The following is a 144,179-nucleotide window of genomic DNA, read 5'->3' on the forward strand; positions in this document are numbered from 1 at the left end:
CCTACAGCAAGGCAGTTTTGTAAAATTAACTGGGCGTTTTTACCTCTTTCAAAAAATAGGAGTTCATTAGACTTGAGTAAACATATTGAAGACTTGGCCTTACACGTGACAAAGACAAACTTCCCAGCTGTGTAGATTATGGGGAACCTCTTCCATGAGCAGTGACAAATTGAAAAAAATAAATACAAAAAAAGCTCCCCTTTCTGAAATGCCTGATGCTCTGTACGCAGTGCAGTCCAGAGGGGGATGCTTTTCAGCTGGCATGCCCAGCTTCTTAATAAAATAGGTTGTTCCTTCCTGTACTGCTCTCAAGGTGGAGCCCCTCTTCAAGCATATAATGAATTACTCGTATTATAAATGCAGCTTCCTCAGTCCCCAGTGGACACTGTATTGTGAAGACATATTTCACCAGGGCTCAACAGGGCTTGCACGACTGACAAAATTCGTTTTAACTATTGAAAAGTCGATCAGCCAGTATTTTATATATAGTATTATTATATATATATATATATATATATATATATATATATATATATATATATTATATTATTATATTATATATATAAGATATATGTGTTTGTGTGTGTGTGTGTATTCAGTCTTCAGAAACCCATCATGCAAGACTAGCAACCTTGTTTATGCCAAAACTGCAACAAAATAAAATCTGTAGGACAGACAGGTACAGTATTATATTAAAGAATACAGACTCACCTCTCAAACATAAGTAATAAAAAGGAAATAGACCAATAGTTCAACACTTTACAAAAATGAACAACATGATTGAGCTCCAATGTGTAGCTTCAGAAGAAATACAATGAGATAATGTATAATACAGAAGAGCCTGGGTAAACAGACTTGATACAGACAGCATGCACTGTGTAGTAAATTACATTAATGGATTGAAATAATACAAACACATTAATAGATTTAAATAGAAATAAGTGAGTGTAATTAGTACAAGTACCTCCACTTTCCCTTGATAAAGGTATGTTAAACATACCGAATCATTAGGAAGTTTGCTCTTTTTAGATAAATATGTTACAGGCATACTGCGAAATTAGGCATTACGTGAAATGTCTAATCCCTTGTCATTTGGTATTATTAATACAAACATTTTTGCTGCATTTAATTGTATCCATATGGTGTTAAAGTAGGTTCCACATCTTCCTGGTCCTAAATTTAATTTAAAAATGGTGTTATGCATCCATGAATTCTAGTTCCTAAAATTAAAAAAAAAAAGTTGAATTCACAAAATGAATTGGGAGTTGAATTGAATTGGATTGGGAATAAAAACCTTTTCAGAGAGGTTGTCTCACCAGTTCAAGTGAATTTGAAGTCTGAGATAAAACTAGTGTTACAGCAATGCATAAAATAACCTATTAAAATATTCTGTGCTAAAATATTTAGATTTTGATTGAAGTTTACTAGTGTCTCTCAGTAAGTTTTCATGTAAAATAAAAAAATCACTTCATAAAATACGTATGTACAGTACTGTGAGAGATGCCCCTTATGAACCTTCTGGTATAAGTACCAAAATGTTGCACAAATTATATTGTTAATAGATCACAATAATTACAGTACAAGTGTAAATGGCTATGAGTCACAGAGCTGCACTTGGATCGTTGAATTTTCTTATAACAAATGCTATGCCAAACATCGACCCTCATGTGCATGTCAGTTTTCAAAGTGAAGGACTATACAGGGCATTCAAAACAGTCTGCTGTTGGAGAACAATGCTCAAAAGTCTAAACTAACTGACAGACAGATTCACTATTACTATACATTTGCAAAGGCTCACTTTTTTTTTAGTTTCTTAGCCTGCAGAAGTAAAACCAGACTCCAATCCTGATCATGCACGCTGTTGATTAGGAAAGTCCTCATGATCTTTGATTGCTCATGTGACACCCACACATATTCCGAGTGCCATATATTAGTGTGGAACTGAATGATTGTGGGGCACTGGTTCTTTCAGAGCTACACCTGCCAGCACTATTTGTTCCTGTTTTGTGCAAGATCAACCATGTTTAACTCTTTATTGTATTCTAGACCCTATTAGCAAAAGCTTTACTCGTTATTTAATTCACATTGAGGAGCACAATCCAGTCTTATAGCACACATGTATAGTACAAACCAACTTTATTGATGGTAAGTCTCTTTATAACAAAACAAAAAGTGTTAAAGATTATGAACACAAATCGTAAAAGATGTTTGAAATAAATAAACACATATCACAGTGGAAGATTAAACAAATATCTTGGTCAGATTGTATACTAGACTACATTCGTAAACTCAGGTTGAGCTTTCAGAAATGGTATTTCAATTTGAACTGCTGTAGGAGTGCCTCTCCTGCTTCTGCAGATGGCTGGTACAGATGGGAGAGAGATGCGGCAGGGCTTGGTCTGGACTGTTATATCAGTTTGGAACCAGCTCCATAGCAGCCAGCATCATATTGAACTGAACCCGATATATCGGCTAGCAGGCAGAGGGCCGGTGCAATGCAGTGACTCAGGATATGGGAGGGGAATATGTCCTTACACTAGTGGAGAGATGTAACTGAGGGGGAGTCGGAAAGGGCACTTTGTTACAACTGATCATAAAAACATTTTCCATTCGGATTTCAGCTTGGAAAAGAAAAACAACCACCAGAAAGCAGCATTGCTATGTGGAAGCTTCCATTCAACCACAGCTAGCACACAAATAGGGGCGAAGTTTCTATACAGTGACAGGATGGTATACATAATATTTACAGACATATTGCCAGTCTGTACAGTCTAAGCCAGTCATAATATAATTTTATACATAGATTAACTATATATATATATATATATATATTTTTTTTTTTTTCACAAGTTGACTATAGAGTTAAACCTAGGGTTACCAGCGATCTATGATCTGCAATAAATAAACCCAATGTGTAACTTTTAAATGATGATTGTGTTGTTATATATATAACTATTTTAACGGCTTAAGAGTTGAAGAAAAAACAAATAGTCCTGTTTTTTCACTCTGTGAATGTGGTAACCCTAGTCAAACCTGCAATAAAGACCACCCCTGTATCATTTCCACAGTGAGCGGTCATCTTGCGCAAGTTTGACTACTGCTGCTATCTGAATTTTTTTTTAAAGAAACGGAACATTAATTTAAGCTGTGAGCAGTCGTGTATACATCAGCACAGCAGAGTAGGGAGGGGAGGAGGGGAGGAGGGGCAGGGGGCGGCCTCTACAGTGACAGATGGCACAGTGATACTATCGCTTGACCAGTCAGAGATGGAATAGCAAATATTTCTTCTGTGCCCCAGGCTGCCGACAGAAACTTCTTGCCCCGATTCTTTTCTCTAGGAGAACTTTCTCTTCTGGAGGGCTTCTGCGCGGACGGCCAGACTCCTGGCGCAGACAGTGAGGACCACAATCAAGACCCCAACCAGGAGGCTGACCATGGGCCAGAGCACGCAGTGCAGGAGAACGCTCTCGTCGTGGGAGCGCACCAGCAGCACGTCGTCCGGCCTGCAATGGAGTTAAGGGGTCCGTTATGAGAGTTTATAGTATAAGCATAGCAAGAGCATGGGTAACAGGTAGAGTTAGGGTTAGGATTAGGGTTAAGGGGTCCATTATGAGAGTTTATAGTATAAGTATAACGAGAGCATGTGTAACAGGTAGGGTTAGGGTTAGGGATATGGTTAGGGTTAGGGTTAGGGGGTCCGTTATGAGAGTTTATAGTATAAGCATAGTGAGAGCAGGTGTAACAGGTAGGGTTAGGGTTAGGGTTAGGGTTAGGGTTAGGGATAGGGATAGGGTTAGGGTTAGGGTTAGGGTTAGGGTTAGGGGGTCCATTATAAGAGTTCATAGTATAAGCATAGAGAGAGCATGTGTAACAGATAGTGAGGGTTAGGGTTAGGTTTAGGTTTAAGGGGTCTGTTATGAGAGTTTATAGTATAAGCAAAGCGAGAGCATGTGTAACAGGTAGTGTGGGTTAGGGTTAGGGTTAGGGTTAGGGGGTCTGTTATGAGAGTTTATAGTATAAGCACAGTGAGAGCATGTGTAACAGGTAGAGTGGGTTAGGGTTAGGGGGTCTGTTATGAGAGTTTATAGTGAGAGCATGTGTAACAGGTAATGTGGGTGATACACTGTAGTTATGGTTTCTGCTCCCTGTCGGTGAGACGAGATGAGGTTGAAAGCTCTAAAATCACGAATTGCAGACGAGCTCTCTTCCACATGGTTAAGATGCTGGTTTGCTGGCCGCAGAGTCGGCAGTTCACACCCAGCCTTCGCTCTCTTCCACATGGTAAAGCACAGAGAGGTATAGTGTAGCCTATTCACTGGTAAATGCAAAGTATAACCATGGGAAAGGCAAGGAACCCTGTTTAATTCCTGTGCAAATTCGCCATGGTAAACTTTTATAAGGGGTGTACACAGTTTATCAGAAACAAGATGTAAACAAGTTATGTTCTGAAATTGAGCTGAACTATGTGATTGCATGTGATTGCATGTGATTGACTGTGATTGACTGTGCAGTGTGTTTGTTGGTTGGTAAATTGGACCAAACCTAAGATTTACTTGAAAGGATCACGAAGGGCCTATCTGTCCGTTTCCCGCACAACAACCAAGAAATTGGAGTGAGCAAAACAAAGCATCGCCAGGGTTATATACCTCTAAGGTACAAGGGACCTGTGTGTCCCACAAATAAAATGATGCTCAGGTTGGATCTGCTCTTCCAAATTGTCAGTTTCCTCCTCGTGATACTCAAGTTGCTCTCAAATGTATTTTAAGAAGAAGCCATTTGAACAGCCGCTTGATTCCTTGTGTACCTTAAAGGGATAATATAAGAGGAATGCATACATACTGTAACATAACAGAAAAATGGAACTGCATCATTGATATGGCCAGATAATAAAACTATTTGGTAGTTACATTTTTTACTGGACAACAACAGTACAATACTTGATCCTACCTGAGAAAATCATAGAACACAGCTGTATGCCAAATCTGTACCAAAGACAAAAGTGTTCTATTTCTATACCACCATCAAAGGTCAATGTCAACGAGATCAAGACATTCAAAGACAAAAATAGGAAGTCACAAGTTCAAAAGGTGTCTGAGATTGAAGGCTTGACATTGGACCGTTATAAAATGACACAAAAGCTCACATTTTTTCTTGTACTATACCCACGATTCAACTTGAATAACAACAGAAGACAGTTGCATAACAAATATGAAGTCATATCTCAAATCATTAGGTCTTTATCATCCAGAAACCAAACAGTCACATGACCCCAGTATGGCAGAACACAGGTGGGGGAGACAAGACTTCAAAGGTGTCTGTCAGTCTGCACGACAAACACTGTAAACTTCATTGAGCAATGATTGGGTAAAGAGTCAAAGGGAATTTAGGTCAGGAAAGTTTTTATTTAGACAGTGTTTTTTCTGTAAATGACACACCACACTGTGGCCTAAATGTTGTTCTGAAAATAAGACTTGTGCCTCAGCAGGGTTTCCCTGAGCAAACATTATAATTAATTAATAAATCATTAAATGAAGGGGGCCTCGCTTGACTCCACCTCCTCTCCTGCTAGGTGGGGTTACCCCTGAGGCAGGAGCCTGTCCAAAGCAGCTACTCATCAGTTCAGAGCAGAGCAGCATGAAAGAGAGAAAGTGAAGGACGCGCTACAACCCCTCACAAGAAAATCAGCAGCACGCTCTTTCGTCTAGATAGCAGAGGTAACCCTATGCAACAGCCCATGCTTTTCCCATATACTGTGCATTTATCATAGTTTTCCATGGTTTGTTTTGTTTTTATGCTTTACTGTACCTCTCTGGGCTTTACAATGCTTACCTATGATTTATTACACTACTAGACTTTTAGCATGGTAAACTTTTATTAAACTAGGTCAAGTAGAAAAAAAAGAAAGAGAGCATAAATTCAAATCGAAATAACAAGGAACCGGTCAGAGAATGTTGCCATGGTTGCGAGAGGGAAGGAATGCTTTTTAAAGCCTTGGTTATCTCCCATTTAAGTAGCTAGACCTCTATGAATGATTCCTGTTCATGCATCTCTGGCAGTCCACCTTAAGACCAAATGCCAAGACAGGTCACCAGAGGTAGAGAGCATGTAAAACTCTTAAACAGGATTTGGGACCTGTTACAAGCACTCAGGATAAGTAGACTTATCAACAGGGCTCACGGGAACATGTTCTTGCAATGAACGTGTCCCTCAGATGCAAGCTTTCCACTGTAGGGACACAATGTACAGTAGCAACGATCGTGGGATGAAATCCAGCTAAACTAGCATAATCTGGACCAATGCATGCTAAACAAAAGGAGTTTGTGTAGTATCATTGGATAAAAACACATTGTAAGGGTGCCTGTCAAGTTAGACTAGCTCTGCAGTTGTGAATTGCAATGGAATATGTCCCTTTGGTCACCGTTTTTTAATTACTTTTGTAGAATTGTTTTTAAAACAGTTTGTGAGAAGTCTATGGAATTCGAGAAGTTGCCCTGCCAAAACTTGTATGCATTATAAAATAGATACATATAGGAAAATGAACATGGTACAATTAAACACACAGTGACTGAAGGGGAGATAGTAGACCATGATATTGACAGGATAGTCATCTAAAAGTGTGTATCAGATATCACACAATGAAAAAGTGAAACCAACATTCAGAAGCATAATAATTGGACTACGGGTCATATTTTCAAAGTGTTTCCTTCATTATTTACTTAACTATTTTTTGAAAGGAGAAAAAATCATATTAGTTACAATATACAAAAACAAAGCACATTGAGAGTGCTTTAAGAGGACTAGAAAATAAATAACATAGCTTTTTGGATCTGGTTTTTAATGAACTCCTCTTTAAAAAAAATAGGAGTTAAAGATTGGAGTACAAGCTTTGAAAATAAGACCCTACATTACTAAAACGATACTTACCCTTTAATGAGCAAATCCAGACTGTGCTAAAATAAACTTAAAGAAGCAAAGCAGATCCAGACTGTGCTAAAATAAACTGTTAAAGAAGCAAAGCAGATCCAGACTGCGCTAAAATAAACTGTTAAAAAAGCAAAGCAGATCCAGACTGTGCTAAAATAAACTGTTAAAAAAGCAAAGCAGATCCAGACTGTGCTAAAATAAACTGTTAAAGAAGCAAAGCAGATCCAGACTGCGCTAAAATAAACTGTTAAAGAAGCAAAGCAGATCCAGACTGCGCTAAAATAAACTGTTAAAGAAGCAAAGCAGATCCAGACTGCGCTAAAATAAACTGTTAAAGAAGCAAAGCAGATCCAGACTGTGCTAAAATAAACTGTTAAAGAAGCAAAGCAGATCCAGACTGCGCTAAAATAAACTGTTAAAGAAGCAAAGCAGATCCAGACTGCGCTAAAATAAACTGTTAAAGAAGCAAAGCAGATCCAGACTGCGCTAAAATAAACTGTTAAAGAAGCAAAGCAGATCCAGACTGCGCTAAAATAAACTGTTAAAGAAGCAAAGCAGATCCAGACTGACTGCTAAAATAAACTGTTAAAGAAGCAAAGCAGATCCAGACTGTGCTAAAATAAACTGTTAAAAAAGCAAAGCAGATCCAGACTGCGCTAAAATAAACTGTTAAAGAAGCAAAGCAGATCCAGACTGCGCTAAAATAAACTGTTAAAGAAGCAAAGCAGATCCAGACTGCGCTAAAATAAACTGTTAAAGAAGCAAAGCAGATCCAGACTGCGCTAAAATAAACTGTTAAAAAAGCAAAGCAGATCCAGACTGTGCTAAAATAAACTGTTAAAGAAGCAAAGCAGATCCAGACTGTGCTAAAATAAACTGTTAAAAAAGCAAAGCAGATCCAGACTGCGCTAAAATAAACTGTTAAAGATGCAAAGCAGATCCAGACTGTGCTAAAATAAACTGTTAAAGAAGCAAAGCAGATCCAGACTGCGCTAAAATAAACTGTTAAAGAAGCAAAGCAGATCCAGACTGCGCTAAAATAAACTGTTAAAGAAGCAAAGCAGATCCAGACTGCGCTAAAATAAACTGTTAAAAAAGCAAAGCAGATCCAGACTGCGCTAAAATAAACTGTTAAAGAAGCAAAGCAGATCCAGACTGTGCTAAAATAAACTGTTAAAGAAGCAAAGCAGATCCAGACTGTGCTAAAATAAACTGTTAAAGAAGCAAAGCAGATCCAGACTGCGCTAAAATAAACTGTTAAAGAAGCAAAGCAGATCACTAAAGTACTGAATGAATTTCATGTCTAGTACCTCTGAGTTTAGTTTAAATGTATGGTATTAGACACAATGGTCCTCTGTGATCCAGCTGCTCTCTGAGATAGGCATAGAGCTGCAGTGTGTTTGAACATTGAGGATAAAGTCAGTAGTGCAGTTTCAGTGTGAGTGTTCGTATGAGTGTTAGTAGGCAGTGTTACCTTCTCTGTTGGTCAAAGAAGCAAGTGAAGGACTGGGAGATGTTCTTAGTCCAGTCATGCTGCTGCTTCAGCACACTGTCCGTGTTCTTCTGGTTGTCTCTTGTACATGGAGGAAGGTACGAACACTGTTGAGACACAAACATTACCTGCTGCTTGGCATGGTCTTTACAGGTAGCGTTCAGGTTGCACTGCCACTGAAGCAACAAGCTTACAGTGTAAAGAACACACAGACGTGAAAAAGCAATTAACCAAACATTCCTTAAAAACGTTTTGTGAATCAGGCTCAATATTTCCAACTATACAAACAAATAGTACAAACTTATGTTAAGTAGACACACGTTTTGACTCATGCCTTGACCAGCCGAGACGTGTGCCAGCTTGGCTTATTTCTTAAACATTGCTTATACAGTCAGCACTCAGATATATATATAAAGTTTTTTTTTTTTAAATGTACTCAGAAAGTTTCAGGACGTTTTGGGCAAAAGCCCTTCATCAGCTGTTTATATATGTGTGTAACAAATGAATGCACTTACCCCTCACACGATTTCCGACTCTGTCACCAGTTTTCTGATACAAAGCCAGTCTCTTCAATGTCACAGTTGACTTGTTTAACCTGCTGTTATTCCCTAACTTGTGCGCTAACAAATTTCAATGCAAGAATGAATGAACCTGTACAGTGCCTCAAACGCAAGTCAGATTTTTTCTTTGTACGAAGCGTGCGTGTGTGTGCGTGTGTTACCACGCACGTGCGTGTGCAGTTGAGTGTGCGTGTTGTGCACGTGTGTGGTGCAGGGCCCAGGGTTTACCCACCACACATGGGCAGTGTGTGTATGTGTGTGTGTGTGTGTGTGTGTGTGTGCAGGGCAGTGTGCGTGTGCATGTGAGTGTGCGTGTGTGCGTGTGTGTGCAGGGCAGGGGGTTATTTGGGTGGGTGTGCAGGGCAGTGTGCGTGTGCGTGTGCGTGTGCATGTGCGTGTGTGTGTGCGTGCAGGGCAGGGGGTTATTTGGGTGGGTGTGCAGGGCAGTATGTGTGTGTCAGTGTGTGCAGGGCAGGGGGTTATTTGGGTGGTAGGTGGCAGGTTACAAGATGCTCACCTACACGTCATATCAGATGAAATAATCAAATACTGACTTCAGTTTAACCGTCACTGAAGTCAATATTTTATAGGGTCGGATATGTGAGTCATGACTGTAGTTTTACTAAACAGTGGTCACAGAGAATAGCACTATGATAAAGGCATTCTGTTTGTCTGTCTGCTTCCTTCTTATTTTCAATAAATAAATAAATAAATACATACATACATACAAGTCCTCCTACAAATGTTCAGTCTGTAGATCTACGGTTGTCATGGTAACAAACCGCCGCTGGTATTAATAGAGTCCTGGTTTCCTGGAGAATAACGGAATCTTTGTGACAGTGAATTAGATTGAAGTGAATTGCTTCATGACAAAGTGTACACTTTCTTTAATAGCAGTTCTCTTGTTTTTTTGTTTTTATCTTGCTGTTTCACTCCTCATCTGTTGCATCAACTTGTTTTAAACCGTGAACTCGAAGAGACCCAGAGTTTTGACTTAATAAGACAGACGCATTTTCGTACTGTTGTTGTGAACATGAAAAGATTTGTCTGAGAAGCATGTGAGGCTGAGAAGCATGAATGCGGTGGGTATTGTTTAGTAACAGCTGTTTGACAGGACGCCTGGGATTGACCTTTCTAAACTGGATTACAGTGATCAGGCGCATTTAGTTAGCTGTAACTGTATTCAAGTAAACTGGAGCATTTTACATTGAAAAGGGGGTGTCCAGTACTATTGGGGACCATTGTAGATCATAAAAAATAATGCATGTGTTAGTTCTGAACATGGTTCCCTCCCTGTATATAAAGCTCATGTCTTGTCCTCTGATTCTGTGTTGTTGGGATCAGACTCTCCAATATTCCAGTTCAGTGGAACTGGATCCTTATTCAAGTTCTTAAAGTTACAGTGTCCCACTCCAAATTTCCACTACAGAAAGATCCCTGGGTGGGTGTTTACCACAGTTTAGCCTGCTGTGCAGAAAGCTGCATCAGAAAGCACACATTGTTGGCTTACCAGTTTGTTTACATTGTCTGCCTGGCCCCTCTGTCACTCTTTGACACTGTGAATGAGACAGATAGCCCCATGCAGCTAGCTTCAGCAGTAGCAGGGTATGAATGTAAGCAGTGTTTCAGCTCAGGGAAGCATAACAAGATCCGTGAACAAAACTGCCTTTTTTCCTTTGTTCACAGTTCGATGTTACTATGGTGATATGATACAGGTAGCACTTACAAAGCTATTTCAACATGGGCTTAAAATGTGAATGTCTTTCGAATTTGGATCTTAGAACTAACATGTACAATAAAAAAAAAGGTTTGCTGTTCCATTAATTGAATGTCAAAAGTTTACTGTAACGATATATTTTAGGATGCAACGTCAATGAGTATACAAATTACAAATCACCAAAAAACTAGCATTGTGAACAACAACATTGTCGTCCCTCCTGTTCATCAGATCAGTCAGCCCATCAGTGGTATTGTTCAAACCTGAAGATTACGCTAAAACACGGCGAGGCAAGGCGGGCATGCAGCTACTGACACCAACAATAATGCACGAAACCCCTCTAATCCACAAGCTGATGAGAACTTGAAGCAGATATGGGAGCTGCTGCAAATCAAGGCCAGTGTATTAGATCTACAAAGTAAAATGCTATCTCTCTTAATTATAAAATCCGACACCGTTTTGTTTACATACGAACCCCTGATCTTACCACCTCGTGCCATGGCAGTTCATTAATGGATTATCGAGAATATATAGTAAATAAATCACTAATATCTTCCTCACTCTGTCCTCTGGTTATGTCAAATACATATCTGTTTCTAAAAAAAAAAAAAAAAAAAAAAAGCAGTTAATATAAATATTGAACCAGTGTTACGAGACTCTGGTGGTTAACCACTTAGGTTATTGTAGTGAAAAGCAGGAATTCTAAAATTATTTTAAAGAATCTGAAAACCAGATACATACCAAATGCAATCAAGACTTGAGTAACCCTGCAACGTCAGGAGGCTATTCAAGAACATATGACTGCAATGTTAGAACAACCTACATGGAGATGACCTGTAGTACAGGAATGGTATATTAAACTATTTCAATTTCAATGTCAATTCATAGCCATTTGCAACCCCCAGTACAGTATACTGTACAAATACAAGCTATTCTTTAAGCATGTGTGTTCACCAGAAATGATTGCTTAATTAGGAGAGGCTTTTGTGATCTAATGTGGTAAAAAAAAAAAAAAAAAAAAAATTAACTAGAACACTGTTGAATCATTAATTAAGAAAACTGAATAACTTGGGTCCACATGGTCTCCTGATGGTACTTAATACTCACAGAACTATTGTGGGAGTCAATTAAACACACTTTCATTTCTTCAGACACCATCAGTTGCGTTGGTGTGAGATATTTACTAACACTTAAGGCAACACTTAAAGTGAACTGAGTCCCACAAAATAAAAAGGGCTGCCCATTGATTTCCAAAGAGGGGCCATAAAACAAAGTGTATTGATGAAGCTCGCTCAGCCAGCTTCCATTACTAATGCAGAGCAAGGGAATACACTTCAGAGTGCTGCTGTTACCCCAGAGAGTCTCTACCAATAATCCAGCAGTGTTTAAAGAATGACAGTAAAGCTGGATCTCATCTTGCATTTTTCTGGGATCAGAGAACAAAGCTGCAGGAGGATATTCCAGGCAGATTCGCGGTGACAGAATTGAAGCGCCCCACCTTTTCCAGGTCAAAGGCCAGCAAACAGATGTTCCTGGGCTTCAGGTGGCCAAGGGAAGAGTAGGAAGTTTGGAAGGATCAGACCTCCTTGCCCACACACCTGCTTGAAAGCACTCCCCCCAGACTCTTTATGTGCAGTTTTTAATACAAATATTTCCGAAGCTCTCGCAGCCAGCTGTAATTAATGAAGTTCATCAGTAACTGGAGCAGTGCTGGCAGCCTGGGATCTTTCCTTGGCTCTCCCTGTGATAACATGTCTGCAGGGATTCTAAAAGTCCTCTTCATCCAGCTGCTCTCGGTTTCCTTATTTAATTATAAACGGTCTTCAAGCTGCTGCCTGTATTCTCAAATGTTGCTCTGCTTCACCGCTGGGGTGACCGTGTGTGTTGGCGATACTGTGATGTACTGAGCCTCGGAGCCCATCATTCAGTTTACGGACTTCTTTTGAAGATCTCATATCAACACTACAAATCACACAAACGTTCTCTATGACTTTGGCAGTACAAGGTGGCAACTCACACAAACAAATGTAATAAATACAGCATTCCAAATGAGCAGATATGTTGCTTAAACAGACTGGATAAACACTTTCTATAAATAATGTATGTAAATATGTAAGACAGTCCTGATCATGACACACTTAACAGGTTTGGCAATGAAGGATGCAAGCAAGCTTCATCAAGCGGTTATCCAGATATGAGAAGAACTCTAAAGTGTTACACATGGAAGGCCAGGCGCCTGCATAATATCCCTCTTTACTGTTCTACAGTTCAAGAGAAACCAGACTTGTTGGTTTACCAGTTTGTTTATATTTCCTAATTGTAGTTTCAGCTGCAGACACACAAGCCTCCCTACTCCCCCACTTTACACCCTAAAGAGGAAAGCTATTGCAGTGGTACCCCCAAATGTTACAAACCTGTTACAAATTGGAATACTTAGAAGCATAAATGAAAATAGTTTTAACAAAATGAATAACATTTGATTAGTTTTGGATACTGAAGATGAGACTGAAAATGACTCTAATTTTAACTTAAATGCGCCTGCTCCATGTGATGATTCAGTGCCACAGCATGACTGTGCAACTGTATGTGCAGAGGGGCCTGAGAAGGTAGATATGGATGAAAGGCAGGAGGTGAGTGAGGACTTGGTACTGTTAGAAAAAGTACAAAGAGGAGGACAACACTGATCAGTCAACATAGAGAGGAGATTGATCTAGCTAATAGATTCCCAGCACTGGGCAATGACGACCTAGTGCTGGGTGAACACGGGTGAGGTGTTGTTTGTAGGGGATTCAATTCTATGCTGTGTCGATGGTGATTTTACCTGTAAATATCCCATAAATAGGGTTGCTACCTGCCTCCCTGGAGCAAAAGTAAAGGATATTGAATCAAGATTGCACAGATTATTAAATCACAGGAAAAAAAGCATGTGGCGATTGTACATGCTGGTACAAATGACATGAGTAACAGAAATTCTGAAAGAGGATTTTAAATCTTTAGCAAGACAGCTGAAAAAGTTAGGATGCAGAATTATTCTCTCAGGTCTACTACCTGTTGTTGGTGGTGGGGATGAAGTATTCAGTAGAATTAGGGCCTTCAGTACTTGTCTGGCTGGTTGGAAAAGAAACAGATATTACAAGAAAGATGGACTTCACCTAAATAGGTCCGGGGGAAGCAGGCTGGCTGATAACATCAAAAACCACCTTCCAGCAGGGTATTTAGCCTAGGAACTGGAGAGGGGAGGGAATCTAAAGAGGCATGTAGAATTCAGTTTAAAGTATCCTGGCATTCCCGCTACCTGTTATTCATCTTTTGAAGTTTTATACTTGACACTAAACAGTCCATAAACCTGTTCATATTGTAATTATTTATCGACCACCTAAGACAAACCTGCTATTTCTGACTGAATTTGGGGATGTGCTATCTATATTGACAGACAATTCTTTTATTGGGTGATTTTAACCTTCATGTTTACATTGATTCTGATTCTAACTCCTTCGAATTTCTGAGGCTATTGGATGCCTTAGATTATATCCTGCATGTCCAAGGCCCTACGCATAATCCTGGCCATACTTTAGATCAGGTCATTTCTCATGGTTTAGCTGTTCAGAACGTCATAACCCTAGATCTTACTATTTCTGATCATCTTGCCATTCTTTCTGAGGTGAATCTGCCAGTATCTACAAAGATTGTGGACCGTACCTTTATCCATGGTAATTAATTCTTCAACTGCTGTTAAGCTTTCTGATGTCTTGAACTCATTACCACTCTCTGAGTCCTCATCTTAGATATTGTAGCACCAATCAAAACTGGAAAAGTGCATTTTAATAAAACTCATATGGTTCAATGATACAACTCGTAAGATAAAATATGAGGGTCGTAAAATAGAACGGAGATGGTTAAATACAGGAAGGATCTAGATCATCATATTATTCTAATTTAATTGAAACAAATAAAAATAATCCTGGATTTCTTTTTGCTTCCCAAGATAAATTAACGAATCCTTCTCCTAATAGTCCTATTCTTGGCATTGGCTCCTCTCACAGCTGCAATGACTTCTTACATTTCTTTAAAAATAAAATACTAGACATCAGAAATGAGATTCCACAGGCGCCTTCTGTTAAGGAGGACTCCAGCACTCCAACTACACCTATTAAGGCTGCTATGAGGGCTTTTTCTTTGGTTACCTTGCAAGAACTGACAGAGCTAGTTCAGCATATGACAGCTACTATCCTAGGATCCTATTCCTACAAAACTATTAAAATATGTTCTTGGTGTTTATAAATACCCACATTTAAAACATTATAAATGGTTCTCTTTCCTCAGGTACAGTTCCCTCAGCTCTTAAGGTAGCTGTGGTAAAGCTATGCTTAACAAACACAATTTGAACCCTAAAGCCAGCAATAACTATAGGCCAGTCTCCAACCTACCGTTCTTAGATAAGGTTCTAGAGAGAGTTGTTTCAATTCAATTACAAGACTTTTTCGTTCTGCACATAGTACCGAGATGGCCCTTGTCAGAGTTGTGAACAATCTGCTGTCAAGACTTTTATAAAATGTCTTTCTTATCTTCGTGGGTTTTAATGTAACTTTAAAACTGCTGCTTTTATATTATTATGTGTACGTTGTTATTTAAAAGGTCTGACTGTGGCAGTTGTATGTGTGACATGCTATACAAATGTACTGTGGTTTGTTCTTTTTTCTGCTATGTACTGTACAGTGCTTTGCAATACTTTTGTATAAAAAGAGCTACAGAAATGCAATATAGCTGCAGTGCTACCCCCGACATTATTAGTTTGATACCAACACAGGTGACTGGGTGGGATATTTGTTCTTCCCTCCTCCCCAAAATGGGTCTGGACTGGCATCAGTCAATGCTCTATTGCTTGAGCTTGAACCCTGAGTCACATCCGCTCCACCTATCCTAGTAAACCGTGCAGTGCATGCCGAGCCTGAGACCTATGATACCAATTAGAAAAGCCTCCACTTACCAGCTCTGAACTATCGGTCTGAATCCTACCCTCTGCTGCAGAGCATAAACAAGCACAAATTAAAATGCCTGGGCGCTTCACAACCCTAATTGGATCACTGCCCTCTTGTGTGTGGTTGTCAATACTTACAGACCGCACAAACATTTAGAAGTGCTGCAGACTGATAGGTTGTAGAAATATGTTATAATTTCACTCAATAAAAAGCATGATTGATGACCCTTATAAAAAGAGCAGTGAGATCAGAAAAAAACACTGCTGAAGTTACAGTGGAAACGAGGGAGTGTGATGACGCATTGTCTTTGTATGCATCAAATCAAGTTGTATTTATACAGCACCTTTCAGACAAATTTAATCTCAAAGCACTGTACAAGACACAACAAAAGAAAGTCCAAATAAAATATATTTGTACACTGAAAGAGTGGTAAAAAGAAAGCAAGAATGAATAAAAAAAAGTTTGGTATAATAAACTATAAAGCAGGATTTCAATTTTAACTTAAAACCATTAACTAATGCATCCCACAATCTGGGAGGTCACAGAACGGTACCCCTTCAGTGCTGGATAACTGCAGGATGGCTGTTATTTCAGATAATCACCACCCACAAACACCTATGCATAGTTTCCAAAAGTTACGCAATCAGGTATCAATACAATGCCATGAAAGAATAAAGAACCATAAGGAAATAAGGACGTCTCCTCTAAATCACATGTAAATGAAACATACTTAGATCTTGCATAAAGCCTATGTGTGACTCTATACTTCTCACTATCAGTACCTTAGCGTACTGCAATAGTGTATTGTAAGATTGTATAACCTGAATGAGAAGGAAAACGAAATGTTGTTGCTTTTTTTTTGTTTTTTTTGTTTTTTTCAGAATTTCACTTAGCGATAATGCGCTTTGTCTACATTGCATCGCAGTTCTGGCTTAATCTCCCCATAATGGATTAAAAACAAATATAAAAAAGAGAAAAGAGAGAGAGAGAGAGAGAGAGAGAGAGAGAGAGAGAGAGAGAGAGAGAGAGAGGTTACACGACTAGGGTCTAATGTCCCTCGTAAAAGTTGAAATTTATCCTTCTGTATTTCTGTGCCACTTTTTAAAGCTATGAAGACGTGAGACTAAAGATTGCAGGGGAAAGAACAATCGGCCACTGCAGCAGCTAAAACACGATAAGACCTGGTGAACGTCCTGCCAGAGGGCTGTGCGGTGCAGAGAGTTCAGGAGATGATGTGAAACAAACTATTTGTCACAAGGTGAAGCTCGCTCATGGGAGGTCGGAGATCAAAGGCCTTCAACTCCGGTCACGGCTGTGTTTTTACAGAGAGGACCAAGATACTGCCATTCAAACTCACTTTTTTATTCTCCCAATAAAATAATATACATTGTAGATCACCAGTTACATGAATGAGTCAAACTTGTTATTGCTGTTACTTATGTGCACTGCACAGGATGTTCTGTTCATCCTCTCCCCCCATTGGCTCATTGAGATATCCACCCCTCCAATCTCAGAGCTCCTTGGAAGCCAGGAAACTCCCTTTTCTCTTGAGGAATCAATTTTACAAACAGCATATTACTTAATTACAGTGTAACTTTAACTTTATTTTAGATGAATACAGGTGCATCCATTTACTCTTTTGTTAAAATCTTGTACTTTGTCTAAACCTTTCTTTTTTGTTTACACTGTTACTTGTTTAAGTTTAGTTGCTGTTCAAGGTCTGTTTAGGGTTTGTTTTTGTTAGTGTGTTCAGTCTCCATTTTGTTCCTGATCCTCCTGATATTTTCCAAACGGCTGTTCACCCTTCAACTCGGTACTACTCGACAGAATCATCATTTTCTACGATCGTTATTTTTTCATCAACTTTCATCCATCACCATCGGTACAGGACTCTATTCGGGACTTCATTATTTGTTGGTGGGATTATTCCTTTTCTGTTTGCTGGTTTATCTTCTACTTTACTTTGATACTTTGGTTCCTGTAATTTTGGTTTTGTTCTTTTGTTACTTTGGATTACATGTGCATTGCTTCAATGGACTTGTTAGGCCTAAATTTCATTTATCATCCATTGCCATCAAGACCGTCTTTGTGATTGGTTTCCCCGTATAATTATTCATTCACCTTTGTCTCTTTTGCATGTCAGTGTGTTGGTTTTGTATTGGTGTGGTGTTTGTGTGTGGGGGGGTTTATTGGAGGCCCACCGGCATTCATTTCGCTTTAGTGTTATTTTGTTTGGATGTTTGTTCAGTTCACTTTACTTTCTTACTCACCTGTACCTCCCACCTAACTAAATGTTCTCTGCAATAAGTTGTTGTCCTTATATTTCATTTATTACGTTATAATTCACAACAAGAAACCGTTTGTATGTGAAACTGACACCTCTGACGTCCCTGCTTTTGCTGTCTGTCACTCTTGCTGACGTAGTTAATTATAGATATTGGGCCAGTAGTATCTCCTTAGGGAGGACAGTGCAACTGCTTCTCAGTTGAGCAGAGTGATCGTTACACACTTATCAGTGTTGCATCCAAATAAAAAAGCACAACTGTTTAATAAAAAAGTACAACAGGTTTAAAGCAAGAATGTCTTTGATTTCAAAAATCCATTTGAACAAAATATGTACATTGAATTAATTGTGGAGGGTTTTCTTCATCTCCTGAGCTTGGATGCAGCACAGACTCCATAAGGTGCTGGAAGGTGACACACGGGATGTTAATCAATCAGTCATTATTATTTCAGACTTGCCAAGCCTCATCTTTTCCCTCTGTCCATCATTGTTTGCAGAAACAGCTGTCTTGGTGATTGCTTCTCCTTTATTTTGTTATTGCTAATGCACATTTGATGTGTTGGAGCGGTCTACCAAAATGATTGTCCTTGCACCTGTGGCACCTACTCTATGTCTGCCACTATCATGCTTCTTTTGAATGCTGTTAGATTTTAGCATTTACCCATTTCTGGTAGACTGTTTGAAATGGTGCTGCTCCCACAGCTTTATAGTGCTACAGAAATCATATGATCATCCACAACTTCGAAACACTCAATCAGAAATCTAAGGTAAAACAAGAAACTAAGTGAAATAGGCAGACATTGTGTGTACTGTCTATTGAAGAAGGCACTGTGTGATTACTCAGTGTTCAGTATTGATTTACTGACGAGGAGCCCCATGACAGCTACACTCCCTTCCGTCTCATTCTCGCTCCCTGTTTACAATCTCCAAATGCTTGCAGCATTGCCTCTGACTCTGCAGTATAGTAATCTGCCTTTGTAACTTGAGACATAATCCATTTTCTGCGGTCAAGTACAATTACACAATTGTGCTATGGGGAGTTCTCCTGGCCACCACCCCAAGCACAGCAATTTTCCAGATTAATTTTGTGATGAACTTCAACTCTATAAGCTTTTACAGTAATCACCCTGCAAAACAATTCTTGCTTTAATAAAATTTAACTTTGCAAGATGAAGTGGATAATTAATGCACTGTTCCATTACATTTAAGAGCAGCTGCCAGCAAATCCTAAAAGGAGATTCTGCTCAGTAAAGAGGATGTGCAGATGAATGATAAGATGAGTGTGTGTGTGTGTGTGTGTGTGTGTGTGTGTGTGGGGGGGGGGGGGGGGGGGGATTTTATTTATGTTTTAATACTAGGAATCCAAGTTGGCTGGAAAAAATCTAATTCTACAAAATGCTTATTCCAGCTGCAGATGACCAAGATAGTCGATCAAATTATTTTCAGTTGCCCTTGAAACAATCATTTTGTTTAGAGTACCCTCCGCAATACCGGGTCATGAAGATGTGCATTTCTACCACTTTCAGACACCTTCTCATCATGTGGGGCCACCACGAGTTTCACTGCTCCTCTTCTGCATGCACACAGACGTGGTTTATTTATCATTGACCACAAATAGACTACCCCCCCCCCCCCAAGCTAGAACAGGTTGCTGGATTATGATAAAATAGAAGTCTCAAATTGCATATTAAAGGGCACGTTTCTATAGCAACTCCTTTGTTGCATCCCCAGCAACATACAGTCAACCACCTGCATCTACCTTTTATAAAGCGGTCAGTATTAGTAGGAATGATTGCAGCGTGGGCGGTCACTGTCATCAGCCACAGCTCTCAGGGAGATCATCAGAACAGCAGCAACAATGTTGCTGGGATTGACAGAGAGCCACTGCTATCACAATCAGTCTCTTCTGATGAACAATGAAGAGCTAAGATCCATTTCAGAATGGCTCCCTTCCCACAGTGACACAAAAATCATTTTAACTTTTGTGTCTCAATAACCCTAATCCCAAGTGTCAAGTCAACAGTGGGCAACAATGCCTCATGGCCTTGAGACAGTTGACCACTCTACAATGAGGATTAAGGACTGTATTTAAAAATCTATTGGGGGGGATGGGTGGGGCACTGTGTTAATTGAGTAGTCTCTCATGGCTCTCCTTTCTGAAGGAAATAAAAATGAAATAAACTATTGAAAGGGACCTCAGTAAAATGCTTCCCATAGTTCTCAGTAAAGTGTTTCCCATAATTCTCGTTTGTTAAAATGCAGCCTGCCCAGTGTAAACCGCCCTTGTGAACAGGCATCGGTAGACCAGAACTGTGTAATCAGATGTCTGTTAGAATGTTTCATCAATCTTTCGTCAATTATTTTACCCTATTTCTTTCTACCCAACTGAAATGTCGCCTCACCTCTGCAACCTACTCACCAATCAGGAAGACTGAAGATCTACGGCCGATCTCACTGTCAAGCCAATCGTCTCTGTGTATCAGCCTCTGAACCTAAACAACGAATGTCTTGAAGCTACTGAACCCTGGAGACGAGGCCAAGTCTCGCTCGCCTCCGCCTTGCCTTGTCAGCGAGATCTGCAATTTGCTGCTGAGGCCCATAAGCATACAGTCTTTGATCACTAGCTATTGCTAAGTTATTTTACTCAGAAACTACGTGCAAACCTACTCCAGCTATATATAAAGCAGCTCTTACTCATTAGCAGCTAATACCTCAGTCTGTGCTGCGAACAATTAGGATCCACTGGCTAACAGTATAAGAAGGAACTCAGCATTCTAAGAGCATGAGTGGACCTTGGCCAGATTCCATCTGAAGGTAGGGAGAAAAACATCCTAATGAATCTTTCCATTTATTTGAAAAGCTAGTCATTCACCTTTGTCTATTTTGGCCATATCTTAAAAGCCCATGAAAGTTGTACCGTACAGGCTGAGCACCGAAAGTTGAAATATAAAATGTGACTCATTTCAGCAAGAGTAATTAAACTATTAACAAATTAGGGATGCCTCTAGGGAGCATTTCCTTTGATTTACTGACATTTTAAAAGGTCACCTTTTCGTGAAGAAGTTCAGGTTAAGAAGCTTACTGTGAGCTAACTCCTTTGCACTGTGAATCAAAGGGCTGCTCACACAAATAAAACCATAAACAAAGGCTACATATGATTCAAAACGGACTTACAAGACTTCAAAATAGGAATGATTTCCCCTCGTAATATAGGGCTACAGAAAGCCCTATAGTGTTTACAGCAAGCACATTAATGTAGCCCTTGTTTCACATGGGGACATACATTTCAAAACAAACACAACGATCCTTTCTCTGTTATTTTATGCAAACCTTAGCCTGTGTTTGTATCCTAATCAATGCTTCAGTGTCAAGTGGACAATCGTCTTCAGACAAAATGTGCTTTTCATTCTGAGCATGAACTGTAATTCTGTTTATAACGCAGGCTTCAGAAAGGGGGTATGTTAGGTAAGTACTACAGGACAGAAATAGACTGACAGAAATGGTATGAGTCAGCGTGTTCAGTTGTTGATCAATATAATATAGTGGGCAGTACTTCTTTAGCACTAAATAGAAAGCCTGTCCTACAATGAATACTTCAAATGTTTCAGTGTCTAATGCAAAAATGTGCAACATATGTACATATTAGTATATTAAATGAGTTTACTGAGCTGCTATTTAGAGCAGAGTTATCTTTCCTATACTAGTAGAGCAGTCTGTAGTTTTCAATGGAGTTATCTTTCCTATACCAGTAGAGCAGTCTGTGGTTTTCAGTGGAGTTATCTTTCCTATACCAGTAGAGCAGTCTGTGGTTTTCAATGGAGTTATCTTTCCTATACCAGTAGAGCAGTCTGTGGTTTTCAGTGGAGTTATCTTTCCTATACCAGTAGAGCAGTCTGTGGTTTTCAGTGGAGTTATCTTTCCTATACCAGTAGAGCAGTCTGTGGTTTTCAGTGGAGTTATCTTTCCTATACCAGTAGAGCAGTCTGTGGCTTTCAGTGGAGTTATCTTTCCTATACCAGTAGAGCAGTCTGTGGTTTTCAGTGGAGTTATCTTTCCTATACCAGTAGAGCAGTCTGTGGTTTTCAGTGGAGTTATCTTTCCTATACCAGTAGAGCAGTCTGTGGTTTTCAATGGAGTTATCTTTCCTATACTAGTAGAGCAGTCTGTGGTTTTCAATGGAGTTATCTTTCCTATACCAGTAGAGCAGTCTGTGGTTTTCAGTGGAGTTATCTTTCCTATACCAGTAGAGCAGTCTGTGGTTTTCAGTGGAGTTATCTTTCCTATACCAGTAGAGCAGTCTGTGGTTTTCAATGGAGTTATCTTTCCTATACCAGTAGAGCAGTCTGTGGTTTTCAATGGAGTTATCTTTCCTATACTAGTAGAGCAGTCTGTGGTTTTCAGTGGAGTTATCTTTCCTAGCTGGACATGAACCGGCGAAACGCCGTGAACAATGCAAAGGGCCAGGCGGGCATCTTTACCACAATGCAAAGAGCCAGGCGGGCATCTTTACCACAATGCAAAGAGCCAGGCGGGCATCTTTACCACAATGCAAAGAGCCAGGCGGGCATCTTTACCACAATGCAAAGAGCCAGGCGGGCATCTTTACCACAATGCAAAGGGCCAGGCAGGCATCTTTACCACAATGCAAAGGGCCAGGCGGGCATCTTTACCACAATGCAAAGAGCCAGTCTCCTCTGTAGGTTTGGTTACAGAACTTTTAACATCATCTTACTGACAGGGGTCAGAATCCGTCATGGCAGCACAGCACACAACACCGTTCATTACACTAGGCCTAAATACAGATCTCCAGTGTCCAAGGAGTTAACTTAACAAATTTCACTCCACAGTAAAAGAGACAAAACATGCAGCAGTAGCACAATATCGCAAACCCATAGGCTGGCAGCATGAGATTGTCTGGAATAACGCCCACACAACATCCATCTGATCAGCCTACAATACATTCCAAAATTAAAACACTAATGCATCCTTGTTTTTAATTGTAAGTGCCCAGACCTCAATGCTTTTAGCAAAAAAAAATTACAAAAATATACTGCTGCCAGCACCCATTAAAATATCTGCCCAGCTGCGTTGGATCTAGCTACCAAGCATCCTCTCTATCTAGACTTCCTTCCAGTGTCTCTATTCTTGAATAAGCAATTGCTTCTACCAGTCAGGTAGCACATTCTTTAGCAATACATTTGTTTACTTTTCGTATTTTTCATTTCATTGCTTACTTAATGTCTTTAAATGTGTTTTTCTAATTTGGTTTAAGCGAGGGGCGGGGGCACTGCCTTCAGTCAGGTCAGGTTGCTGTTGACGTGCTCTATGAAAGCTTCCCTTTGGGTTCTGTAAGTGCATCTCTGTCCTGACCCGGACACCCCCTGCCACGTAGTCCTGGGTCAGAGGACTGGGATGATTCTGTCATGTGGACTAATATCAACTGGGACCAAGTAGAGAGCACCCCAGGCCTCCAGATGTGAAAGCTGGCTGGTTAATTAAACCACTGCTGCTAGAGCATGATTATAAATGTTACACAGATACAGATACTCATGGTCTGACCTGTTTTGAAATTAAACTAAAGATTGCAAAACCCTGCTTAGCCAGTGAAATGGTGTAAAGGGATGTTAAATGGAAAGGTAATCCCTTAGAAAAAGTTTACGACTGCATTTTATCCCATTCTTTTCCCGTGGTTATGGTATGCATTTCCAGTTTACCCTGGTTTGCCATGTTTTTAAATCTGCTTTACCATTCTGACACAGCACTCCCCTATATCCTTAACCATGCAACCATCACCCATAACTCTTATAGGTACAGGGGACATGTGTGTCCCGCAAAAAGAAATTAAGCTAACCTTTTATGCAATAAGGTTCCAGAAACCAGGTTTACTGACAGGTTGGATCTGCTCTTCCAAATTGTCAGTTTCCTCCTCGTGATACTTAAGTCACACATTTGTATTTTAAGAAGAAACTGTTTAAACAACTGCTCAATTCCTTGTGTACCGCAAGGGATTAATATGCTATGCTTTTACTATGGAAAACTTTTATAAGAGAAGGAGAAGTAATGTAATATCATTAAGCACAATAACAATTGCAATAATGAAATGTTTCCTAACCCTTTCTAATGCGTTTAATACACTGAACTCTGTGGGGATTATAATAATCTGACAAAATATAATCATGCTTTAAACATGTAGCACAGAAGAGAGATTGAAATCGACAGCAGAGCCCCCAGGAGACGGATTTTCTTGCGCTGCCGATCGCTTATTTCAGAGCTAACCGGTGTTAGCAAATATATGCAAATTCCAAGCTTCTTGGACCACAACATATTCTCACATAATCCTAAACAACGTTGCAAAGATACACTTTTTTACTGATTTGAACGGTAGGACATGGGACCAATAATGATTATGTTTGGTAAACACAAGAGATCACCAAAAACCGACACTCAGAAAAACAGCGCTTCAATAACTTCTTTCCTTGTCAAAGGAAAAACGAAGTTCAAGAAAGTTACACACGCAGAGACCTATACATGTTGTGACCAGTTCAGCAAACGTGTATCCTCGCAGACATGTTCCCAGACTCACACATTGCAAAGTATTCTGCAGGAAAGTATAAAAGCCACACAAATAGTGAAAGAGCGTTTCTGTTAGAATTTCAGCATTAGCGTTGCATTGGAAATATAGATTGATTGATAACATGTGTTCATTTACAGCAATGGTGTGTTCATTTAAAGTAGAAGATAGCTGTCAATGAAATGTTACTGTTTTCCCATCATGTATGTTGACTCTACTTGTAGACAATCCATCAAGTATTAACTCAAGTGCACAGCTAGCTCCTGTTTTGTTCTTTTTTTTAAGTAAAAATAATACAGAACTAAAAAGAAAAACATGCACTACAAGGCATATCAACACAACGAATACAGTAATTGCTTATTTTTTACAGCCAACAGTATAAAACGGTATACATTTTTAAATAAATGACATTACTTATCTAATAGGAGGGGTGAGCTTGCATGGATGAACACAAATGCTTCAATTTGGGACGTGATAAGAAGCTTACAAAAACAATCATTGCAGGGGGAAGTAGATTTGATTTTATAAAACACAATGATTTATCTGTACTAAGAATAGTGCCAAAGTATCAAACTGTGTGACTGATTAAGACTCCAGGATTGATAGATCCAGGCTGTGGCATCAGTAATATCTTATTATATTATGTCATTTGTGTTCTGAACTTCTATATAAGCTTAAAAGCAAGGCTTTATTTGGTACTGGGCCTGCACGCCACAGGTACACATTGCTTAGCTTTAAAAGTGAGGTTGTTCGTGAACCATAAGAGTGAGCTCTGGACAGAAGCAACAGGCGGCACTAGCAAATTCCTTATACCAACAAGCATTTATTTTGGGTGCAAAATGAGAATCCGATTGGTGCTAGAACGGTTCTTCTGATGCAGTCTAGATTGGTTTGTGTATAACATTATAATGTTTGGGATTGTAGGGCAATGCCTGATTTTATTTGTCTTTTGGGGACCTCGGTAAACCTACAGTATCGACAGTGTAATGACAACGTGGTTGTTCCGTTACTAGAATAGTTTGTAATACTTTTGTTATCAATATAAAAAAAAAAATCCTTATCAATATATTGCACTATCCATTTGTTTCTTTGGTTTACTCCTTCTAAGATCAGCACAGTTGACTGTGTATTTATAAAACAATTAAGCCGATCTGTTCCCGAATTAATGGTATTCTTAATTTACACTCTGTAGCCAGGAACAATCTGCAAAGAAAATGTTTTTAAACTGACCTTTTTCATTTTTATTATTTTTTTTGACTGTATATGCCTTTCTTAAAAGCAAAACAATCAATTAAATATAGAAGACTAATAAATATATTAATGCAAACTAATAAATTAATGCAGCTTTTAAAACTGGTGCATAAAATAAACAAAATATGACATACTATATATATATGTGATATATATATATAATATATATATATATATATATATATATATATATATATTATATATATATATATATGTATATATATATATATACATACATATATATATATACACATATAATATACACACATGTGTGTATATATATATATATATATATATATATATATATATATATATATATATATATATATATATATGTGTGTGTGTGTGTGTTTGTGTGACATCTGAAACAAACATTATTTTCCGACTCACCTTTGGATTGATAAGAAGTTGCTGTTCGTTGAAATGCAATAGTGCTTGGGAGTAGGACTCCGAGTTATTGACATAGATCTGGAGGCACGGGTACAGCGAGGTGCCTTTACAGTCCGCCCCACACGTGAAAGTGCACTCGAACATCTCCCCGCTCTGCTGCACGGACAGCACGGTGCAGTTGGCAGGCTTGCACTGTATATTCTGCAGGGTGGGATTCAGCCAGCAGAAACATAGGATGAAGAGGGACACAATCCCGCAGACGATGAGGAACAGCCCTAGCCTGATGGTTTTATCCTCCGCCTCCGAGTACTCATAGGACACTCTGAGCCTAGCCATCATCAGCCCCCGCCGGTGCAGCGCTCTCGAGCATTCAAAAAACAGCTTGGTTCTAGTGAGAAACAAAGTCTGGAAAGCTCCCCAACCGGCTGCAGAATCCGGACTGCATCAGTGTCCAAAGACTACAAACTTCTTGTCAGTAGTCAGCAGGTCGAATTCCGCCGCTGCTCTCGCGTTCCGGTTATGCGCCAGGCTATACTTTAGCAATGCCTGCAGCAACATTAGCATCTGATCTCTTTACGCGCGCGTTTCCTGATTTCAGTCTCTCTGTGCCGGCTAGCACTTCACACAGATTTGGACTGGTGAAAGCCTGACATCTGTGGGTAGGTAAGCTGCTTCTGCTGCTCTTCACTAGTATGCTGAGATGTTGACTAGTAGAGCGGTAGCGGGTCCGCTGTCCATTACCACTTCAGTGACACACACAGGGTAGCAAGCTGTTGATGCAAAGTGCTGCTGTGCCCTGAGCAACCAGCCGCTGTTCGTGTATTTTACTCAAAACGAAGTTTCTGCCAATAATAAATACCGGATACAAAAAATATTTGACGTAGACTTCCTCGTTCCCGACTTGTTTACCAAGCTCTGCAACACCTGAGCACATACTGTATCCATTTCTTCAAAGCGAACGTTTCTCGATTCAAGACGTTCCATTAGCGAGTGCAGGGTAACAACATACAGCACTGGAAAACAAATAAATAAAACCTAACGATTAAACACACACACACACACACACACACACACACACACACACACACACACACACACACACACACATAACAATATGTGCTTACAGTTAGTTTTTAAAATCGTTGCGCGGGTAGTTTTATGTCAAACAGCAAATAGACATAACACACTTTGTTCTGTCCTTAAATAAGAGTGTCCTATAAAATCCATATAGTAAACATATTCATACACTATTTGGTTATAGAACCAGAAAACGTTCCTATATAGCCTGCTGCCTTAAGTACTAAATAGGCTTGGTCAGAATGGAACGGTTCTATGATTCCTTTATGTGTGTATATATATATATATATATATATATATAAGATATATATATATATATAATATATGCAGCATCGTGGCAAAACAACAAGAATAAGCAGTGGCACTGACTTCAGTCTGATGCAGGCGATCCTCTTGGATACTGCTGGGCTATATGGTACAGCATAAACAAGCAAATCCAAGTGTTTTTTTAAAAACCGTTACTAATAGATTAAGTTACAGAGCAGTTCGATGTAAAATATATGTGAATCTTAGGTTACAATAATTACTATTTCTGATAAACGGCCTACAGAAAAAAAAATAAAAATAAAAACTGTACACCATATATCACGCAGTTAAAAACGATTTTGAATTCGAGAATCAAGAGAACTGATTCACAGCTGCACTGGTGTGCATTTCTCTCCTTCACAAACTCACATAGACGTCGACACTTTGCTGGTTATATCTTTTCTCTGCTGATTTTATTTGGCTGCATAGCAACGTTGCGGTTCCCTGCTCTCACTTACCTGCTCTCCGTATCCCTTCGAGGGTTTGGGATCCTCCGTTTTTTTGGGCAGGCGTCTAACCAGTGACCTAGATTTAGGATAGGAAAATGCTGCTTATTATAAACGAGACCGAGTTGCAAAAAAATACGCAATAAAGACTTTAATAGGAAACCACTTGCCTGGCTGAATAGCCAGCTACATTATGACGACTCCGAGCTGGCCAGATGTTTGTTTTATTATATCTGTAACCTGCAGGAGTCCAAATATGGGCCGAGTTGTGTATGTAATAATGTAGGTCAATATATTGTACTCGGCACAACATAGCGTGTCTCTCCCAGAGGTTGTGGATTCGTGTTCTATGAGTCCCTAATTATACATCCAGTATTATCTTTATTTCTAGAATATGAGCATTAAGTACAGCTGGAGAGCAGTCACGATTCTATTCAACACGTGTCTGAACCGGAACGAGGGAGTCTGTAAAATGAGCTGCTTGACTAGCTGCACAGCAGCCACAGACTGGCATATATCAAAGCTAGGGATCTAGAACCGTTCTGGGTAGAGAAAGCACCTCCAGTAGGAGGAATGGCGCCTAAAAGAACTGTCACACCTGGTCACACACCTGGCTCAGGTGTAGGCTTGAAACCAGCAGCACACTGGCACAGTGGACTTATGAACTGCGGCTGTACCTAATGTTGCACAACTTCTTTTAACAGCCTGCAACAAAAGCTAAGACACCTTTAATAGCCTTGAGAAATGATTAGATAAAACACAATTGTAATTTGTAATTCAATTCTCCTTAAAAAAAAAAAAACACCTTTTCCCCTTCTCACCTCATTATAAACTGCCAGCTAGGCTTTCCGTTGGAAAAGCGGCCGTAAATTGGTCATGTTGATGCATGGTGTGCCCCTTATCTTAACGTAAACAACAAGGAATGGCAAGAATAACAATTCCATTGCATGCACAATGTAAATCTTTCAAAGTTGTTTAGAGGCTAACATCTCTGGAAAACAAACAACTACGTCGATTCCAATGGCCATGAAATACAATTATAGAATTTTTATTATTTTTTTTTTAATGCTATACATTTCCCATTGTTTTTCATAAGTAGGTGTTAAAAGTTTTTCAATTAACTCAATTTTCAAAAGAGGAAGGACTGCCACGTACACACAAGACGTCATCCAATTTTGGCCCATCGGAGCACTATAAATAGACTGGTAATGTACGCCTCAATTGCGTTTGATTCAAATCGCATCACTTTGCCCCCCCCCCCCCCCCCCCCCCTGCTCCACCTCAGCTCCACACACAGCTCCTCCCTAGAGTTATAAAAATGTCCTGACCGTTGTTGTCACTGCTCTGCTTTTAACTGTTTTTTTTTTTTTTTTTTTTTTTTTTTTTTCATTCCTAACAGGATTTCTAAACTTCAATCTGTCTGGGACAGAACATACAGCTTTGGCCCTGGAATTGCTAGTTTGTGATTGAGAAACACTGCTGTCTGTCTGCCTACCAAACCGCATACTTTTCATATGTCAGGACAGCAGTGCGTGTGTAAAACAAAAAGGAAACCTGCTCGTACTTCTAGAACGGCAGTTTAACTGGGAGGCAACTAGACCTGATGAGCATCTCCTGAAAAATCTGGAAAATAACATAGCAGTGAAGAATTCTGTTATGGTAATGACCTTCATGCATCTTCTTCGGCAAAGGAGGCACCTCCCTCTACTGGGCAAAGACGGAAGTTCGGTCAACTTAACAGCTTGCTGTATGACCAAGATGAAACCCCACTGAGAGCTACCCATCCGTTCCCCGTGGACTTCAAAGTGATTGTAGCTATAACATAACTGCACAAATCTTACCTGTCGTGCATTTCCATTCGCTGTGGAGGTTTCAAATGTCTAGTCGATAAAGAAACATGTTATAGCAAGCGTGCTTTTATTTAAATGAAATCTACACCAGGGTGAAAGAAGTCAATTGCTGTGTCACTTGTTGGGTCATTTCAATCGAGCAGGTTGGTTAAAGGCAGGGAAGAAGGTGTAAAAACAGTGAGAACATTTTCAATCTCCAGATGAAGGGTCCTCTTCTCACATGGCGTACAAGCAGTGGAAGTGTGCGGTTGGAGGACTTACAGAATTATTTTTTCAACTACATCCACTTGAAAGAGGAGCAACAGAAGAGCACAAACACAATTATATTGATAATAGTACACTATATATATTTAAAAAAGACCGCCAACTGCACCCAGCTATAGGAATGCCAGGCTAGGTTTGAAAATCCATTGAAATACAAAGCTCAGTAACCCAATCTGTGCTAAAATGTAATCTGCAAATAATAATGCATTCCCCATGTTTTCAAAATTGAATTTCCGATCAAGTGTAATAGTCTTATCTAATCTGTTAATAATATTTAAGTGAGCATTTGAACATCTTTAATGCCTGTGGACCTTAAAAGATTGGATAAAGGGATTTGCCAGCAGACCAACTTGAAGAGAATACTGCAAGGAAGTGCATGGCAGTCTGTGTCAAAGCACAAAGAGATAGGAATCCACAAAGTGAGGAAACTGCTCCAGATTTGAACCCTGTGGACTGCCCTGCACAGATCATTTTGGTGTAGGTTGATGTATGAAACCTATACTAAAAAGAGAGGACCTTCTAAACCAGGGTCTTCATGGCTTGCAATCTCTACTGTTTAGTTCTATATGGTGAAGAAATATACGATCAAGAGCATCAAGGCTGTGGTTGAAGGTCCTAGGTAACAAATCCTTCATGCCCATGTAGTTAGCCTCTCTGGGCTAGTGGACTCCAGCATGAAGGGAGCTTTGGGGGAGAACTGGAGAAGTGGTGATTCCCATTGTTTCAGAGGACCCCTAGACAATCAAAAAAGATCAACCTAAACAAAAGGGCAAGAAGACAAGGCAATACACTCCAGATGTGAATATCAACAGCATAAACTTGCTAAGGAAAAAAGCTGGGGTGTTTATATCTCATTGCCAACAATACTGTGGCCGTTTGCAACCGAGTAAGTCCTTATCACTGCAGGTGAAATACCAGAAGAGCACCAAGAGTCACTCTTCAGATCAAGGAGCCTGATGAAACTTCCTGTGGCCAAACCAATCTTTCTCCCATATTTTATGCCTTACCAGTTATTTGCTGTTGATGCCAGCGTTATAGGGTTTTCTTTAGCTGTCACCCTGTCCTGACAGTGACTCAAAGGCTGTAATGTTTTTCTACACTTCTACAATGACAAAAGAAAGTGACAAAGGTTGTAATGATGATCCTCTAGAACAAGGGTCATCAATGGCTAAATATCTGGAAATGTGTTCATTTTGACTACGCCAATAACTTGTTCAATTAAATAACCAAGAGCTCGATTGAAAAGAAAACTGGAAGACCCTGTGCCTCTCCAGGACCGGGGCTGGAGACCCCTGCACTGGAACATGGCTTAGAATAACAGCTGCAGGCTTGTGTTCATGAAACCGACATTCATTAGTTATGGGGTTTTGCTATACGTACAATAAAACACTCTGATCTGAAACAATTACAAAAATAGTAATTATCAAGTATATCCCTAGAGTTCAAAACTTAAAACCAGACAATTCTAACATATTTTGTACTCTCAGTCTGGCTTGAAGAGGTATTCCTACAATGCACAAAGCATTTGGTTAATTTCAGGTGTCCCGCACACTAATGTTTAACAATGTAGGTGTTAAACATGTAGCTAGCAATGAATGCAGTGCATACCAGTGATGTTCTGGATGGAACGTTGACATAAAGCCTAGCACTGGTCTTTAAATACCCCTTTAGTACAACCCCTACAGTGGTTGTTAGCTGGTTTCACTATAGGCACACAAGAGGATCAAATTCCATTCACAGAAGTTTGGTGTACTGCAAAATCAGAAGCTCACTTAGTAACTTCAGATAAGAAAGGCCTAGTGCCATCTAGCCAAGAAAACACACCTCCAGTATTTCTTAGAAAAATGTGTGCTTCCAGTTTATTGGAAAGATGGAAATATGGTTTTCTGTCTAGTAAGTTCATATTTTCACTAAAACACATCTTAACCATCCATGTGCCTCCACCAAACACACACACTCCCTCCCTCCCTCCCTTAATCCCTCTGATGGATATGGTTTCACATTTTAAATCAAAGTCAACACTGCATTGAGGAGAGCTTTTCTACTTTATTACAAAGTGAAGAAGCTTTAACGTGGTCAGAAAATACAAGATTGTTTTTTTTTTTTTTTTTTTTTTTTTTTTTTACTTTTTTTTTGTAATAATTTTTTTCCTATGAAATGCTGCTGTTCAAACAGCCAGAGTGAATTGTCTCAGTTCACTTCCTCGAGTCCCATCATGTTCACTTGGGTATGGATGTCCTTGGCTGCTGAAAATCTGGCCCTCTTATATTTTGTAAGTGCACAGGGCGACACTGTGGTCCCCAGAGTAGCAGTTCCAGAATGTCCTGTTTCCATGTATTGCATCCATGCACACCTCCTAAAAATGAGGTACAGCTGGGCAAGTATTTTCCAAAATAGATGTCATATATATATAATATATACACATTCGTACATACATATCTTTATTCATGTGATGTCCAAAAATTAAAAAAATGTACACGTTTATTACAAAATCGTAACAAAGACTGGACAGTGTTTGCTCATTCTGGAAAGATGAAGCTCAGTAAATTACAACCCTGGAGAACCATCCAGAGGCTGTGGCAATAACTTTCACTTAAAACAGTCTTGTATTAAGCTAGGCAGAAAAAGCCCTTTGAAAAAAGAAGGATTTGGGATGGGGAGGAGAGTGGAGTAAAAACAAAGACAGGTCTACAGGCTGCTTTTCTTTCCAAACAAAATACGAGAAGGATCTTCACATTTAAAAAAAAAAAAAAAAAATGCACAAACAATTTTTGTTTTTTATTACCAAATAGTGCTACAGTAAACATTGCATTTTTCTGTTTTTCTTTTTCTCTTTAACACTCTGAAAAATTAAGCATAAACCTTTTATTTTGGTGTCAGTGTTCCTGCCTTTTGACAGTCTATGGTCTGCCAGAGGTGTAAACACAATGTAGACCCTGCTTAAACTAAAAGGAAATAATAATAATAATACAGGCTTTGGGTGTTGGGCAGCACAGCTAGTAAGGCAGGACCCTCTAAATGGTGAACCCTCTGCCTAAGTCAATTGCCAGATCCTCAAGGAATAAAAACCAGGATGCCTGATCCGCATCAGTTTCTGCAGTTTCCGTGAGTAATGTGCTGAGACAGCCATACCCCATGAACAGGGAAGTCTTTTAGAAGGCTTGCTGAGCTGGATTATAGTTGAAGGTTGACGGCACATGAGGCCTTTCTTCTAGTTTGTCGTATTCCAGGTGAAACTCCTGAAATGAAACAAGAACACAAACATCAGGGGATTGGCCAGAACAGACAATTCTTAATACCATTCAAATCTTGTTACTGAAATAAATACAAATAAAAAACAGACTTGCACTGCACAACTTCCAATGTGCTCATATAGAATCATAGCCAGGAGCATGACTAATACAAAGCCCCTACCGCCCCAGTTCAACAAAACTCCCTAGAAGGTCCACACTGTTTATTTTTTTGATTCAGAACAAAGGACTGAGGGCAAAAACACACTGTGTATGCTTATAATTGTATAGATCCAGTCTCACAGAATGACATGACTTTCAAAATAACGACTGAACAAACAAAATTGTTTGACTAACAATGTCTAGACATGCCTGTTTGCATTTGATGCCATTTGAAAAACAACAGATGGCATTTTTATGAGTGGCTGCCATTGTGTGGCAATCTGTGCCAGCGTGCTTATCGTCAAGACCACAATGAGTGTCCTCATGAAGACTCAAGAGGCAAGAGCACTGTACCATAACTTTGCAAACCCTCTTTATAAATAAATAAATACATTCAGTCGTCGCCAATGATTTTATCCCAGTTTTCTCCCCAGTTTGAAATCGGCAGCTGTATTTAATTAATCCCGGTTCACCACTGCAACCCCCTGGCGACTCGAGGAACGGAGGCGGACACACGCGTCCTCTGAAACATATCCCTGCCTAGGCGTCTTTTTTCACACTGCAGATCCACAGCGAAGCCATCAGAACTGTAGTGCTGGAGGACAACACAGTTGCTGGTGAGTGGTGAACCATGGATTGCCATGCCAAACTAAGCCCTCCCTACCGGGCGGTGCTCGGCCAATTGTGTGCCGGCCCCTGGGAACTCCCCGTTGGCAATGACATAGCCTGGATTCAAACCCGCAATCTCCAGGCTATAGGGCACATCCTGCATTCCACCCAGAGCACCTTTACTGGATGCGCCACTCAGGAGCCCCACAAACCCTCTCTATTTCAGATGTTGCCTGCCAATTGGTTCTGGTCAGTAAGGCGATAGAGGGTTAGCCCCTTCATCCTCTCAGCAAGAGAAACCAAAATTGCTTGTGGAGAAATATTAGTGTATAAAAGGTAGTGGATACTCAAACCAATACCTTTACCTTAGCTACCTTCCTCCAGTTAAGACAATCAAAGAAGTAGTACGTCCCCCTCTCGTAGGAATTGGTCTTCATTGTTGGCTCCATTCCTGGCGCCCTGGTAATCCACACTCTCTCTTCTTTGTGGTATCTCCAGTCTCGGTTGAACCTGACAAGCAAAAAGGGGAAGAACGAGGAAGAGTTTAAAATCAGAAGAAAAAAATCCTACAAAAATTGTACAGTGTTTTTTTATTTTAAAGTGTCAGTAGTATTTTAACAGATTGTAGTTGAATATGGTATGTCAGTGAATGTAAAATTGAAAAATATAAAACATCACTGTACACTTAAAAAAAAGGAATCCAGCTAAAATGGGATTAACACCAGGAACTCCCGGCTTGCTCCCCTCTGCTATGTAAACTGATCCTTGTACTCTTGATGTACAAGCCAAGGCAATTAATGTGTGAAACCTAGACTACAGGTGTAAAAAACTTCTGTAAATGGGTTAATCTGACACAGAGAAGTCTTGTGTGGGGGTATTCAATACACCTTGTATTTCATAGCGAAGGTTTTTGGCAGGATAGACTAAATATTACTTTCAGAGAAGAAACCATTTCCAGTCAAACAGCAGCTCTATAATAATGAATGTGTTTTATATATACGTACAGCTCTACCGCCGCTAAAAGTTGTAAAAGGTCTCCTCCATTCATGTAGTACAAGTAGAAAAGAAGATCTTCTCCGTATCGGGACAGTTTTATTGCAGCCAGCTGTACAAGTGAATAAATTCAATTAAATTGAAAGAACAACAACAATACTAAAAATCAGCAACAGTGTATCCATTGCACCTACACTGTTCAAATGCTAAAAACCTCATTAAAACATGAAGCTTGACAAAAGTGTGCATTTTATACATCATCATAATCTCAATAACACCACAAGTGAGGTATAAAACCTTTACAGGACCAACCAAAATATTCTGGCTTTCCCCAATCAAAGAATTCTCTTGCCAAGTTAAAAATGTGTTAAAGCCTTTTGGAAATCTCTAGAAATATGAACACTAAAACATTTTACACTTGGATCCATTAATCTTACAAATTGCTTTTCTAAAGCCCCACTACCATAAGGCTGCATTTGATATGTGTTCGTAATGAAGGAAGCAGCACAATATACTTTAATCATAAGAAGCTCTGCAGAAGATGCAGCGCTGCTTATTGCTGTGGTACAAGCGAGTTCAAGACAATCCGATTAGAGAACACTGTTCGAAACTGTCCATTCATTAAACGTGAACTCAAATGAAAGGACAGTTTTTTATTCTTGTTGATGGTTTTAGTTTTAAAAGCTTTTGTTTTAATAAGTTTTAAGCAAAAGACAAAGTGTTCCTTCTATAATTTCCATACAGTGGAAAGCGTTTGTTTGAGGAGGGAAAGCAATCTTTTTCATTGCCCCTTTTTGTCCAGTATAGGAATTGCAGAAGAGCAGTATATTTTTCACATCTTACACAACATATTTGGCAAGCAATTTCAACAGAAAGTAGCAGTTTGTTTTTTTAATTCAGAAAAGTAGCAATTATAACAGACTTTGTCTTTAAACACAATAACTAAATCTGTACACACCTTATCCCTTATGTGAATGTTCGTTAAATACTCGGATGGAACATGGAAGTCTGAAACAATAAAACACCCATCAATATCCACACACCCACACACACACGGAGGAAGATTCTGTGCATCACAGTAAATATATTCTGTACTTTCAGTCACTTACCAATATCTTGAGGTCGACAAGGTGCTGATGCCCATGGAGATGCAAATTTGGGATAGAGATTTCTGTAGAAAAGTAAAACTTATTTTTGTTTGATTGTTTTACCAATGTACAGCAGTGTTTTCTTTAATATACATATTCAAAAGAACAGGTATTTTTTTTAATTTATTTAGTCACCAACAACATTTTAGCAGACTGTACAAATGTGAAAAGAACAGTTCAAACCAACCTCATTCACTGCCTACAGCATAACCTTCAATTTGAAAGGAAAGGCAGTTTCACGTTGTTCAACTAGCCATTAAACACTCTCTAAACTAGTCTGAAATAGAAAAAGCCCCAGAGAGTGAACGCCCTCCGTTTATTTACTATTCAAAAGTAAAGAGCTGCTCTCGGCAGGAAATGTTTTCCTGGCCCAATCTGAACCCTTTCTTTTATATTTGCTCCCGAGGCAAGAAAGGTGTTGGGATGCCCTCTGACCAGGGTACTTCCAGAAACTCAGGGAGCTGTACTTACAACCAAGGTTTTAGTACTGTATGTACCTCAGACTATGGACAGCACTGCATGGTTATGGTGTCTGATCTGGCTTGAAACACCGTACAGAAGCATTCAAATAAACTTCTAGAGAATTGTTATGACATTAGTGCCATAAGTAAGACTTCCTAGGCAATATCATATATATATATATATATATATATATATTATATACACACACACACACACACACATACACACACACAGAGTATTGTGCAAAAGTTTTAGGCAGGTGTGAAAAAATGCTGTAAAATAAGAATGCTTTCAAAAAGACATGTTAATAGATTATATTTCTCAATTAACTAAATGCAAAGTGAGTGAACAGAAGAAAAATCTAAATCAAATCCATATTTGGTGACCACCCTTTGCCTTAAAACAGCATAAATTCTTCTAGGTACACTTGCACAAAGTCAGGGATTTTGTAAGCATATAGTCAGGTGTATGATTAAACAATTATAACAAACAGGTGCTAATGATCATCAATTCAATATGTAGGTTGAAACACAATCATTAACTGAAACAGAAACAGTTGTGTAGGAGGAATAAAACTGGGTGAGGAACAGCCAAACTCAGCCAACAAGGTGAGGTTGCTGAAGACAGTTTACTGTCAAAAGTCTTACACCATGGCAAGACTGAGCACAGCAACAAGACACAAGGTAGTTATACTGCATCAGCAAGGTCTCTCTCAGGCAGAAATTTCAAGGCAGACAGGGGTTTCCAGATGTGCTGTCCAAGCTCTTTTGAAGAAGCACAAAGAAACAGGCAACGCTGAGGACCGTAGACGCAGTGGTCAGCCAAGGAAACAAAGGGCTGGAGAGCGGTACACAAATGAGTGTCTGCAGGCAACAGTGAAGCATGGTGGAGGTTCCTTGCAAGTTTGGGGCTGCATTTCTGCAAATGGAGTTGGGGATTTGGTCAGAACTAATGGTCTGAAGAACAAGGAGTCCTGGAAGTGATGGTATGGCCCCCACAGAGCCCTGATCTCAACATCATCGAGTCTGTCTGGGATTACACGGAGAGAGAAGCAACTGAGGCTGCCTAAATCCACAGAAGAACTGTGGTTAGTTCTCCAAGATGTTTGGGCCAACCTACCTGCCGAGTTCCTTCAAGAACTGTGTGCAAGTGTACCTAGAAGAATTGATGCTGTTTTGAAGGCAAAGAGTGGTCACACCAAATATTGATTTGATGTAGCTTTTTCTTCTGTTCACTCACTTTGCATTTTGTTAATTCATAAACTATTAATATGTCTATTTTTGAAAGCATTCTTACTTTACAACATTTTTTCACACCTGCCTAAAACTTTTGCACAGTACTGTATACATCTATATATATAATGCAGATTTGCATGTTCTCTATTAAAATCATGTGGCCACAGCCCATCAGTTATCTGCACCAAACATCAAAACAATCTGAATTTGTTCCTCACAACCAATATTAATATTTATGCCTATGATTCCTATAAATGCAAACTCCTGCTAATATGTTAGCAAAGCAGTTATGAAAACTACTTACTCTGGAGAGTTGAGATTGAGACCTAGTGTTGTCAGGTCACTTCCTAATGCAAGGTGTACCATTCCAGGGTCCGTCTCCGCTGCCCGGATGAATGTTAACAATCCGATCATTCCAAACTGGTCCGTTACCATCCCTGAAGGAATGTTAGTCACCCGGCCTACATGGGGAAAAAACAGTGACAGAGCTGCAGAAACTGTTGCTTCTTCATAGCTGTACTAAAAACTTAGCAACACTTCTGGAACTTTTTTATTTTATTTATATACACATAGAAAGAATAATGTACAGGCATTTTATTGGCATTCTTATAAATAAATAGTTAAAAAAGAGAATTTAACTTTTTGGCTGGTTTCAGATATCGGCAACCCTCGCTAATATGTGCGTAACCATCGATCCTGTGACCTGTGGATTAGAGAGCGGGTGGTATAATATGCTTGGAGTTTACTGCGGATAGATAGATAGAGATAGATAGAGATATATCTAGATATATATAAGGGGTGCACCGATAATCGGTAGCCTATTGGCATGGCAGCGATAAAAGGAAAAAAGAACACAATCGGCTATCGGAAATTTTTGTTCTTTCTTCCAGCACTGAATTGAATGTTTGGTCCGGCATGCTTACTGATGTTCCTTGCAGTGCTGTATAGCGTGTGATCAGCCTGCAGTAAATGTCTCAAAAGAACAGCGTTTGGAATTTTTTTTAAATATCTGAAGACAACAATAGGAAAGTGAGTTCTGTGAAGCAGAACAGACTTGATGCTACATTAAACCCAACGATGAACCATAAGTACAATATTATTCTGATACTTCCATACATAAAAAAATAAATAAATAAACAAATAAATAAATAGGTTGAATCCTAAATAACATTGGTGGTATTATATTATTATTATTATTACACAATGTACTTCATAAATTAGCTTTTGTAATTTTTGTTTATCTTGCTATTGTATACGGCGGCATTTTGAAGCAGAAATTTATTATTATGCTGTCTTCTGTTAAGTAACAAATTCAAGTTTGATTGAATTTTGTAACTGGAAATTTAATATTTATGACTTTTTGATTAAGTGAACAATTTAAGTTGTGCTGCATTTAAGCAGTGTATGCTTAAAATAAGAATTTAACAAAAGTTGTTGTAGTTAACAATGCATAGGCTACATTAACTATAAACGTTAGTCACGTTATATATTTTTTTCTAAGTGTTTTTACTAGTACAAAAGCAAAATGTTAATTTTTGCGTGACACTTTTAAAACAAATGTATAAATTGCTGTCAAAGTTACTCTTTGTACTCATTTTCTGAAGTAAATGTAACAAGTAAACAATACCTGTTCATTGTCACAAATACCAGTAAAGGATATCTGCTCATTTCTTAACATCTAAAATTATAAAAGTTTAAATGTAGGCCCTATGTCTTGTTCTAGTAGTTTACAATAGCTTGCCTGTCTATTATTATCGGTATCCTATTGGTATTTGAAGGTATGGGTAGATAATCATCGGTTATCGGTATCTGCCAAGAAAATCTTTATCGGTGCACCCCTAACAGAATGGTACCAGATTCCATTCTGATTGTCACCTGAAGTGCTTACCAAGCCAGGCCCTCTGCTCGCCTGGAACCAGTTAGAATGGAAATGCCGGCAGTGGCAGACATTGTGGCAGGAAATGCTTACCGTCAGGTAACACTTGAATGCCTTTCTTCTGCTGGTTGTTGTTTTGCACAGTCGAACCCTTGTCCCCGGGGAATTTAGGTCCATCCGTACTAGACGCATTCTTGCTCGAAGAGTTCAAGTTCTAAAAGAAACATGCGCGTTAGTAACCAAGACCACATTCACGTGTGACATACAGACAGACCTATCCAGAGATCCCCAAATTCTAACAGTCCCAATAACTAGTGCTAAAGAATCAATCTTTCATTACAACTGGATCACCAGTTCTCTAGATGCATGTAAAACTGACAATGGGAATGCAAAACTTTACATACCTTTTGCCATTATAAAAATGTACTATTATTGTATACTTGTACATAAGAATTAAAACAAAATGTAAAGGTGCCCTGACTTATTTCTGTAGATTTATCTTAAATGCAGCATGATGCAATACTAAGAGGAAAACTCAACGATGACCAGGAACTCCTACTAGCTTGATTGAACGAGCTTCTCATTTGGACTGGAGTTTGAATACGGAGATCCCCTGTACAAAAAGTTGTAGTAGTTTAGCCAATTCATTGGCAACACCATTAAAGTGTATCTGCAGGCCAATAGCCAATTCCTGCTTCTGTGATAACCCCTGGAGAAAATACTTTTGTATTACTTCAACACCTCTGTAAGCTATGCAATACATCAAATACTAAGGCAAAGACTTCTATGTTAGAGGTGTACGCACGGATTTACTGTCTTCGTTACTTGACGTAGGATCTTTATAGCTGGAGCCTGGCAATGCAGGGAAATCCTCGTTGTGGATGGAGAAATCTTGAGACTGTTCACTTGCTGGTTTTGTTACCATCCCAACTGCATGAAAAATAAACGCACACACACATACACATAATTAATGTGCAAGTTAAATGCAAATGTGTGCATGGAGTTGTGATATTTCTGATTTACTCAGTTTATCAACTTCCACCATAAGGGATGGTCAAAAATAACCTGCTGATACCTCTGCTTTGGACAGTCGCCAGAAATACATCAGGTAAGACTGATTAACAGATACAGGCTTGAACAATACAAAATAATAATTATGTTTTTGTCCACCTCTTCTTTACCTTCAAAAAAATGCTCACCATAAGGAGCCCTCCCTGCCAATGGATTTAACAACGGAGTTGGATTGCCGCTTCCTTCCCTTCTACTTCTGTCCGCTAGTGCAGGAAAGTCTGAGAGGTCCAACCCCGTCACATTTTCACTCCCGTCTGAAACAGATTGAATAAACATCAACAATATCCACCATTGATGTGTAGGGAAAGAAAACATCTACAAACCACTGTTATACATACAAGAGTTAATACAAAATAGTGCATGAATATACTGTAGACTTGCCATTTTCTAAAATTGTAGTCAACACACTTTCTGGTGAGACTAAAATTCAGCATCCTTACATCTTTACCATTGAATGTGCAAAATGTATTAGGACTATTAATAGGGCATAGAGTAGGGCACAGGGCATTTGCATATCAAGTTAGAGGACACCAGATTTTCCCTGGTGCAACAGCCTCTTCTTCCCTCAAGCAACACTATCTGCATTAGGATTCTGTTTTTGTACATTGCATCTGTCATACTTCAATAACTGCTGTGACTTGCAGTCTATAGTCAAGTCAGACTAATGCACTGCACAACTCTGTTCTATAAGAGCAACTTTAATAAATGATTAGGGCTAAATTCTGTGCTTGTGGGAGTTGTATTCTCCTGTGAGTGAAAGCACACTGTCTATTTGCTTAGCCTGCACTGCTGAAGGCACTCACCTGTCCCATTAAAAATGTTGCTTGATAACGAGTTGGTCATCCCAAACGACTGATTCCTGTTCATTCCAAATCCAGACATACTGCAGGACAGAGACGAGAGGACTAAGGAAGTGCAAAGCTCTCTGTGTTCATTACTGCAGGTCTTTCATGACTTTTTAATTTTGCAATGAAGAGAACTGCCTTTTATGCACAAGTTTACATTTAATAAAATGCAATGGCACTCATTTCCCTCAGTCTGTCTATCTAAGGTCCAACTATAAAAAAGGATGTCAAGTAGACCTTATTGTGTTACTGACTTACATTTTTATCGTTTGACTTTTCTGATCGAGCCTTTTGACATACAAGGGCACCCAAGTCGAAAGTGAGGCAAGTACCCAGGTATCTATCTGGCTGAATAGTATTAATATTGGTATAACATATGGAAAGGTGCATGCTTGGGGTTATGGCGGTGCTAATTCACAGCCTTTCATGCTTTCACCTCCGGAGCCCTGGGCTTGAATCAGGCTTAAGTGAAAGGATTTGGTGAATAAGGTTTTTAGCTGAGCATCTAAGGTTAATTCCTACCTAAAATTAATGACTTCTGTTGCACTGTCAACAGCAGATGGAATCATGCATAACAGAGAGAAAACTGCCACCTGACACACAGCATAATCTTTATTGTTTGGGTAGGCAGTAAAATATTTAACTTTACTGGGTCGTCATCTAAACCTATAAAATGTAAAAACACTGAGTAAACCCTTTGATTTAGTTTCTTTCTGTTTATAAACAGAGGACCAAAGTTCAGATTGTACTGCCAAGGGAATACAACTAGGAGTAATTCTATTTCCAAGCTGGAATGTCAAGTCTCCGAGCAGGCTGAAGCACTGCATATGGCTTGCGATTCTGCACTGCACACACTTCTGTGCTGAGGAATGGTCAAGGATCCCTTGGTGGCTCTACACTATTGATAGCGGCAGGTGTGTCTAAATGGTGGTCCAACCTTTTTTTGCCAAATGTTAAGGACTCCAAGGCATTTATAAAGCACATTAAAAAAATAAAGCATTCCCTGTACTGTTAGGGTAACTGCATTTATCCCTAGAGCAACAGAAATCAACAAGGATGACTCCAGATGTCAATTCTTATAAGGGTAGTCTACTGCCCCCCTAAACATCCACTTTACCTTTATCGGAATATGCTCTTCTTTTTAGCAACCACTAAAGCAGGGTTTCTCAAACTTTGTCTTTCAGCGCCCAATGATAGGAGGTATCTTTACACAGTCTGGTGCAAAAGCTTCTACTTCTCTAAAGCAAAAATGTCATGTACAAAAAATTTACCCTCCCCCCAGCTTGAAACCAATTGCAAGTATCAGCAATGTGCTCGCGAGTTCAGAAGCCTGACCTGTTTATGGTAAAGGGCTGCCGAGAGGGTTGTTGCTTTGGCATACATATTATGCTGGGTGAGCTTCTGTTTGGACTGCCTAACCCTGAACTGCTTATACTGTTCGTCCGTCCTGGCATGCCAATTCCCTGCCCGACCTGGGAGTGGTTCATCATATTCCTGGGATTCATGGGCAAAATGCCCCTGCAAGACAAAGAAAGGAAAACTGTCATTTTACGTTCTTATCTTACAAACAGAGCTTGGCAACACCTGTAATTTCGACAGCAACTCAACTGTAATACTGTTTTATTGCAGATTAAATCATTAAGAGGGTAAACTACTTGGAATCCTACAATACCCTGAATGTACAGAGATAATGATGTATGAAAACATAAAACTTAATTGGGCTGTAATATGAGCAGGGTACATTATTAAAATATACATGTAATGAGCCTTCGCTAAATATACTTATGCTGATGGAAGAGGCATTAGTCTTAATAAAATTGTGCAAATAATTTTAATAAAATAGTCCTTAAGACAAACTGAGTCAACGTAATTTAAATGTACACAGATTTAAAAAAGCAAATAAAATGGACTGGAGATGGCTAGAGCCTTAGCAGTGCCTTATTTAGAAGACAATACTAAAATCACATGTGTGTCTGACTAAAGAGCTAGATGAAATAATACTACAACAGGTGCCACAAAATCACTAATGGTTGGGCATAACATACATTCACACACTGAGGCACAGAACATGAAGTGAGCATTAATATGTACCCCTCCTTTACTTTCTATGCTCCTCTCTCTAACAATAGTTGAACAAATCAACTCCTATTACCACTGCTATTAAATTAATTTCGTCATTAAAAACAAATCAAGTGGATGGCTTTCAGAAATGATTTAATTATTTGGCTCCGCAGCACATGGCAAATAAGGATTAGATAATGAGCAGATCGTGCTGCTGCCACAGTACCTTCATAATTCATAAACCAAGCTCAATATTTGTATCCGAATGGGGAAAAAAACACCACATTGAGACACTCAGACACAAGCTAAGTTTCCATGGGCACACATTCTGTGAACTGGACAGACTGGGGTACACAAAAGGGCAGCATTTCCATGTTCACAGTGGATCATCACTAGCATGTGAATAACTGATCTGCTTTATTTCTAGTCACGGTCCGCAGTGTCGGGTTTCGGTGTAGTTAGTAAGATTTGCATTCTCACAATTACTACATTTATCATAACATCACCAGAAGCATTATGTTGGTGTTAACAATCAAAGGAAATTCTCTCTCTCTTTCTCTCTCTCTCTCTCTCTCTCTCTCTCTCTCTCTCTCTCTCTCTCTCTCTCTCTCTCTCTCTCTCTCTCTCTCTCTCGTGGAATTTCAATTTGAAATATTAAACATGAACCTCTGCTGTGCTGAATAGGACAGAAATCAATGCCCTTTGCTCTTCAGTGTTGTTTTAAACAGAGGGTTCTGGCATCACGTCACAAGTACAGTTCGGTACTTTTTATTTGTAGTTGTAAACATATATACCTGATATCCAGTAAACATCATTTTAGCATATTAAAAAAATGTTTGTATGGCTCAAAACGTGAAATGGTTAAATATGCAAGAAAATAAGGCTGAAGACGATCGTGTTTATAAAACTACAAGTATAGCTACACACAAAAGTTTTGCATCACCTAGAATTTTATGATTGAGACAAACAAAAAAAAAAAAACATATGAACATAATTTTGCATTAAAAAACTACAAAATTATATTGCAAAAGTCTACCGGAAGCCATAATAGTAGTACAGTACTTCATGTTGGGTTTTGAAATGTCACATTTTTTTAATTCAATATGTTAGTGTAATATTATTCAGCAGGTTTCATTCGACTTTATGACACAAAATGAGTTAATTCTATAGGGTGATGCAAAACGTTTGTCCATAGCTGTAGTTTACAGTTGGCAGTGCTCTCCACTAACTAGTTTGGCCCTTGCTCTGTATACGCCCCTCCAGCTCCCCCTCTCGCTGCCAGGCCTACCTGCTTGGTGACGGTGGAGTATGGAGAGACATGGTCGGCACTCCTGTCGTCGGAGTTACATGGCTCGGTAACTGGGGAGCTTGTGATAAGCTGCGATTTAACTGAGGGTTGTTGTTGTTCATCCCCCTCATTTGGACACCTAGTGCACCTGTGTGAAGAGACGGAGAAATCTATTTAAAAGCAGACCATTCATTTACTTCCTGTGACATCAACCTGGTGTATAACAATGCTATTCAGAATAAACAAATCAATCTTAAAGCTCAAGCAGCAAGGAGTGATTTAGAACTTTCTTTTGTTTTTGTAGTTCATTCCAAAACAGTTTGTTTTGTCTATATGAAAAACAACAGAGGCTCTTCCAGTCAATATACATACAGAATTAACTTCTTTAGGAACACGACTTGCAAAAAATACAAATTAGTTCCTTGCACTGATCTGTCTTTAAATTAGATATATGTAGTGATTACACCGATTACTTTTACTGTATATAAAATGTTAAAGTTTGAGCCCATATGACATTATAACAAAAAGGTGGTAGATTTTTTATATATTATTTTAGCATAACATTTCACTTCAATCATCACTGCCTTGTGTCAAAGCATAACATGCAAAATTGCATTTTTAAATGCAAGTGACTTTGTTTAACTTAACCAATCCATCATTCATAGCGCCTCTGTCAAATAATCTTACATCTAAAAGTACAAGACGATAAAAGTAGCAAAAAAATCTTTGGAAAAGCAACACCACATAAAGAGCTTTGTCCAGGTCATGTTACTGGTTTCAGACTTTGAATTAATCACATGTGTGCATTGCTGAGAATCTTTGTCCCAGGTGTTTAATTATTTCAGAAAATACACAGCGCGATTTAGCAGTTGCTTTTCAACTTACCCCTTGATCACAGATTAAATGCTTTTCAAAGGGCATTCCTCATAATTAATGAAAGTTTATGGAAATACTGCCTTTAAAAAACCCAAACCATCAAATCTATTTCCAAAACAAAGACGTGCCACTCCTACTGCGGAGTGCCACTGGCATTTGGGCTTGTACCCTCCCCTCCAGCCATGCCCACCAGTCTCCCTATTACTGTTGCTTATAAATGCACTGCTATGACACAGTCCTGTGTAACAAACCTGCTTCCCCCCTCGCCAGGGCATCCCACCTTGCCTCTTCAATTATGGAGCGCTCACAGCCTAGAAGGGGTTTATGGGAAAAAGGGTAAAAAAGAAAACATCAGCCAAGCAAAAAACATAAATAAATAATAAAAATCACTTAAAAAGTTAGTTCACCCAACAGTCTACCCCTTTTTTATTTTACCATTTCAAATTATTTCTGAAGTATGCACAGATTATTCCTTTATCTAGGGAAAGGATGTGCAAACTTTGTACATGCTGCCCCCTTCTCTTAGCATACATTGTGTTGCGCCACCCCCTCTCCCCCACTTAGTATTTTATTTTTTTACACTTTGCAATTAATCATTTACCCAACAGATAAATCTGAAGTATTATCGTTCAGCAATTAAATCTGGGTTTTCACAAAAATATTTTGCCAGCTAAATCTGAAGCTATGCAAATTAACTTCCACCCACTGACGCGTTTGATTTGTCATTGCATGTTGCAGAGCTGCCTTTACACTCCGAGAGCCAATCCCCCCGCTTCCCCGCCTCCTCTGCATAAAATGCCAATTTATTAATATTATATCTTTTACGTACTTCAAAAATTGTGTTTGTTAGCATTTATGTATTTAGCTAAATCTGAACTTTTCTTAGTTAAATCTAGGAAAAAATACACGATTTACATTAAATACGGGAAAAACCTATTAATATTTTGTGCTTTTTTAACACTTACATGGAAGCCACCATTTCGGTTATGTTCACTGAAGTTTCATGGACACTCGCAACTTCAAATATCATTTCTCCAGTTCTACAAGTCCTAGAGTGATCGTCAACGGCTCATTTGAAAGGTAAGAACTTGGACTAAATTAGCTGTCATTTATGTATTTAAATTTTCTATCATTTTAAAAAATATGTAAATTAATTTTTACAGCACTGCCCCTTTAGTCATAGTCTTGCCCCCTCTTACTGACTCTCCGCGCCCCACACTTTGTGTACCACTGCTCTAGGGTATGCATGAAATGAAGGATGGGATACAGCAACTATATCTAAAACACTGAACACGTGGCATCTACAAGAGGCAATTATCTTTATTTTATCTTAATGTTTGATCTCATCATACTAAGAGAGACATGTCAAAGCCCACACAGAACATACGACACAAACTGAACAAAACAGACGAAGTACTTACTTTGTGGGCCGTATAAACTTGCACCTAACTGAGACAGTTGACCTGACGTTGATGGTGATGGAGACTGCAGCATCTAGAAAGGAGACAATGAAATGTTTAGTCAGGACCAGCATCCAGTCACAACACATCAATAGAGGCATGCAATGTGAAGATACAGTGCAACAAGCTGGGATAGCTGAAATAGCTGCTGGGTTGATTTTAGCAAGCCACAGGAGAAAGCTACTTAAAATCACGTTGACAGATGACACAAAGTTGGTGTAGAAATATTACTTTTACTAATTTGTTGCATACCGATTGCTCAGGGCTCCAGACTGCGACTAAAACAGTCACCAATGCAGCAAAAAAAAAAAAAAAAAAAAACTGTCTCTCTTAAAAACATGTGGCAATATTTATGAATGCTATATGACAGCACATGTTTTAATGCCAGGATAGCACATGTTTTAAACTGAAGTGCGAGAAGGATGGAAGCAATGTGACCAAAGACAAACACCTGGAAGTCCATAGCTGACATACGAATACCAGCAGAAACGCCAATTTTTGGAGTACCATTGTGTTAAACAATAGTTTAAGATGAACAGCTGCATTCAAGAAATTTAGAACTACAATTTCTCAGATCAGGACTTCACTAAACTACTGTAACACAGAGTATGCGAGCTGCAGCATGCCATTTCCCGTACTACAACTGGACACAATTAAAAAGTTGCAGTCACCAATTCCATACACAACACTGGCAAAATATCTAAAATCCAAACATACTGAGTTTGTTGCTCTCATCAGCTGCACAGACAAGCGAGTACAGAACATTAAGTTACTGTTTTAGTATCACTTTGTGTCTTTGACCAGTTTGGGGACACAAATGCCAGTTATTAATTTGTCACAAGGGGCGCCATTGTGGTTACTGACGCGTATTTCCATACTACAGTCTGGATTCTCACCAGGAATTCTGTACAGCCGGGCGGCAGAACATTCTAGCCGGGAGCACTTTTAACTGAAAAATAAACTTGAATTAACAATGTGTTGTCTTTCATTAATTTTCTTTCATTTATGGTCTACATTTTCTTTTTTATTATGGTAAATTACCGTGCTTATTTAGGCACTCTGCGATTTGACTGAGGAAAGATAAGGCAGGGTTATTGGAGTTTTAGCTTATTGCTTCATTTAAATAGTTTTCTTTGTTACTAAGTTTTCGGGGCATTTTATTAATGCATGTCTTTTTGTTTATGAATGCATTCATTTTAATCATTTTTTACACATAACAGTTCTCCCACACATTTGGTCACCACCATGTTGCATGAACTGGAGTGTAATAATCCAGCAACCTCTGCACTTAAGCATTTGTATATCAGCTGGCAAGTGTTCAACTGATATCCGATCACGCTTCTTATCTTGAAAACCCTGCATTTATTGTCACTATTTATTTTTGCTTTGAAAATCATCAGGTTTTTGGGTTTTTTTTTTGTAGCAGTCATTTTTAATGTTTTAGACTCTCTAAGGTGTAACACAGCAATTGTGGGAAGATTTTTTTTTTTTCACCCAGCCACGCACAAGTGATATAGCTGCTAGAAGCAAAATCAATCCTTTTTGTTAAAGGCACAGTAGCATCTGCAAGACGGGCATATTGTTTTTTTCAGCCGGGAGTGCCTGGGGAGAACCTTGACAGTGCTGTGGGTATAAATAGTCCCATCATTCACAAGGCAGCTTAGTCAAACAACATGAAGCTGGCAAGTGTGCAGAGAGGAGAACTGGGGTCAAGTTTTTTTTTTTTTTTTTTTTTTTACAGCAAAGGAAGCAATGCCTAGGCAGCTCTTGGGAAATACCATAGCGTGCATAACATCTGCAACGGGCCGCGTTCAGAGTTACTGTTCATAAGTTAATCAAAGCATTTGAGGAAACAGGTTGCACTTGTGATAATCCTCGTAGCGGCAGACCATCCAATGCCAACCGAAGTTGATCAGCCATGCTGTAGCAGGACAACCCAGCACAAGCACAAGTGCTGTCGCCCATCGCCTGGGTTTGCCCAATTCAACTGTTCATCAGGCTCTTCATTCAACTCTGCGGATGATTCCACACAAGCTGCATCATGTTCAAGCATGGGAGGAGACAGATTTCATCAGGTCAATTTTGCGCTGCAGTTCTTGGCACGACTGGAACTGGATGACCAGTGGCCTGCTAATATCCTGTGGACAGATGAAGTGCACTTCACCCTGTCTGGAAGTGTGAACACGCACAGCTGTGTTATCTTGTAGGAGACTAATCCACACGCAATACTTGCCAGACCCCTACATGATGTTAAAGTAACAGTGTGGTGTGGCTTTACAGCTATCTTTGTTATTGGACCGTTCTTTTTTTGAAGGGCCACCAGCAAGGGGACCTCCGCATATTGGTAACCCGGTAAACAGTGTCTTGCAGAAACATTTCACGTCACTTTTCTTGTGAATGGCCACCTTGTTCAGCGGACCTTACACTAGCAGATTTCTGGTTATGGGGGTACCTGAAGTCACGCGTGTACCCAGGAAACCCTCGCACAATTCCAGACCTCAAGGATGCCATTGTCCAGGAGGGGGCCAGCATACCTGATGAGATGCATAATGCTGCCATAATGTCCGTTCTCACACGAATGCAATTCATTCTGAATCATGTAGGCTCACATATTGAACACTTGTGATTATCAAAAGGTAGATCATAGTAGCGTCCACTATTGACAAATCAATAGCTGTAGCATTTGCGTCCCTGCGGTACCCTTAACAACCGTATGCAATTTCACCTTCCTATGCCCTACTGTTTGTGAGATATGGTGCGCTGATGTGGTAAACGTTCTAATCACCGTGTATCTCAACGCATATTAGTCAGCTGTACATCTAATAAAGCAGTAACATCACAAACTACTTCTTAAAAACATGTCTAATTATTTTTAGTACCACAGAAAATATACACTTAGCAATGCAATTACGTCTTTACTGTGGCTTCTCAACACTTACTAAAAATCTGATGTTCAAACGGGTTGCAGGAACTGACAAACCCACCTACACAGTGCTGCTGAAAAAACACATCCACAAAAACACTAGAAATCAGCACTCTACTCAGAGGCTGAGCATTTTTCTGAACCTATTGCAATATCGTAAGCACTGACACTGTTCCTATTTTATCATTTGCTATGATGACACCTTGTTTTAATACTGTAGAATTGGCAACATTGACATTTAAAAACAGGTCAATAAATCAAGTGTCAATCCAACTTTATTTTCTTTTTACTTGCTGCCGTCAAAATAGCAAACGATAGCTGTGTAATTACACTGAAAAGGGCAAAATGTCCAGCACACAGTACTTCTACCCAAAGCAGTAATACATGCACCAATTTAATGGTCACAAGAATCTTTTTGAAAAACCATTTTAGCCAAAATAAACAAAAACTTCAACACACTTTTTTTTTTTAAACCAGGGTTTTGTGACTAAATTACTGAAGACATGTTAAAAGTTGAATCAGTTGTGGAAACAACAAGCCCACTGCTTACTGGACCCTGGCACAGTAAAGTAACTGATATCTGTGCAAGCCTGGTTTAACCACATGAACTTCAGTTAACATTCAGTTTAGACTTAAATAGGCCTATACACCCTTCGAACCAAGATCCAAACACCTGCTTTTACCCAGCATGTAGCAATAACACTTAAACCACACCGAGGAAATGATACCCACATTACTGCTCCCCAGGCTAAAAACAGAAACGGACCATTGTTTTCAGTTCCCCAAAAAAATGTGGGGGAGACACAGTCTCTGTATGAGACTACACTAACTCACAACAACCAAGCAGGACCGAGTAATGACAATAATGTATTAACCAAAAGTGCTGGTGGGTTAAGAGACTGCTGGTATCAATACAAGAGGATTAATCAAAACAGAACAACGACTTCCGTTCAAAATAAAAACAGAAGAGTTTCTCACACCATCTCTAGTCTATCGAGCCAACTTTAACAAAGCAGGAAAAGATGAAGTGTCCACAGTGTGCAGCAATTCTGTACCTGCTTATCAAACAGATTGAGAATAAACAGACCAATTACTGTACGCAGGCCACATAACATGACTTCCCAAAAAATGTCTGCTTTCCCACCTTAATAACTCTCACTTAAACCAAAAAGTACTAGTCATAATCAACTTTCTATTGTCTCGAAGGTTTACACTATGGTTTCTCAAAACAATCTCAATCACTGCCTTTTTAACCCTGCTTGTAACTGGATTGCTTGCAACATATCACAAGATAACAGTGAGTTAGCAATGATATCAGCCCTGAGATCTGTCTCTTTGATCACTGCACACTTAACAGCTCTATACAACTGGCATGCTTCTCATCAGGTACTTAAATGACAACAGCCGTCATCATGGGACTGGTGTGATAACACAGATCCCCAGTGCCTGCCATAAACACAATATAATCCATCAGTATCCACCGCATGTACGGGGACACATTTTTATTTAACGCGCTAGATGATGAGACAGATTGAGCTTGATTCCTGATTTCAATGGAGTCATTGACAAGGTAGTAAAAAAAATAAAAAATAAAAATTGTCCAACACAGAGATTTAAAACTCCTATCACACATCTTTGGAATGTAGAGTCTGATGCAGACTCTAAAGTGCTAAAGAAGGATTGAACAAATTGGATAATTCTCTACATGTATGTAAATCTGCAAAAACTATCTCCAGATTGGTCCTTCTGTACAAGCGTTCTTCAGTACAGGTTAACAGCAGGCATGGCAGAGGTCTGAACTGCTTGCACTTACGTCTTTTTCTGACCGATGAGGTGGGAAGATGGACGACTGGCTGTAGTACATGCTGTCATCGTGGTAGTCGCTTTCGACCCCCTCAAACTTCTTTCTTGAAGCACCAAACATGCTGTTTGTCACCTGTGTTAGGAGGAAGGAAAAGGTGGTTTAAATCTTTATATAGTCGACAAATGTAACTTCATCTCCTGGAATTAAAACTACATACCAGAAGCACAGCAAATACAACAGCTCAAGTTTTTTTTCATTTTGCCAGATTGTGATGTGTATTTGTTTGGGCGTTTACTTCTGTAGGACTTCTCACACTGACTGATCTGTAAGTGATCCCATGTGTTGGTTGTTACCAATGTTCCCACCGCATGCCAGTTAAGTCCATTCCAGGTTTTTATGAGCAGAACTGATCATAGTATAGAACCTGAACAATGCTTGTGACAGGGTCGCCATCTGCTGTGTGGGTGCGTGCATTCGCTGCTGAGTGACAGGCAGGAGAGCGAGATGGAGGTTGAAGTTGATACGCCCCCGCAGGCAAACAGGATTTATTTACATATCAAAACACACTGAACAGCTCACGTGACACTACCAGCAATGGCAGCGCATGGATCACATACAACACAGTGTATGAAAACTTTGGTGGGATCTACAGTCTCTGAACTAATCTTTTCTGTTCATTAATAAACTAACGCTGCTGAAGAAGTTGATCATGGAGCATAAATGGCTAGGGCAGACATGACAGGTGGATACGTGGCAGATTACTGCATTTGAATCAAATCTGCCCTGAAACTAGTGCTGGGTATCTGCAGGGTCTTTACAATATGATACAGTAAATGAAGCATGAAACATAAAAACCACACAATTGACTAATTTGCTTGTGCAAGTGTGTGTTTGCAATAAACACTGGTAAAGCACTTTTGGTCAAATAAGCTTCACGGTCTGCTCTGCTTTTGTTTCCTATTTATTCTTTAAAATAAATATATCCTATTGCTGGGTGGGTGCCACTTCAGGAGCAAGTTGGTTGCTAATAACAACTTGTTAAGACACTAAAGTGATACTAAAACAGTAACCTAATGTCTGTACTCACTGGTTTGTTGTTAGTTAATCTATGCAGCAGAACTCAGCATGTTTAGATTTAAAATATTTTGCAAGTGTTGTGTCAAATTGTTGATGGCACCTGTGATTGTGTACAGTCGTAACATGGGCACTAGCATGCTGCAGTGTTAGTGAAGACCTGATCTGACATCATGCAACATAGACAGCTCTTGCATGTTACCATTTATTTTTTGGTAAAAACAAATTGCAGTGAGTTGGTTCTGCTATTTACGATATTACATACTACATTTTTACACAACACTGGGTCATGTTTGGTCTCTGTCACAACTGGGGTTACAACCAGCAGAATGCAGTAATACAGCACCTATCTGCACTTACAAGCATTTGTATAGTCGCGTTTCACTTTATTAAAACATGTGATTAAACAAGGGAGAGGCAGCATTTTTAAGCTACAGGCACCAAGCGCCTAGCCCCAAATAAAACGTTCATTATTTATTTTTTTTGCAGCATTTGCAATCATTTGATAATAATAATAATAATAATAATAATAATAATAATAATAATAATAATAATAATAATATGCACAGTTCTGAATCAGTTGTCTAAATGCAGACTCTTTAAAACAACTAAAATGACTATGTGTGTGTGTGTGTATATATATATGTATATACACAGCTCTGGAAAAAATTGAGAGACCACTGCAAAATTATCAGTTTCTCTGGTTTTACTATTTATAGGTATGTGTTTGGGTAAAATGAACATTGTTTTATTCTATAAACTACTGACAACATTTCTCCCAAATTCCAAATAAAAATATTGTCATTTAGAGCATTTATTTGCAGAAAATGACAACTGGTCAAAATAACAAAAAAGATGCAGTGTTGTCAGACCTCGAATAATGCAAAGAAAATAAGTTCATATTCATTTTTAAACAACACAATACTAATGTTTTAACTTAGGAAGAGTTCGGAAATCAATATTTGGTTGAATAACCCTGATTTTCAAACACAGCTTTCATGCGTCTTGGCATGCTCTCCACCAGTCTTTCACATTGATGTTGGGTGACTTTATGCCACTCCTGGCGCAAAAATTCAAGCAACTCGGCTTTGTTTGACGGCTTGTGACCATCCATCTTCCTCCTGATCACATTCCAAAGTTGGAGCATTGTCCTGCTGGAAAAACCAATCCTCAGAGTTGGGGAACATTGTCAGAGCAGAAAGAAGCAAGTTTTCTTCCAGGACAACCTTGTACTTGGCTTGATTCATGCCAAAGCTGCACGATTCCAGCCTTGCTGAAGCACCCCCAGATCATCACCGATCCTCCACCACATTTCACAGTGTGTGCGAGACACTGTGGCTTGTAGGCCTCTCCAGGTCTCCGTCTAACCATTAGACAACCAGGTGTTGGGCAAAGCTGAAAATTGGACTCATCTGGGGGTGCTTCAGCAAGGCTGGAATCGGGCAGATTTGTCTTTGTGAAGGACGCATGAATCAAGCCAAGTGCAAGGTTGTCCTGGAAGAAAACTTGCTTCTTTCTGCTCTGACAATGTTCCCCAACTCTGAGGACTGGTTTTTCCAGCAGGACAATGCTCCATGCCACACAGCCAGGTCAATCAAGGTGTGGATGGAGGACCACCAGATCAAGACCCTGTCATGGCCAGTCCAATCTCCAGACCTGAACCCCATTGAAAACCTCTGGAATGTGATCAAGAGGAAGATGGATGGTCACAAGCCATCAAACAAAGCAGAGCTGCTTGAATTTTTGCGCCAGGAGTGGCATAAAGTCACCCAACATCAATGTGAAAGACTGGTGGAGAGCACTCCAAGAAGCATGAAAGCTGTGTTTGAAAATTAGGGTTATTCCACCAAATATTGATTTCTGAACTCTTCCTAATATATATATATATATATATATATATATATATATATATATATATATATATATATATATATATATATATTTTTTTTTTTTTTTTTTTTCTTGAACACCAAGTGACCTACATGTTCTGGTTCACACACATCTCCTGGATTTGAAACTGGCCAGAGCAGATCGAATTTCACCATCTCCCTGATGAGATTAAAACAGTGTACTGATACAGGGGTCACAATCGATAATCGTATTGTCAAGAAAAATATCACTGTTCACCATGTGAATCGGCCCACCCCTACCTGAAACCCATTTTTCAAAGGTTTCCTTTTTGCAAAGTTTATTTTATATGTACTTTAGTTTGTTATTACATAGCTGACTTTTGTGGGATTGATTACTATTCAGTTGAAAAGGTTACGTAGGTATCTACAATGCTGCTTTCTTGCAGGGTTTTATATTGTGCCTAACTTTTTGCATTAGAATGTAGTCTGAAACATTTGTGTATTGTCCTCGGAGCAGGAAGAGATATACAAAATAAAGGTCTCCTCTGCTCAACATCAGGTTTTAACATAATACTCACATCATGATAGTTAAAGTTACTTAAAATCACTGTACAAGAGCTCTAGTTGAGGATCCAGGAACATTTCCATATCGTTTTCATTGGTGTACTGTGAAGCTTGAGGATGAGCTGTGAGGTTATCCATAATGCACCATAAATCACTCATCCCAAGGCATCTGTTTAGTGACAGGGTCTTGCAAGGCTAAAGGAATCCTCAGGCTTTTCTGAGAACACCGTGCAATCGCCACATTGTGGAGGATGACAGTAAAGGAATCCCCAGGCTTTTCTGAGAACACCGTGCAATCTCCACATTGTGGAGGATGACCCTCTCACAGGTCTGCTCAGACCTCCCTGGGGAACCAACGCGGAGAGAAACCCACACCGACCACTTTGGACAATTAGGAAAAAACCATAGCAACTACTAATAGTTCTACAAAGAAGCAAAAAAAGACTTCCAGCTTTTTTTTTTTTTTTTAAATGAACCATAAAAGAATGCAGTTATGGAGTTGAACAGGCCTTTGTAACCGAGACATCACTACACCCCATCCCTGTCAGTCACTCAATACATGCAATTCAACATTGCTAAGAGCTATAAACTACAGTATCTCCAGAAGCAATTATGAAATTGCATTTTTACACCAGAGAACACGTCTCTAAAATTAGTGCCATATCTAACCATATTTACTGACTTTGTTTTGAGCCAGTTTATTGCCATGTTCATGAGCTTGAGCTACTGTACTGTAGAGGTATGCTATCCATTTTACACACACAGATTTTCTTTCATTCCTACTAGAACTTAGCTTATATAAAAGTTAGTTCCAAGATAACAAATAGTAATGTGTACTTGACTAGGGTCTTGAAGTACTTAAAATTCTGATAATATTTACTTTCTCCAAATTGAAAGTGGCTGATGTCTGCATTTTGGTTACTTGTCAGCACAGAGGCAAGATTTGATTCTGCTTACAGAGGAAATAAAGAGTAGGTTATCTGTGCATGGTAACATTTAACAAGAAACACAGATAAACAGAATATTTAACATGCAAGGTAACCTCCTTCTTAATACATAAAAGTATTTCAAAACCAAATGGGCACCTTCAGGACAAAAACAAAATGTACAGAAATATCCATTAGAAAACGAAGCTGAACGTACGGCCGTTCTACATACAATAAATGCATTTTTTTCTTTTCAAGTTGAGCCTGCAAGGAATGCACTGAGAGGTATTGTCGTCAGCTTATAATGTCTTTGAAATGTGAAATCATCACTGCAGATATTTCCACTGTATCTCTTCAAAACAGAGTGTAAACAGTTCAGAGCTTGGATCCCTTCCAGAATACTCCTGCACTGCCAGACAGCACATGAAGTGTTAAACTATGTTGAGGGTTTCTCTTTCAGGTTCCCAGCAGAGCTGCCATCACTGAGGTCGAGTCAGATACTAACAGACACCACACGCACCCTCCCCCTCTCTGTAACACAGAAGCACCGTGAGGATGTGGAGCTTTGTAAAAACTCCCCAGTGCAGTGGCCTTTCTAATCCAGACCCTGAAACCAATCTGTTTGCCAGAGGGTTCCTCAAGAACCATGGAGAGGAGGTTTTCAGGGATATTCCCCAGATTCAGGTACTCTCAACTTCTCAAAGAATATCCAAACCAAGTTTCACAACTATTGGATTTCTCCATATAAATTACACAATGAATGTACTGTCAAAATTAGGAAATCCTAATATTTTACATCAGATTCAAAAGAACAGGGGTGGGCATCACCTGTAAAGGCCATTCATTTTTTAGCATATCACCCCGAAGGGTGACAAACATATGTAAAGACATAACCAACTCAAGAGAACGCCCCTCTTGTACTGTATATCTACACAGATCTGCAGTGTTAGAAGAGTTAATATGTCATTAGCATGACAATACACTCCATACTGTCCTACCTGTACATGGCCTGTACATGTTTTTTTTTATTTATAAAATACCAGCAATAACAAAATGATAATCCTTGCACTGATTTGCCACAGAAACAACAAGGGCATCAAACACTTTGCTGAAAAGAATCTTTATTTTATGACAGTTCATTTTTAGCAAGCACAATGTGCTGCATCTCAGAAAATGATAACCCTGATCAATATTTTAAATTCACAGTGCCATTAAAATAGTTAACAGCAAATTTTATCTAATATGTAATCATTGTGTAGGTCTCACATTTTTTACAGACGCACACATGAAGGCATATTTGGTTTTCACCATTCCTGTTAACACTGAATAAACACTACATGAAATGTATTTGTCAAAAATGACCTTCTTTGTACTTAGACCAGAATAACAGAAGACATCATTTACAAAGATAGCATGCAAGGGATACATAAGAGGGCTGAAATAAATAACACCCATTCCACTGCACAGAAGTGTGCTTCTCTTCAACAGGTCATATGGGGTGCTTTTTTTCCCCTACTGTAATATAGGAATAAAAAGAATTCCAGCTAACCCAAATGTAAAGAATAATGTGTTCACATTTTTTTTAATATTCAAACATGAAAAGCAATGTTGGTCCCAGCCCTGTGAAGGAAAGCAGCGCATTACATGTAAGTCACAGCAAACACAGTGGTTGCTATAATAAATTTAATATTGTCATGGACAGAGCCAGTGCTGCTCTTCCACATTGGTCTATAACACACATCTGTTGAGAGGACTACTCAGCTAGAGTATCGTTCATCACTCACTGTTAATACCTGCTGGATCAATACACATGGACTGAACCCAGGCAAGGGTTCAGATCACGGAGATACCATTGAGGTAGCTGTATGGATAAGAAAACACACACACTGTGGACTGCCAGCTTGAGAGGCCACTGAGAATTGAGACATGTTCTGAACAGGGCAGGTCTCAATACTGGAGAGTGCACTACCAATAACACTTCAAACACACACACTACTGCATAGAAAAACCTGTTGAGATGTCTATCACTGATAGTGTACAGATTTGGTTAAATAAACTAATAGGGAAAATGTACAAAAATCATAGGGCTGACAATGAAATAACTATAATGATGATAAATCATATTTAACACCTTTAAATTACAACCTTCTCTATAGTTGTTCTTTCTCTGACATTTTTTGTGTCTGCTTTTAACTTGTTGGGAGTTTTAAAATAATATCATACCACTGTTCTCTCCAACAAGCCTCAGCATCTTGTGACAAAAATAACAATTTGTCTACAGAAAAAGAGAGTAAGAAAACACCTGGGTAGCCTTTTTCATTTCAGATCACTGTCAGAAAGTTAATAAAATACCGAGAATATCAAAATAATGTATTACTGGGGGGACTGCAGTCACCAAAAAAAAGTACAAAAACTGTTTAAGTATTTTAAAAGGTAGGTGCTGTGTGCATGCAAGCAGTGTTACTCATGCACTCCCACATGGTGAGACAGTGTCTGAAGACTGAAAAAAGTATACTTTTGATGAGCTTTGAGCTCACTTTTCTTCCTTGGGGATGATGTGGACCAATACCGTTAATCATCTGAAAGCTCGTTTCAACTGCTTTCCTTTTCAGGAACTATTCATTGATGTAACCCTCAATCGAGACTCCAGCCTCTCGAGGTAAACCTATTATTTTGAGACCGTTCCTACAAAGCATTAAGCATATCTGTGTCTGTCTTACAGCTGATTCTCTGATGTCTGCAAAAATGCACGTCACATTAGTGCAGAGCTCACTCGGGCACCAGCAAATCTACAGGGTGGGCAAAGCAGGCGCCTGGCGATTCTGCCTCTATAGAGAGTGCTGCTCATGAACTTTACAGTTTTTAACTCATTGTATAATTGAATACTAAAATCAGTGAAGCACAATCTTCCTGCATTATTTAGAAGTATAAATACTCCCATAAACTCCCATATAGTAATTGAAGAAGACACACCATGTCCATTATTTATTTAATTTTTTTGCAAGTCTATTCATCACGTGACTTCACTCTCTGTCTGCTGAAACTCAAAATGGCGGCTGCACCAATGGGGAAAAAAAAAAGCAATATTTCAGGAAGACAGAGCTAAAAGAAATCTGATTATCTATAAGAGGATGGTGCGATAGTATTCTTAAAGTTTTGCTGTAATTCGCGTGATCATGTACAAGTCAATACAATTAAATATCATAATGACAGTCGTAAACACGTAGACAGTAAGAAAGCAAATAAGACGACAACAATGGCAAAGCACGTCATTCTGTGCTGAAAAACTAAGAAACTCAGTGTTTCATATAGTGTTACTATTATAGTGCCAGTAAAACGATAAACAACGTGTGGAGTACTGTCCATAGGATTACTCTCACATGACAATGCTGGACTGGAACTAAACTGTTTAATATTTTTTACTGTTATTATAAATGTCAGCAATAAGCTAAACAGGTCTTTTCAAAACACCTTTATTTGTAGCCTGAACTACTGTGTTAGTGAAATACAGTAAATATGATTCTCACAACTGTGCTTTTTTACTGTGCTGGACGTTTGATTTTCTGAACTGTTGTAATATATTTCTTAGGTTTTCCTGCTTATTTTAATGCCAGCAATGAGCCAAGTGATGTCAATAAACATTATGACAGGTTTGAAGTGCTTCAGGCGCTTTACTTACATTACAGCAACAAGTCTGACTGAAAAAAAAGAGTTAATTGTGGTAATATCTATTAAGCTTACTTATTTTAACTACCAACATAATATTCATAGTCAAATGCCATATCTAACACAGGGGGCGGGGCAGGGGGAGAAGGTGAGCTCAGTTGCATGCAGATACAGAGAGTCAGATCTAAGGAGATCAGAGAAGCTCTTCGCTTAATACAAAAAATAATTGCAGATTCCAAATTTAATTAAAAAAAAAATAGAAGCTTTCCTTTGCTTAAACCCTTTGCACAAAAACGATGCACAGGCTTGACTATCATTGGATGTCAAACGATACGACGTCAAACCTCAGCCTTACCAAAATGAAATTTAGACATCAAATAATTCTCAAATCAGACCTATTGAAGACAGCACACCCTACTGAAAAAGCTTTACACTAGTCATTTCAGAATACAATGAACATCTGGTCTAAAAAACCACACAAGAGATCCCAGCTCTCTACTGTGACAAGGAGTTGGGCTGCTACAATGAAATCGAAAATCAATTTTTCAATCGATTCCATTCCTCATTACATACATCGATATAAATACTGAATAATCGATTCAATAATTATATTTTTGTAATGCGTACAGTTTAAGATTATCAATGCACCAAACACCCTGCCTTGCTAGTTAATGTATTACTTTGGATGTGCACTACTTTGGAGTTTCAAAATTAACTGTTATAATTAATATTTAACAATATTCAATAACGATAAAAAAAAAAAAAAAAACAATAAGTGATGTATGCATGTTAGGCGTTGCACTTGGTGTTTTTTTTTTTGTGTGCAACTGCATAAGACTGACTATGTTAAAGAAGAAAATGTGGTGTTTTGTAACTGAACTGTACCCCGTTAAGACCGGTCATGCAGAATTTGACAGGTTGCACAAAACGTGACAATAAGCAGGCTTATGAGATGATATTGAGAGGCGATTTCTCAAAGAAACTATGGTGCATGGTGAGTGATTTTTGAAAACTTGTGATAATAAACGGGGTGTGATATTAAGCGAAGGGATATAAAACAGCTTAATTTGTATAATCCAAAAAGCAGTAGCACCTCACAGGGCATTCAAATATGGCTAAACAGCCCAAGCCTGCACATACTGGAACACATCTGAACACCTTAAAGTGTGCTGCTGCACTTATAAAACGGTGTCCCTCTGAAAGTCCACTGGTTTCAAGGGAATCAGCCAAAGATGTGCTGGTATGGAGACTATCTGCACAGGTCAGAACACCTGTTAGTCAATGAGACTTTCTTTTTCTTGTCACTTTATAAAGTGGTTTAGTAAAATTCAAAGGCTTTGTAAAATTAACCCAATATCTAAAATTTACTAGTGTCTGTCATCGATATGACCAGAGATTAACTGCCTATGAATGGTATATTTCAATGCAATGATGGAGGAATGTAGCAGACCAATCAAATCAATGGAAAAGGTGATATAAGTGGAAACCTGTTTCCATGCCTATTGTGTCTTCCTTCACATCTCACTGGCACATGAAGTGCTCATGGCTGGATTAATGTACCCAATGATGTTTCACACTGCTCTTATGAGCCACCAGCTCTCCGAGCACAAAAACTATTTGATCCACAACCCAATCAAACTTGAATTATCGTCTGTAAAGCTTGGATCATGAGTTCATAGATCACATCCAAGAACAACTTTGTAATTGCATCTGTCACTCAGAAGAGAGTAAAATCAACTGTACAGCTGTAGCCTACACTGTAAGAGTAATGGCTTTAATCCATGTACACTGAGATTTCTACAACAGCTACAACCTTGTTTTTAAACTGATCGATACAAAGTTTCCTGACTTTTGCAAACCCAATGGGATCTATAAAACCTTATGTCAAACAAATGACCAAAGGACACTGCATAGTCTTACACTACAGGGATGGAAATAATACTCCAATTGTATAGCAGATTTGCCCAGTCCAGATTTTAATACGAGTCTGATTAGCCAACGTGTATAGATAACAAGCATGTAGATAACAAGTGTGTTTTATTAAACTCATACTAAAACCAGAAATTAATTAAACTGCTATGCAAAGGGAGTCTTATTTCCATCCATCTGTTTTGAGTGTAGCTATTTTTCATACAGTACTAGAGCAGTATTTACAGCATAAAGCAAGGCCTATGTTTTTTGTCTTCTCTGGGCAATAAATTGTTGAAAACATTACATTGAGAGCATAAAGAACATGTAGGCAGTTCAAAACCAGGGAAACCAAAACACTGTTTCAAATGTCAGAAATTATAACAAAAACAGCTCCCCAACCTCCCTCACTATGGCCACACACACCCTGCAGCCTCGCTATAACGGCTTCATTATAACGAACCTGGCCCCTGGACCTCAATAAAAAAAAAAAAAAAAAATTATATAAACACACACACACACACTGTCAACACTCCTGGTCTGTATGCACAGTATGCCACCTCCACAGTGAAGTCAGCTCCTTTGTCTTAATAAAAAGCACACGCTGTGAAACTATACCCCCAAAACAAAAATTAATTTAATGATTTTCATTTTTTGCATGTTTGAATGTTATTATTTAGGGTCACAGTGACCAATAGTAAGGGAAAGAAACAATTGTTTTAACGTAATTTACACACATTATATATTATAAAAAATACAACTGTTTAAATAAATTGAACTAAAAAAGTCCTTTTTGAATTAGAGGTTTGCTTCAGGGCTTTGGCTGGCATCAGTATAATGATTTAAGTAGTCTGCAGTGTCTCCACTCTACCAGATAAGAGTATGTGTTATGCTCTGTTGAATTTTATAATTCACACAGTATTCTAACTCGTATTATAGATTTACACTGCCATGCATCGATGTACAGGTTTGGATAAATGTGTCATTAAGCAAATATAATATCCATGGAATAGTCTAAACTGGGTCTAAAAATAAATTCAAAAATCTGAAAAATTAGTTCTTAATTCAGTCGCTAGACTCGACTGAAATAATGTAATTCATTAAATTATCCAAAGCTCACCACTGCTTGGACGATTATAAAAATAATAACTTAAAAAATAAAGTGGTAGCTGTAAAAACAAAAAGAAAAAAATAAACCTTCGAAGCTAAAATTTGAATCAAATGTAAATTTTTGGATATTTGGAAATATTTTACTTTTCCTCACCAATAGTTTACTAAGCTCATCAATGCATATTTGTTGATTTCAATGTTGTGGAAGCGTGCACGCCTGCATAGCATAGACATGAAACACGATGCACATGGAAAAGCATGCCTGAAAAAGCAACGTCAAAAGAAGTGCTGCCAAATAATTAAAATCGACGTAGCAAAAAATAACAACAATTAACATGGGGAGGCAATCAGTGCAAAAGAACCAGATTTAAATGATGAGACTCGGTTATTCACACCGGCACAAAAACAATCAGTGTGGAATTTTTTGGCTTTGCAGAATGCAGACGGTGTGGTAATTGAGGATGTCTTTCCAGTGTGCCGAATCTGCAAGAAAAAAATTGCTGCAGAAAAATGGAAATTCATCCAATGTTTTTTTGTCCACCTCCGTGATCATCATTCCGCACAGGGAGACAGTGGGAACTGCATCTTCTTCTGCATCTTTAAATATACATTTTTAAGCGTCCAAATTGTTAGTGAAAATGTTAATTTTTCAAGGGTGTTAAGTCCTATGTAGCTACTGTAAGAATGATGCTTGAGTGTGAATAGCTGAATAAGACATTAGTTTTGGTATTTTAGTAGCATAAAGATAAAAATAAAATTGGGGGTATATTTTTTAAACAGGGCCCTATTTTGAAGCGAATGCAAACTTTGTCCTCATTTCTCTGAAAAGAATAAAACAATTTTAAGATTGTAGAACTAGTAAAGTAACAGCTCAAAAGAATAGTGTAATTGCTCCAACCTGCTACATATTTGTTTCTTGATAGTCTTATAATATTGATGATCTTTCCTTTCAGAAAAAAAATGGTGGAAAACTTTGCAATTACTTCACAAATCGGACGTGTAATATTGTGATACTCAATATATCGCAATAGTTTCTGGAATAATATCGTGAGAATGAAAAAGTTAATATCATGACATCCCCAGACCCTAGTCATGCATGCTTTTATTTTATTTTTTATATTTTGGAAAATGATTACATTTTTTCTAGTATGCAGCAATTGATTTTATAATGCAGCAATTGATTTTATACAGTTCACTATTTAAGCTATGCTAAAGACAGGGTGGCATTTTGTTCCACAAGATGGGGCATAAGCGATGTGCTAGCAAGGGGCATGTCTCAATCGGCCGATCGACATCTCATTCAGACCTCTGTTCCATGTGGCACTCTTCACACCAGGGTTCATCTGGAAGGGGATGGTCTAAAAATAACATCCTTCCTCAAAAATGAATACATGCCAGGAGTGGGGTTTTGGAAGGGGGGCTGCCACCTGGTAAAAGCAGCTTAATGGATTCACTACAGTGTGCTACATTGGACTATCACAATGTAGCCTATTCATGTAGTGAGGGCATGTACTTAAATATAAGTTTTGTTGTGGGTAGCAACTGTGGTGTAAAATGCACTTTGCAAATGTACATGGGATGATACTATACAAGTCTGAGATGAAACAAAGCCACACATTACAGAAACTAAAGCATCAATTTGACTTCTCAATGGGTCAACTTTACTAACATGGGAACAGGATGGTATATTTTGAATCACCTGTTTTAATGAAATCTTAAATGGCATTCACCCCTTTCAGTCAATATTTGGTAGAGGCACCTTTGGTAGTAATTACAGCCATGAGTCTATTTGGATAAGTCTCTACCAGTTTTGCACATCTGGACACTGTAATTTTTGCCCATTCTTCTTTGCAAAATTGCTCAAGCTCTGTCAAGTAGGATGGGGACCTTTGGCGAACAGCAATTTTCAACTCTTTCCACATATTCTCAATTGGATTGAGGTCCGAGCTTTGATTGGGCCACTCCAGGACACTGACCTTTTTGTTTTTAAGCCACTCCAGTGTGGCTTTGGCTGTATATTTGGGGTCATTGTCCTGCTGGAAGATGAATCTTCTCAAGTTCCAGTTCTCTTGAAGACTTCAGCAGGTTTTCCTCCAGGATTTCTCTGTACTTTGCTACATCCATTTTGCCCTCTATCTTCACAAGCTTTCCAGGCCCTAACGCAGAGAAGCATCCCCATAGCATGATGCTGCCACCACCATGCTTCACGTTAGGGATGGTGTTCTCAGGATAATGTGCAGTGTTAGGCTTGCGCCAAACATAGCACTTAGTGTTGAGGCCAAAAAGCTCTATTTTGGTCTCATCAGACCATAGAATCTTCTTCCACTTGGTCTCAGAGTCTCCCACATGCCTTCTGGCAAACTCTAGCCGAGATTTGACGTGAGCTTTTCTCAACAAGGCTTTCTTTTTGCCACTCTCCCATAAAGGCCAATTTTGTGAAGCACCCAGGCTATTATTGCTGTATGCAGTGTCTCCCAGCTCAGTCATGGAAGACTAACTCCTTCAGAGTTGCCATAGGCCTCTTGGTGGCCTCCCTGACTAGTGCCCTTCTCGCCCGGATACTCAGTTTTTGAGAACGGCCTGTTCTAGACAGATTCACAGTTGTGTCATATTCTCTCCATTTTTCAATAATGGACTTTACTGTGCTCTGTGGGATATTCGATGCCTTGGAAATGTTCTTATATCCTACCCATGATTGGTGCTTTTGAAGAACCATATTCCAGATTTGCTTTGAATGCTCATTCATCTTCATCATGTAGTTTATGATATGAAATGTACTAACCAACTGTGGGACCTCCCACAGACAGGTGTATTTAACCTGAAACCATATGAAACACCTTAATTGCACACAGGTGGACTCCATTCAACTAATTATGCGACTTCTAATGACAATTGGTTACACCAGAGCTTATTTAGGTATGTCATAGCAAAGGGAATGAATACTTATGCAATAAATTATTTTCTGTTTTATATTTGTAATTAATTTAGAACAATTTGTAGATTTTACTTTTCACTTTGACAGTATGGTCACATTAGTTACACCTTGCTGTTAGGTAGTTGCACTTGACTGATGTATTAAATCAGGTGAGACAGGAAAACCTGAGCTAAAAAAGTCACATACTCTGCTTTATAAATAAAGGTTCGTTTTCTCATCTACAGTTACTATGTGCAAGTGCACAAGACTCAAGCATAAATGTGCATTGCAAATGCAGTCACCAGACTAATTTAAAAATCCAATGGGATCTATTGTTTTGAATTGTGACGTCCTTTGTTAACAGATGGGGTAGTTACTGCACTTGAACAACTTTGGTGTTAAATTTTTTTTCTAGGCCTGTCTGCACAGGTTAAACTGAGGGTCATAACCACAAGGGGGGTTACCATCATTACAAAGAATAACACACACACACCGCGGTTTGCAGTCACGTTACTTATCAACAAAACATTTTAACACGTTATTCATATCTTTAAGTGATTTTATTTTGTGTTTTTTCTATCAAGTCCCACGTAAAGAGTTGGGTTGTCATTATACACTTTTTTTGTTGCCAAGTCCCCAGTCAAACGGCAAAAGAAGCGACAATTCAAATACTGTAAATGTAAACCCGTATCTGTCAAAGTAACATACTGTAACCAAACCAACTGTATCGAATGCAGTTCTACCTAGCGCATCAGCATAGTCACTGATCCTTAACGTAACGGCCCGCCTGTGTAGTACTACCGAACTAAAGTAAACTTGGAGATACTGTACAGTAGCGACCCGTAATATAACAATGATCTTCAAACAGAACACATCATATTCTTCATGTTGTGGATCAGCAAGTACCAAATCTACCAGAATTCGAACAGCCATTTACTATTAGCGCTACATAAATAAACATTAAAGACAACCTCACTCGCATACAGTCAATAGTACCAGATAATAAAAAATAAAAAAAACAGTCAATAAAACCAAATAAAAACTTTGCACTTTCAGCGGTCGCTTCCGGCACTGTGAAGTCACATTTTATAAATGCATCAATACGTACACACACACACATATATGTGTGTGTGTGTAGATTTTTATATATATACATATACATAAAACAGGAAGATTGTATATCTCACAACCAATGCAACTCGCATTTCAAATATCCTTGTTTCACAAACTTAACAAAGCATTGTAAAGACAGGGGGCTGGTGAAGGATGGGGTACAGATCCAAACTCTCAAGCAAAGCGAGATGAGCGATTATAAATACGAGGCGAGCACAGAGCTGTTGTGTGGCGGAACGAAGTCCCGTGTCGTGGCGAGCTCTCGTTGGTGATGAGGATGCTCTTTTTGCCGTCGGCCTGGTAGAGATTCGTTCTCGGTTCTCCCTGGCTCGACAGGGTTTTGAGATATTGTGGTGTATTATAAAGAAGGGGGCTGCTGTGCGGGTTGGGCCTGCTCTGCCTCTTTCGCTCGGTTCTCTCTCCCGTCCCTCTCGGTTTTCACACAGCCCCAGACAAAAAAACCAGAAGCGAGAAAGAAACCCCTTCGGATTGACCCCGCCAGCCGACTCGAATCCCCCCCGAACCGGCACGGCCTTGATCAGAAGGGGCTCGGTATCGTATAGCGCCGGTTCCCCGGTGGGCATAACGGGATATTGTGGAAATAAATACGAGAAAAAAAAACTCACCGCATTAATTTCTCTTCTCCCCGCAGATCCAAGATGGCTGTGTATTCTACAACCGAGGATGCTGGGTGAATAGCCTTTACCCTCTGACCTCCCCGCGACCTGCAAAACCATCTCGTCTCCAACACTGTTGCAGGATTGCAGCTCCCTGAATGTGAGAGAGACCGTGGGCTCACAAATGTACGAAGCGGCTGGAAGAAGATGAAGATGTTAACAGTTCTCAATCGCCGACTATTCTCTAAACGCGGAATTGACAAAGTTGTTTTCGTTGCTTAGGAATGGGCGTGGGATCTCAGTCCAGGCACGCGAATGGAATCTTCTTACGTCGTTGCGTTGCATGAAATGCGTTGCGCCACAGCACTTACTTTACTGCATTAACAGGTGTGTATATATATATATATATATATTACAGTTCTTAGTATATGTTTAATGACATTCAGCAGTAAAGATTCAGTCTGCTCTGCCTGCAGTCAGCTACGACGACGAACCGACACACCTACTGTGTCATCGGCGCAGAAGGGACGTATCCCGAAGCTGCAATCCTTGCTAAATTATAATGCGCTGTGTGTCTCGATAGCTAGACGTCGTTGTTGGAGGACTCTCTGTTTTGTCAGTAAATTACCTGGTAAATGGCGTCCAGCAGAGTTTTTTGTTTTGTTTTAGAGTGCATGTATACAGAAGAGCTTACAGAATATGATCTCAAGTTATTTTCGACCATGACGAAGAATCGATTTTTTTGTGGCCAAAACAAAACCTTGTATTGCTATTTATGTAACACATATTGAATGAAACAACAACATTATAACTGTATTTATAATTGTACCCAATGTAATGTACACAATATATATATATATATATATATATATATATATATATATATATATATATATATATGTGTTGTTTTCAAAGGAAGATTGCAGTAATTATTGGCAGATTAAAAGGAAGATGTACAGATCTGCATAATGCGTTGGTTAGCCACCTGTATTCCTGCAGATTTAAACCACAAGCCAGACACCTGGTGAACGCTTCAAGTTACTTGGGAAAATGTCATCATAATTTTTTGTGCAGGAAGAATGATCTACTGTAAATACTCTGTAGTTAACCATGGTGAATTTACAGTGAGATACAGTCACCTCAAAGAATGATACCTTTATATAAACATAGGTCTAGTTGAACAATCTGGTGTTCCTCAATTCCAAATCCAAGACAGTTGGCTTCCTGAAGACCATTTTTCATTTCAAGCTGTATTTATGAATGTATTTCTCATTAGTCTTGGGGTACAGAGAACACAAAATGGTGGACTTACAACCTCCATGGTTGCCACTGGGTGGAATATATACTTTATACCACAAGTGTTGGTCTAGCTGGCATAGGATACATTTTTGTTATTCCACAGAAGTGGATCACATGCTGCCAGGACTAGTTTCCAGTGTGTTGGTGCTTGCATTCCAGTCCAGTGGTGTGCTGCTGAAATCGACAGACTGAGCTCAAGGTTGTGAAGAGACCATAAACAGGGTTCGAAATGAATCTGCTTCGAAGCATACTGTAGCCCAGGGGTCTCCAGCCCCGGTCCTGGAGAGCTACTGGGTCTTCTGGTTTTCATTGCAGTTGAGCTCTCACTTACTTCATTGCACCAATTACTGGCTTAGTCAAGATTACAGGTGTTCCAGGTCTTTAGCCATTGATGACACAGACACCTCTAAAGCCTGAGGATTTGGGGCTGTCCAGGACCAGGGTTGGAGACCCCAACTCTGTGTTGAAAATGAGTAAAGATCTGCAAGGCAAAATAATCTAGGAATTAATTGTTTTAATAGAACAAAAATACACATTTAGTTGCTATTTATTTTTTAAAAATGTACTTGTGGTATAAAGAGAATATTGAATGATCATTCGCGGTATACATTTTTTATTTGCCTTAGGAGGGTGTCCTTACATACTGAGACATCGTCCTGCAATGAATAAGAACTGTGTACCACAAATAATCGTTCAGCATCCTCAATATTCCAGTCCAGCTCCATAGATACACCGTTAACACCCGGGTCCCTGTGCTGTAGTCAGTACAGCAAACCACAGGGGCCAGGAAGAAGGAACTGTTCAAGCAGGGTTATATTGAGAACAACTGCATAGCTCAAACAAAGAAAAACACCATGCAGATAACCAAAGGATCTTCGACACAAGAAAAACACTGCCAGTGATACGAATTCTACTGCTAAAAAGAGGTATGGAAATTGATTTTAACAGCAAAAACAAACACAAGGCCTTTTATCTGAAAATATTGAGTGACATTTAAGTAACGAACTCTGGGGTGATTGATTTGTCTGAAATACACTTGAGAGACTGTACATTTGACCAGAATACAGGCTTCAGTCAGTGAATATTTATCGGTTAAAATTCTGTGGCAATAGCCAGAAAACATGTTTATGTTGCTGTAGATTTCATGTGTGCAAATGAGACATTCAAGAGCATATATTCATGTGGAGTCCAAGCTTGCAAGGGGTCAGGTAAAAAGCACTTTATTCCACCTACACACTCTTGAGAAGCGAACATTGTTTGTTGAAATCCTCCTCAGATTCAGTCTCTGTGCTGGATATTGTTCAGCATCTCCTGAAAGCATACACAACGGCAGTAGCATACTGTATGCATGTCACTGATGCATGCTAGTTTGTACGTGACCTAAGTTTGGCAGTATCTTCAGATACCCTCTTCCAAATTGCTGTGAATAAAGGTCATGGCAACACAATACAGACACCTGATCAGCTATTTCAGGTTACTAAATGTTCTATCTTGGGTACCCGTGCCAGGTCACGATCACTAGTAATAGAAGTAGTAATACTACAGATGTACGAGTTATTATTAAAGGACTTTGGTATATATATTTCCTGTGCTATTTAGTGTTTCATCCGTTTTAATGTTTTCCACCTTTTTATTTTCTTTGCCCATTCCTTTGACATCATTAAAGAAAGTATCAGCTTTTACTGCTCCTAGTCAGCCTTTTTGTTTTGTGTTTTTGTCTCTTGAGACGTTTGAGAGCTGTCCTGGAACACACGTCTTGCAATCTTGTTATATAACTTGATGTGAATAAACAGTGTTGTTGTTGTTTCCATTCTCTTGCTGTTTGGAACAAAGAATGGCAGTAGCAGGTAGGTATGACATGTAGCACGGTTCAATCTGAAATGACTCAAACAAGGTCAGTTATATTTGAAATCTGCTTGAGCGTAAAAATGAATGTGATTGAGGGACACTAGCTGTTTTGTTAAAAATCTTCTTGTGTAGATTGTTAGTGTGGCCGTGGTGTCACTTGGACATATTTTCCACACCACAAACTTAAAACCACATTTTGGCAAAATAGCAGGCCATACACAGAGTATAGTAGAGTTTGGAGTATAATATAGGTATTAGTGGTACATAAGAAAATAATAATCCATCCCATGTTCGTTTGTGTGCCAGTAAACAGTGCAATTTCAGGAGAAGGGGAGAATAACACCTTCACAAGTTTACACTTCTAATAAATTACTGCTTCCTGTTCTGTTATAGGTCACCTGGTTTGATTGCAGCTAGATCATTGGAGGGAGGCACATGACTGGACGTTTTGTTTCAATGATCTGCATATTCCAAATTGAAATATAAAATACAAGCAAGGACATTATTAGCAGAAGACAAGGCAATGACAGTATTGCTGTAATGCTGAAAGGGCCATTTGGAAACTTTGGTTAGCTGTTTTTCAGTCTATTGATAATGGGGTTTTAGTTTAAAACCCAGTGCTGCTCGGTGGACAGGTGTTGCTTTGCTGTACTGTCTAATTAAATTGGTGTTTATTGTTTGTTTTTGCAAAAGTTTTAAAGGAAGTGAAAGCTGTGTCTTAGCCTTGTATACTGAAGCAGACACCCAGTCACATCCCTCCACATCAAGCTAAACATTCACTGCAAACCCAAAATATGCTTAGATAGAAGTAACTACACAGGATACCCCCATAACAATTACTGTATTTAAACATATAGGAATAAAACAAGCCTGCACAAGCAGTACTGGAATTAAAAATAATGACTTCCATAAATGTAAGTTTCCCTTGTTAAATATTGGGTTTGTATTAGTACCGGGAAGTCTCCAGTGTAGTTCCACTACATCTCAAACTTGCTTAATTGCAATTGTAAGCTTGCTGTGGTGACTGAGTTGGGTTCTACAGTGACATGTGAAACACAGCATTCCCTGAAGAATCAGGTGTGTGTTTCTTCGTCTAAGCCTTTAGCCTCCCTTGGAAAATGTATTTTTCCTTAGTATTCAATTTATATTCCTCCTGCACTGGAAAGGGACCTCCCTTCAGAAAGCCAGTGTTGCTGTTTCTAGACCTCTAATGAAACTATTGGATGTCTGCTTTCAACTTCAGGGTTTTCCAGCTCCAGATGGTGGCCACTTACTTGCAAGCAGAATTAGTGCTTAATTGGGTTGTTAGACAACAATGCACCCTCTATAAAGGTACTGTATCACCAGGGGGCAATCTCTTTTATATTTTCTGAAATTGGCTCCACCTGTTCTATATCAGCTAATACCATTGGCGCTGCAGTCGTACTTCAGTCCAGAGGATTGCATTACCCAAATAGCGTTTTTTGTCCTTTATGAGTGGCCATGAGATACACAAAAGCAGTGTGTTATACATGGCTGAGGTGGCCTAGAGGGGAGACTGCCCCCCATTAAACTAGCAACCCCGCTTCCTGTATGCAACATCTGGTTTCCCTTGAAGGTCACCCAACCAAACACAGCACTGACCAAACCCGGCTGTGGTTTGCTTCTGAGATCTGAGGAGATCAGTAACCAAGCTGCTCTGGCTACAGAGTGTAGTGACCTGGGCCAGGCACATACATTTGCAATGGAACAGGTAGGAAACTCTTCCTTTGTTATGGCAGAAGGAGTGTTCATGGATTTATCAATGAGCTCTTATTCTAAGACGGACTGTTGATGACACACTAGAATCCAGGGGCCCATGTTAAAAGTAAAAGCAAGGAAAACAGATGGAATGAAATAACACCAGCAGAAATAACCCAGTCGCATGAAGAAAACAGGTCAATTGCAGCAAGTTTTATACCATTAAAAAAAATCCCTTTAAAATGTGCCGTTGCCTGAATTACAAGCGTGACTATTAGTGTTGGAAGTGGGTAACATACAAGGCAGCAAGATTTTCTTCTGTGTTTATTTTTGTAGGGTTAATTAGTGTCCTTTTTTTCTTTGCCCTCTAGCAGTCCTCAGATGCCTGCAGACAGCAACACTCGTAGCAGCCTCGTAGCAGCTGCAGCCATTGTGAGTTTTACTATACTGGACTTACTGTGAGTTTGGCCACCTGAGCCTTTGTATGGTTCATTTCATTAAGCTCAGTTATTCATGGGTTGCCTTTTCTATGGCTTGTGCTGTCAGGAGCCACACCCCAGTGAAAGAAATAAAACAACCTTCAAAACACGTACCAAACCAGCGCAAAACAAATACCACATCAGAGTTTCAATCTGGGATGCTTTTTTTTGTATGGTACTTGGATAGGGTTACAAAATTTCAAATAAAATAAATAAACCTCTACACAACTGTCTACTGAATTCAGCTAACTCTTTACGCATAGCGGATATATCATCCTTCACTTGCGTGTTATTAGCTGCCAGCAAACTAGCGGTATCTTTAAAAGACTGAATTACTTGGAGGAACAAACACAGCTGTGGAACAGATGCCAGATGTGTGTCAATTATGTAGCATTTTTGTACTGTCCGTTTGGGTATCTTCACATGCTGAAGAAACTTCTGCTTCCTCATTTACAAAGCTTTCCATTGTATCATTATTATCTGGAAAATGAAATATGTATTGTAAACAAATAAACATAACGTCACTTAAATTACACACTGCTGTGTATTTAAATAGAGAATAGAAAAATACCTGTCTCAGGCATCACCGCTGTTTCTAATTCACCTGGCAAACCTTCTAGAGCTTGCTGGTTAAATGTGGATAGGATATATATATATATATAGATATATATATATATATATATATATATAATTATAATATATATATATATGTGTGTGTGTGTTCTTTATTCAGTAGGGACTGTGGAATAAATAAATGTCTATATTATATTCTGTGTCTGTGAGAGCTGTAAGACTGATGGCGTGCTCGCTGTTCTGGGTGGGGGTTCCAGAGTGGAGAGTCATGTTGCTGAGATTATTTTCCTCTGATTGATTGCTGTCTGTGTGCGTCCATGCTGTTGCTGCTGCTGCTTAATTATTCTTTATTATTTATTTATTTGGCAGAAGCTTTTATCCAAGACGACTTACAAGTGTTACAGTGCAGTACAGGGTTACAATGCACGATTAATAATTCAAATACAGTATCGTTTACAATACTGCAATAATGCTACTAGAATACAATATGAACTACGATCAATACACTATAAAGAGCCTGTTGTTGGTGTACTTTCATTCTCCAGAGCAAAGGGTAAGCTTTGTTTCTCTCATTCTCGCTCTGTCTCTCTCGTGCACTCTGTCTCTCTCTCTCTCTCTCTCTCCTCTCTCTCTCTCTCCTCTCTCTCTCTCTATAGATATATATATATAATAATGATATATAATACTATATATATATATATATATATATATATATATATATATATATATATATAGATATATATATATATATATATAGATATATATATCTAATATAATTAAATTAGATATATAAAATGAAGCATTAAATTCAGTTTATGAAGCATTGGGTGTATATATATTTCAAATCTGTTATAAGAATTACTATGTCAATTAAGACACAATAAGGACTAACTTAAAAGGCTAGCTTTGTTGGTGACACTTCCAAGATACAGGTTTGTACTTATTAAAAAATATGAATACAAAATAGCAAAACCAGGACAATTTAACAATTTTACTATTTCTGACAGGGACATAAAATGGTACATTGAAAACTGGGACAATTCCGGGACGTATGATAACCCTATACCTGGAATATGTATTTTTATAAAAAAAATATAAAAAAAAAATATATATATATATATATATATATATATATATATATATATATATATATATATATAATCCAATTATGTTTCAACTGTAAGTCTTCTTCAATTGAAAACAGCTGGCATTGAATTTTACAAGTTTCTTTTGGTGCCTCTCATTCGACATTTTCCCAGTTAGCAGCACAACCAGCTTAACCACAAAATTCTTTCTTTAACAAAAAAAACATCCGTGCGCTCCTGTAACGGCATCCTTTGGCTCCCTCTCCTGTGTCCTTCCTGGGGTTGTCTCTGTGACCAAGACTGAGGCTCCTGTTTCATGCGGTGGAGCCCACACGTGATCTTCTTCCCTAAAAACGACACACCACAGCATTCTGTTCTCCACACAGGCAAACAAAAGGGTTAGCATCTTACTGCACTGGTGAAAGGCCTCGGATTACATCACCCCGGAGGATTTCCTGTTAAAGTAAGAGACTCAACCCATCTGTTATCCTAGCTGGGCACACATTGATCAAGTCAACCCCTTTATCTGCTCTTGGGTTTGGAGCAGCTAGACTCAAATGGTCAAGCTGCAATGTGGCCATGTGACCTACAGAAAAGGTACCAGGATGTTTTGTCTGTAGAATTATATGGAATATTTACATATTAGAAATGAAATGAAACAACAAGTGGAGGATCAATTGATTCTCAGCACAAATAGAGTGACCTGCACTAATGTTAACAAATCTAATAAAAAGGTAAGAAAACAGACATTAAAACATTACTTAGGGTTCTTTATTACAAACAAATGCATTGGTACATTTTCAGGGATGCCCTGGGCAAAAAGCAGCAGTCTTGGCTTCAGCATTCCTAACACACATGGATTCACTGAATATTATCAATATAAATGGATCTAAACATATCCCATTTACATTCAAACAGTATTCTGAATATTGAACTACATGCATGCATGCATATATATTATACAAGGAAGTGCAGGGTTATGAATTGGCTGGACTACCATGATATAAGGCAGCAGTTGGTAGATTGGTCCAACAGTGGTAACATTTCCAACTGTATTTTTCCATACCAGTTGTATCACAATGTTATAGCCCAGTACACACTGGAATTCTGTTGAATACCACTGTACCAGTATCCGTGTATTGTGAATACTGTCTGAACTGAATATTGACGCACACATGTAGATCAGTATAGTAGTCCATCCTTCTCTTATATATATTACAATTCTCTCTTAGTTACGGGGCTTGATACAGAATTAACTATATTTGAAAACAAAACAAAAAAACCTGTTTCAAATAATGGACACATGAAGCAAAACGTTTTAAGAGCTAACTTGATAATATAACAAACCAGCCATGACATAAATACGTTCTTCCAGATCTATAACCCCTCTCTGTCTCTTTCATTGTGCTCGTTATGAGTGTTTTTTTTTATTACAATGAGTTTGATATTAAGTTTCATTTAATCTCTGCTATACAATGGGGTGCTTTGAATTGAGGAAAAGCTGTTTGCCAGATTCACGTTCCCCAGATGTAATGCGGGCTAGATCAGCAAAGTGCCTGCGCCAGCCAAGTGAATCAAGCTTCCTGTTCTGTTGCAGTCGTTCCACAGCACCTGTACACAATACACAACACCTTGCTGACCTGCTTCATTGTGAAAGACAATCTGGCAACTAGAGCTGGAGAGCTACTCCTCAGTGCAGTTAAGAATTCCAATACGAAGCGTCACCAATGACTGGAGATCATGAAGAGGTAAGAGCACAGACAGGGCAGACAGAAAACCAAATGAAAAGCAAGGGACAGGGCAAAATAGGGATTACATGTGAGAAATAGAAGGGTAGCACTTTATTGTGAGTGGCATTAATTAGTATTTCATTAATTTTCATTTGCTGAAGTTTAGTTCTGTGTTGATAACAGTAGCTACTGTATGCATGCATGTGTGTATCTATACTGTATGCATGCATGTGTGTATCTATACTGTATGCATGCATGTATCTATACTGTATGCATGCATGTGTGTATCTATACTGTATGCATGCATGTGTGTATCTATACTGTATGCATGCATGTGTGTATCTATCATTAGGCTAGCATTTCAGCTCATATTTCATATGTATGTTGAGTGTTTTTGAGACTTGGTAGTTTCCTGCTCCAGTTTAAAAAAAAAAAAACATGCAATGACTGGTATGCAAAGCTACTAATACCCTGTTCACACGACCATCTGAAAACGTGATTGTGAATTATTTAATTGCACATTATTTAGTTACCATGTATTTTTTATTATTTTACTGGAACAGGAAATTACCAAGTCTCAAAAAACATACTCAACATACATATGAAATATGAACTCAAATGTAATTAAACTTCAGCAAATGGTTAACTGCATAGTAGTTAAATGTGTGTTAAAATAAAGGAAAGGTAAGGGTATGATCAAATCAAGTGCGCTCGATCCCTTCCTCCTCCCGTGCTTCACTGTGTCCAGGCAGTTTTCGCACGGCGCTGCTGCTTGTTCACAGGATTCTCATCTCCAGTTTCTGGCACGCCGCGCCTTTGGAGGTTTCTTGATGGGCTGGCAATAAATGTGTATTACGATATTCGTGAAGAAACTGAACACCCACGGCCTGCCAAACAGAAAGGAAATACTGTGCACGGAGGTCCCAGGGCACTGTGTATTATCCAAGGGGTCCCAGGGCACTGTGTATTATCCAAGGGGTCCCAGGGCACTGCGCACGTGGGTTCCAGGGCACTGCGTATTATCCAAGGGGTCCCAGGGCACTGCACACAATGTATAATATAATTATTATGTCAAGGCAGTGAGTCCTGCATACAAAAAATGTTTGTTTGTGGCAGGGATAGGGTTAAAATCTCCCTGCCAGACTAAATTGTTAATTATTTTATTGTTTAATTATCCCCTGCTCCTGGCTATTATTGTAAGTTAGAGCCAGGTGCAGGGTATTAAAGGAGAGCAGTCCTTCTGCTCAGGGCTGCTGTGTGAAGAGCACAGTTGTGTAAATAAAGGTGGTGTGTGTTGCTTTTGTTTTTATTGTACCGTGTGTGCAATTTTTTTTTTGTTGTGGCTGGTAAACAGCTTAGCCATCCGGAGATTGTTTAGGCACCTGACGTGTGTAGTCAGCGCTCCAGAACGTACTTAGGTTTTGATTTAGTGTTTCATTTTGTTTTTGTAAATAAAAGTGCGCACCCGCACTAAAACTGCAAGTTCCCATGTCAGGTCAGTAATCTTTAAAGGGGCATTGAACCCAAGAGTTGCAGCTCCGTTCACATTATATACATTGATGTCGTAAACTTACTTTCTAATCGCCCTGTATATAGATATTTTAAGGGATGTATGAAAACCCTTGTTTTTATCAGTAATAGAATTTTGGTAAAGCACATATTGCCACCCGGTGGCCAGAGATTGTAATGTGACATACTTGTTGAGGTGTTGGCTGAGGGTGATGTTGTGCAGGCTCTTCCATCTCTCCTGGTTCTCCTCATACCGCTTCCTCTGCAGAGTCTTCTGATCTCCGTCTCCATCCAGGAGTGTGCCCTGATCTCCTCCTCGAAGCGGGCGAGCTGCGGGGAACATCGGGAATCATTCAAGGGGCTGATTTATCACCTGTTATTTGTTCTCAATGTCCCCATTGTTCCTTTCTGATTGTTAGTGCTCTGAATGTGTCTTATCTAAATGTACTGTGAGACACCAGCATGCCACTGTAGCCAACAAGATAAGTTAAAATAAAAGTATATATATGAAAGACCAAAAGTTACGCTGTAAATAAAGAGAAAGAGAAAGTAAAAAATGTATTAACTCAGGGGACATCTCACAGGACTTGAGAACAAAAGACAAAGTGAATGAGAGATTGAAAGAATGTTGACTGCGCTCAGCTTCTCCACTCCCGTGCATAAGCTTGCACTGGGCTGCAAATGCAGAGAATACACCATTCACAATGTCTGAAATTCCTTTCCTGGTTAGTTTCACATGTGCTAAAGAGCACCTCGCGTTAAAGCATGTCAGTCAATAGGGAAGCAGCTGCTTAGTCAATAATAGGACAATAAGGCATTGAAGGGGAGGGTCCGTCCGCCTCTCCAGGTGAAAAGACCTTGGAACTACATGACTACCTGAACCTAAGGCATGCAAACAGGGCTTTCTATAACCTAGCGGTAGCAGATATTGTTCACTTTAATAAAATACATTGTTTGCTGTGGCATGTGTTCAATGTCACGGTTCAGTTACCTCAGCCAGTAAGTAGTACTCCTCTTGTCTCCTTTGCTCATCCCAAAGACAGATCTGGCCTTCCTGCTTCTCTCTGATTGTTTGTGAACAAAGAAAAAATGAATCAGGACTCTGTTGCTGCAGACTAAAATAACGCAGTCCATTTCAATGAGAAGGAAGTTGATCTCCTGTAGGTGCACTTGGGGTGTCTATTAGCCTAGCTGTTTTAACCCATTCGGTGTCATTGTCCTTACTTGAGGACAGTCATTTTATGGAGCATTTTTAACATTTTTAATTTTCTCTTTAATTATATCGATATTGATAATGATAACTTACTCTCATTTTGTTAACTGTGAAAGTTAAGTCTAAATGTAACTGTTAATTCTGTAAATATAGCCTTTCAGATACTTCTATGACATCTCAATATAAAATAAGAAACTGAAGCCTAAAAATGATAGATGTTTTGGTGCATTCCTCCCCACAGTGATGATAAAGCACACATTTCTATGTGTTGCGCTTCATGGCCGGAGTGAAATTGCACTGCTCTGATTACAGGAACGTCTAACTGGACTGTCCTCAAAACAGGACGCAGCTTTTGTAGCCAAAATGAAGGATTAAAAAGGTTTTTCTGTGAAGAAATATTGATTTAGAAAGTATCAAAGTGAATGAATGCAGCTTGTGTTTTGGTACTTAATGAGTTAATGTTGTTTGTATTTATAATTTACTGACCAAGCTGAGGAGTTACAGTAAACTATGATGACGCTGTGAGAATTCAAGGTCAAGAAAGCTACAAATGCCTTCCTCATCTGCACTGAGGAGAGAATCCTGTTGATTGGGAGGTGCATCTGTTCCAGCACACCAAAACAAACTCAGTGTATTCTTAACACAGCCTGCTCTGCCTTACTATCAAACAAGGCCAGGTATACAGTGATGTAATCCAGTCCATGGACAAACCAGCATGACAATTAACTCTTTCAACACCTCACCTTTCCACTAGGGTTTGTTCACTTTTTTTGTAATCTTTTTTTTACACATGCAGTAAACAGTGTAATTCCATGAGCCCCATTCCAGATTGATGTGTGGTGGACGTACCGTTCCTGACTTCGTAACACTTTACATTAGGTGTCTCTAATTACTGTGTTTTTGCGTAGTAGTAAATACATGTGCACTTACACATAATTAAAAGATGTGATTGTGCATAGCTACAATGTACTTAGCATGTCAATCTTTTTACACTATATATGCATGTACACAATTCTATCACAAAATGTTTAGGGTTAGGTTTAGAGTTAGGGGTTAGGTTTAGAGTTAGGAGTTAGGGTTAGGGTTAGGGTTAGGGTTAGGGTTAGGGTTAGGGTTAGCGTTAGGGTTAGGTTTAGAGTTATGGGGGTTAGCGTTAGGGTTAGGTTTAGAGTTATGGGGGTTAGGGTTAGGGTTAGGGTTAGAGTTATGGGGGTTAGGGTTAGGGTTAGGGTTAGGGTTAGAGTTATGGGGGTTAGGGTTAGGGTTAGGGTTAGGGTTATGGGGTTAGGGTTAGGGTTAGGGTTAGGGTTAGGGTTAGGGTTAGGGTTAGGGTGGGGGTTAGGGTTAGGGTTAGGGTTAGGTTTAGAGTTAGGGTTAGGGTTAGGGTTATGGTTAGGGTTAGTGTTAGGTTAGGGTTAGAGTTAGGGTTAGAGTTAGGGTTAGGGTTAGGGTTAGGGTTAGTGTTAGTGTTAGGGTTAGGGTTAGGGTTAGGGTTAGGGTTAGGGTTATGGGGGTTGGGGTTAGTGTTAGTGTTAGTGTTATGGGGGTTAGGGTTAGGGTTAGAGTTATGGGGGTTGGGGTTAGTGTTAGTTTTAGTGTTAGGGTTAGAGTTAGGGTTAGGGTTAGGGTTAGGGTTAGGGTTAGGGTTAGGGTTAGGGTTAGGGTTAGGGTTAGGGTTAGGGTTAGGGTTAGGGTTAGGGGGTTGCGTTATGGGGGTCTCAAGGTTTGGGGTTAGAGTTATGGGGGTTGGAGTCGGGTAAAGTAGGGTTAGGGTTAGGGTTAGGGTTAGGGTTAGGGTTAGGGTTAGGGTTAGGGTTAGGGTTAGGGTTTAGGGTTAGGGTTAGGGTTAGAGTTTGGGGGTTAGGGTTAGGGTTAGGGTTATGGGGTTAGGGTTAGGGTTAGGGGTTAGGGTTAGGGTTAGGGGGGGTTAGGGTTAGGGTTAGGGTTAGGGTTAGTGTTAGGGTTAGGGTTAGGGTTAGGGTTAGGGTTAGGGTTAGAGTTATGGGGGTTGGGGTTAGGGTTAGGGTTAGGGTTATGGGGGTTAGGGGTTAGGGTTAGGGGTTAGGGTTAGGGTTAGAGTTATGGTTAGGGTTAGGGTTAGGGTTAGGGTTAGTGTTAGGGTTAGAGTTAGGGTTGGGGTTAGGGTTAGTGTTAGGTTCGTTAGGTTCGCAAGTTTATGGCCAAATAGGGGTTACGGGGTAGGGTTAGCGTTGGGGGAGGTTCCAAGGGTTATTGGGGGTGGGGGTGGGGTTGGGTCGGGGCAATACACAGTGTTAGTGTTCGGGTAGCGCAATGGGGGTTAGAGTTAGGGTTAGGGTCAATGGACCCCCAGGGTTAGGGTTCCAATCCCAATCCCAACCCTCAATACCCCCAACCCCATCTCAATTGGGGGTTAGGGTTAGGGTTAGGGTTAGGGTTAGAGTTATGGGGGTTGGGGTTAGTGTTAGTTTTAGTGTTAGGGTTAGAGTTATGGGGGTTAGGGTTAGGGTTAGGGTTAGGGTTAGGGTTAGAGTTATGGGGGTTAGAGTTAGGGTTAGCGTTATGGGGGTTAGGGTTAGGGTTAGAGTTATGGGGGTTAGGGTTAGGGTTAGAGTTAAAGTAAAAAAATACTGAGGTGGTATATACTGTTATAATGGGTGGTACTGGCATTACATTGATGTGAATAGTAATGCTTATCCTGATTACTGAAGACCCAGCTATTTGATTGGTATTAACAGTCATTCTTCTCGTTGTTAAGTCAAAACAGAAGAAAGGGTTGCATATTGAGTTTCAGCGAGACAAAGGGCAGAGCTAGGCTGTTTTGACTGCTTCAGCATGTCGAGCAGGAAATGTTTCCTGGAGTGCCTGAATCAACCTGCTGCGTGTCCTTTCACAGGATGATGAGGAGCTCCTTCGCTTGTAGAGCAAGCCGTGCTGCTGCGTGTCCTTTCACAGGATGATGAGGAGCTCCTTCGCTTGTAGAGCAAGCCGTGCTGCTGCGTGTCCTTTCACAGGATGATGAGGAGCTCCTTCGCTTGTAGAGCAAGCCGTGCTGCTGCGTGTCCTTTCACAGGATGATGAGGAGCTCCTTCGCTTGTAGAGCAAGCCGTTCTGCTGCGTGTCCTTTCACAGGATGATGAGGAGCTCCTTCGCTTGTAGAGCAAGCCGTGCTGCTGCGTGTCCTTTCACAGGATGATGAGGAGCTCCTTCGCTTGTAGAGTAAGCCGTGCTGCTGCGTGTCCTTTCATAGTGTACTGCAGTAAACATTTATAAGAGCATGCATAGTTCAGTATGCAGCATTTAAACCACTAACTATGTGCATTGAAGTGCTGTTCATCTGATGTACTCTTGAATAGTTTAGTTTAAGGCACACAAAATGTTTCTACCCACCTCTATGTCCATGCCTGCTGTGTCTGATGGAGGCTCGCTCTCTCTCTCTCTCTCTCTCTCTCTCTCTCTCTCTCTCTGGGAGGGAAGCTGCCTGTGGTCCTCATACCACCTGGGCTAATTAGTCTACTGAGAATGACCAGTTTTATACTGTTGATGTTTTCTGTTTTTTATGCCTTTTTACACCAAAAGCAGACGTAATATGAAGTCAGTTCTTCTTCAGCTTTAAGCCCTCTGTGGAGATGAATGCAGAAGGAAGATGGAGGCAGCTCATCAGGTGGACCCGGGAGATGGAATCCTGTGCCTTCTATCCCAGGATGCACCGCGACAGCTGTTTGCTTGGGTGGGAGCTGCAACTCCTGGCAACTTCAACTTCTTCAACTGACAGAACTGTAATTTATTTTCTTTATTTGTTTATTCTGTGACAACAACACAAGAGTGTAAAACCACTAAATTCTGTTTCGTTGTTTCATGTGTTACTTTTCTGCCTGACCATTGGCTGCCCTGTCACAGGCCAGGTTTTATCAGACCTATAGCCAGGACTGGTCTGCTGTGACCTGACTGCCTTATATCTGACAGTGAATGATCCACATTATGAACATATGTAGCTTGTGAGTGACATAGTCCAATTACCACTAATCCTGGCATGCCTTAAGGTAACACTGAGTCTGTGAAACAAGATTGTTCTTTTGCTCTTGGGATTTTGGTTGGTACCATTTTTCTGAACCACACAGCAGATTGAATGATACAGATGTGAAAATGGTTCGGGTGCTACAGCGTCTGTGGGACTCATCTTGTCCTGAGTTTTTCAGCCCTCGCTGCTCACTGTTTCCAAGAATGTCTTAATGCCATCCTGGAACTGAAGATGTTTCTGTTTTGACGATGTTATGTGCTGGTAATATCCACTGATCTGTGTCTCATTGACAGGTAACTGAAAACATGTTTAACAAATGCATTTGGTCTCCTGCAACTTTTGGAAAAGTTTTTCTAACAGTTAACTACTGAAAACATGCGGTTAGATTAATGGGCTATAGGGAAATTAAAGTATAGTTAAAACAACATTAAAATGAACTATCCACTTATTAAACTATACTTTATAACACTTTAATATCCTTTTACAATGTTTTACTACAGCAAGCGTTTCTCTTTGCATTTGTATTATTATGATTCTTTTTTATGTTGCCAGTTGGTTGTTATCTTATGCACAGATCTTCAAAAGTCCTACTAAACTGTTGTCGTGAGAGTTCCTTTAATCATTCTCCCTGCAGCTGCTCACTGTCAGCGCAGGTGTTGTCTGAAAACTGTTACTTCAACAGACACTGCTACAGTGGATCATCTCAAAACAAACAAGTTGCTTGTTTAACATTACTAGTGAGGACAAAAATATGTGACTGCCATCCAACGGAGGACAAAGGCAGGTGTCCTCTTGAGCTCACCGGCCTCCTGGCCAGTAGGGTCCGCTGTAGCGCAATGAGGAGAAACAGTCCCTGTTTTGTCTCCCTAACCTGCAGGAGCGCCAGAGGCAATGTGACGCTCCCTCTGGAATTCTCCGCTCAGGCCGTTGAGTTCACACAGCCACAGTGTGAACCTCGGCTCCTCTGACTGCGTGATCCACCCTGCACACAACCTCCAAGCTGATCCCATTGAACACCCAAATAATATAAAGTTCCTTATTATAAACCTAGGCTGAGTGAGATTCAGGGGAGGGATCATGGGAGCTTGCTTCTCCTACTGACCCCCTCCCCCCTCCATAACTTGCTTAAACCCCTGGCTGTTGCTGATGCACTTGCAACTTTATCCTCCACCTCCTCAACCACTTTATTTGCAGACAGTCCTCTTCATGAGGGTAGGGGAAGGAGTGTGGGACAGTCCTTGTGACGAGAATAGGGGAAGGTGTGTGGCTTTGTCATAGGCTTCCTTCGTCCCTTGAGATGTGGGACCAGCAGCCAAATCAATAACCACGGTGAATGAATACTGGCCCCCTTTTTCTTTTGTGCAGAATCTTTAGATTTTTCCCTTTCTGTCATGTTAATTGAGGATATGCCTTAGTTACATTTAATTTAATGAATTATTTGATACAAGTGTCTTAATTTAAAGAAAACTTAATGATCAGCAGACCACTGGCTTACCAGCAATGGCACTATAGTTGATTTCAGTAAGATGTGGTCCCAATATGGTTACACACTGTGACAATATGAAGATCTTCCCACTCCGTTGCTGTTGTAGTGCCACTGACTGCGTCCTAAGGAAATTTAACAAGGTCTGTCTATCCAGTTACAAGCAACAACAAATAGTTATAAGGTGATCAGCTTGCAGTTTCAGAAACAGACTGGATGTACTGTAGTGGAAACGGTGGTAACTTCAAAATGAACCCCCATCAACTGATCAAGTGAAGGCTGGACTATAATAGAAGAACCCTGTAAAGATAAAACAAGGGTACACTTCCCCTTTAATTGGCGTGGGTGTTTGACGCAGCTTCTTGTGTTTGCTGTATTACTGCAGGGCTCATACGAAATGTTTAAAGGTGCAGCATATATATTATACTGTATATATACCTGATGCACTGCCTGTAAACCCTCTAGCCACTGTAGCAAACCCTCTCCGCGGTGCAGCAATGAATAACCATTGCAGACGTCAAGCTCTCTTCATCAAGTTAAATGGCATGAGGTTATTTATGTAGGCAATCGTAATTCATAAACCTGCCCAGATAGATTTATTACATTTCTTAGCTACATTGCATGCCATTCAACTCTGAACCTTAGTATTACCAGAGCACTCCCTGGAAACACATCAAGGCTGAGCCAGTTAGGAAATACTAAGTTTCCAAGACCCATCAAATATTTACATGTGGCTTTTAACTGCTTCTTATAGCTGCAAGAGAACCCTTTCAGCATGCAACCGCATTGCTAACAATATCAGGAACACAGAAATGTTACGAACAAGGGGAGGCTGTTCGGACCATCACTGCTGGTCTGGTTTCAAGTATGATTTACCCCAAAAACTGGGTCAAGATTCAGCATTAACAACATGGCATGGTGACCTCTACCATACCGTCAATGCTCCCTGTGTAAAAAAGTGTCTCGTTCCAGTCTGATAGGAGCTGTATCTGGGACACATACATTGGTTATCATAACAGGAAAACCATGTCTGGTCTGTAAGTGTCTCAAAACTAGCAGATAAAACAGTAAACACAAACACACATCAAATCATAAACCACAAGTCGAGGAACCACCTCTCCATGATTCTGTCCACTTGAGCTGGGTTGACACATTATCCTTACACAGGATGTAAGCGTCTGTTTAGTAATATACGGTTTTGAGCCTGTGGACGTCTGTATGTGGGTCATATTGGCACGAGAAGTGGTGAACGGACTTTGCAGTCGATGGAATTTCCGAGAGTTGGCTCAGGTAAGATTTTCTAAAACGGGTGACGTCAACCATGCTGATGTGGAAAATACAGCTGATGTCATAGGGATAGGGTTTCTCCGTGATGTGTCGTGGATTACAGAAGGCGAAACGTCTGCTCTGATTGGCTGAGCAGTTTATAATTCTATGTATATGTCCCGAGTGTTTGAAGTTCTGGAGTAAATCTGTGCTGTACTGTAACACGGCACTTAGCAATGGCCTCTGTCCAGCTGTGAGCTGCAAGTCCAGACTGTGTGCTGTGAAGAGTGGCATTGAATTGCTTGCGCTGTGTTAGCAGGGAACATTGCTTCCTAAACGAAGCTGTACCTCTTAGCTCTCTCCCACATTGTTCTGGTTCATTGTTATTGAGTCATGTCTTTGTGGGGATGCTGTGAGCTACTGTCACATTGCAGTTTCATTAAATAAAAAGCCAGCCTTGACAGCGTTCTGTAAATACAGCTGACAGTCATTGTTAACAAGACATGTGGTGAGTGCATGCATGTGATGACAGACTGTACACGTGTGGGCGGCTTTCAGCAAAGCTGGTGTGTTCACAGTACACTCCATCTGTCACTGTGTTGTGAAGCCCCAGCAGATTAACATTTAATAGAGCATTTCAGTTAGTGTCATTGCATCTTCATTGATCATTGAGCCAGATATGTCCTGCTCCATGGATCACAATCAGATCCAAAGATTACAGTCCTGTTAGTATATATATATATATATATATATATATATATATATATATATATATATATATATATATATATATATATATAAGGCCCTCTGTTTGTGTGTATCTCATACCACTATAGAAACGAGTACATTCTTGTATATGAACCAAAAAAGTGAAGAAAAACAGTGGCAGATCTTAATACCATCGATCCACATTTAGAATCCTGTTTTATTTTTTTGCCTACTTCATATTTATTGCAGGCCTTTAGAGCCACCACTATAAAGAATGTTATATTTCTTTCACCCACCAGGGGGCAGAGTGTTGCAAGGGGACAGGTTAATGGTTAGGCCTAGTCTCTGGTGTACCAGCTGTGATTAGAGAGAATGTTTGAGAGCTCTATCAGCTCTACTGAGGCCACAGAAGGTGACGTGAGTATAAAATGATATGCAACTGTATTCTAAGCAACACGAGGAATACGCTATTCAGAATAACAAAAAGTTGCCAAAAACTTAGTATAGCAATGAATCCATTATAGTGGATTTGAACTGACCAAAGTCGCTCCTATTGAGAAACACATTAAAGAAGCATACTGCAAACACTGTCATGTTTCTCTCACTTCAGTTTAAACGCATTCCTTCTACAAGGCTTTCTTGAACAAAAAATGATCTATTATATCAATGGGACTAAATAGACTTGAATCAGCAATATGAAGAAACAGTAACAATTGATTTAAATTCAATTAATTTGACTTGTGATGTATTATATCTACAAATCAGGTAAAAAAAGAAAATCACACTAATTACTATACAAGGATGTTTCAGATGATAGCATTGTCACCTGGTGGAGTGAAGTACAGTGCTGGTGAAGCCAAGCAATCAGGTACAAACAGTATTAAAACAATAATACAATGCCATTGAAATCTATTTACAGGAAATTAACATGAAATGGAAGATGATGCATTATGTTTTTAATTACCACTCTGCCTTTAAAATAAAGATCCATAGCTAAGGCTGAATGGCTGAAATGACACACTAAGAGACACAGACACATGTCTCTACATCCTGAAGATGTGTCCATTAAAAGGGTTAGTCAGGAATCAAAGGATAGCATCACCTTTAAATACAGCTTTATTTAGAGAAAAATAAGCATAGCCATGCCACAATTCAGCTGGAGTCAGACAGATTCAAAGTGGTACAAATCACAATACAATGATATCATGACAGATTCTGAGATTCTGTTCTATACTGTCTTCCTCTCTATCCAGTCTGGTTCATACAGATCTGAAAGACATTAAGATGATGCCTGCACACCCTACAGTGTTCTATTCAGAGCCTAATAACTTAAAATACATTCAGTCTCAATATGTCTTTCATGCAGTATGTGTAGAGAAGCATAGACTATATACGTATGAAGCTATCAAAACCACTCAGGTACACTACACCAAGTATCTGCTTGTTTGAATTAAACCCTGCACAGTATTATCTGATTATCTGCCAAGAGCGCTTGGGTTTATCGTAATCAATACCTCGCCAGTCTGATATAAGTCTTTGCTAAAGTGACAATGGTTGAAGCTGCCTGTTCAGGTTCTGAGACCATGGCCCTTGTGCTTCATTAATACGCGGTGTGCCTCTGCTGATGCACAGCTTTTCTACATTTAGAGCATGCTGGTCGACTGCAAGCGCTTCCTCTGCCTGTATGCTTCATTTTACTGCAAGGTCTTTCAAAACCTAATCAAAATGGAATAGAATAAAAGACAGGATCTCCTACCTCATGACGGACAAATCCAAACACTTCACGTGCAGCAAATCCATATTAAATAACAAACGTTTTTCATTCCGTGCGTTCAGAACACCTTGATTCATTCACTACTCCGGACAGACAATAATGCTAAACATGTGTCATCTCACTTCTGCATAAGATGCTTGTTTTTTCAAATAGTAAAAAAACACAATACAATTTGACATATATTTAACATACATTTCATAGAAAAATAACTTTTCCGATAACTTAACCCGATAACTTTTTTCGGGGGCCCTGGTAGTACACTATGCCATCATGGGACTGGCCCTGTTAACCCTAAAAAGGAAAGGCTTTTAAAGGGCCGTTGTGCTGTTTGAAATGTGAATGATGTTTCCAGTATCTCAGTCACATCTTCTATAGAAGTAGAAATAGTAGTCTGTAAACTGCACCCCCATATAGTTGGGGTCCGTCTCACAATCCGCTTGACCCTGTGGGACAACAGCATGTGATTAAAAATCGAGGTAAAGTACCAGCTCTGCACAAACCATATCAGAATAACATTTGTATTATCCTCTGCAGAGGGTAGAAATTGATAGACATAATTTGGATATTTGGATATTCATGCTTTATTAAGAGTCCTGGAAATGCATATTCATTATATATTCTGTGTCTCCTGGAGAGGTTGGCATGGCATACACAGAACCATTTAGAAAGCTATATGGCTATATGGAAGAGCTATATGGGTATTGTTCAAGGCAGAGCAAAAATAAAGGGTTGCATGCATGTGGACAATTACTTTTACAGCTATCTTACCGGAGCAGTAGCACGGAAATAGTATGAACTCCAGTACAAAACAGCAACTGGAAGTGGCCACTGATGCTCAAATCCCTGTGTAGTCTGAAGAAAAGAATACATTTACCAAGACGTGTAAAACAGGAAAAAAAATACTGCCCAGGAGCCAAACTATGAAAGAATGTAAAGTAGTAAACAACACCAAAGAATCCCAGTTAAAACCAAACCCACACGCACGCTCCTGACTTCACTGAAATCCACCCAGTACTCCTGCCAGTACTGAGCTGCCAGTCTGTGTGGTGAAACTGAGGGACTTTTAAACTGAGCAATCAGGCTGCAATGAACACCTGGGTGTGAGGCTGCCATGCATGGCAATGCACTCACAGAGAGTTACAAAGTGTTCAGACAGGGAACCACTAGAGCCTAAACAAATCACTCACAGCTTTATTCAAACTCAGAGAGTGTCAGGTATAATGGTCAAATGAAGACATGTGAGGAAGACACTTTGGTATCATTAAGGGTGCAGCCTGCACATATCGGGCTAGATTCTCAAACCTCTTTCCCCAGTATACTGTAGCTACCACACTAGAAATAAACACTGCTGATGTTTCATTCAGGGTCTCGTCAGCAATCTAGGTTGTTTCTTATTTTATTTGGTGTTTTTTTTTTTTTTTTTTTTTTTTCCTGAAAGCAATTGCGCTAATGGCAATTTGGAATAAATATCTTGGAAAATCTGTTTTGTGGTTTTTCTGTTTTCTTGTCTCACAATGATGATGCAAAAAGCCCTTGTGACGAACTACCAAGACGACGTTACAATGGTCTTTCGAAGAGCATGCTGATATTGCTATGAACCATTCTGAGCTCAAAACTTAAAACAAAAGAAGTTTCAAGGAAGCAAAATAAGAATTGGAAACCAAACACCATAAATGATATGTACGTAAGAAAATCATTGAAGTAATAAAAAAAGACAGTTAACAATCAATACATTTAGTAAACAAACACTGCACTTTTTACTGATTCTTTTCTTCTATGTCTTTGTTTACACAATTCAGTTGAGTTTATTGCATATCTAATATCTGTGCGAGAACAGTACTTTCATCTGTTAATTGAACTGTTACCAGTACTGCAGCCCACTGGGGTGCAATCAGAACCAAGCTGATTGTACAATAAGATGAAGCTGTCTTGTTATAAAAGGGTCCTGAATGGCTTCAGGGGATGGATCATGTAAACGACACCCTGAAAAGACTGTGTAGAGCGGCAGCTAGAAGTGTCCAAATAGGGATCAAAAGTTAACAATAAAACTTACCTGGGTCACCTTGTAGTTCTTCTGTCCTTGTCCTGTACTCCGGGTCTAAACAAAGAAAAATAAAGGCAAGAGCTAATTGTGTTGAATGTGAACAATAATTTGGAGGTTTTAGCCCCCAAGGCAGTCAAGGGCTGGACTCGGAATTACAGAACTCCAGTATACCCAAAGCAGGGAGCTGCCAGGTACTTTTGTACTGTCCTGTAAGCAGTACTGTGTTATTTTGTACTTGTCCATGTGATTAGTTTCTTTTTCGTTTGTTTTGATTTGGATCACCTTTAAGTACATTTATTTTTTCTTTTTTTTACTCAACACTTTCAGCCTCTCTGTCCTCGCCGCCTCAGTCTGTCTGAGGTATACGTTACCTTTGCGTCTGCGTTGCGTGGCGCATATAATACCACACAAACCACTACGATACCAGGAAGAAAAACTAAAGCAATTGGAAAGGACAGGAAAATATCAAACAGAAGGAACCCTATAACTAGTACATGGCTTCACCAGAAGGTCATTTAACACTAAAGATTGATTCTATTAGAGATAGAGCCTGTTTACCTGTGTATTGTGTAAAAGCGCTGCTCTTTTCTTTCTGTGCTGGTAATCCGGGCACTGCGCCCCTGCTGTGACCCCACATAGATAGACAACCAGGGCTTCTGAAGAGCTGCAGGGAAGACAAACACATGGACAGTCAGCCAGGGAACAATACTCTCTCTGAGGAGGAGGGATTCTACACTGCTCCCATTCACCGTCCATGAGTCAACCAGCTCGGGATGAGGTGTAGACATTCTGTGTGCGTGATTAATTGTTGCTGCTAAATAAATGAATATAGAAACAAGTATCTTGACAATAGCAAGCACTCATTTGGCCTATAGGGTTCTCATTAAATATTCCTGTTAATTACTGGGCTGGATTCGTGCTTTCAATAGTGTCTGAAACTCGTTACAGAATTAAAGCAGTAAACAAAAGCATGCTGTAACGAATCCTTTCACTTACTTCATTTGCAAAGTGATTCTCATCCTCACCGGGGTGTGTTTGCTCAGCGGTATGACGTAGCTGTAGTTTCCGTCTCTGGGTGTTTCACAGATATAAAGAGAGACAATGGTTGAGGTTCAGAACATCAGAACACATTTAGCTTCATATTCTTGCCCTGCTTAACTTTTAATGTCAAGTTTTAGGTTTGCATGCTTTCTTCTAGGCAGCTGTAAGAACACAACATAACTCAGAATGGATTGCAAACAATTGTGTGAGAATTGAATCCACTTGAACAGACTGAGCACTGCAATACTGCACAGGCCTGTTTCACTGGAATGACGATAGGAACAAGAGTACGAATCCCACACTCACCCACAGTTTTGTTTCAGACAGTACCGGTTGTCAATAATCTGCTGATTTTCCACAATGTGAATGGACTTGATGGTTGTATCAATTACTGTTGAGATAAAGTACAAAGTTAAATATAAATAAATCCATCGATAACGTTATTATGATGGTGAAAACCCCCTTTTATATACACAGGACACAAAACACCTACAACTGAATTCCAAACTAGCTGCTGTTCTGTTTTCATGCTTGGAATGAATGTAGGAAGCCTTACTTACAGTCTTGATCATTTCCAGTGTCTCTAGGGATGCCTGTGGGCAGGTCTTGTTGCTTTTGTCCTGAAAGAAGCAGTTTCCAGTCAACCCCATTCTACAGCAAGGATCTCACAGTCCAGTAAACTAGACCCACGAATGGGGTTCACTGCACTTGTCTTTTGATTTTTTTCAAGCTGGAAGTAAATACTGTCTATTGGTGCTTATAACACCCTACTGCGTTATCAAGTACACATAACGACTGAATAATACTCCAACTCCACCTACTGGGAATTTATCATATTACATTCAAAATGTAAAAATTATTTCTGCCTCATTGTAGCTGTCACTGTATGCCCTATCTATCTGTCTATCTATCTATTTATATATATATATATATATATATATATATATATATATATATATATATATATATATATATATATATATATATATTGTGCAATAATAGCAGTCTAAAGGGAGTTGATTTAGTCTTAGTATTGTGTGTCTTTCACAGTTATATTGGGACTCCTCTTCTTATCCTGCATGGACCTGCACTTCTATTTCACTGGAGGAATCAAACCAAAGAGGAATCAACCCTAACCCCTGGAGTTTTACAGAACATTGACCAGGGCCCGTCCCTCTCTGTCTTCTCTCACTTCTCCTGGTGATTTCTTGTAAAGTGAGAGCAGATGAGCAGCGCACCTGTTTGCCTCGGTGCCTCCCCTGCCTGCTGCTCTGGCAGACTGAAAGCACTGGCATTGCCAGCCCCTGCAGAGCAGCAGAACACCTCATCGCAGGGGAGGATGCTGCAGAATTCAACATCGGGGGGCCAGGGGCCAGAGACTGTGGTGCTGACAGCTGAAACCCACACAGAGAATTACACACATCCATTAATCAATCAATACAACAAAGAAACAATACACAAGCAGCAATACATGCATGCATAAAATATCCAGAAAAGCACACATCAAGGAAACTATTGTTGTATTTATTTATTCATCCAATCAGCATAACCATTCTCTTTTGTCATTTCAGAGTGCTCAGCTCTTTTTTTATTCAGTGCTAACCTGCACACTGTACCTGCTGTTGAAGAAGAGGTGGGGTCTGCAGACGTCATAGTGCTGTCAGTCGGGGGACAGACTGAAGAGTTGCTGTTTAAAAAAATAAACATTGATTATATATATATATATATATATATATATATATATATATATATATATATATATATATATATATATATATATATATATATGGTTACATAAATAAACTGTCGTCAAGTAAAGGACAGTTACAAGATGGAAAACGAAATGAAATATTCTGAACCCCTGTACCTGAGACCGGAGAAGATGTAATCATCATTGTTCAAGTCAATCAGGTAAAGTGATGTGATTGCAATCACACTGTGGAAAGAACAACAGTGTTGTTATTAAAGATTGATCATTTACTGATGTACAGCAGTCTATTGACATGGATAACATACGCTGTACCAGACACTGCACTCCAACTAGATCAAACCCTTCTGTGCTGCACAGAAAAAAGGTTCTTACCAAAAGGCCATGGTGCTCACCAACGTAATGATGGCAGCTTGTGAAAATCTGTGTTGCAGACAGTGATGGCGTGTCTGTGTGGGACCCTGCTGAGAAACAAAGCCACAGCAGAAAGGAATAGCCGTCACTGCAATGTTCCAAATGCACAACGACTTTGATTAACTGAAAGAAGACTGCTCTCACTCACTGTGGAGGACTTCAAAGGCTGTCGAGGTGGTGGGATGCTGCTGCTTCTGCTTACTGTCCTGCAAGATATTAAATATATATATCTGATAAACCAATCAGACTTTTAAACAAATGCTAGTTAAAGATTTGCATCTTGGAACAGCTGCTAAATCAAAGCTGTTTCCTTATATACATGTAAAAAAATACATAGAAATAATAAAAGAAGGGTTAAAAAAATGGCAGACAACTCTTGTTCTGTATGAAAAAATGATAAGTTACAAATCCTTATCAGGAAGACATAAAGAAGCACCTGATAGCACATTGGTGTTTGTGTCACACGGAACTGAGAATTTCAGAGTTCGTACAGTATGAGTTTAAGATAGCAAACCTTGACCCTTAACAATTAGTAACTGAATTGAATTGGGAGAGTGCCAGATAGATTGATTAGTTGGTCAAAAGAGCAGCAGTGCAACGGTGTCCTTGACGACCGGTGACCTTCAAATAAAGCTCACAATAGGGAGTGTGTAGACCGCAGCTGTCATGGGTTTCACAGAAGCAGAAGCTGCTGAGGGAGAATTCTGAGATTGTAAGTGACTGATTTGGAAAATATTCTCGAGAGACGACAAAAGGCAACTTCAGCTACCGAACAGCAATAAAGATGTGAAGGCTTTTAAAAAAAAACACACATTAACATACTCCATTCCCTCATAGTTCTTCTGTAAATGTTTCAGTCTCTGACATAAGTAAAGGGAATTCTCTCTAAGAGGTGATTCAGATACAAAGTGGAGTCTGTCTCCTCTAACAGTACAGCAGACAGCTAGTCTCTGAACATAAGAATATAAGAACATAAGAAAGTTTACAAACGAGAGGAGGCCATTTGGCCCATCTTACTCGTTTGGTTGTTAGCAGCTTATTGATCCCAGAATCTCATCAAGCAGCTTCTTGAAGGATCCCAGGGTGTCAGCTTCAATAACATTACTGGGGAATTGATTCCAGACCCTCACAATTCTCTGTGTAAAAAAGTGCCTCCTATTTTCTGTTCTGAATGCCCCTTTGTCTAATCTCCATTTGTGACCCCTGGTCCTTGTTTCTTTTTTCAGGCTGAAAAAGTCCCTTGGGTCGACACTGTCAATACCTTTTAGAATTTTGAATGCTTGAATTAGGTCACCACGTAGTCTTCTTTGTTCTAGACTGAAGATTCAATTATTTTAGCCTGTCTGCATATGACATGCCTTTTAAGCCCGGAATAATTCTGGTCGCTCTTCTTTGCACTCTTTCTAGAGCAGCAATATCTTTTTTATAGCGAGGTGACCAGAACTGCACGCAATATTCAAGATGAGGTCTTACTAGTGCATTGTACAGTTTTAACATTACTTCCCTTGATTTAAATTCAATACTTTTCACAATGTATCCGAGCATCTTGTTAGCCTTTTTTTATAGCTTCTCCACATTGTCTAGATGAAGACATTTCTGAGTCAACAAAAACTCCTAGGTCTTTTTCATAGATTCCTTCTCCAATTTCAGTATATTTTCATGATATTTATAATGTACATTTTTATTTCCTGCGTGCAGTACCTTACACTTTTCTCTATTAAATGTCATTTGCCATGTGTCTGCCCAGTTCTGAATCTTGTCTAGATCATTTTGAATGACCTTTGCTGCTGCAACAGTGTTTGCCACTCCTCCTACTTTTGTGTCGTCTGCAAATTTAACAAGTTTGCTTACTATACCAGAATCTAAATCATTAATGTAGATTAGGAATAGCAGAGGACCTAATACTGATCCCTGTGGTACACCGCTGGTTACCACACTCCATTCTGAGGTTTTTCCTCTAATCAGTACTTTCTGTTTTCTACATGTTAACCACTCCCTAATCCATGTACATGTGTTTCCTTGAATCCCAACTGCGTTCAGTTTGAGAATTAATCTTTTGTGCGGGACTTTGTCAAAAGCTTTCTGGAAATCTAAATAAACCATGTCATATGCTTTGCAATTATCCATTATCGATGTTGCATCCTCAAAAAAATCAAGCAAGTTAGTTAGACACGATCTCCCTTTCCTAAAACCATGTTTACTGTCTCCCAGGACCCTGTTACCATATAGGTAATTTTCCATTTTGGATCTTATTATAGTTTCCATAAGTTTGCATATAATAGAAGTCAGGCTTACTGGTCTGTAGTTACCTGGTTCAGTTTTGTTTCCCTTTTTGTGGATCGGTATTACGTTTGCAATTTTCCAGTCTGTCGGTACCACCCCTGTGTCAAGAGACTGCTGCATGATCTTGGTTAGCGGTTTGTAAATTACTTCTTTCATTTCTTTGAGTACTACTGGGAGGATCTCATCTGGCCCAGGGGATTTGTTTATTTTAAGAGCTCCTAGTCCCTTTAACACTTCTGCCTCAGTTATGCTAAAGTTATTTAAAACTGGATAGGAACTGGATGACATGTGGGGCATGTTGTCAGTATCTTCCTTTGTAAAAACTTGTGAAAAGTAATCATTTAATATATTTGCTATTTTTTTTCTTCATCTACGATTTTGCCATTTGTATCTCTTAAACATTTAATCTCCTCTTTGAATGTTCTCTTGCTGTTGTAATATTGGAAAAACATTTTGGAATTGGTTTTAGCTCCCTTAGCAATGTTCATTTCTATTTCTCTCTTGGCCTTTCTAACTTCCTTTTTGACTTGCGTTTGCAGTTCTGTGTACTCTTTCTGCGTACTTTCTTTTTGGTCCTTTTTTAATGCTCTGTAAAGTGCCTTTTTTCGCTGAATATTTTTTTTAATTGATCTATTAAACCATTTTGGCAATTTAGTTTTACATTTAGATTTGTCTACTTTAGGGATGTAATTGTTTTGCGCCTCTAGTACTACATTTTTGAAGAACAACCATCCTTCTTCTGTGGGTGTTTTCTCTATTTTACTCCAGTCTACTTCTGTTAGTCTCTGTTTCATACCTTCATAGTTTGCTTTTCTAAAATTGTAAACCTTAGCTTTAGTCATTACTTTTGGGGTTTTAAAAAACACTTCAAATGAGACCATGTTGTGGTCTGAGTTTGCCAGTGGTTCTCTGACCTCTGTTTTAGTTATTCTGTCTTCGTTATTTGAAAAGACTAAATCAAGGCATGCCTCCCCTCTAGTCGGTGCCTAGACAAATTGTGTTAGGAAGCAGTCATTTGTCATTTCCACCATTTCTATTTCATCCTTCGTTCTACCCACCGGGTTTTCCCATTTTATATGGGGGAAGTTGAAATCCCCCATTAGTATGGTTTCTCCTTTGCTACACGCATTTCTAATGTCATTGTATAACAGATTATTTTGCTCACCGTCTGAATCTGGCGGTCTATAGCATGCTCCTATTATTATGCCCTTTGAATTTTTGTCCGTTATTCTGACCCATACTGATTCAGCTTTATTTTCTTTGTCCAGGTTTAACCCCTGGGCTTCAAGACTGTTTCTTATGTATAGCGCTACCCCTCCTCCTCTTCTGTCCTGCCTGTCTTTCCTATACAGTGTATACCCACAAATATTATATTCGTCCCCATCACTCTCAGACAACCAAGTTTCTGTAACACCTATCACATCATAGTTACCTGTTAGTGCAGTAGCTTCAAGTTCTAGAATTTTGTTTCTGATACTTCTAGCATTTAGATAAATACATTTAATGGTTGTCTTACCTGAGTTGTTGTTCTTGTTTTGATGCGGTCTCTGACTAGACTCAGGGGGTATGATTCCAGTGGTTCCTTACATTAGGTTAATTCCTTAATCCTGACACCACAGAAACATCATGCTTTCCTGTCCCAGTTAAATTCCTGGGCAACAAGTATTAAATCCCATCTAATCCCACGGAGGCCTGGATTAAATCAAAATGCTGGCGCTGCCATGGCTATACTTTATGACGGGTTCATTTGTGCTGGATCCTAGATCCTGTAGCTTTTTGTTACTAAGTTAACCTCTGCTTTATAATTGCTGTGAGGCACAGCAGGTGAGTCAAAGTGCAAATGAAAGTCTGGAAAACGCTTACTGCCAAATGATTTGTTGAGAGAGGTAATGTTAATAAAAAATATAACCTTTTCTTATTGACCCCTTTCAAAATGCACAACACTGCTGAGGAAACAGCGTTAAACCACAAGCACTGCTTCAAACCGTTCCCCCAGAGGAGCTGTCATGTTTTCCAATGTAAACAAATCTACTATGCTAATATGGATGTATATGTACAGCTATTTTTATATATTTTCCTGTATAAGACACTGGAAATATTGTATTTTATCCTAGGATAGTTTGATACCAGCCGCTGCCCCCTTCGACCCAAGCTCAAGACATTCGTCCTTTGAAAAAACTCACAGACAGGAGCTGTAAACTTTCAAATCCAAAGCATTGGATATTCAAATTGGCCAGTGCACACACGCTCGTGTTTACTAATTCCATCTGAGTGTAAACATTCACCCGGTACCCAGGAGCTCTGCAGATTATTCCATGATACGCACGCACGCACATGCAGTGTAATATGTACCTATTTGCACTCTTATCGCTGATTGCTGATTTTATGCTGCCAATGCGTTTCAGCTTCTCAATGCGTTTGTTCCAGACCTCCAGCTCCTGAATCCGGTTTTCTAAGTTGTCTGTCAGTTTACAGAGCTGCTTGACAGCGCCTACATTCTCCATGAAGATTTTCTCCTAAATGAAACAAGAAGATAAAGCAAAACAAAACAAAAAATTAAACAATATGTTAGGCAATAGGCGTCCCCGATGCTTGGAATATTTCGAGGGAGTCCTTTCCTACCTTATCGACCATGAGGAAGTTTGTTATCGTCTCCCCGTCAGTGCAGGCTACATCTCCAACATCTTTCACAGCGGAAGGCAGGAGCTCCTTCACCTCCTGGGCTATTACACCTTCAACAATAGGAAATCTGTTAGGATGCCGCTGATACCACAGCCGGAGCACTCGGAAAGAAGGCTGCAGAAATATAAAGACTCTTGCTGCTCAACTGTGCTGGGAAGGTGCTCACATTTGATATTTTATTTATGTATTTATTTCAGATTTCACACCAGGGTAAACCTGAGTTTCAGCAAGCTGTCTCCAACAGGATTGCTATAAAAATGTCTTCATTTTTAAAGCAACCTGAATACCACTGCAAAACGTACCGAGTTCAAAGTGTCGTCACTCTGCACGGTGAAAACTCTGTTGGTGGGGCTGCTGGGTGTGTTTGTACGATGAAACTGGAACGTTATTTCAACGTCTGACTCTCAGTGAGAGGTGACTGGCTAGGGCAGCAGCATTGTAGCCCTCCATTCTGTCTCACACAGGTAATGCCCAGACCAGACCAGGACCCTCCTTTCTGCTGAATCGCAGCATACCTGTCTCATGGGCCTGGTCGATTCCCATCTTCAATGCAAACTCTGGCTTGTAGTCATACTCAACGATTCTCATCTGTGCTATCCTTTTCAGCTGCTCGGTGGTGTCTACCTGCAAGGTTAAACACACTACAATGTCATCGCATGCTGCATCATATTCGGGGGGCATCATTTGAGTTATATATTTTTTTGGTTTCTTTTTTTATGATATGATTAATATGTATATTCTTTACATTGTTTTTTTTTTTTTTTTTTACATTTCAGTTCAGATTGTACTAATGCATTTCAAACATATAGCTAATGTCCTTTTTCAGTCACACTTTACCATGTGAAATATTCAGTGCAGTGCCATTGTATGTACAGTATGTACAGTAAATCTATACAACACAACGGGCTCTTGGGAAAATCTCATAGAGCTTCATATTATGGCTCTAGTGATTTAGGGCTGAGGTTTGTGCAGTTTTTAGTAAAATCAAGTGAATGTGCAACACAAATTAAACACGTAAACTGCTAACTGAATGCACAAACACCCAAGGGGTGTGCATTCCAGTTAAATCATTTTTTTGTATCTTTGTTATTTTTCGTGTTGTTTCTTATGGCTCTTTAAGAACTCTCTGCTCCTCAAAACAGCTTTCATTTAGACAGGCTCAGGCATGATGCATGTCAGCTGTCTCTCTGAGAGGGGTGTAAGAGTCCCCGCTGTCTATCTCCTGGATGCATGTCGGCTGTCTCTCTGAGAGGGGTGTAAGAGTCCCCGCTGTCTATCTCCTGGATGCATGTCGGCTGTCTCTCTGAGAGGGGTGTAAGAGTCCCCGCTGTCTATCTCCTGGATGCATGTCGGCTGTCTCTCTGAGAGGGGTGTAAGAGTCCCCGCTGTCTATCTCCTGGATGCATGTCGGCTGTCTCTCTGAGAGGGGTGTAAGAGTCCCCGCTGTCTATCTCCTGGATGCATGTCGGCTGTCTCTCTGAGAGGGGTGTAAGAGTCCCCGCTGTCTATCTCCTGGATGCATGTCGGCTGTCTCTCTGAGAGGGGTGTAAGAGTCCCCGCTGTCTATCTCCTGGATGCATGTCGGCTGTCTCTCTGAGAGGGGTGTAAGAGTCCCTGCTGTCTATCTCCTGGATGCATGTCGGCTGTCTCTCTGAGAGGGGTGTAAGAGTCCCTGCTGTCTATCTCCTGGATGCATGTCGGCTGTCTCTCTGAGAGGGGTGTAAGAGTCCCCGCTGTCTATCTCCTGGATGCATGTCGGCTGTCTCTCTGAGAGGGGTGTAAGAGTCCCCGCTGTCTATCTCCTGGATGCATGTCGGCTGTCTCTCTGAGAGGGGTGTAAGAGTCCCCGCTGTCTATCTCCTGGATGCATGTCGGCTGTCTCTCTGAGAGGGGTGTAAGAGTCCCCGCTGTCTATCTCCTGGATGCATGTCGGCTGTCTCTCTGAGAGGGGTGTAAGAGGCTGTCTATCTCCTGGATGCATGTCGGCTGTCTCTCTGAGAGGGGTGTAAGAGTCCCCGCTGTCTATCTCCTGGATGCATGTCGGCTGTCTCTCTGAGAGGGGTGTAAGAGGCTGTCTATCTCCTGGATGCATGTCGGCTGTCTCTCTGAGAGGGGTGTAAGAGTCCCCGCTGTCTATCTCCTGGATGCATGTCGGCTGTCTCTCTGAGAGGGGTGTAAGAGTCCCCGCTGTCTATCTCCTGGATGCATGTCGGCTGTCTCTCTGAGAGGGGTGTAAGAGTCCCCGCTGTCTATCTCCTGGATGCATGTCGGCTGTCTCTCTGAGAGGGGTGTAAGAGTCCCCGCTGTCTATCTCCTGGATGCATGTCGGCTGTCTCTCTGAGAGGGGTGTAAGAGTCCCCACTGTCTATCTCCTGGATGCATGTCGGCTGTCTCTCTGAGAGGGGTGTAAGAGTCCCCACTGTCTATCTCCTGGATGCATGTCGGCTGTCTCTCTGAGAGGGGTATAAGAGTCTCCGCTTACCTCCTGGATGTTCTGCTTGGCTCTCATGTCTGAAGGGTGCATGACTGTCCCCATGACTTTCATATTCCCACACACGACCAGAGCCTCGTCCGGCGAGTCTGTGTTGATTCCCACCCAGCCATGGCAAACCACGGACTCTGGAGCGTGTCCTCGCTGCCACAGCTGGTCAGTGTCGTTCTCAAACTGCCCCGGGTTAGACGCCTGCAATGGAAAGGCAAGATCAGACTTCCCACCTGTTTACGAGAGGCCTCGGCATGCTTTATAGGGCTCAAAACAAAGGCTGTGGAAATCAAAGGTTCAAACAGCTTTACCTACCCTTACTATGATTCTTTCAGATATGTGAGCAACGACCAGGTAGTTTTGGTCCTGCAGTGCAGCATACAGACCAACAACCAACATGAAGTACCTACCAGAGAAACGGAATAGTACAGTACAAGTTACAAAAATCTACGATGCACCAAAAATACAGACATGTAGCAACAAGGCAGATAGCACTTGCTTACATTTAAATAGGTTCACTAACAACTAAATTGTTACTAAATATGGTTCTATTTTGTTAATGGTTAGATAATTTCTTGTAACCTACTTATAAGCTAATAAAAAAATAATTAAGAGCAAATGAACATCTTAACTGCTATGCAAAAGAGTCAATCTCTCCTGCAGGTGTGGTTACAGAGCTTTTAACCTCTACAGCCAGGCTGACAGGGGTCACAGTCTGTAGCGCAGTGCATCACCCATCACTGCCCATTACATTAGCAAGCCAGCACTCTCCCAGTTCCACACTGACAATCATAAGGTGCCCTGCCCTTTACACACCTCCCCCCATCACACTATGTTAAGTAACAATTAATAAAATAATGAAGCTAATGTGTTGATATGATACTAAACCTGTACCTTTTAAAAATAAAGAGCGATTAGCAACTGATGTTTTATCTTACAGTGACATCTTTGTACATGAATTCCACCCTGGACAGACCACGGTCTCTTTCAGCTAGAGTGAGCCAGTCTCTAACTTCAGCACCTCTGCTGAATGGTTTAGTCACTCACCTCTGGTCTGGGTTGGGCTTGCCCTTCTTCCTCATGTTGTTTGTTGTTGTCTCACTGAAGTGCAGCCTCCCCAGCGTTACCTTCGTGACCTTGTCCCCAGGAAGGCTCACTCTGAAAGATCAGACAGCGGTCACTGCATTACAGAAAGCAAGCACGTATAGCATGCCTGGTATTAATCAATGCAACCTACAATATCTGCCCTACAACTGCAGATCTCATTCTCCTAGTGTCTGGTTATTAAGAATAGTATTTTATATACACACCAATTTAGTGTTTCTAAATACCACAATTAACATACTATTTACTAGCAAGGTGCAGTCTGTGTCAGATGAAAACAGATCTGATTTGGGAAAAGCAAATGCAAACATAGATTAAAAGTATGAACACATATGATTTTTTCTATGTGAGTTTGCATTTCTTACTTGACTGGTAGAAATGGCTTTTTGCTTCTATCCGACTGTGACTGTTCAACAGTTATTATGTGATTTGGAGCATCGACCTGGAATTTGAAGGAAATACAGACATGTTAAATTACACTTTACCTTTAAAAAAATCTATGAAATCCCCTTTAAACTAAAGCACTATTATGATAACTGGTAACATCTGAATCAAAGGTGAGCAAAACCTTCTTAATAGAGAATGTTTCAGGAATTTACACATCCCATAATATCCATATCAGTGAAGGTAAAGGGTGGTTATAAGATCACTTGGGGTCTAAACGGTAATGGTGATGAGAAGATACTGTACTCTGTACTGTAGAGCAGTACATATATTAAATGAGATGGGGTTTGGGTTAGGGCTGGGGTTGAGGTTAGGGCTGGGGTTGGGGCTAGGGTTGGGGTTGGGGAGGAGGTTGGGGTTATTAGGGAGGTCGGGGTTAGGGAGGAGGTTGGGGTTAGGGAGGAGGTTGGGGTTAGGGAGGAGGTTGGGGTTAGGGAGGAGGTTGGGGTTAGGGAGGAGGTTGGGGTTAGGGAGGAGGTTGGGGTTAGGGATGGGGTCTGGGTTAGGGATGGGGTTGAGGTTAGGAGGGAGGTTGGGGTTAGGGATGGGGTTTGGGTTGGGGTTAGGGAGGAGGTTGGAGTTAAGGATGGGGTTAGGGTTAGGGAGGAGGTTGGGGTTAGGGAAGAGGTTCGAGTTAGGGATGGGGTTAGGGTTAGGGAGGAGGTTTGGGTTAGGGATGGGGTTTGGGTTAGGGAGGAGGTCGGGGTTAGGGATGGGGTTGGGGTTAAGGAGGAGGTTTGGGTTAGGGATGGGATTGGGGTTAAGGAGGAGGTTTGGGTTAGGGATGGGATTGGGGTTAGGGAGGAGGTTTTGGTTAGGCAGGAGGTTGGAGTTAGATTGAGGTTTGGGTTGGGGATGAGGATGGTGTTAGGGGTTAGGGACAGGGTTGGGGCTGTTGGTAGAGATGGGGGGTTAGGGAGGAGGTTTGGGTTGGGATGGGGTTGGGGTTAGGGAATAGGTTGGTGTTAAGGAGGAGGTTGGGGTGAGGGACTAGGTTGGGGTTAAGTATGGGGTTAGGGTTTGATACCAGAAAAATAGACACTCAAATTTTACTCACCTTGATGCCAAAAACTTTCACGTAAAACTTCTCAATGGGTTTCAGCCCGAGTGGCGTCTTGACATACATGGGGTTCCCCACCATTCCAATGTGAACAGTCACCTGGAAGTGGTTCTTCTTCTGGCACACGAAAGCCTCATCAAGGGTCGAGTAATTAAACCCCTTGTCTGTGTCTACATGGTAACCCGGAGCAGGTCTGGGAAGGTAAGCAAGTGTTTAATCAGGATGTCTTTACTGGGCTCAGAAACACTACCATTCACAGAGAATTGACCAACATTCAGTGTATTTGTAATGGTGTAATGTATTAAGTATGGATGTACTACATCACATGTGATGTTTTTAGAATTACATAAGTTGGGTACACTTCAAAATAAAGGTACATGAACTACACTGTAATTATGCTTATGTTACATTCTTTAACACATGCACTTACAGCAATTGTATAATCTTCCACTTTCTCAATCAGAGAATTGTGTGCTAAGTGCATGTTTTGTGTTAATGTACCTGTACTTTGAAGAGAAGTTCATAGCAAGTATAGTGATTCAGTTTAGTTCAGCAATTACCGGAACCACTCTGTGTGGAATGTGTAAATGATTGACTTTCTAACTAAGAGGCACTGAGTCACAACACTGAGGCGGCAACATCGATAATCAGCTGACAAGCTGCTGTGTCAGCTGCTGTGCTTATTGCCTTTACAGTGACCTCTCCTGAGACTGCCACCGGGAAACCAGACGTTTCTTCTGCTGTAGGTCATCCTAGTACTTGTACTGTGGGTCACATGGCTTTATTGCAGAAATAAGTAAGTTTGAACTATAATAGTACCTGAAGTCAAAAAATTAAAAGACCTTGAACTGAAAAAGGAGAACAACTGATTATAAAGCAAGTGCAAACAGAAGTACGGAGGTAGAGTTTACAGCCTTGGTTACAGTGTAACAGAGGATACATCTAAACCATTTCTCTGATAGTGGTATCAACCTTCATCAGTGGTAAGCTGCAATATTTATAAACAATCTTCTTTAAAAGAAAATGTATATATTGTTTTTGTAGAACAGTAATCCATCGTGTATCTGCCTGTCACATACCCACCCTAACCGTTTATTCGCCATGATCAAGCTCTTCAGCAATGCAAAATGGCTACAGGAAAGCAAAATCGAGTTGTGCTTCCGATTGAAAAAAATTTAACAAATTCGTAAGCCTATGCATTTTGCTGCTGTGTAAATTACCGGACACCAATGTAAGTATATATAGCACTGTGGCAGGGAGGATAAGAATGTGTGCCTTTATGAAAGCAGCTGGGACGCGTAACAGGAGGCAACCAATTGAGCAGGAAGGCTTGCACGGTGTTGAGTGATCGGGAGGTCCTGATTGGCTAGGGGGAGTGCCTGGGGAGCCTGCGTGCAGCTTAAGGCATGTGCCATGGCTACACAGACGGGCGTTGAGCAAAAGAGTGGTTTGTTTACATGGAGGAGAGCATCGCTCCAGAGGAAAACGACAACAAGGGATTTAGGAGACCTTCGCAACACCACCCCGTCCTCCTTGTGTGTGACTGAAAGAGGCCTGGAGCTGGAGTAGGACAGGGGCTGGGTTATACCAGCACCTGGTAAAGATGTGATAACGGGACCCTCCCTGGCACTGGGTTTCTCCCCGTCTCACATACTCACAGGCTCTCGCAGTTGCAGTTGCACAGGACTGTCCACTGGCCCGGATGGTACATGCTCCAGGTTAAAGACTGATAACCTCCCGTCAATGAGCTGTCGTTCTGTCCATCACTATCATAGCCAGATACATCTGCACACTGCTTGCCATTCACTGCTGCAACACACAATGAGTGCCAGGTTAATCTTCCATTTAACTGCATCTGAACTTCAAGAAAATTAGACAGCATATAGAGCTGGGGACCTTTCTGAAAACTGTGAGTGATATTTGTTTCTAGTCAGTATATGAGACCTACATAGAAATGCATGCCTCCACTGTGGAGTCAGCTCTCATAAACTAAGCCAGGGCAGGTAAGGTCACAAAGTGCAGGGATGCAACTACGATTCCTATTGCATAGCAGTTTAATCCACTCCTGGTTTTACTAGTAGTTTAATAAGATGCACCTTAGTAATACACTGTGGCTCATGAAGCTCATAGTAAAACCTGGAATGAGTGAAACTGCTATGCAGTAAGAGTCTTATGTCTATCCCTGAAGTGGATGGATGACCTCCAAGGTGTTGGTGACTCAGTGATGTATTTTCTTGTTGTCTCCAGAATAACTGCACCCCTACATCCAATTGACAGTGTTACAAAAAGGTGTTCCACATGTTTTTGTCTTTCCCTGCTGCACACACACACACTTACCGAAGGAGCCTTTTGGCCTATCGACATCGTTCCACACACACTGGTCCACACTCCCTTCGAAGGAGTCGGAGTGCTTCCTCTTTTTGGTTTTTGGTAACACAGCTCTGTACAATAAAGTGACAGGGTCATTACCAAGCTCAGCTAGAGAGAGGGTGTGAACTGAGTGAAATCAAGGAAAATACTGAGGTAGCTTATTCCACAGACGAGACAGAGAAGACAACTGCCTAGGGTCGAATTCAATCATCTTCTTAGTTCTTATTTATTTATTTATTTATATATAGGACTTTTTAAATATATGTAACTTACATGGATCATATAGATCCATATTTTAAAACAATTTCAAAGGCAAGGGCTTTCTGAAATGAATACAATCATGTTAACAGTGGTATACCATCTATAACCAATTCATAACAGTACATTACCTGCTCCAACCTGCAGTTAAGTTCACTTGTTTTAAATTATGGTTCCTATCTCTGACAAAAAGCCATTGCTCTCAAATGTAATCTCAAACAGAGCTTTAATTTAATTAAAGTCCAAATGTGTATTTTTTTACTAATGGAAGTATGTAGGTAAATCTCCCCAAAAAACATGCAAGAAGCAAAAAGCTTTGCACCTGTGAATTACTCTTATTGAGCAAAGTTCTGACTCGTCACACATACTCATTTGCACCTGTTACTCAGCACAACCCTATCAGATCTGCTTACCCTGGGTGATGACTGGGCCTTGGAGGCAGGTAAGGGTAGGCAGTGCCCAAGCAGCTGGACGAGGCGGTGCTGAGACAGGCAGGAGCGGGCGGGGCACTAAGATTCACATAGCTGCTCGGCAGCCCCATGAATTGCTGAGGTACGCTGGGGTGCCTGCCTGGAACCCCTTCTTTAAAGCGACACGATGCACTGCTGGAGTCCACTGCAGGGGGGAACGGCACCTGGGGGTGCTGGCCAGTGGCCCACGAAGCACTGTTGTGCATGTCTGCCAGGGGAATGGAGTGGAAAAAGAAAGAGCTGTTAGGATATTAAACAAGCTTCATAATCACCAGATACCATGAAGGATCAGAGCAGTGTGGAGAGAAAGACAAACCTGGTATCTGTGGAGGTGAGCAGGCTTCAGAGCCAGAGTCAGGGGGAGAGTCTGGTAAAATCCTGGACAGAGAAATCAGTGAGACAGGCTGCTCAAGATCAGTTGGCAAGTCAAATAATTACCAGCAACATAACATAAGAGATAGCATAACGATTCTGCTCTCAATTATTAGTTAAATACAAACAGTAGTCCACCAGGTGACATTGTTTACAATGCAAACATGTCTTTTTTTCAAAAACAAATACAATACGGCATTACTATACAGTAGTATTAGAAACACTTGAACAATCTCCATAATATTTTCTTTCATAATACGTTTTTTTAAAGACAAGACCAATGACATTAGTAGAGATACAATTAAAACATGCTCTAGATACATATAGTAAAAGCTATAATGTGTCTATTCATGCTTTATACACAGCCTGGGATTACCATATGCATTTATTTAAAATAAATTCAAACAAGGATAAGCATTTCCTGCCCAAATGTCTGTATTGGATATCTTCTGCCACTACGTCTAAGAAAGGCAAGTAGAATTCATAATATATAATGGAGCTCTGGGAAGTACTTACAATCCGAAAATCAATGAATATCTCCGATTCAAAGAGTGCAAATAAACAATGCGAGCCAACGAATTAATGTTTTAGTTAATCTGATTATATGTCAATGAAATATATAAAAGGTAACAAAAATGAACCTACTTATCAACTCCACTTCCAGCAATCATTCTAATGAAAAAATAAATAAAAAAGGAACATACGGGTTATAAGAAATACACTTCATGGAAATTACTTATTATTATTGCCTTTATCTATGGACTCCAAGGCCCAGATTCACCAAGCTTTTACTCCAGGGCAAAGTTTAAAATACACATGGGAACGATATCCGCAGCTTTACTGAGGAGTTCAAATATAATTATAAAGCTGAAAAAGCAATGTTTTTTACAGGGCTAGCAAGCACATTTTTAAAGACCTGTCAGTCATTTCTAGTTATTATAGGATTTTGTGTGGTCCGGTGGTTCAAATCCCAGCTCACTCACTGACTCGCTGTGTGACCCTGAGCGAGTCACTTTACCTCCTTGTGCTGCGTCTTTGGGGTAAGACGTTGTTGTAATTGACTCTGCAGCTGATGCATAATTCACACACCCAAGCTGCATTGGATGAAGGTGTCTACCAAATAAACTAATAATAATAATGGTTGTAAAAACATAAGGGGGTGCAGTATAAGTAACACCATTTCTTCAATTGTAAAACCGAAGGTCTGTTTTCTACATCGGTGTTATGTTATCTAATGTTAGCTTGCATACCAATACTGCTATATGCTGTATTTATTGATTTAGCTATTGCACTGATGATAGTCTAAAAGACTGAAATGTTTGCATTTTTGTCATTTAATAAAAGATGTTTTTAACCTTATCATTTCGACTGCTGGACTTGTTTCCTGTTGCGGAGAAGTGCAGAGAGCGAGTCCGCTTGTTGCTACCAAGCTATTGCAACAGTAAAAATGCTCATTGACTCACAAGGTTGCCGGGTCAACGTCGTTGCTAAGATACCGCTCCAGCATGCTGGTGTCCACCACGGGGCTCTCCAGGACACCGGTGACATCATGCCCTAGACGGAATGTGAGAAAGCAGTCAACTTCAAATCAGCCAGGGGCTGGCCTCCTTCCACAGGCACCCACTACCATGTCTAATGAAGTCACTGAGGTCCTTATGCTTTCCCATGATTGTTGCTGAATAGTTGCACACAGCTTTGTTTTTTAATTTATTTATTTATTTTAATTTAGTAATCGCCAACTGTTTTATTATTTTCTCCCAGTTTGGCATATCCAATTATTTTTAGGCTCAGCTCAGCGCTACCACCCCTGTGCTGACTCGGGAGCGACGAAGATGAACACACGCTGTCCTTCGAAGCATGTGTTGTCAGCCGATAGCTTTTTTTCACACTGTAGACTCACTGTGCAGGACAACGAAGCTCTGGGTAGCTTACAGGCAAGCCCGCAGGTGCCCGGCCAGACTACAGGGGTCAGTGGTGTGCGGTGAACCGAGGACACACTGGCCAACCTAAGCACCCCCCCCACCCCACCCCCGGAGCAGCGCTCAGCCAACTCTGCGCCACCGCGCCGCCCCCTGGGAGCTCCCGTCTATGGTCAGCAGTGGAATAGCCTGCACTCGAACCGGCGATCTCCAGGCTATAGGGCGCATCCTGCACTCCACACGGAGTGCCTTTACTGGATGCGTCACTAGGGAGCCACCTTAAAGTCTAGTGGATCACATGGCAACACAAATCTGCATACAGTACATTGTTGATTAGAAGATTTTCTTCATTTACATTTTTCAATTTTATGGCCAGTCCATGTATAATACCAAAGGAATGCTTCGTATCAGAAATTTCCATTCTGGTTGCAGGGAGCCAGCCTTGCTTTCGGGATCATTCTTGCCGTATATGGTAGGAATTAACCCATAACTGTGTGACAAACCTGTATTGGATCTAAGGAGCTAACTTTTGTTTAATGTGGCTATTTCATGTTTTAAAAGCAACAAAGAGCCATTTCTGTTTGCTTAATTCAAACACTATTAATTTGGTTAAAATCTCTTTATAACCTCTCTTGTTTGATTGGGCTTTGCCAGTAAGAGACAATAAAGACAAACAAACTGAAACTTGATCCTTTTTATCTTTTTCTAACTGCAAAAAAAACAAGGCTATGAATCATGACCAGAGAACCCTCCCAGAGTGCAGTTCTCCCTGCTCTATGGAAACCGTTACTGACAGTGAGAGGAACGTGGCAGCAGACTGGAATGGAATTTGAAACACAGATGATATTATTTTACTTTTTTTACAGTCAGCTCATATCATTCCACGGGTGGCCCAAATAGTAAAGCTTAGATTAGTGGTCCTCAAATTCGTGCCCGCGGCTGCTGTTCTTAAATTATGGGTCATGAACACATTTCTGGAAGGTCGTAGCGTGGGAAAATAAATAAAGCTTTAATCACGTTTTCCAGCAAAGGCGTCACAGCAGTCTGTTGACAGCGCTGCTCGCTTATGCTGTGCTTGTACGTACTCGACATTTTTTTTTTCCCTGAAGGGCTTCTGCGATACGATCAACCAATTGAATATCTGCATTGTCTCTGTGGTAGCCCAAGCATAAGTTAGCTGGGTGGGACATAAACTGTGTCTGTTTTAGCTGCAGGTACTGACAGTAAGTTTAACCAATAGGAGAGTCAAATATCTGCCAAGCGTTACGCAGCTGTCCAATCATAAGCAAGCAGAGGGTGTGCACGGTACTCTGCATGAAAAGTGAAAGACCTGACTGCTGTCATTCGTGAGCAGAGGCAGGGTGTTAATATGCCGGGTAAGCACTGAATTTCGCCGACAGTTATTGAGAAAAATAATACATTTCAGTATTTAGAATTTAATTTTCTATCTCTGTATTTTTTAATTTCACCAAACAAGTGAAACAACGTACTAGATTTGGTTACGAACACACTTTCTCTGAATAATTGTACTGAAGATGATGATCTTTAAAACAAAGCAGTGTTGACAAATTTGCAAAATTGAAACAAAACAAGACACTATCTATCCTCTTATTTTAGTTTATTAACAGTTATCTGTGTAAACATGCTATTCAAAAATATTTGCTTTGCGTATTTAAAAGAATAAGATCATCAAAAGAAACTTATCACTTATATTTGAGCAACAATATATATATTGGGATAAAATTCACTCGATGTGATCGAAAAATGAAAAAGTCAGGAGCAGGTGCAGTGACTTTTTATTGTACTGATTAACAATTGACATTTTACTGTCTGAAGTTATGGGGGGACGGGGGATACTGTGAAAGTCACAGGCTAGTGGCATGCTCATCTGCGACACATGCTGGGCACTAGGTTTCAGATGTTGTCTTGTGAAATCCTGGCCCATTCCTCTTGTAGTGCCTGGATAAGCATCTGCCTGTTCAGTGGTCTCCGAGCCCTAGAAGCCACACGTCTCCCAGTTCATGGCCTGTCATTGACAGAGTGTGTCTGGTTATACCATCTCACCAGGTTTGAAATTGCTGGCTGTGAGCACCCGAGACGGCCTTATTCCAGCCTCCAACAATCTGATTGCACAAAGGCGCTGCTCTCTCGTTTTTCTGTGATTTTCTTTATTGCTTTTATTCAAGCTTGCAATTCAACAGGTGAAATCACTCCATATCCAGTGTCCAATCAACTGTCTCACTAATTAGCAGTTCAGTCAACCAGTTAACAGATAACAATATGTTTAAGTTTGCAAAATACAATTGGAAATACTGCAGCCATACATCCTATATAAAAGCCAAAAACTTTACCTTAATGGAAATTAGTATTATTACTTCCCAAATACAGTATATACTGTATATATCTCTTAATGGGACGCTTTATCCTTCTACATTTTCCTAATACAGTAGATGCCGCTTATTAGCAACCACTTAGTTCCCAGCAAAAAGTTATTAACCTAATATTGTTATTAAGTGAAAAGCCATGTTTTCAAGTGTATGTAGATGGATACAATGTGTACTATATGTGTACTATAGTTGTAGAAACAGCGTATTTAAATACACGTCTTGGTTCATTACAGTGTTAAAAAAATAAACACGAAAAAAAAAAATATCAGAACAAACAACTGTTTACTAAAGTATACCCAGTACTGTATTGTGCACATAGTACTACAACAACGTACTAGCAATATCCTTACAAACACTAAACACTCGTGTTATACAGGGCTTACAGTTAATAGAGAAGCATCATTTTAAAAGAAGTAGTTGTCCAATGTTGTTTGTTTTTTACGATTCGCCACCTCCAGCTGTAATTTTGCTTGCAGCTTGTAGCTTTTGAGATGCTAAACTCTTCTGCGACCCGTACTTGTTTAGCACCGGGTTCACGAAGTGCCTCCACAATCCGAACTTCAAGGCCTCCACGTTTTGAAGCCATGATGACAGACAATAATCAAACTCAATAAACTTACAGCTGCGTTATGAAAACTGAGGGTGAGTGCAGAACGATCTCTGTGATCGCACCCTGATAGGCGCTGCGGTGCGCGCAATGTATTCCTGTGCGTGACGTAGCCATAAAAATTGTAAAAAAATTAATAAATAAATAGGTTGTCATTAAGCGGCAGACAATTGCTAATATCCGACATCCATTAACATTAAAGTCCATGAGATGGGCTAGGGTCCCGTGAACATGTTAATTGGATTGGATAGGTTCCCGTGAAAATGTTGTCTTTAAAGGTTGCTAATGACCAACATCTACTGTATTTCATTTCTACATGTTTTAATATGTGGATCCTCCAGGACTCTCTATGGTGTTTGCACTTAGAGCCAGTATGTACCAGACTCACGGTACTAACTATTCCAGCAAAAACCGTGTCAGTGGAGAGAGAGCCAGTGCACCCCTAGTGGTCATATTTCAGACCCCTCACTTCATACAGGAAGGTTGTGCTTTTGATAGAATAGTTAGCTTGCAGGTAGGCTATAGTGTCTATCTAATTATCACGTATTAATAAACCACAACTGCAGTTTGCTTTTTTGTGTCAAAGGCTGCCAATATGTCTAGTGTCATTGGCGTTGCAGAGTTACATCATAATCCTTTTATGACCAGATAGCCTTGTACTGATAATAGAAACAGTATGGCTCTAACAGCTCTCCATACATAAAATAGCTGCAGAACTGTGATCTATGGCCAAAGGTTTTGCATCACTCTACAGAATTAACAAATTCTGCTTCATAAAGTTGAATGAAACCTGCTGAATAATCCTACGTTAACATATTGAATTACATACTGCTTTGTAGTTTTCCATATACTGTCCTTAACTGACAGTAATTGAAAACATTATACTACTATTATGGCTTTTAATACACTTTTTCAAGGTCATTTTGTTGTTTCTTTGATTACATGATGTTAAATAAAATTGTTTTCATATAGTTTTTTTTTTTTATCTTATTATCTTATTTTATCTTTATCTAGGTGAAGCAAACCTTCTGAATGAAAAAAACAGGGATATGGTATATTGTAATCTACAGCTAGAACTGACAACTCTGTAACAGGAAAGGGCAGAGCGAGGATCGAAACTAGATAGAAAAACTTAATAAGGCACAACTGAACATTCATTTTCAGTTTCTGTACATTCATACTAATAGAGGATGTTATAGTCTTGCTACAACCCTATAAAGCCTTTTTATTTAATATACCACGAGAGGCTAATGATCTTATCCTGTATCTGCCTGATTGCACACTGCAGTGTGCCATTTGAATAGCCTGCTTCTAGCCCAGGCACAACCAGTGTTTAATGTGCTATAACTATTGCATGCCATTCTGGATATTATCTTCAAGTATTGTTCATCCTTGTTAAACAGCTTTTTGGGTCTTCCAGTCCTGGGTTTGTCAATTACAGATGATGTTTCTCTGTACTTGTTGATTATGCTTTGGATACCACACCTTGAAAATTGAGTGATGCGAGCTATTTCACTCAATGTGTTTCCTTCTTTATGCAAGTCAAGGTTGTTATATTAGTAGAAAACACTAGTGGAGGCTTTGAGTAAATTGTTGATGCTCATAATGAATCAGAGTAGAATAGTGCAACATGCGTAAAACTTTTTCACAGCAGTGTATGTGTAATAAAAGTACCTTGTGTCTTTTCTTTCCCATGAGATATCACCCTGAGCTCAATATTTAATACAAGGCACATTGTGTATAGCGGTCCTGCTGCTGTGCCAGTGCTCTGTGCCAAGGCCTTGCGGGCTGCTGTATATTACTTGAATTGTTTTATTTTACAGCCACATTGTGGATCATGATAATAAGATAATAGATAATAACCAAGGCTTACAAAAAAACAGTGCCCATTAGGAGGATCTAGACTAACCTGCATGTGCTCCCTTAATAATTTATTGTGCATTCAGTGGCTATTTAGAGATACATATTTTGACTTCTGCAATGGAAGCAGTAACAATAACCAGACAAATATTTACTGAACGAAATTCAAACTTATATAATGATTCATTTTCAAAACCTTAATGCAGCCTCTAGAATAACTGATGGGAGTTAATTTTAATAGTCCTCCATGTTAATGATATTGTTCTAGTTGTTGTTATCGGGCTGCTATGTTTTGTATTTGTTAAGTTTAAGGGAACAGGCTTTTAAAGCAATTCCCATAACAGAATGAGCTCTAAATGTCTTTTGCTGCATGGGACATTATTCACCCCTGAGTGTGGAAGTATGACAGGGTAAGATTATTGCTGTAAATCTCTAGAAGAAAAAAATCTGTTTCTAAAAAAAGTCGTGTTAGCCAGTCGAGCTGACCTTCTCCCTGTTTCAATGATCATATTGAGAAGTAACATCACTCTTCAGCGTGACAGCTGCCCTAAAGAGTTACATTGAGCACCCGTCAAAAAAATGGCACATGCAAAAACTGGGGTTTCTATTGTCGTGAATCGTGCTTCACTTTGAGAAAAGTAAATGTGGGAGACACTTGGTTTGGCTTTTCTGCACCCTGGTGTGGGGCATGTTCTCCTATTATACCCTGGTATGGGGCTTGTTCTCCTGGTATATCCTGGTGTGGGGCTTGTTCTCCTGGTATACCCTGGTGTGGGGCATGTTCTCCTGGTGTGCCTTGGTGTGGGACATGTTCTCCTGGTGTACCCTGGTGTGGGGCATGTTCTCCTGGAATACCCTGGTGTGGGGCTTGTTCTCCTGGTGCACCCTGGTGTGGGGCTTGTTCTCCTGGTATACCCTGGTATGGGGCATGTTCTCTTGGAATACCCTGGGTCCCATGACTGGTAGTCAGAAGAATGGTGTAGTTTACTGAAGCATCGTTGCGGATCTAATTTACCCGACAGAGCTGTTCTTGTACCCAGATGGCGATGGCTGCTATCAACATGTACCCATCCCTGGATCTGTTTCCAATTGGGTATATTCAGAATGAGCGATGGTTCGTTCACCAATAGCACGAAATATTGAATGTTGAGTTGATCCCTTGAGACACCTTGTGGAGCCTATGCCATGTCAAGGCTGTGATTAGGGCAAACGATGGCCCAACCCAATGTTAAGCACAGGTCCTAATAAATAATTGTAACCACGCTTAAGGAATCTTGCAGAGTCTGTGCCACACTGTGTGAAGGCATTGATCAGGGCAAATGGTGGCCCAACCTGATATTAGGTGCAGGTCCTAATAAAGTTGCCAGGCTGTCTATATTATTGTAATTCATTCCAAAGGTCTTTCTTACCTTCAAAGAACAGCTGCAGGGCCTCATTTTCCCCGAGCACATCCATCAGTGCCTCCAACCCCCTGCTGGGCTGTGCAGTGACCAGCTGTCTGAAACACACACACAACTGTCCTCTTCATTTACAGTAGGGGCAGATGAACTTGCATAGAAATAAACAGAGCTCCATTGAGAGCACCCAACACGACAGTGTTGTCATGATCACAACAAAAAAAGTCATTTTCATCGTGTTGTGATTATGACAATGCCGGGATCTCTCAGTGGAGTTTATATATACTCATGAAGACACAATTACAGGTCTTATCAGAGTGGGGACATTGTGGAGACCGGAAATTACAAAGTGAGAAACCACTTTAATACCAGTGTGTGGACCTGAAGAAACCCTACAGCAGATATCAGCACCACAGCACAACCTGTCCAATCCGCCAGGGCCTGGGACTGGAACTAGATATTGTTTTCTTCATTATGATTGTTCTCTTCATTATTAGATATCGTTTTCTCCATGTTGTTGTTTTTAAATACTATCTTTTTTTCAGAATGTCTGAAATGGTTTGCCTTGTGATTTTGCAAATTATTGACCTAGCTCTTTTTTTGTGTTGTTTTTTTTTCTTTCAAGAGATAGCTCAGTGTGACTGACAGCTTTGTTAAATTGTGGGCTGGTCTTGGGATTGGGACTGGATTGTGCTCACTGGGGGTGAAGCAGAGACCAGGCTTGGTGGTGAGCTAGCCCAGTCACTGCACCACCAAGCTGTCCTGGTTACTGTTACTGCACATTTATTATTACATATCCCATTGATGAAATTAAAGTAACTTATGTAATGATGTGGCACACAGGTCATTTTAATGAGAGTAGAATTAATGCTTGGCGATGCTGCATTTCCCCATCTTGCTAGGACCCATCTCCTTTAGTTATACGTCATCACTATGCCTCCTTTTACTAAACTTCAATAGCATGGAGTAGTGTTATTTGTAATACAAAGGGCATGGTCCTGCCTTATCTTAGTGCTGTATGTTAAGGGTTCTGTATTGTTGTGATAAAAGGCAAGAGCAATATTATATCAGCTGCATTGTTTTACAAGTGAGTGCAAACATGTTTTGACATTTAAGGCCAAAGATTTCTCAACTTCCTCAACGTTTTCATTGTCTGGGTGGAGCGTTCTCAAAGGACTGACAGGACTTTAAAGTCCCATATAAGTAAATATATGTTAAAAAAGCGAGAAAAAGTGAGAAGCCTCTGCTTGTGGGAAACGAGATTCACCACTATATACACACAAACAAACACACAGCTTACATACCCCGATGTAAATGTATGTACTTCTACACATTTCCCAAAAATAAATAATTATAGCTAAACTCTTTTGTAGCAGAAGTTTTGCTTTTGTGGATGAGGAAAAAAAGTTACAAGAAATATATGTCTAAAATTATTTATTACAGTAATTTCTTTGATCCAAAAATGCTAGTTCAAAAGTATACATACCCTAACAAGGAAAATAAAAATAATAGCTAGCAGAGGCACCTTTAACAATAATTACCTCTTTTAAACGATTAGGATATTTTTCAATGAGCATCAGGAATGATTCTTTATTGATTTTTTTACCATTCTTCACAACAAAAATTGTTCCAGTTCGTTCAAATTCCGAGGACTTCAACTCATATCAAAGATTCTCAGTCAGATTTAGATCAGGACTTTGACTAGCCATTCCAGAACCTTGATTCTATTCTTTAGCCATTCTGAAGTAGATTTTGATGTGTGCTTCGGATCATTGTTGTTTTGGAACGTCCAGTTGCGCTTTGAACCAAGTTTTGTAGCGGAGGGTTTCAGATGATCAGCCAATATCTTTTTGTATGCTATGGAATCCATTTTACCATATTCCTCCATGATTGATAGTAGGTATGGTGTTCTTTTCTTTGTATGCATCACCAGACTTTCTTCAAACGTAACAACTATTAGCGTGACCAAATAGATCAATTTTTGTTTCATCACTCCACAAAACCTTTGACCAGAACCATCAATCAAATGTGTTTTGCAAACTTTAACTGATTGTCCTTGTGACGTTTGCCTAGGAGTGGCTTTTTTCTTGGCCTGCGACCAATGAGACCTTCACCATGCAATACTCAACCTATGGTTGAAATGGAAACCCTCCTGCAGCCAATTCACTTTGAATATCTTTGGCAGTCAATCTCGGATTGCTATTAACCTTCCTCACAATTTGTCTACTTGTTCTTGGTGAAAGAACCTTCTTTCTTCCAGACTGAGGGAGCGTTGTGACAGAACCATGAGTCTTGTACTGCTTGATATTTAAATACTTGGAAATCTTCTTGTATCCTTCTCCAGCTTTATGACAATAAATCATTCTAAGGTCTAAGGTCTTCAGATAGCTCTAGACAATACTATAATAGCAGCAAAGGGTATAAATACTTTTGAATTAGCATTTTTTGGAGTTTTGCAAAAAAGTTGCTGAAATAAATAATTCTAGATATCTATGTCTTTCCTCATGCAAAAAAAGTAAAACTTTTTACTACAAAAGATTTTTCCTAAAATTCTTTGTTTTCAAGAAATTATAAATTTCCATTGGGGTATGTAAACACTTGACTACAGCCACATGTCTAGATTTTAGAAAGTGAAAAAGGGGAGTATTTGAGTAATTGAAAGAATCTGAAGAGTCGTCTGATTGTTTTGATTGCAAACATCTTAAAGGTAAAGGGACAGTCAATAATAACAACAACGTTTCAATGTTAAAAACATCTGTGCCAACATTAATATGTACTCTTTTGAGAAATCGATTGTACAATACTGTACATGACATTTCTATTAACTTCCACACACACCTTGCCTTAAAGTGAAACTCACTCATCACATCTTCAGTAATACAGCTACATTAATACATGAAAAATAAACTGTGTCCTTGACTGCTGTTATGTTCCCAACTCTTCTGTCAAGCACAGGACTGAACATTAATCTTCTTAAGCAGTGAGACAGACTGGTAACGCCTGACTTCATGAAGCATCCTAAGACCATTGAACACACTAATCCATCACCTGGTACTGTGCTGTCTAGAAGTCCATTTGAACATGTTTACAAAGCAGTGATTTAGAGTATTGCTTAAACAAGTTTACCATAGTAAAAGCATAGCAAAGAGTTATAAGAACATAACACAAGTTTGGGAAGGAGAAGAGGCCATTTGGCCCATCAATGCTCATCCTTTGTGGTAAACTATGAACAGTGGGATACCCATAGGAATACTGCCAATTACTGTAGTTAACTTTTATGATGGTTAATAAGGGAGGCCAGGGAACTAGTGGATTACTCAAGTACAAATTCAGCAACCTGGGAATTGTTTCTGTCCCTCCATGTATTTTCATTTGAACTGTAAAACATTAAAAAAGTGTTTTATTTATTTTAAGAAAATAAAGTACACAGTATATTGGGTGAAGTTGGCTACTGTGGATTGGTTTCACTGTGGAGTCTTTGTGTTGAGTGGGCATCTATCATCAGTTAACATCAAGCTGCACAGGATATGCCCCACCATCCTCAACAGGGTTTGTGTAGACAAAGATCTGGCATTCTAAATGGCCACCAGATTGCACATCCAAACATTTACATAAGACACTTCCGTCAGAGAGGCTTAGGCAAACACCCAATAAAACAGAATCACAAAGCAAAACTAAATCCAAAACTAAAACTAAATAACAAGGGTTTAGTAGATTGGCATTTTGCCTGTGACGGTCAGAAATGAAATATTTCATACATTTGAAGAAATTAACTAGTTTATTGACACATTTATTCCATATGCAACGAATCCTGCAATGTGAAGGCTGCTTGTGCAATTTTACAGTCATGTTTTCTCCTTGGTTTCCATTTATAACGTGGGCGCCGTCTTTAAACACAGGGGTCGATAGACAGAGATTTCTTGAAAAATTCCCTGTGGCAGTTCCACGGGGAATATTTCATTTTTTGTTGTCCCTTGTAGACAACATTCCCATATTATAAACTCAAGTCCAATTATTATTAATAATAATAAACGCAATAGCTAACGAGGAACAATAAGACCAGATCAAGTTCCTAGGGACTTCCAGCCAGCCAACACTGTTGATAAGCTCTGTCACTGATTAACAAGGAAAGGAATATCTTGTAAACATAATTTTGAGAATGTGTGACAAGATGGAGAAATAAAACAGCCAAGAATTAAACAAATCAACACCTCAAACAGATATAACCACTTCATAATCCTGGAGCAGCCATGATTACTCGGTACCGGTCTTTGATACTACCCTTACAATGATCACACACACACACAATTTATCTTTCCTAAAGGTAAAAAGGCTTACCTTTTTTCTCCCACCCCCAAGGCAAATTCAGGTTGGTTAAAAATGTATTGTGAGAAGTCTTTGTAGTCGCGTTGCCTATCTATATTCCATTGTGACAAAGCTTTGTTTCAGTTTATCAAACTCCATGCATTTTTCAGTACTTTTTTTCCACCCCAAGTGAAATATCCAAGAAGCTCCCTTTCCAAATAACAGGCCAGTGAACATGGAAGGCCGTCCCACAGTCCTGCTCTTACCTTGGACTGTTACTGTAACCCTCAGCACACGCAGGCGCCAGGGGTTTATTGTCTCTAGTCCTTGTACAGGGCCATAAAGGAAATGCTCAGTACAAGGTGTGTGCACACAGGTAAGGAGTGGGTGTTGCTACACATGACACAGCACTGGCTCCCCCCCCAAAAGCTGCTGCTTAGTGTTTAACTATTGTGCAGCTGACTTTTTCATGCTTATCTGTACTGTGTTCGCAGCTAACAAAGTAATTCCATACATCTTACCTGTTATGTTTTTCCATTACCTACATGGGCCTCAAACGTACAGTTTTAAAATAAACGTTATATCATTTTGAAACATGATCCCGGGTGCTAAATTTAGTACAAAAAAAAAATATTATGACTGGGAAAGGAGTGAAAATGGCACTTTGTTATTATTAGCCACACACGAAGGCCCTGTTTCTCCTACAAACCTTTCCCCTAACCATTCTGTTTAAAACAGAAGCACTGTAGGGTGTATCTTTCACATTAGGAAAAATTTTTGGTATCAATTTAAATTAATTCTTGAAGCAAGACTTTTTTTCAATGGGCGTCTGATTCCAATGCTCAGGTAAGCCAACACGATCGAAGTAGATTTGCTGGTAACTGCATATTGCCCCACGATTTCATACTAAAAGGTCAGGCTGCAGCAAACACGCACTGTACATCAGTAACCTTGACATCATGTTGTTTGCGATATTATATTGCACTTTAAAGTGTGCACTCAGAGAATCATGAGAGGAAACAGACATGAAGACACAACCTCTCACTAAAACAGACAAGCACAGTAAGGCAACACCGAGCAAAAAACTGCATAGGCAATGTGTTCTTCCTGCTGCTTTCAAAATGGACTGATGGTTTAATTGCTACCTTCTGCAGTACATCTTAATTATTTACAGACCGATTCATTTGGGCTCTGGAAAAAAAAAAAAAAAAAAAACACAATGCTGCATCGGTTTTCCAGAAACAGCAGGCTTTATAGCAATAGCAAATGCCTTTTTTTCCCCCTAACACTCCCACGCAGCAGTATGGTTGCAGAGGTGTGATTTTATTGGCAAGCATAGCGTCTTTCTTGCCTTGTGTGTTTTATCAACATTTTCACAGCCCAATATCATATTGTGGAAACTCATTGACATCCTCTCGCTCTACACACATTGCTTCAAATCTCAGTAGCAAAGAAAGCTCCATGCTTATTTTAGACAGGAAGGCAGACAGGTACTGCATTGTAATGGAAAGAGTACTTTTAGGGTTGAGCAGAGCAACAGTGAGCAGTGTGGAACTGAACTGCACAGCGTAACACATTCCAGTGTTTAATATGCAACCTGATTGCATGAGACCTCTGCAAATGATATGAGAGGTACACTGTCTATAATTGAACAAATATAAATGTGTAGTATATATTTATATTTATGCAAAGTTACATCATGTCTTTATTAATTTAATAAATCTTGAAGAATGTGTGACAGAAAATTCGAAATAGTGCATCTCCCTCTCCCATGTCGGTTTCAGACGGCACATCTGACTGTTAAGCTGACAGAAGGTTCTCAGTCGGCAGGTGCCTCTGGATCCAAGACTGCACCCAAGAACAGTAACAAAAACGACTATTCTGTGGATGTGCTGAAGAAACAGAATCTCTAAGCTCTCTTACGAGGTATACATTTTTATTCAATAGATTCCAGAAAGGCACTAAATAAAATCATGGAAAGCCTTTGTGATTCCAGTGCAGAAACTCGTACAGTGATACTCATACATACATACATACTGTATACTTTCACTGACAGGGAGGTCACTACGCTGGATACAAGAAACTAGGAACCTATGATGTCACCACCATTCACAGAGGATAAAACCACATTTTCAATTTGGAAAAGGCTCACTTCAGATTCAAATGTACAATTTCAAAACACCTTGTAAATATGTGACAGTAACCCCCCCACCCCCGAAAAACAAACAAACAAAAAAAAAAATGTTCTGGCATCAAAATTCAAATCAATATTTATTTCAGCAGCTGTTTCTTCCTTGCTTTTGAATTATGCATACTGTGGGGTTCTTTTAAAGTGATCAACACATTTGATTTCAACATACAGTACACAAGCAAGCTGAAGTTATTCAAGGGGGTCGGGGAGCAAGTTCAGAGGAAGAGGAAGAAGAAGGATGGGGAGGGGGAGGGGGTTCTGGGCCCGTTCTGTCCTAATAAATATGACACAGAAGTGATTCTCTGCAGTGTCAGAACCTCTCTCTCTCAGGGAAATGCAGGTTCTGTCACAGCTCCTCTTTGTAATATCCAAGTTTTGCAAAAGACATTTCCTTCCTGAGCTGCATTACTTCCCAAAACATCTGTTCAGCTGTCAAAAAAAAAAAAAAATACATTGAAAGGGCAAGAATGAATCCGATTACTATGACCTATGCAAATATGATAAATTGCACAGTTCTGATGTCATTTGAATTCTAAATGTGTTAAACTACTGAGCAGCATGCAGGGTTGAGTCAATTCCAATTCCCTTTTAATCAATTCCAATTCCCTTTTAATCAATTCCAATTCCCTTTTAATCAATTCCAATTCAAGTCCATCAAAGGAAATACTTTGAAGAAATTGGAACTGATTAAAAAAGAATTGGGAATTTATTTTAAAAATAAATTGGAATTGAAAAAGGACCCACTGACAGTATACACACACTGACAGTATAGGGTTAGTTATTATACCAGTAACAGGGCGCTTACTAAATGAAGAGTCCACTGCTCCATTAGTAAAGCACTTACCATCCTGTTTCACCAGTCCTTGATAGATGTAGCGGATGTAAGTAAAGAAGTTGCACACTGAAGTGATCTGAGGAACAGCAACAGAAAATACTCATCAGGACACAGACATAATTACACACCAATACAAGCATGCTAGCAGCATACTGACAGCAGGGCTGCGCAATTCAGATAGTTAATTACAGTACAGAGCAAGACCTGACCCGACCTGTCACATGTCTTTACCCCAGGTTCCACTTCTCACCTGACAGACCTCTGTATTTTATATACAGGTGATAATCAACTGATCCTATTGTGAGGCCCCGCTTACAAATGAATTACAAGAACAGAGACATGATCTACATTGCTGTCGGCGCACCACAGTGACTTTTAAACATGTTTTTACAGATGTTATCAAATTGATCCTATTATATAATAATGATTATCACTGATAGTATGGGTGTGGGCTGTAGGTTTACATTTATACATGTATGACTGTTAAAGAATATGCTTGTATTATAAGATTGCATGCATGTATGTTTTTAAAAAATGGAATATAAATATTTATAATGAAAAAAACACATACAAATTATAGTAAAAAAAAATATTTTAATTTTTTTTGCATTGGAGTGGCAGCTCAAAAGCAGATGTGTATTACTGCACAGTCTTCAAAGTCCTTACCCTATATCTACAAAAGGGAGACACGTAGTAATAGTTGCTGGAATCTCCAAACTTGATCCTGTGTTTACACATTTTGGTCTGACCGCTGAGTGCACACTTTCTGTGACCGAAGACAAGAGGAGACATACACAATGAAAACGTTTGCACAGGATATAAACAACTGCTGAGATATCAATTGTAGGTTTCTAACCCTATTAAAACACCCTTGGGCAATGTCCATACCAACACTTTATCACAATTGGAGTGGTCCAGGTATATTTAAGGGGGTGGGGTTAACAGTTCTGTGGTGTCTTGTTAGTATTTTATGTGTTCTTTTATTTTTCATTCTTTGAATAATGTCTCATCTCTAAATCACTCATCTGATTAAGCTACTGTCCCCTTGCCATCTTCCAATACACTCCTGGACTGTCATAACAAAACACACAACTTATTTCAGTGACACTTTGTAAAGGGTTCCAAGCATGATGCAGGATTCACATTCATATTCAAAACTAAATAAAAACTGTATTCAAAGAATTTTAAAAAATAATTTTGAAAAAAAGGGCCAGTTGCATGCATTTCGGCAGCCTTCTCTGAAACCCAAGAGAGAGAGAGAGAGACAGCGGGAGATTGGAACAGTCCGGGGGGAGGAGCAAAATTAAAAAAAGGATTCATTTATTGATTGATCATTTTCACTCAAACCAGACCATCTCAAAAGTACCAGAACTGTGGAGTGCAGCAAGGTTGTCATTATCATCCAGTAGGTGGTGCTATAGACACATTACTGCCCATTTTACAGTGTAGTTGTTAGGGCATTTTGACACAAGTAATCACCAAATCACCCGGTCGAAAGTCTCCCCCATATTAAAACAGTGCAAGAGAAAAGTGGGGTGTGAGGATTACTGTGGGGTGCTTGAACTACACACACACACACACACACACACACACACACACACACAGACACACACACAGACACAGACACACACACACAGACACAGACACAGACACACAGACACACACTTTGTCTAGAAATCCTCCATTTGGAACCACATTCCCCTGTAATACTACAAGCATGGTCAGGTGTACAAGAGCAGAGGTTTAAAAATAGGCAAGCTGGTGGAAGGGTTGAGTGATTGACTTACGTTACAATTTCACATCTCCGGCCACTACACCACCAAGGAAAGGAAAACAAACAGAGAAGAAATATAAATGAAGAAATAATGAAAGAGCAGCCATACAAACCCTGAAGAGAGCTGGAACAAGAGAGGCGACGTGAAAACAGGCTGCAGTGCTGACATGGAAACGGACATGTGGAGCAGGCCCTGTGTTAGGAGTATTGGACTTGTATTCTCTCTGCACGTCACAGACAAAGACAAGCGAAATCGTGCATCTTGTGCCAAATGAATGCAAAAATGAGGTGGAGTTGTCATTTCTGAATTTCAAATAACCTGCAGGCATATTTTATTGTGCAAATCCAATATTCTAAGTATGATCATATTCACCGAATGCCCTGAAGCAGGAGTACTGAGCTATTATAAGGCAGTGGGGTTTATTTCACTAATTATGCCAGAATATGCTTCTCCAGATTCACCCTCCCAGCAGTGACATGCCAGTCCTTTCACACACAAACATGCACTGTTCCAACAAGGCGGGCATTTAATAATCCAAACAGCACTCTGTTTTTACTGCAGAATTAGAAGGTGGCAGTATTAAGATCCTCCTCTTTTTATATTATTATTAAAGGGTGAGTAGCTTAAAATATCAAGCTATTATTATTCCCCCCTTTTACTTTATGACGATGTTAACAATGAGTCAGAGTGGTTCTGAGTTCTGCTGCTCCAATACTGAATTTGATACCTTTTCCCCCACTGCATCAGAATCCACCTGGCATTATCTGAGCAGGGAGAATCCTAGATGCCGGCTCCTTTTGAGTACTGCCCGAGTCCAACAGAAATTACACAATGCTGTGACCTTTCAACTGTGTTGGATCAGGTTACAGCAAACCATCAGAGCATGTGAATTCATCTAATTTCATCATATCACATTTCATCTAAAGACTCACTTTGGTCCTCCGCACTCCACTGCCGCAGCCTTGACGACGGGTAGGGACTGGAACCCCACAGGCTCCACACTCAGAGTGTTGTTCTCTACAGCCTCCAGGATCGCAGACGCTAGCTGAGGAGGGCAAGACAAGAGGAGGTGAGACCCAACCGAGAGAGACCCCTCCACACACTGTACACCAGGCACAGGTAAGGGGAAGATAAACCTAGAGCCTGCAACGTCAAAATCAGAGCACCAGTACCAGGAAAGTACCAGCATCCACAGCATGTAGATGTACAAGTGTGAGGGGGACAGTCAGACAATAGAGGAACTACAGGATCAATGAAGTGAATGTGCTCACTTTTACTGTTTGTTAGCATTCTCACATGGAATGAAGAGGACCAGAGAAACTATTTTACTGCAGGGATAGGGAATTTAACCATATCACTGCCACCCTTCCACCAAACGACACAAAATACAAAGTGACTGAGGACACTTCACCCTCTCATAGATACGTAGTCCTGGTTGCAGCTGATTTGAATCGGGATGCAAGTCTAATTACTTTTAGGTCTGCAGTTCAGTTCCAGCTTTGGCTTGGTACAGGAGTTAGTAGGAGTCTCTGTGAGTGGCCTCAGCCTAGTTCTTAAACTAACAATCCGTGACCTATGCTGAACCCAAGAGACAATGACATCATTTAATAAATATGCACTGCTTGCGACAGGTATTGGTTCTAAAGAAACAGATATTAACACACCCGAAAGCCCCTAGATTTAAAGCTGCTATATTGAAATACATCTGTGCTCCGGTGTATTTAATTGATCCGAGTGCGGTCTCATCAGACACAGGCAGTGGGAGGAAATTAAACTGCTCGACAAAGATCTGGGCAACCGTCTTCAAATAACAGAATGTGATTTACACTTGATTCACGTTCCATATTGCGTACACTTGCCATACTTCAATACTTGCATATTAAAACACAGATCTCATATCAGCCTCCTGCAATGTGCCTTTCTATGTAATTGCTCCATTTCATATTCAAAGTGCACTGTGCATCATCAATACTCATAATAAAAACACAGATCTAGTTATTCAGATTCCAGTGTTCTAGTTTGGTTTGTTGTTCTGATGCCACCTAATCCCACTCTCACAGAAGACCAGGTTAGAGGTTTATCCGACAGAAGGCACTGATGCATTTTAGAGATCTTGAAGTGTAAAGCTATCCCAGACAGAAAGGGATCTAAAATATCCATCTCTCCTCGGAGGCTCATTTAAATGTCACTCACAAGCCTGTCACGCTTCAGTCTAGCCTTGCTCTGGTTGCTTTAAAAGCTGTAAATCATTAAATCCTCCATTAGGTACAGTGGACAGCTGGCTAGGAGAGTTCTAATAGAAGAGTAGTTTGCCAGGAATGAGATATTTTAAGCTAGCTGTGATAAGCAGGCATATTATCCTGTGTGTATGTATGATGCATGTTTGTAAGCATGTGCTCTTCTGAATATTTAGTCAGCCAGATCAGCAATTTCTGGAAGTAAAAAATGCAGTACCTAAATCCTATCACTATAAAGCACATCTCAATCACTACAGTATCTCTGTATAGCTCTGTCAAGCACAGGTAAACACCAACACAACCTTATTCTCAAGGCATTCTGCAGAATGATTAATCAAAGGAGCATAATAAAATAAATTCCCTGTCGCCCTTCCTCGCTCTGGGTGTAAGAGAACGGCTCAACACGCCAGTCTGATAAAGAGCTTGAGTACACCTTTATAAAACATTAGAATGACTTACCTCACTTTTTGAGAAGGTTAAACAGGGGTAAATATCTTCTTTATAGATTCGTTCTAAAAAGGAGCATGTTCTTTCTAAAGTGGGCTCCTCTCTCCACGCTTTAAATTCACTGAAAAGCAGCAAATCCACCTAGAAAAGCGAATAAAAACAGACAGACAGCTGACAAACAAATTACCAATACAGCAAAACAGAACAGTAAAAACATCAAACACTACACTGTTATGCAGGCTCAAGTTTTTTGCAAAAACATTTTCAAAATAAAATTCTTAGACTTTACATTATAGAATTTGGCAACATTGGGAAAAGTCTGTTTACTGGTCTTACAATAGCATAAAGCAGGGCTGGAATAAAGACACCCACTGCATAGTAGCTCGATTCAGTCCTGGTTTACTACGAGTTTAGACACACCTGAGCTTGTTACCTATATTCTGTGCCTAATCAAACTCATATTAAAAGTCTTAGTCCCACCCCTATAAAGTATAACGTAGTTTCATTGGAAAGACTGAATATTTAAAGCAAACACTGTCTTTATGGCTCACCTGTACAGAAGGAAATCCATGTAATAACACACAAGCTAGTAACCTTTTCATCTTTGGTTGCTGGGTATTTTGGTTTATTGAAATGCTAATTTCATTTGGGAGGGTGAATTATTTTATTTTTTTATTTATTTTTTTAAGTACCTGAATTAATTTAACGTAAACTTTTGTATACTTTTGATACCTTGTCAAAGGCAAGCTAACTGCAGCTGTTACATTAGTCATGGCTAGTTTGTTATTTCATTTCTTCAGCTCAGCATTGCATTGTTGCTGTGCCTCTACCGGAATTCAATTAAGTAAACAATCAAAGTCCATGTATTACTACTGAAGGGCCATTGTTCATATAAGAAAAGGATGCCTAACTTTGACCTTCGTGCAAGATTTACTCTACACACCTCAATGTAACATTTCCTCTGCAGTAACCCCATCATAATATTAATGCGTTATTTCAGATCCTGCAGTTATGCAGCTTTTCATGATGTGTCATGTTCTGCGGGATTTCAACATGAGCACATGGATTTTGACAGTTAACTGCACTACAATAGAAGCAAACCAACAGTTCATTACAAGGCCTAAGGGAAGATATTAAATAAGCAACCATAGAGCCAGGAGTACCTGTACAGAATGTACACAGTTATCAGCCGCACAGCATAGTTCTTGTTGACTGTAAACGAACTCAGTTTTCATATAATGTGATACGATGGAACAGGTGCATGGTGGTGAACACCCAAGTTCAACAGCTGGGTGGAGCCGAGACTAAAACTGCTGAGTCACTCACCCAAGCTGGTAAACCCAGTCAGTCACCACATTTTGTGGAATGCAATAGGAATTCCCAAGCAGGGAGTACACTGACAACTTTTTACTGTCTACCATATTTCAGTAATTGAAATTAGAACCAAACTGAATAATTGCACATAAAAAGATAAGTGAACAGTGGAGAAAAAAAAAATGTTAACAATAATTTATAATACCACAGGTGTGAGTAATCACGACTGGAAATGAGAAGCAGCTCATAACTGTAATGCTGTGTGTGACAGCAGACTGGAAATGAGAAGCAGCTCATAACTGTAATGCTCTGTGTGACAGCAGAGTGGAAATGAGAAGCAGCTCATAACTGTAATGCTCTGTTTGACAGCAGAGTGGAAATGAGAAGCAGCTCATAACTGTAATGCTCTGTGTGACACCAGAGTGGAAATGAGAAGCAGCTCATAACTGTAATGCTGTGTGTGACAGCAGACTGGAAATGAGAAGCAGCTCATAACTGTAATGCTGTGTGTAACAGCAAACTGGAAATGAGAAGCAGCTCATAACTGTAATGCTGTGTGTGACAGCAGACTGGAAATGAGAAGCAGCTCATAACTGTAATGCTCTGTGTGAGAGCAGACTGGAAATGAGAAGCAGCTCATAACTGTAATGCTCTGTGTGAGAGCAGACTGGAAATGAGAAGCAGCTCATAACTGTAATGCTGTGTGTGACAGCAGACTGGAAATGAGAAGCAGCTCATAACTGTAATGCTGTGTGTGACAGCAGACTGGAAATGAGAAGCAGCTCATAACTGTAATGCTCTGTGTGACAGCAGACTGGAAATGAGAAGCAGCTCATAACTGTAATGCTCTGTGTGACAGCAGACTGGAAATGAGAAGCAGCTCATAACTGTAATGCTCTGTGTGAGAGCAGACTGGAAATGAGAAGCAGCTCATAACTGTAATGCTGTGTGTGAGAGCAGACTGGAAATGAGAAGCAGCTCATAACTGTAATGCTCTGTGTGAGAGCAGACTGGAAATGAGAAGCAGCTCATAACTGTAATGCTGTGTGTGACAGCAGACTGGAAATGAGAAGCAGCTCATAACTGTAATGCTGTGTGTGACAGCAGACTGGAAATGAGAAGCAGCTCATAACTGTAATGCTCTGTGTGACAGCAGACTGGAAATGAGAAGCAGCTCATAACTGTAATGCTGTGTGTGACAGCAGACTGGAAATGAGAAGCAGCTCATAACTGTAATGCTGTGTGTGACAGCAGACTGGAAATGAGAAGCAGCTCATAACTGTAATGCTCTGTGTGACAGCAGACTGGAAATGAGAAGCAGCTCATAACTGTAATGCTGTGTGTGACAGCAGACTGGAAATGAGAAGCAGCTCATAACTGTAATGCTCTGTGTGACAGCAGACTGGAAATGAGAAGCAGCTCATAACTGTAATGCTGTGTGTGAGAGCAGACTGGAAATGAGAAGCAGCTCATAACTGTAATGCTGTGTGTGACAGCAGACAGACGCAAACTGCCTATTTGAGATTTTATTTTTTTCCTCAAATTGAGGGTAAGAAATTTGGACTGCGTCTCAAATTCGAAGGAATACAATATATATTATAACTCGTTTCTTCAATTACAGCGGCCGTTCGTTTCCCCTGAATTGGAGGAGCCCCTGGGTGAATGTCAAGCTCACCTCTCTGCAGTCCCTCACGATGGGCTGCATCAAGCTCATTTCCTGCTGGCTGCCCAGCATGGCGCTGCTGGTGCTCTTGTTCCGAGCGTGCCCTTTCTTAAACTGAGTCTTTCCACCGGGCGGGAGGTCTTTACAGGGAGAGGTAGGGGAAGTGGAGAGGACCAGTGTTTTCAAAGCAGCTACTTCAGCCTGCAGAACATCAATCTGGAAAAAAAAATAAATAAATCCTGGGTTTCAGAACTACTTTCATTTAAGTTATTTAAATGATCGGATGTTAAATAAATTTTCCTCCCTTATAGTGTCTTGAACATCTCCTCCTGTAAACCTACAGACTCAATCATGCTGCGATGAGAATTGCGATCAGTTCGGAGCAGACTTAGCAGAACACCACCTAGTTTAACCTGACTGCTGTCTCATTGAAGTCCCCTACATTACCAGCGCAGACACTGCTTTGCAGGAATTCTTCTCACCTTCCCCTGTGCTTCCTTTAACTGCTTCTCCGCAGTGGCCTGCTTGACGTTCGCTTCTCGCACCATCTTGTGGGCTTCCTGTGGGAGCACCAAACACTATTTAAAATTTCACTCTCAAAACCGATTTTCCTTCCTCATTCACCTCTACAACCAAACAAACCATTTTGAAGCTTGCCCAGAAAAAAGCAAAAAAAAAAAAAAAAAAAAAAACCTTTGTGCCTTTTTTACATGATACATTTAAAGGAAAAACAAGAAAAGGTTAAGCCAGGAAGAAAGCGCCAAGCAATTGATTAAAGAGCAAGTACAGGTAAGACTTTAGCACTGCAGCTGCTAGGTGCGCATTTACACAAACTCAGTGCTGCATTTAATGAAGAATCCAAACAAACCTCAAACAGGCTAGCTGTGAGCTCTTCCAGTTCTTGCCCAAGTTGGTCCCTTACTTTAGATAGTCTTTCACATTCTTCGTCTTTTAACTTAAGGTCCTTAAAAATAAAATAAAATAAAAATAAAAGGAAAACTCCTTATTTCTATGCCAAAATTTTAAAAAGGTATATATACTCATGCTGCATAGTATAAGCAAGGTTCCTATTTTCATAGTGCCATGTGTTAACACTCCTGCCCAGAGAAGTGGGCTGTATCTCCACGTTGTTCCACGTGGTCACAGCACATCACACAACTCAGACGTTACTGTATAAAATCCAGCCTGGTTTGTAGGTTATATTTTGCACTGATGTTCCGCTTTGATCAGGGGAGGGTAGTGCTCATATATTTTATATATGGTGTCTGTTCTCAAAACCCCTAACCTTGTAAAAGAAGCCCTTATTGAACTGCATTACTGTAGCGTGCATCCGTTTCACAAATACTGTAGTGCCACAATAGTGCTCCATGAATATGGCTCCTCTGTACCTCACACAGATGAAGGCATTCACTGAAACATTAAAAAGGCAACTTCTTACAGGTTTTACCTTCATCTGTACGCTCAGATTTTAGAAGAAAAAAGAAAAATAAATCACATGCAACTTTGACCCTGAAATTGGTTCAATTTGCTTTTGTACTGTACCTAAAGCTCCTTTTATTTGTTGGTTCAAATTAAATATGTTACTCTAACTATAACCACACTGCAGAGAAGGCAGGGCCACAGAGCTGAAAGATCACAGAGACATGACTGTTCTGCAGTCAGGAAGCACACATAACCCCAAACAGTGATGAATAAAAACAACTGCCCACTCTGCTTGTCTTTCAACCCTAGAGGCGTCAGTTTTCAAACACAATTCTGGCATATCTTTAAGCTGGCACAGCACCTACAAGTACGGTACCTATAGGGAAGCACTTACTTTCCATCAGCTCTGAGCAAATAACCAAGAACATGCAAACCGTCCGCTCCTTGCCCATACTGTGGACAAGACATATTTAGTGGTTTGTAGTGCCTATTAAATCAGGCAGCACATCGATACTTCCTCTGAAAGAAAACTCAGTCAACTGACAAACAAGTCAAGCCACAAATTACCTTTGCTATCCTTACATGCTACGCGTACTGTTCGTAACCTTACAGAAAAGGAGACCCTACCTATGAATGCCATTTCTTTGAGCTGAAACTGATAAAATTCGTCTCAGTTTGTAGACAGTATGTCTGTGAATTAAAAAAAAAAAAGACCACACCACACATAAAAAGTGGGTTCAGTGAATAGCTAAAAAAAAAAAATGTAGTCTCATAACCCACCATGTACTCCAAGCACAGCTGCTTTGAAATGCTGTTCAGAATATGAAGCCCTGCATGTAAGGATGGAAGGCATATTTGAAGTGGGTTGAAGACACACACCCCCACAAACCCACACAGGTCTTCTTAGCTAGTCTCCACAACGGACATTCAGCACAAATCCAAAACATGTGCTTATTACCTCCTCAAAGCAGAAAACACCCTAACCAGTCAATATCCCTGCAGGTGTCCAAATGAGTAGTTCTCCAATTTCAAAAGAAGATGATTCAACAAATGTGATAAATGGGTCAAGCAAAACCACTCCGGGGGTCCAAAGTCACTCCGCTGACCCAACAGTATTTACCTACAGTCCACAAGAGCTGTATCAAATGTAAACCAATCAACACTTAAGCTCCTTCCCACCAGGCCAGATCTTACATTTACAGCCAGGTCAGTTTGAACTTTTCCTTTAGGTGCAATCAGACCCCTGTGCCTGTGTGCTCTATCATATCACAGCGCAGCACACAGTGTGCAAACCATGAGCCTAGACTCATGTGCCAGGCGTGCCCTGTACCGGACAGCATTAAACCAGGAGACGCAGGGGGCAAGGTGCTCCGATTAATCATCTCTGTATCAATCACAAAGCACTTTAATGAGTGCACCTGGGGTCTAATGTGTTTCCCCAACTTAGCAAGACTCCTGGAATGTCCTTACTGGCTGGTCCTCAGGCTTTTTCCATTTTGACAACCACATGATTTAGCTGGTGTATTAAGCTAATAAACGGTAGTTTATTATAACCATTTTTAAGATTAAATCAGTAATAGTGCTCCATGTCCAAGTCAATTAGACAAGCTGTTTCGCAACACATTTAGAACAGTGTTTATATGGCCATGTTAGATTTAACATTTTCAATCTAAAAATAGACACCATTAGGAACATCACAAGTTCTTATACACCCTTTGACCCCTGCTTTTACCCATCTGTTACTTGTACAATCTGGTCTCTTGATTATTTTACTCCAGTCTCTGTTCAAATGATAGAGTCTGTCATTAAGACAATGAAACCTACAACAATGCTCCCTGGATCCATCATCTGTCCTTCAGTCTTGCTTAGCCAACATCTCACCATTTTAAACGAACACGTCTAATATACAACAATAAATCTGCAGTTGTAATACTGCAAAATGAGGGGGAAAAAAAAAAAAAGTCAAATCCTTCAATAAGTTGCCAAGTAATTTAGCTTACCCTTTGTGCTTTAGTAAGCTCCTCCTTCAATCTCTCATAACCTTTTTCTCTTACTTCCATAACAGAGGGGCTCCTCAGGTGAGACAGGCTGTCTGTGCTCAGCCCAAAGACATCCCCGCTCTCCTCACCCCTGCGATCTCCCACGCCACCATCGAGGAACTCTGCCTCCAGGCGCGCGGGCTCGTTCTGGGAGGCGTGATGCCGGGAGCCAGAGGAAGAGCAGGGCACAGCGATCTGTACATCCGCTGCCAGGACACTGCAACATGAAAGCTTTGGTGAGGGTTTACACTAAAAGAACATCTGTAGATCACAGTGTGCTTTGTGTGCGGGTGGGAGTCAGAACCTGCAAAGGCACATATACTGTATGTTTATATTACAATGTATGTCATACAGCAGCCAGACACTGGTATCCCATTGCTTTCTGAGGAGGTCACACATTCTGTTATTGCTCAGTACTGGAAGAGATGACATTAACTAAAAGACACCTGTTTAAAAGTTCACTGCTTACTGATGAAACACTTGCCACTGACGCGCGAGCCCTGCTCTCAAAGAGTTACCTCTTTCAGGGGACAACAATGATTATTTCAGACAAACAGAGGGAAAGAAATAAAGGAATCACTTAAAAAAATGGTACTACAGCAGGGATAGTGGCATTGAACTTTGAGTGGTGATAAGTGAGAACAGTAAAACAAGCATTGTTGCAGGATTGAGAAGTTGATCTGGATACAAAGTTTCATCCCAATATTAATAAGAGAAATTCACTTTCGCCTGACAAATGCCCCCTAGCAGAAGTTGAGTAAAAATACATTCACTTATCACAAAGTATCACAACAATCAGGACAATGTTTAAAAATATGTTGCTGGGATACATCAAAGATAAAGTAATATGTGTCTTGTAAACACTGCAGTGTTTTGTAAATAAGTGGAGTACACAGTTTCCCTGACAAACAGCTATGGAAAATTTTCTGGAAAAAAAAGATATACAGTAATCCCTCGATATAGGACTCTGCTATAACGCGCCTCGGATATAATGCTCCTACAGCATGTCCCCAATTCCCTATACTAGTGATTCACGCAGTACTTCTACAGTAAATACAGTACAGGTGTTGTTCAAACTGTAAACAACTTCTCAGTCTAACTTCCGTTTCTGTCTCTCCCTTTTGATACAGTATCTGAACTGAAGAAAGGCTGCGCTGGCACTTTATATCAGAGACATCTTATTCAGCATTCGTTTTATAACTAAATAATATTAGTCCTATTACATGGTTATCTTTCCTAAAGTATTTACTTTTTGCTGCAAGAGAAGCTGTGGCTTTCTCCGGGAGACAAGACGCTTCAGCTTCGCTGCAGCCCTGTTCCGACAGCCGAACCCGGGGCGAGCCCATTCTCTCTTCCCCTCACCCCATCCACTCCCCTTCTCGCACTTGGTTTGCTTGTCTGTCACTTCGAATTGAACTCCCGACCGCCATTTAGCCAGACTATTTATAGTTTAAAAACTGCTCATTAAAATGATCCATGAGTGGAATGTTACCTTTTTTTAATTTTTTGTAAAAAATAGTGTTGATACATGATGCTTTATGCATGGTTAATTAACAGAAAGCTTCAATTTTGCATCACTATATGTGCATTAGAGCGAGTTATTTTACTTCAGTCAGATGTGTGTTGTGTCCCACGGTGCCCCCCACTCACTCCCCAGTTTATAATGCTCTTCAGTTATAACACTTATACTGTGTCCCCCCGCAGAACCGCGTTATAGCGAGGGAGCAACCTAATTGCATTTTTATTCTTCTTTGAAATTTTTTTTTTAAGAAAAGAACCATTTATAACTACAAAATACTGCATCAAAATTCAAAAAGTAAAACTCTGAGAAACGAAGTCAAACAGACCAGAGTTTCAGCCAGTGCCTTCTTCACACCAGTATATTAATATAAAACTCTACGGAGAAAGCAGCCGCTCACCTGCTGTTGGAGGCCTCATCGATGCTCAGGTGCCTGGGTGTGGAGTACACGGGCTGGGTGGGCAGCTGCGCTGCGTCCAGGCTGTTGGGCGGGCCAGGGCTGGAGCTCACAGACGGGTGAGTGCGGTACAAGATCGACACGGCGCCGGGCTGCTTGAGGTGCCGAGCCTCGGACTCTGTGCGCAGGTCTGGGGTGGTGGGGGAAGCCAGGTTAACTTCATGAAAGCCTTCAAGGGAGTCACTTGCCATTGCATAAAACGCATCATACAGATCCCTGTGAGAGCGAGGAGGGAACAGCATGCGTTAAATAATTAGCTGGGACTTGACTGAAGCACTTCAGCACAGAAACCAGGGACCAGAGGACACAGGAAATTAAGTGGAGCTAGATTTAGGACAGAGGAACACTTCTTCATATAGAGAGTGGTGAGGACTGACTGGTTTGCCTAGCCATGCTGTTGGTGCTGAATCACTGAGAACCTTTAACACCCCACTAGACAAAGTTTTAAAATAAACCAGATACTAGGAACTGGAGAAACATGGATAGGCTGAATGGACTTGTATTGTTCATTTATTTTCTTATGTGCTTGTTTCGGGCATTCTTATGTATTGCAATAGCCTTACAAGGTTTTCAGAGTTCCCCAATACTAAATAAGCTTTTAATGGTGACAACATCTGATGAAATGCAACATTTTCTAGTGATCTAAGCGAGTGTCAAGCGCAGGCAGAAGGGACTTTTGTGTTTAGCCACCTAACCCCTTGCTGCCCTTTCTATTAACTGATATTTTTTTCTAGCCACCTAGACTGGCTCATTAAACCGCAGTGCAGTTATAATGTGCACACACACCACTGCTGAAGTAAAGTATACCTACAAGGAAATAGACTATTTTAACAGAGGAAGGTTAAAAGTTCAACTTTTTCAATTAGTGTAAACCGTAATGACTGTATCCCTTTTTAAATAGGCCATTGGAAACCAGATACAATGACACACAGGGGCATTACTTCACTATACTGTACGATACGATTACAGAGAAATGCTCCTTCCTGGCTGGCAACTCAAGCTCTGATCAACACTGTATATTGTGGCTGTCTGGGACCTGTGTAAAAGGTGTTTGAGTTAAAACTATTACAGGTGGTCCCCTCTATCCAAAGCAAAGTTGGGGAGCCCTGCAAAGTCTTAAATGAAGAATGAGAGAATGCAGTTTCCGTTGCCATACCTGCCTTTTGGATGAAGAGAGGTATTTAGGATCCCCTGCTTTCAATCTGACACCTTGCTCGAGTTCTGGGGGAAAAAAAAAAATCATAGAGAAACAGGGAAGTATTCAAACAGCTCTGTTATTAAGCGGTGCAGTAACACACGTCCACCAGCAAGGACAGAAGTACAGAATTACAAAATGAGATCTTTCAGCGTCATTTGAAAAGCAGATTACCATGACCTACAGCTAAAGTTTGTGCATGTGAAAATACAAGGCTAACAGATACGATGCTTCAATGTACCCACACTGTGATACCCTCAATAACTTGTGCTAAAGAGCGTTTTGTTAAGACTGGCTATGTCGTTCTCCAGACAGAAAGCCTCCATTCATCCCTACAGGGTTCCATGAAAAGCTTCCCCAGTACTGCAGTAGATTCTGTGCCTCATACTGCATTGCGCAAGGTGGCGTGCTTCTTTAGAACTTAAAAACAAACCTTGACTGCACACCATATGGAACTGTTTTAAATCACAAGGCACTGTATTAGGATCGGCCATGCTCCGTCTCTGGAGCCCTGGAGTTGAAGTGGAGATGGAGCTGGGGATGCAGGCAATATATAGCAGCTGCAGTAAAAATTAAATTAGACTCCACTTCTTTAGTCATACTGCTCTGTGCATGTCACTGACAGAAGTCAGGAACACTGTACTGCAATTAATGTCATAACTGTTGGTGCCCCTGAATTGAAATAAGACTTTTCCTTTGAAATTCACACTATATTGATCAGGAGTAAACATATTCATGAAACAGTCAACACTTGTCAATATTGGCGACATTTTAAAATAAGTACATATATGCAATGATTCAATGTTAACCACAGTATAGGATTATAAGATTGGTGATTACTGTACCTTCAACAGGAAACCATGCATTGCAAGTTTAGTAAGCACTTTCAATCCTTGGTAATAATAAATCTTTCTGTTAATATAAAACTATAAAAACAAACCAGACACTGTATACAACAGACATAACCCACTGTAACCGAGTAAAACAGAATTGATTTTCACAAGCCCAAAGGTTCATCTCCAAAAGTGATGAACTAGGAGGTACAAAATATGGGTTCTATGCCAGCAGCTTCAGTATTGCAACTCCTGAATCCATACATAAATATCTTTGCTCAGATATTTGTACAGACATTCTTTTTTATTGCCAATATTAGGAATAGGGCTTTTGGTAAATTAAAAAAAAAAAATTCAATTCACTACGTACCATTCTGTGAAATGATGCTGGACAATTTCTCCACTGGTACAGCTCAAGCACTGTAGTGTGATGCTTGTGTAGCAGACTTGACAGTTCAACACATCATAATGGGTATGTCTTTGTAGTTTCCTTTGAAAAGAAATACACAGTTTGTGTAAGTATGTTTCTAATACATTCATATTTAACATTTGACAAATAGCATTTATCAGCAAATACAGAAAGAACATTTTCAGTATTTTTTTATGCATGATTTATAGGAGTCATACATTTTAAATAAATGGCTTCACAATATGTACAACTGTACTAGTGTCTCCCACTGCACTGCAGTTAGAGCCAGACCGGCTTTTAGTGGGAGATACAGTCACACCCGACTATTGTTGCATTGAGCCAAATCGGTAGAGGTCTCTTCCCTCTTAGATAACAAAATAATAATTACATACCAGAACTGAAATCGGCTGCATAGTGCCTGCCCTTTAACTGAACATCGTATGGTGGATGATGTGATAACAGAGACTGGAGTGGGATTTCATGGCACAGTGGTCGAGTAGGTAAACTCAGAAATTAAGCATTATTAACTTAGAGTTGAATGGTTCCTAAATGTCACTGAATACACTCTGTATTCTAGCCTGCAGTTTCCCCTTCACTATTATTCAGTGATAATGTACAATTAGCTCTTGTAGTCAATACAGGGACAGAAGACCTGCAATCCAGTACTATTGTGCTGCTCGCTGTATTACAGGTGAAAAAATACTGTTTAAAAAAATTATTAATTTCCCACCCAGAGCCATAATTGTTCATCCTGTTTCCCCAAAGTTCAAAATTAACAGAGATGCATTTATTGATTTCTATAATTTCACCTGGAGTCACTCACGTTTAAAGTTCAGTAGTTATGTCGAATGCACTTGCGGAAACATTGTAATGCTAGGATTTGAATTGCCTATTGAAACAGGAGGCTGGTGTTGGTGACGTCAGGAGATGGCAATTGAAGTACGATAAATAAATATGCTTTGGATCCCCAACACACACAGGATAAAATACAGATATAATTTGTGTGTGTTTGGTCTTTCCAGAAACTGCACAGCAGACTTGCAGTGGAAGGCAAGGGATAATCCTGACTGGTAAACCCTAATGCCACGCACACAGTAGGGTCACAGACACTTGGATGCTCAAAATCAAACCCTCTTTGCTTCTCTTCAAGGTCACTGTCATCGTCATTTTACTTCAGCATCGATCCTCCTTTCAACGAGACAGCAGTGGCACGGTGTCCTGGCATTCTCCTTAGAGGGTGCTTCAGCAAGAAACGATTGTTACATGAGTCCAAATCCGACAAAGTGAAGGAAGGCCACACTGCAGGTCTGCCATTGGCTTCAGTTACTGCACAGAGGAAATTTCATATTCTTCTGTACTGTCAGAGGCTGGGTAGTAATTTTTATATTGACTGCATGTGAGCACAATCTAATGTCCAATCGGTCACATTTATTACACAAAGCTTTTATTTTTGAAGGTCCTCAGTCAGAAATTGGGACCCTTATGCCGATTATGCCCATCTGTCTGGCTGGCTGGCTCACACTACATGGAGAACACGATCCCCATCTTGATCTGGCACCAATAATTAGCAAGCTTTACTAGCCTCCAGACGTTTGGATTGTAAATATTTTTCTAATTTGCATGTGCTGTGTGCTCATTATTGGTAAATCCATCTGAGCTACATGTGAGCAGGAGGATGATGGGAAATGTAGTTCTGAGAGGTCCATGCAAGTACATGGGAAGCCATCTTGAGGGAGGGAATCCAATTTAAAAGTTTAAAAAAGTGGTCAAAATGTAAAAATTTAAAACAATACAAACACCTTACATAAACAGTTGCAGCAACACATGGGAACATGTAACACAATAAAATAAAAAGGTCCTTATATACCATTTAAGCTCTCCACTGAAATCAGGTGCTGACAATCAGGGCAGGGTCTTTGCTGTTGATTGGGCTCATTTACCATTCAAAATTAAACAAGTTAAAAAAACAGCTGCTTGGACTTATGATTCATCACGACTCCATGCAGCCGTTCAAAACACTCGATAACTAAAGTCCTACTAAGGTTCATAACAATGTAGTATTCAATATACTGTATATATGCAGAAGTCGAATGTGTGATAAGGATTGATGGGTGGACATACAGGTGTCTCCACAATTATATCCTCGAGGCTGGAGATACAGTATGCATCACCAGCAGCAGATAAAAATAAAAATTAAAAAAACACAACAAATCTGAACGGCAAAACCCATTAATAATGTTCTACCAAGAAAGGCGTTCTACTGCAGTAAGTGAACACAGGAGACCATGAAGAAAGGAAGGCTTTACTACGAGGCCAAACTGAGACATCTGGAACGTGAAACTTTCATGACAGCTGTTCCAGAGACTCGAAGGCCCTTTAATGTACACAGCAAACTAATACAAGAGCTTCAGGCTTTCCTTATTTGTGTAAAACAGTCAAGCTTCAGTTAACTCTTTAAAGGAATGATAGCTGACTAAATAAATGCATACATTTTACCTGTTCTACACTTCCATTAGAACCGGACATAAAATGTGCAGTTGTGAAAGAAACACATACTAAAGTATTGTACAATAATCTGTTGCATATCCGCCATGATTACTCTCTTTAAAAATGTTAGCTTATTATTAGAGAAGATCAGTTCAGAGATTGTAGATATTACCAAAGTACACTGTGTTGTATGTACTCTGTGACCTATCGTTGCTGGTAGTGTCACATGAGCTCTTCAGTGTCTTGATATGTAAATAAATCCTGTTCGCCCATGGGGTGTATCAACTTCAACCTCTGTCTAGCTCCTGCCTGTCACTCAGCAGCGAATGCACACACCTACTCTGTCACAAGCATCAATACCCTGTATCTTTCTAAACAAGGGATTTAGGGGAGCGCCCTAATAAAAGCTGAATCTCAAGACAAGAATTGTATGAATATAGTAATTGTTACAGCTGTGTATAATGGGATTTAAAACAGGATTCATTATCTGGTCCCACCGCAGTCGGATATGTGACAGATTACTGTATTTTCATAATAACCCTTTAAGGTACAAAACAAATGATACTTCCGTTATTCTTTTTGCGATGAGGTGAACAAAACAGGATTTAAAATGTACTAACAGGTTGGATCTGGTCATGAAATTGAGTCACTCTCAAATGTATTTTAAGAAGAAACTGTTTGAGTAACCGCTCAATTCCTTGTGTACCTCAAGGGGTTAAAACACGATCTCATTTGCTACACTGGGTTAAAGAAAGTTCCCTGTTTCCATGTCTTACACGCAGGAAATCTGTAACACTAGCACTTCCTGTGTCATTTCACCCGAGCAGGTGTCTTCTGGGTCAATGCATGTTCCTGGTTGAAAGCACGGCAGTCATTATTTTGTTCGCTTACAATCACTTTAAAATGGCCAGGCTTTAACAAGCCAACCTTTCACTGTAGACTCTTCAGGCTGAATGACAAGCCCCCTTCCACCACAAACAACCCTCCCAGGCAGGTTCTGTACAACCAGCACAGCTGCACTAAGGGGTCCCATTTATTACAACACTGACAACAGGATCTCAGTCAGAGCACTGGATTGATCAAATCAAGGGTCGAATGAATGGGATGAACTCTTTGTTACTGTGTTACTGTAACTGCTTTGTTTAAATGGAGGTATAAGCATTAAAACATGATTACTTAAGCACAATACAAATAATTTTGCAAATATAACATTGTATTTATATAGTTACGCAAGCTGTACCACAGGTCAAAAACTCACAGCATTATCCTGTTTCACTATTATATTTTGTACACAAGCAGTCTGTGCTCTGTGCCTACAGTAGAGCTGGTATAGCACAGTTGCTGGTTCTGAAAAACATTTATACATTACATTTGAGGAGGTCAACAACACCAAAGAGGAAAAGGGACAATCTAGTAATACAAGTACAGTTAGCGTTACTTCTACTTTCACTATCTTTACCACTTTGGCATAGTAAAAAGTTGAAACTAGGATAGTACATACTGTAACATGAAGTTGGGGGGGGGGGTCTGGAGTACAGTTATGATCTCTCGCTTTTCCTATGCAGGGATGGAAATAAATAAGACTCACTTAATAGCAGTTTTATCCATTCCTGATTTTACTGTGTGTTTTTTAATAAGACACCTGAGCTTGTTACCTCTACACTGTGGCTAATCAAGCTCATAGTAAAACCTGGAATGGGTGAAACTGCTCTGCAATAGATGTCTTATTTCTACCCATGCTATGGTAGTGCAGCATCATAAGCTCTGCTGTCACTTGCTGTAGTCTTGTTATTCCCCACAGCGGCACATGTGCTTCAGTCACTCTAGAAACATTAAACCCCAGTAACTCAAGGCAGCAGTACTGTAGTTCCCCATTCACCTAAAACCCAGGTTTTAGCTTTCTATGCCCCTATAAATAACTAATCCTAAGAACAAGGGTCCAATTATACCTATAGCAGTATCATTAGCCTAATGCAAAAGGGGAGCTGCTGTATGCACTTCATGCATTATGTGATGGCCATTCAAAACAAGTAGGGTGCCTTTGGCTGCCTCATGGAATTGCTACAGTACATTATTATGGTAAATTCTCAACTCACTTGCATGAGTTACCTTACTGTCTAGAGGATGCCGGATGCAAATAGCTTTCAGGTATTTCCTCTGACCTAGTGGAGCTGTGAATCTCTTTAAGTGTTTGCTATTGCTAGATAGGGGATTACACAATATTTGGCAGGGACAGTGGAAAGGCCATATTGTTGCCCTCCTGTGAGCGCTATCTTTGTGAGGGTGACTAGCTAATCTGAAAAGATGGCTATGTGTTGGTTTCTTTTAAGCTTCTAAGAAAGACGAAACGTACCCTTGAGGAAACTGTAATTATCCAGGGATTAAAAACTGCCTGGCAGCTACAGCAACAGGGTTGTGTACTGTATGCACAGGAAACTTTCTTTCTCCTTGACACAATGCTTGCAGACCTTTCACATACAGCCGAGGCACATTCTATACAAAAACTGATGACATCACTGCATCACCAGAAGCCTTTGTGTCAACCTATTATTAGACACATTTATTACACGCTCCTGCAGATTTGGGATACAATTACACACATCAGATAGCAACTGCTGCTAAGGAAGTTGACTGCAAATTCTAATACTGCAGTACAAGTAAAACTTTGTGTACAGCACATGTAGCAATTTATTTTATCCTAGAGAAAGCAGGACTTGCAATATGTTTGAGGATTTTAACCACTTACTGTAAAAAAAAAAAAAAAAAAACAGGCAAAAATCATTCAACTGAGTTGCATTCAACAGAGAATATTCTTCAGCTGAATGCAACTAAACGTTCCGCAACTATAGAATTAATATCAATTAAAAAAAAATTAAAAAACGAAGCCTATTGCGATCTGCACTATATGGCAGTAAAGCATCCCATGCATGAATCTGTTTTCAAAATGTACACGTCTCTAAGATGATTTCATGGTTTAGACGCTCCGATTCCGATTCTACCGTCTTGAGGAAGGCACTATTACCACGAATGTAAAGAGATCCGTTTAAATAAAGTGGATTATTGACCCGAACAGTGAACTGTGTCACAGACTGCTATTCCGCATGCAGCTCAGTCTTTGAGCACGAATATTAATCTGTACACAGCTGAATAAACACTCTGTACTGTAATGTGTAAAGCAGCCATGCCCTTCCAACTGAGACACACAATTATTTGAATGTGAGCCTTTATTCCACGTCCCAGAAAGCCAAGAGATCAGTGTTTCATGTCCAGCACTATATGTATGTTCTGCTAATTTCATGTCCAGATCAAAGCAAGTAACAAATTCAAATTCACTGTAATGATGCTTTTGTGCTATTCTTGTCGTGGTCAGCAGTGATAACTTGTAACACGGAGTAAAGGGCACCTTTGCTTTATTATTATTTATACAAACATCCTGTAAAACACTAACTTTTTTTTTTTTTTTTTTTTTTTTAAAAACAATGTTCTGTTAATTTAATATTGATGCAGTCAAACACATTTAAGTGTATAACCTATTTTTCATGAATATTTATACACTTAAACAGAGTA

General features: G+C 39.9%; 4 protein-coding genes across 14 annotated transcripts in view; all 4 read right to left on the reverse strand.

Annotated features, from left to right (window-relative positions):
- Positions 1–607: 607 nt before the first annotated feature.
- LOC121320067 (calcium-activated potassium channel subunit beta-4-like) lies at positions 608–28,149 on the reverse strand. The gene is made up of 4 exons (XM_041258227.1): positions 28,010–28,149; positions 26,169–27,181; positions 8,399–8,523; positions 608–3,503 (listed from the first exon to the last, which is right to left on the reverse strand). The coding sequence occupies exons 2-4, from the start codon at positions 26,505–26,507 to the stop codon at positions 3,335–3,337; spliced, it is 633 nt and encodes a 210-aa protein (XP_041114161.1). The 5' UTR covers positions 26,508–27,181; positions 28,010–28,149; the 3' UTR covers positions 608–3,334.
- A 3,988-nt stretch (positions 28,150–32,137) lies between these two features.
- On the reverse strand, positions 32,138–68,271 carry LOC121320068 (CCR4-NOT transcription complex subunit 2-like). Of its 5 annotated transcripts, none has more exons than XM_041258230.1 (16): positions 67,906–68,271; positions 52,164–52,286; positions 47,389–47,461; positions 46,219–46,278; positions 45,092–45,239; positions 43,078–43,260; positions 41,701–41,780; positions 41,008–41,151; positions 40,632–40,756; positions 39,920–40,040; positions 38,255–38,411; positions 36,215–36,276; positions 36,064–36,113; positions 35,117–35,217; positions 34,487–34,622; positions 32,138–33,350 (listed from the first exon to the last, which is right to left on the reverse strand). In XM_041258230.1, the coding sequence occupies exons 1-16, from the start codon at positions 68,014–68,016 to the stop codon at positions 33,264–33,266; spliced, it is 1,761 nt and encodes a 586-aa protein (XP_041114164.1). In that variant the 5' UTR covers positions 68,017–68,271; the 3' UTR covers positions 32,138–33,263. The 5 variants fall into 5 exon arrangements, with proteins under 5 accessions (XP_041114164.1, XP_041114162.1, XP_041114163.1 ...); XM_041258228.1 differs by having other exon boundaries at positions 34,472–34,622; XM_041258229.1 differs by having other exon boundaries at positions 34,478–34,622; positions 67,906–68,270.
- Positions 68,272–87,908: 19,637 nt separating this feature from the next.
- On the reverse strand, positions 87,909–120,128 carry LOC121320070 (myelin regulatory factor-like protein). Of its 3 annotated transcripts, none has more exons than XM_041258234.1 (28): positions 119,823–120,128; positions 115,497–115,585; positions 108,778–108,868; positions 107,960–107,986; positions 107,259–107,320; positions 106,886–107,150; positions 106,182–106,285; positions 105,503–105,653; positions 103,842–104,037; positions 102,706–102,782; positions 102,284–102,394; positions 101,552–101,642; positions 101,237–101,437; positions 99,270–99,378; positions 98,695–98,804; positions 98,425–98,588; positions 93,938–93,995; positions 93,751–93,836; positions 93,535–93,603; positions 93,284–93,354; positions 92,906–93,061; positions 92,228–92,287; positions 91,974–92,058; positions 91,623–91,697; positions 91,185–91,290; positions 90,636–90,680; positions 89,351–89,434; positions 87,909–89,025 (listed from the first exon to the last, which is right to left on the reverse strand). In XM_041258234.1, the coding sequence occupies exons 2-28, from the start codon at positions 115,540–115,542 to the stop codon at positions 88,939–88,941; spliced, it is 2,787 nt and encodes a 928-aa protein (XP_041114168.1). In that variant the 5' UTR covers positions 115,543–115,585; positions 119,823–120,128; the 3' UTR covers positions 87,909–88,938. The 3 variants fall into 3 exon arrangements, with proteins under 3 accessions (XP_041114168.1, XP_041114167.1, XP_041114169.1); XM_041258233.1 differs by having other exon boundaries at positions 93,751–93,839; XM_041258235.1 differs by lacking the exon at positions 115,497–115,585 and having other exon boundaries at positions 93,751–93,839.
- Positions 120,129–121,708: 1,580 nt separating this feature from the next.
- The window catches only part of LOC121320071 (rab-3A-interacting protein-like), a 29,769-nt gene continuing 7,298 nt past the window's right edge, over positions 121,709–144,179 (reverse strand). Inside the window, exons 2-14 of one of the 5 annotated variants that reach the window (XM_041258238.1) lie at positions 138,087–138,206; positions 136,849–136,909; positions 135,632–135,904; positions 133,674–133,929; positions 131,120–131,215; positions 130,734–130,811; positions 130,264–130,467; positions 127,287–127,415; positions 125,523–125,635; positions 124,703–124,813; positions 123,482–123,581; positions 122,825–122,891; positions 121,709–122,409 (exon numbers count right to left, since the gene is read on the reverse strand). In XM_041258238.1, the coding sequence (XP_041114172.1) occupies positions 122,327–122,409; positions 122,825–122,891; positions 123,482–123,581; positions 124,703–124,813; positions 125,523–125,635; positions 127,287–127,415; positions 130,264–130,467; positions 130,734–130,811; positions 131,120–131,215; positions 133,674–133,929; positions 135,632–135,879 (1,485 nt within the window). In that variant the 5' untranslated portion in view covers positions 135,880–135,904; positions 136,849–136,909; positions 138,087–138,206 and the 3' untranslated portion in view covers positions 121,709–122,326. Of the gene's footprint in view, positions 122,410–122,824; positions 122,892–123,481; positions 123,582–124,602; positions 124,627–124,702; positions 124,814–125,522; positions 125,636–127,286; positions 127,416–130,263; positions 130,468–130,733; positions 130,812–131,119; positions 131,216–133,673; positions 133,930–135,631; positions 135,905–136,844; positions 136,910–138,086; positions 138,207–144,179 lie in introns of all 5 variants that reach the window. The other 4 variants (XM_041258236.1, XM_041258239.1, XM_041258241.1 and 1 more) reach the window with 4 other exon arrangements.

The sequence above is a fragment of the Polyodon spathula genome, chromosome 8, assembly GCF_017654505.1.
Source record: "Polyodon spathula isolate WHYD16114869_AA chromosome 8, ASM1765450v1, whole genome shotgun sequence".
NCBI lineage: Eukaryota > Metazoa > Chordata > Actinopteri > Acipenseriformes > Polyodontidae > Polyodon > Polyodon spathula.

Excerpts from the sequence above, each read along its gene's own strand:
- LOC121320070 (XM_041258233.1), bottom strand. The coding sequence starts at position 115,542 with ATGGATGTGCTCGGGGAAAATGAGGCCCTGCAGCTGTTCTTTGAAG. Across the intron at positions 105,654-106,181 it reads TAGGCCAAAAGGCTCCTTCG|CAGTGAATGGCAAGCAGTGT; the intron begins GTAAGTGTGTGT and ends TGTGTGTTGCAG. Across the intron at positions 89,026-89,350 it reads ATTTCCGTGCTACTGCTCCG|GGTCAAGCGGATTGTGAGAC; the intron begins GTAAGATAGCTG and ends GTTGTCCCACAG.
- LOC121320068 (XM_041258228.1), bottom strand. The coding sequence starts at position 68,016 with ATGGTTTTGCAGGTCGCGGGGAGGTCAGAGGGTAAAGGCTATTCACCC. Across the intron at positions 46,279-47,388 it reads AAGTTTATACGGCCCACAAA|GCTGTGAGCGCTCCATAATT; the intron begins GTAAGTACTTCG and ends AACCCCTTCTAG. Across the intron at positions 45,240-46,218 it reads CCTGGCGAGGGGGGAAGCAG|GTGCACTAGGTGTCCAAATG; the intron begins GTTTGTTACACA and ends CTCTTCACACAG.
- LOC121320067 (XM_041258227.1), bottom strand. The coding sequence starts at position 26,507 with ATGATGGCTAGGCTCAGAGTGTCCTATGAGTACTCGGAGGCGGAGGAT. Across the intron at positions 8,524-26,168 it reads AACTTCTTATCAATCCAAAG|TGTTCGTACCTTCCTCCATG; the intron begins GTGAGTCGGAAA and ends GTGTCTCAACAG. Across the intron at positions 3,504-8,398 it reads TTCTTTGACCAACAGAGAAG|GCCGGACGACGTGCTGCTGG; the intron begins GTAACACTGCCT and ends ACTCCATTGCAG.